A 143035-nucleotide genomic window follows, 5' to 3' on the forward strand; every position below is an offset into this window, starting at 1 on the left:
TATTCTAGCTAATAAGGAAAGAATGAATAATAAGATATCACCATTTTGCAACCTCTAATGAACAGATTTATCAATTAAACATCAATGGTTGCCAACATCACAAAAACAGCAACACCTAAATATTATGGCTTCTAATATTAACCACTTATAAATAATCTTAACAAAAAAAGAACCTCAATCTGACCAGTCCTCTAAATCTCAACTACCAATTTACAGGAAATACTAGGAATAGACGAGCATGTTAAACTACACCATGCAGATGCAGCCAGCAAAAACCAGACTTGGAGAAGCTCTACGAGGCAAATTACCTAGTTTCTTCAAAAAACAAGAAGTTGCAAAAAAACCCAGTAAGGGAGAATAGATTGAGTATAATAGATTGAGAAGAGACATATCAACTGCAATTTGAGAACATCATTTGGATCCTGGTAATTTTTTCTTTTTTTTTTTTTTTTGAGACGAAGTCTCGCTCTGTCGCCCAGGCTGGAGTGCAGTGGCCGGATCTCAGCTCACGGCAAGCTCCGCCTCCCGGGTTTACACCATTCTCCTGCCTCAGCCTCCCGAGTAGCTGGGACTACAGGCGCCCGCCACCTCGCCCGGCTAGTTTTTTGTATTTTTAGTAGAGACGGGGTTTCACCATGTTAGCCAGGATGGTCTCGATCTCCTGACCTTGTGATCCGCCCGTCTCGGCCTCCCAAAGTGCTGGGATTACAGGCTTGAGCCACCGCGCCCGGCTGGTAATTTTTTCTAAAACTGACATTTATGAAACAAAAATTTGAACACTATCATACATGTAATGGCATTAAGGTGGTAACATCATTTTTTTTTCTTTTGAGATGCAGTTTTGCTGTTGTTGCCCAGGCTGGAGTGCAATGGTGCAATCTCAGCTCACTGCAACCTCCGCCTCCTGTGTTCAAGGGATTCTCCTGTCTTGGCCTCCCGCGTAGCTCGGATTATAGGCGCCCACCACCACGGCTGGCTAATTTTTGTATTTTAGTAGAGTCGGGCTGGTCTCGAGCTCCTGACCTCAGGTGATGTGCCCACCTCGGCTTCCCAAAGTGCTGGGATTACAGGCATGAGCTACTGCGCCAGGCCTATTTTTTTTTTTTTTTAAGGAGTGAAAATATTTTCTAATGTTGTCATGTGTTTTAGAGAAATGTATGAAATGTTTATGGATGAAATCATACATCTGGTATTAACTTCAAAAATAACACAAAGATGAGAGAAGCAGATATACAGACAAAGCAAGCCTGGCCATGAGCTGATAATTCTTGAAGCTGGTGATGAGGCTGCTGGGGTTCATTATAAGATTCTGTGTATTTTTGTACATGTTCAAATTTTTTTATGACAGAAAGTTTTAAAAAGTTACTTTTTTTTTTTTTTCCTTGAGATGGAATCTCGCTGTCACTAGCTAATTTTTTGTATTTTTGGAAGAGATGAGGTTTCACCATGTTGGCCAGGACAGTCTTTATCTCTTGACCTTGTGATCCCCACCCCACCCCCCGCCCCCGCCTCAGCCTCCCAAAGTGCTGGGATTACAGGTGTGACCCACTGTGCCTGGCCAAAAATTCACATTTTTATCTAGCATTTCTACTTCTAGGAGTTTACCTTAAAGATATATTACACATGTACAAAATATGTGCAAGGGAAATATTATGGGATTGTTTGAAAGAACAAAAAATAATGGAAAGTCTGGGCACAGTGGCTCATGCCTGTAATCCCAGCACTTTTGAGAGGCCAAGGTGGGTGGATCACTTGAGGTCAGGAGTTTGAGACCAGCCTGGCCAACATAGTGAAACCCCGTCACTACTAAAAATACAAAAATGAGCCAGGCGTGGTAGCAGGTGCCTGTAATTCCAGCTACTCAGGAGGCTGAGGCAGCAGAATTTCTTGAACCCAGGAGGCAGAGGTTGCAGTGAGCCAAGGTCATGCCACTGCACTCCAACGTGGGCAACAGAGTGAAACTCTGTCTCAAAAAAAAAAAAAAATGGCCGTATGAGGTGGCTCACGCCTGTAATCCTAGCACTTTGGGAGGCCAAGGCTGGCAGATTACCTGAGGTCAGGAGTTGGAGATCAGCCTGGCCAACATGGTGAAACCCCGTCTCTACTAAAAACACAAAAATTAGCCGGGCATGGTGGCTCGCACCTGCAGTCTCAGCTACTTGGGAGGCTGAGGCAGGACAATCGCTTGAACCTGGGAGGTGGAGGTTGCAGTAAGCTGAGATCACGCCACTGCATTCCAACCTGGGTCACAGAGTGAGACTCCGTCTCAAAAAAAAAATTGATAATGTTAAATAAATTATGAAACACACAGATGATGGAATCCTAAGGAGTTGTTTAAAAAAATGAGGCAGCTATATATGTACCAATATGGTCTAATCTTCAAGACGTATGCATAAGCAAAAATAGCAATGTGTTGAAATTTGCTATCACTTGTGTAAAATATCTGTATAAAGAGTACATTATGCTTATGCAAATATTAATAATAATTATTATTCAGATGGAGTCTCCACTCCATCACCCAGGCTGGAGTGCAGTGGCAGGATATTGGTTCACTGCAGCCTCTGCCTTCTGGGTTCAAGTGATTCTCATGCCTCAGCCTACCAAGTAGCTAGAACTACAGACATGAGCCACCACACCTGGCTAATTTTTGTATTTTTTAGTTAAGACAAGGCTTCACCATGTTGGCCAGGCTGGTCTCGAACTCCTGACCTCAAGTGATCTGCTTTCCTCGGCCTCCCAAAATGCTGGGATTACATGTTTATGCAAATTAAAAATCAGAAACTATATACAAGAACTCGGTGTTAGTGATTGTTCCATAAAAGGTAATGGGGTGGGAAAGGCATAGCGCTATTGTGTGAAGATTCACTTATGTCTGCATACCATATCGTAACTTTAGGCCAGGAAGTGGCTCATGCCTTAAACTCAGCCCTTTGGGAGGCCGAGGTGGGCAGATCACTTGAGGTCAAGGAGTTTGAGACCAGTGTGGGCGACATGGTGAAACCCTGGCTCTACTAAAAATACAAAAATTAGCTGGGCGTGATGGTGGGCGCCTGTGATCCCAGCTACTTGGGAGGCTGAGGCAGAAGAATTGCTTGAATCCGGGAGGCAGAGGTTGCAGTGAGCTGAGATCAAACCACTGTACTCCAGCCTGGGTGAGACTCGGTCTCAAAAAACAAACAAAGCAAAAAAACCCAACAACAACAAATTGTAACTTTAACAATTTTATCCTGTGACTGTGCTTTAACTATTCAGAGTGACAATTTTTTTTTTTTTTTGAGACAGGGTCTCACTCTGTCACCCAGATTGGAGTACAGTAGCGTGATCTCAGTTCACTGCAACCTCCGCTTCCCAGGCTCAAGCAATTCTCCTGCCTCAGCCTCCCGAGTAGCTGGGATTACAGGCGTGCGCCACCACGCCTAATTTTTGTATTTTTAGTAGAAGGGGTTTCACCATGTTGGCCAAGCTGGTTTGAACTCCTGACCTCAAATGATCCACCCGCCTCGGCCTCCCAAAGTGCTGGGATTACAGGCGTGAGCCACCATGCCTGACCTTAGAGTGACAATTTTTCATGTCATAGCTTTGAGCCCCTCCGAAAGAACATTTTAATCATTAAACAACTTAAGGGAAAATGACATACAGAACATTGCTTTCTAACTTTTTATGGGCCACAGCACATACAGACAATTGGTAAGACAGCTGGTATCAAAGTGCAGCTGGCCCCTGCCCCAGACATTGGCTGGCTACCCCAAGAGCTAAGGGGATCAGTTTCTTGAGATTCCAGACTCATTGGCAAACCCTGATCCAGATTTCACTTTGGATCGAGGCTCTATTCCCCATCATTGTGATGTCATGGGGACAAAGTATCAACAGTCTGAAATCATCATTAATTCAGGACGTAAAGTTTCAGACATTTCATTTAAAATTAGCTGCTGCTGCCTTTTTTTTTTTTTTTTTTTTTTTTTCTTTTTAGACTCATTCTTGCTCTGTCGCCCAGGCTGGAGTGCTGTGGCATGATCTCGGCTTACTGCAACTTTCACCTCCTAGGTTCAAGCGATTCTCCTGCCTCAGCCTCCCGAGTAGCTGGGACTACGGCCGTGCACCATCACGCCTAATTTTTTTGGGAGGTGGAGGGATGTAGTTTCTCTCTTGTTGCCCAGGCTAGAGTGCAATGGTGTAGTCTCAGCTCACTGCAACCTCCATATCCTGAGTTCAAGCAATTCTCCTGTCTCAGCCTCCCAAGCAGCTGGGATTACAGGTGCATACCACCACTCTCAGCTAATTTTTGTACTTTTAGTACAGATGGAGTCTCAAGCCTCTCATGCTTTAGCCTCAAGGACTACGGGCACGCGCCACCACACCTGGCTAACTTTTGTATTTTTTAGTAGAGAGGTTTTGCCATGTTGGTCAAACTGGTCTTGAACTCCTGACCTCAGGTGATCCACCCGCCTCGGCCTCCCAAAGTGCTGGGATTACAGGCATGCACCACTGCACCTGGCTAATTTGTGTATTTTTAGTAGAGACGGGGTTTCACCATGTTGGCCAGGCTGGTCTCAAACTCCTGACCTCAAGTGATCCGCCTGCCTCAGCCTCCCAAAGTGCTGAGATTACAGGTGTGAGCCACCTTACCAGGCCACTCTTCTGTTAATTTCTAATCTTCTGAATTTCTAACCTTTTGATTGAAGGCCTCATAATAATTATGCTTTCCCACTATTTTTCAGAATAAATGATCATAACAACTGGTCATGAAGACTTTTGGATATGTGATACATTCATAAGCCTCTCCCCTCATATAAACTCCTTATCAGTGATACTGATAATAAAATTAATGACAATAGCTAATATTTACTGAGCACGTGTGTGTGCCAGGTATTACTTCTAAGGCTTTACATAAAATACCTAATTTAGTCCTCATAAAAATTCTATTAGTTAGGCATAATAATCACCACTTAAAAATAAGTAAACTGGGTCAGGCGCGGTGGCTCACGCCTGTAATCCCAGCACTTTGGGAGGCCAAGGTGGGCAGATCATGAGGTCAGGAGATCAAGACCATCCTGGCCAACATGGTGAAACCCCATCTCTACTAAAAATACAAAAATTAGCTGGGCATGGCAGCGCGTGCCTGTAATCCCAGCTACTTAGGAGGCTGAGGCAGAAGAATCGCTTGAACCCAGGAGGCAGAGTTTGCAGCGAGCTGAGATCGCAACACTGCACTCCAACCTGGTGACAGAGCTAGACTTTGTCTCACCAAAAAAAAAGTAAACTGAGGGACAAAGAGATTGCATAACTTGCCCAATTATGCTATGTAGTCCATAATCAGGGGAAGTGAGCACTGCTAAGTAAGGTATATGCCATGATGAAAGGCACAGTCACAGAATCTTTTTTTTTTTTTTTGAGACAGAGTTTTGCCCTGGTCACCCAGGCTGGAATGCAATGGTGTGATCTCGGCTTGTTGCAACCTCCGCCTCCTGGGTTCAAATGATTTTCCTGCCTCAGCCTCCTGAGTAGCTGGGATTATAGGCACCTGCCACCATGCCTGGCTAATTTTTGTATTTTTAGTAGATACGGGGTTTCACCACATTGGCCAGGCTGGTATCAAACTCCTGACCTCAAATGATCTGCCAGCCTCGACCTCCGAAAGCGCTGGGATTACAGGTGTGAGCCACCGCGCCTGGCCACAGAATCTTTTAATAGGGTCATTTTGTGTTAGAAATTCTCAGAAACTTAACATATTTTGAATGGCAAGAAGCAGCTTTTCTGTATTCCTTTTTTTTTTTTTTTTTTTTAGCACAGATTATCTGATGCTTAGGAAACACTGAGTGAGGCAAAAAGAATTCCCACATTTATTGAATTTTCTTTGGGTGTGAGTTTTCTCATGTTCTATCATGGAAGTGACAGGTGTTTTCTGACATTAATTACACTACATTAAAAATTACCTAGTACTGAGCCAGATGTGAACTCCACATAAAAGCTTCTCTTTATCACTCACACTCGAGGCTTTCTAACCAGTATGAATTCTGTAGTGTTCAATGAGTTGTGAACCAAGAATAAATGCCTGGCCACACTCTCTACATTCGTAAGGTTTGATACCGGGATGAATTCTCTGATGTTCGGTAAGTTGTGAACTACGAATAAAGGCCATTCCACACTCCCTGCATTCATAGGGTTTCTCGCAAGTGTGGATTCGCTGATGGTGAGTCAGTTGTGAAACACGAATAAAGGCCTTCCCGCATTCCTTACATTCGTAGGGTTTGTCGCCTGTATGAATTCTTTGATGTTGAATGAGGTATGAGCTACGACTGAATGCCTTCCCGCAGTCCTTACATTCATAGGGTCTGTCGCCAGTGTGGACTCTCTGATGTCGTGTGAGCTGGGCGTGCTGTCTAAAGGCCTTCCCACATTCCTTACACTCATAGGGTTTCTCCCCAGAATGAATTCTTTGATGTCGAGTAACTTCTGAGCTGTGAATAAAGCCCTTTCCGCATTCCTTACACTCGTAGGGTTTCTCACCAGTGTGGATGCGCTGGTGGACGGTCAGCTGGGAATGCTGTCTAAAGGCTTTCCCGCATTCTTTACACTCATAGGGTCTGGCGCCCGTGTGGATTCTCCGATGCACAGTGAGTTGGGAGCCACGAATGAAAGCCTTGCCACAGTCTTTACATACATAGGGTTTTTCGCCTGTGTGAGTTCTTTGATGCAGAATCAGCTGGGAATGCTGCCTAAAGCTCTTCCCACATTCTTTGCATTCATAAGGTTTGACACCAGTATGAAGTCTCTGATGCAGAATAAGTTCTGACGTACGACCGAAGGCCTTCCCACAGTCCTTACAGTCATAAGGTTTCTCACCTGTGTGAATTCTCTGATGCTGAACAAGGTGTGAGGCACGGCTGAAGGCCTTCCCACATTCCTTACACCCAAAGGGTTTTTCACCAGTGTGAGTTTTCTGATGTTGAATAAGGTGTGAGCCGCGGCTAAATGCTTTCCCGCATTCCCGACATTCCATCAGTTTCTCACCAGTCTCCCTGCTCCCAGTGTGAGACCTGTGATGCTGGAACGCGGGCATATGTCCATAGGCGACGTTCACTTGCTTAAAATAGCACTCTTCATTGACTTGTCTCTCAAACTGGCCTTCGCATTCCCAGTCAGCTCTAAAATCGGAGCCCTCCAGGTCACAGCATGTAAGGCTTTCCATTATCTCCCAGTTGAATGCCCCGATTTCAAAAATATCTTTTTGTAAAAATTTCTCACACCTGGACTCCAAGTCTGAAAAATAAGAAAAAGATAAATACAAGCTGTGCTCCTTTTCTATGAGAAATAAAAAATTCTATAGAGGCCGGGTGCAGTGGCTCACATCTGTAATCCCAGCACTTTGGGAGGCTGAGGCAGGTGGATCACAAGGTCGGGAGTTCACCTGGCCAAGACGGTGAAACCCCATTTCTATTAAAAATACAAAAATTAGCTGGACATGGTGGTGGGCGCCTGTAATCCCAGCTACTGGGGAGGCTAAGGCAGGAGAATCGCTTGAACCCGGGAGGCAGAGGTTGAGCCAAGATCACGCCACTGCACTCCAACCTGGGTGACAGAGCGAGACTCCGTCTCAGAAAAAAAAATAATAACCACCATAGAAAGTGAATGGCTTATATACATCTCAAATATTATACAATTTCAAAAAAGTACATGAAAGCACACTATGTGAAGAGCTCACACGGTGCCAGAAGGGAGCAAGAAGACAGATTAAGCCAGGGGTTCTCAATTTGTTTTCTGTTTTGAGACAGTCTTGCTCTGTCTCCCAGGCTGGAGTGCATTGGTACAATCTTGGCTTACTGCAACCTCCGCCTCTTGGGTTCAAGTGATTCTCCTGCCTCAGCCTCCTGAGTAGCTGGGATTACAGGCATGCGCCACCACTCCCGGCTAATTTTTGTATTTTTAGTAGAGATGGGCTTTCACCATATTGGCCAGGCTGGTCTCGAACTCCTGACCTCAAACAATCTACCCGCCCTGGCCTCCCAAAGTGCTGAGATTACAGGTGTGAGCCACCTCCCCTGGCGGAGAACATTTGTATCACTCCAAATAGAAACCCCTGCCCATTAAGCAGTCGCTCCCCATTCCCTATTCCCTCCAGTCCCTGGCAACCATTACTGGCAGAAAGCTACTAATTTTGTCTCTATAAATTTGCCTGTTCTGGACATTTCATGTAAATAAGGCATCTATATTTTCAACACTTCCCACCACATAAAATTGATGTCAATCAAAATGAAAATCTCTGCTTAAACATTTCACTGCCTTCCCATTTCGGTGCATTTAGAATTAATTCCAAAGGCCAGGCAAAGTGGCTCATGCCTTAATCCCAGCACTTTGGGAGTCCAAGGCAAGTGGATCGCTTGAGGTCAGGAGTTCAAGACCAGCCCGGACAACATGGAGAAACCCTTCTCTACTAAAAAATACAAAAATTAGCAGGCATGGTGGCAGGTGCCTATAATCCCAGCTACTTGGGAGACCGAGACACAAGAATCACTTGAACCTAAGAGGCAGAGGTTGCAGTGAGCCAAGATGGCACCACTTCATGCCAGCCTGGGGGACAGAGTAAGAGTCCATCTCAGGAAAAAAAAAAAAAAAAAAAAAAAAAAGAAGCTGGGTGCGGTAGCTCACGTCTGTAATCACAGCACTTTGGGAGACCGAGGTGGGTGGATCACCTGAGGTCAGGTGTTCGAGATCAGCCTGACCAGTATGGAGAAACACCGTCTCTACTAAAAATACAAAATTAGCCGGCCGTGGTGGCGCATGCCTGTAATCCCAACACTTGGGAGGCTGAGGCAGGAGAATCACTTGAATCCGGGAGGCAGAAGTTGTGGTGAGCTGAGACTGCACCACTGCACTCCAGCATGGGCGACAGAGCAAAACTCTGTCTCAAACAAACAAACAAAAAAAATTACAAACTCACTGCCATGGCTCTCAGGGCTCTTGGCAAAGCAGGTCCCTGCTTGTTTCTGTCACCACTCTGTCTCAGCAAGAGCAGGTCCTCTTCACATTGAATATTCTCCCCTTTCCTCCCGGTCTACAAAATCACCAGCCATCTATGAGCATGTAAAATACATCTAGGCCTTTTCCATCTCAGATCTCTCATCAGGTTCTTCCATCTCTCAAGAATCCTGTCCTGGGCTTTTTGCTGCTTTTCTCATCCTTAAGGTCTCAGATGAAAACTCACACACTCGCTCTCTTTTTTTTTTTTTTTTTTTTTGAGACAGAGTCTCACTCTGTCGCCCAGGCTGGAGTGCAGTGGTGTGATCTCAGCTGACTGCAACCTCCGCCTCCTGGGTTCAAGCGATTCTCCTGCCTCAGCCTCCCGAGTAGCTGGGACTACAGGTGCCTACCACCACGCCTGGGTAATTTTTGTATTTTTAGTAGAGACGGGGTTTCACCATGTTGGCCAGGCTGGCCTGGAACTCCTGACCTCAGGCGATCTGCCCACCTTGGCCTCCCAGAGTGCTGGGATTACAGGCATGAGCCACCACGCCCGGCCCCTTATGTAACGTATATTTTATCCCAATTTTTAAAAATCTAATTAATAAAAGATTGTTATTCTTTCAGAACTGCAAGGAATTAGAAAACACAACAAGCAAATATTCTGTGAAAGACAAGAACACTTTTGTGGAATCAACAGCAATAGGCTTAATATTTTATTTTTATTTATTTATTTTTTGAGACGGAGTCTTGCTCTGTCGCCCAGGCTGGAGTGCAGTGGCCGGATCTCGGCTCACTGCAAGTTCCGCCTCCCGGGTTCACGCCATTCTCCTGCCTCAGCCTCCCGAGTAGCTGGGACTACAGGCGCCCGCCACCTCGCCCGGCTAGTTTTTCTTTTGTATTTTTTAGTAGAGACGGGTTTCACCGTGTTAGCCAGGATGGTCTCCATCTCCTGACCTCGTGATCTGCCCATCTCGCCCTCCCAAAGTGCTGGGATTACAGGCTTGAGCCACCGCGCCCGGCAGGCTTAATATTTTAATATGGAATTACAGTAGAGTCATACGCATAAACTTGTTTTTGTTTTGTTTTGTTTTGTTTTTGAGATGGAATCTTGTTCTGTTACCAAGGCTAGAGTAAAGACACGCGATTGATCTTGTTCCTTGCAACCTCCGCCTCCCAGGTTCAAGCGATTCTCTTGTCTCAGCCCCCTGAGTAGCTGGGATTACAGGTGCCTGCCACCACACCTGGCTAATTTTTGTATTTTTAGTAGAGATGGGGTTTTGCCATGTTGGCCAGACTGGTCTCGAACTCTTGACCTCAAGTAATCCGCCTATCGGTCTCCCAAAGTGCTGGGATTACAGGCGTGTGCCACTGCGCCCATCCATACATTGTTAATTTATGCATATTCAATTAACTTTGCTCAAAAAAACACACACAGAATGTGGTAGGTGGGATAACGGCACTCAAAGATGTCTGTGTCTTTATTCCTGGAACCTATGAGTGGTATGTCACACAGCAAGGGGAGTTCGAATTCAGATTGCTAACTAGGGCAGGGCTCAGTGGCTCATGCCTGTAATCTCAGCACTTTGTGTGGCCGAGGAGGGTGGATCACCTGAGGTCAGGAGTTCAAAATCAGTCTGACCAACATGGAGAAACCCCGTCTCTACCAACAATACAAAATTAGCTGGGTGTGGTAGTGGGTGCCTGTAATCCCAGCTACTCAGGAGGCTGAGGCAGGAGAATCACTTGAACCCGGGAGGTGGAGGTTGTGGTGAGCAGAGATCTCACCATTGCACTCCAGCTTGGGCAACAAAGACGAAACTCCATCTCAAAAAAAAAAAAAAAAAAAAAAAAAAGCTAATCAGTTGACCACCATGAGATGGCGAGATTATCCTGGTTTATCTGGGTGGACACAATGTATTCACAAGGGTCCTTAGAAGTGAAAGTGGGAAGGCCAGGTGCAGTGACTCATGACTGTAATTCCAGCACTTTGGGAGCTTTGGGAGGCCTAGGTGGGTGGATCACTTGAGGTCAGGAGTTTGAAACCAGCCCGGCCAACTTGGCGAAATCCTGTCTCTACTGAAAATACAAAAATTAGCTGGGTGTGGTGGCACACTCCTGTAGTCCCAACTACTTGGGAACTTGGGAAGCTGACACTGGAAAATTACTTGAACCTGGGAGGCTGAAGTTGCAATGAGCTGAGATCGTGCCACTGCACTTCAGCGTGGGCGACAGAGTGAGGCTCTGTCTCAAAAAAAAACCATAAAAGCAAACTTTTTCTGTGAAGGGCCCGATGGTAAATGTTTTAGGGTTTGTGGAATACATAAAGTCTCTATAGCATATTCTTTTTTTTTTTTAAACACTTTCAAAATACCAAAACTGAGGCCGAGGCCCGGTGGCTCAAGCCTGTAATCCCAGCACTTTGGGAGGCCGAGATGGGTGGATCACAAGGTCAGGAGATCGAGACCATCCTGGCTAACATGGTGAAACCCCGTCTCTACTAAAAAATACAAAAAACTAGCCGGGCGAGGTGGCGGGCGCCTGTAGTCCCACTTGGGAGGCTGAGGCAGGAGAATGGCGTGAACCTGGGAGGCGGAGCTTGCAGTGAGCCGAGATCCGGCCACTGCACTTCAGCCTGGGCGACAGAGCGAGACTCCGTCTCAAAAAAAAAAAAAAAAAAAAAAAAACAAAAAAAAACTGTTCTTGGCTCTAGGGCTGTATGAAAAACTGGTTATGGACTGCATTTATTTGACCCACAGATTGCAGTTTGCCAACCCCTGGTCTAGGGCACAGGGAAGTAAATGATGGTAAAGATCTTAAGGTCTTGCTTTGCTTAGAAAAACTTCAAAGATACGATTTCCTACCATTTTTCTTTTTTTTTTTTTTTCCTGAGATGGAGTCTCGTTCTTGTTGCCCAGGCTGGAGTGCAGTGGGGCGATCTCAGCTCTCTGCAACCTCTGCCTCCCGGACCATTTTTCAATAAAAAGAGCCAGCACTCTTTTGAGAACTGGCTGATTTAAGGGCTGAGGCAAGAAAAATCTGAAATAACCATGGAACATGCTGTGGTACCAGAAAACATGGAAGTACACAAAAGAGAATGAGGGCGTGTTGAGAGAACCCAGGAGCCAAGCTTAAGGAGTTCTCAAGGGCCAAAGCCTGAACAATTGGAGCAAGGAAATAAACCATGAAAGTAGTGACTATAGCCCATAGAATAAAATAAATACCCATGAACTCATCACGATATAAAGAAATCATTGAATGAATAAATGAATGGGAGGCCAGGAAAAGTGGCTCACGCCTGTACTCCCAGCACTTTGGGAGGCTGAGGTGGGTGGATCACAAGGTCAGGAGATCAAGACCATCCTGGCTAACATGGTAAAACCCCGTCTCTACTAAACATACAAAAAATTAGCCAGGTGTGGTGGCGGGAGCCTGTAGTCATAGCTACTCGGGAGGCTGAGGCAGGAGAACGGCGTGAACCCGGGAGGCAGAGCTTGCAGTGAGCAGAGGTCGCACCACTGCACTCCAGCCTGGCGACAGAGCAAGACTCCGTCTCAAAAACAAAAATAAAAACAAAACAAAACAAAAATAAGTGAATAGGAGAGGGCTAGGGACAGCTCTTCCTTACCAAAGAATTCCAATTAATAAATGGTGACGATATAAGGGACACAGAAAATCAACATCAGGCAAGTGACAGAGTAATAGCTGGTGCAGACAAGGTCTGGTGATGGATGCCAAAATCAGGGGGTGGAAGGAGGAAAAGCAGCACATTTGCCTAGTGTGGAAGTATTTCGCCATAAGATATTTATCAATTACAAATGGAAACTTTACAGGTGAGAAACAAGAGAGGCCCTATTTACCAAGTGATCAAAGTGAACAGCATCTATCTTTTTTTTTTTTTTCCTGAGACAGAGTCTCACTCTGTTGCCCAAGCTGGAGTACAGTGGCGCAATCTCGGCTCACTGCAACCTCTGCTTCCCGGGTTCAAGCGATTCTCCTGCCTCAGACTCCCGAGTAGCTGGGACTACAGGCACCCGCCACCACACCCAGCTAATTTTTGTATTTTTAGTGGAGACAGGGTTTCACCATATTGGCCAGGCTGGTCTCGAACTCCTGACCTTGTGATCCACCCGCCTTGGCCTCCCAAAGTGCGAACAGCACCTATCTTACCAAGTGATCAAAATGAACAGCACCAGTAATATGGCATGTTGATGTTTGATATGTGATACACAGAGAAGAACACAACATCACTTCTGTGATATTCTTGCTAAAATGCAGAATCTCACTGTGAGAAAACATTAGACAAACACGAAGTGAGAGACAATTTACAAAAAACTACTCATTAAGAGGATCAGCTGGCTGGGTGTGGTGGCTCATGCCTGTAATCCCAGCACTTTGGGAGGCTGAGGTGGGCAGGTCACTCGAGCTCAGGAGTTTCAGACCAGCCTGGCCAACATAGTGAAACCCCATATCTACCGAATATACAAAAATTAGCCAGGCGTGGTAGTGTGCACCTGTAATCCTAGCTACTCAGGAGGCTGAGACAGGAGAATTACTTGAACCCGGGAGGCAGAGGCTGCAGTGAGCTGAGATCGCACCACTGCACTCCAGCGTGGGTGACAGAGTGAGATACCGTCTCAGAAAAAAACAACAAAAAATTTTTATTTATTTATTTATTTTGAAATGGAGTGTTGCTCTGTCACCCAGGCTGGAGCGCAGTGGCACGATCATAGCTCACCGCAGCCTTGATCTACCAGGCTCTAGTGATTCTCCTGCCTCAGCCTCTTGATTAGCTGGGACTACAGGTGTGTGCCACCTTGCCTGGCTAATTTTTGTATTTTTTGTAGAGAAGGGGTCTTGTAGCCGGGCGCGGTGGCTCACGCCTGTAATCCCAGCACTTTGGGAGGCCGAGGCAGGCGGATCATGAGGTCAGGAGATGGAGACCATCCTGGCTGACACAGTGAAACCCCGTCTCTACTAAAAATACAAAAAATTAGCCGGGTGCTGTGGCGGGCGCCTGTAGTCCCAGCTACTCGGGAGGCCGAGGCAGGAGAATGGCGTGAACCCGGGAGGCGGCGCTTGCAGTGAGCCGAGATCGCGCTACTGCACTCCAGCCTGGGCGACAGAGCGAGACTCTGTCTCAAAAAAAAAAAAAAAAAAAAAGGAGAAGGGGTCTTGCTATGCTGTTCAGGCTGATAAATGTCATTTTTAAAGAAAAAAAAAAAAACAAAACCAGTCTTTTCGTGTGGCCAAAAACTGAGGGAAACTTTAAGAGTCTTCTTTAGATAGAGAGAAAATGATCCCAGATGAAAAATAAAAATGACGGCCGGGCGCAGTGGCTCAAGCCTGTAATCCCAGCACTTTGGGAGGCCAAGACGGGCGGATCACGAGGTCAGGAGATCGAGACCATCCTGGCGAACACGGTGAAACCCCGTCTCTACTAAAAAATACAAAGAACTAGCCGGGCGAGGCGGCGGGCGCCTGTAGTCCCAGCTACTCGGGAGGCTGAGGCAGGAGAATGGCGTAAACCCGGGGGGGCGGAGCTTGCAGTGAGCTGAGATCCGGCCACTGCACTCTAGCCCGGGCGACAGAGCCAGACTCCGTCTCAAAAAAAAAAAAAAAAAAAAAGAAAAATAAAAATGACAACAACAGGCTGGGCATGGGGCTCACACCTGTAATCCCAGCACTTTGGGAGGCCGAGGTGGGCAGATCACAAGGTAAGGAGATTGAGACCATCCTGGCTAACACAGTGAAACCCCGTCTCTACTAAAAAATACAAAAAACTAGCCGGGCGAGGTGGCGGGCGCCTGTAGTCCCAGCTACTCGGGAGGCTGAGGCAGGAGAATGGCGGGAACCCAGGAGGCGGAGCTTATGAGCCGAGATCCGGCCACTGCACTTCAGCTTGGGCGACAGAGCCAGACTCCGTCTCAAAAAAAATAAAAATAAAAAAATAAAAAAGACAACAATAGCGGAGAAGTTAGGAAAGGGTCACTGGTGATTCAGGATTCACAGATTCCAATACTGTCCACCAAGTGGCAATCGAGAATACTCACTAACATTTACGTAGTCATCACAATTGCCTTTCTGGGCACTTTCACACTATATTTCATATAACAGCAACTCTTTTTTTTTTTTTTTTTTTTTTTTGAGACAGAGTCTCCCTCTGTTGTACAGGCTGGAGTGTAATGGTGTGATCTCGGCTCACTGCAACCTCCTCCTCCCAGATTCAACGATTCTCATGCCTCAGCCTCCAGAGTAGCTGGGATCACAGATGTGTGCCACCATGCACAGCTTATTTTTGTATTTTTACAAAATATAAAAGGAGTTTTACCATGTTGGCCAAACTGGTCTTGAACTCCCGACCTCCAGTGATCCGCCCACCTTGGCCTCCCAAAGTGCTGGGATTACAGGGGTGAGGTACCACGTCCAGCCTAACGGCAATATTTTTATACCATTTGCCAAGGAAGAAACTGAAGCACAGAGAATTTAAGTAATTTATGCAAACTCACAGAGCTACTAAGTGGCAGAGCCAGGATTTGAACTCAGGCAGTCTGACTCCAGTGTCTGTGCCCTCAACCACTACACAACCCTACCGCTCAAAAGTTAAGAGAATAAATGAATGGCTGAATTACTGTTGCAGAGGCTGGAGTGCAGTGGCACAATCTCGGCTCACTGCAACCTCTGTCTCCTGGGTTCAAGCAATTCTCCTGCCTTAGCCTCCTGAGTAGCTGGGGTTACAGGCACCGGCCACCATGCCCAGCTAATTTCTGTATTTTTAGGAGAGATGGGGTTTCACCATGTTGGCCAGGCTGGTCTTGAACTCCTGGCTTCAAGTGATCTGCCCACCTCGGCCTCCCAAAGTGCTGAGATTACAGGTGTGGGCCACCGTGTCCAGCCAAGAAAATGTTTTTTTGGTTTGTTTTTGGAGATAGAGTTTCACTTTTGTCACTCTGGCTGGAATGCAATGGCGTAATCTCAGCTCACTGCAACCTCTGCCTCCCGGGTTCAAGAGATTCTCCTGCCTCAGCCTCCCAAGTAGCTGGAATTACAGGCACCCGCCACCATGCCCAGCTAATTTTTGTACTTTTAGTAGAGACGGGATTTTACCATGTTGGCCAGGGTGGTCTTGAACTCCTGACCTCAGGTGATACACCCACCTCAGCCTCCCAAAGTGCTGGGATTACACGCATGAGCCACCATGCCTGGTCAAGAAAATAAGTTTTCTAAGGGATGAAGATACTTGAAAAAAGGATACAGAAAAAAGGATCTGGCTGGGTTCTGTGGCTCACACCTGTAATCTCACTTTGGCCTCCCAAAGTGGGAGGATCGCTTAAGCCCAGGAGATGGAGGCTGCAGTGAGCTGTGATCATGCCACTGCACTCCAGCATGGATGACAGAGTGAGATTCTGCCTCTAAAAAAAAGGATACAAAGTACAGGTAAAAAGGTGGCCACTGGGGAAGAAATAGGTACATCTCTTTTTAAAAAGGAAGGAAAATGTGAGAGAACAGAGAAGAGAGATGAATTAATGGGAGTAGGCCAAGGTTCTCTTGGGAGGTGATGCTAATAAGGTCTTTACTCGCCACATCTTCACATTTCAGGCCTTTCTTCCACAGTAGGGCTTTGAGGCAACTTCCCACAGTAACTCAAGTTGCTCCTGTCAGTCGACGCACCCAGGGACCTCCCCCTGTCGAAACCAGCCCTCGCTCACCTGGGCACCATGGTCCTGTCACATCATTTGCAATCATCCAGGGCTCTTTCCCTTGCTCCAATAAGGAGACGACATCAGGCTTAGAAATGGAGAGTCCTGTTTACAGGAAAAGAAACGGGGTGTGATGAGACTGCTCCAAAATCCAAACCCAGTTCCCTGGTCACCATGGAAAAGACGCAATCACAAGGCAGGCGGAAGGTTGTCTGAAGGATGGGAAGACCTAGGTGCCCAGTGGAATGACTTGTTTCCAATTCCACAAAGGACAAAACAATTTTTCAGTCACCAGAAATTCAGTCAGAAAGTTGTAAGTTACCCTAGAAATTCACAATGAAGAAACCAGAAATTCCAGAAGGGTAGTCCTGAATTATGTGGAGTAGATGTGTGGTGACCACTCTCCATGAACTCCTCCTTCCCCTCCAATCTATTCCTTGATGCTCCTGGCCTTGTTCTGTGCCCGGCTCTGGGATCCCAACAGCTCACTGTAAGAACTGTATTACCCATGCCCTCTGGGTTCTCATTGGCTTTGGCAGACAAAAAGCATCAGCTGGAGATCAGCGGACAGGAGGAGAGCGAACATTGGGCATTTCTTACCCCTCTCTCTCCCTCCTTTAACCCAGGAGCTCTGGAAGTAGCTACAGCAATTGCTGGCTGGTCCCCTCTCCATGGCTGTAGTTTGTAGCATCTCCCGTGACAGTTTCCTCTCCTCACCCATTTAGGCAGAGATGGAAACAGCACCCCATGGTTGTAGTCCCCAGTGCCTTGCTTTCCGTCTGGCCTGTGCGATACAATCTCCTTACCTAGTGAGGCCAAGTGACCAAAGTTCTCCAGAGTCACCTCCCTGTACAAGTCCCTCTGAGCAGGTTCCAGGCATTTCCATTCTTCCAGAGAGAACTCTATAGCCACGTCCCTGAATGTCACCAGTCCCTGAAACAATAAACCCACACATTTGGGTATATTAAGAAACGTTTTTCCACTTTTTATTATGAAAATTTTCAGAATGCACAAAAGTACAAAAGTATACAGTAATGACCCCCTATATGCATCAGTCTGCTTCAACAGCTAACAAGGTGCACCCTGTTTCATCTCTTCCCTTCTATCTTTTACTCCCCATGTACTGTGAGGCAAATCTCACATGCCACACATCATAATACTTCACCCACAGATACTTTAGTATCCAACAGATTATTGACTTCTCTTAGAAAAACATATAATAGCCGGGCGCGGTGGCTCACGCCTGTAATCCCAGCACTTTGGGAAGCTGAGGCGGGCGGATCACGAGGTCAGGAGATCAAGACCATCCTGGCTAACACGGTGAGACCTCATCTCTACGAAAAATACAAAAAATTAGCCAGGCATGGTGGTGGGCACCTGTAGTCCCAGCTACTCGGGAGGCTGAGGCAGGAGAATGGCATGAACTCGGGAGGTGGAGTTTGCAATGAGCCGAGATGGTGCCACTGCACTCCAGTCTGGGCAACAGAGCAAGACTCCATCTCAAAAAAAAAAAAAAAAAAGAAAAACACATAATACTCAGAATATCATTATCATACTTAATTAATGTATCAATAATTTCCCAATCAACAGATTAAGTTCTAATTGCCCCAATGTTCTCAATTTTTTTTTTTTTTGAGATGGAGTTTCACTCTTGTTGCCCAGGCTAGAGTGCAATGGCGCGATCTCAGCTCACCACAACCTCTGCGCACTGAGTTCAAGCGATTCTCCTGCCTCAGCCTCCCAAGTAGCTGGGATTACAGGTGTGCACCACCACATCTGGCTAATTTTGTATTTTTAGTAGAGACAGGGTTTCTCCATGTTGGTCAGGCTGGTCTCGAACTCCTGACCTCAGGTGATCCACCCGCCTCGGCCTCCCAAAGTGCTGGGATTACAGGCGTGAGGCCGCATCCGGCCTCTTTTTTTTTTTTTTAAGACCGAGTCTCACTCTGTTGCTCAGGCTGGAGTGCAGTGGTGTGTGGAGTGCAGTGTAGTGGAATGGAGTACAATGGCTCACTGCAACCTCTGCCTCCCAGGTTCAAGCAATTATCCTGCCTTAGCCTCCCAAGTAGCTGGGGTTATAGGCACCCGCTACGGCGCCCAGTAAATGTTTTTTGTATTTTTAGTAGAGACGAGGTTCTTCCATGTTGGCCAGGCTGGTCTCAAACTCCTGGCCTCAAGTGATCTGCCCTCAAGTGATCCTGGCCTCCCAAAGTGTTGGGATTATAAGCATGAGCCAGTGCACCTGGCCTCGAATTTTTTTTTTTTTTTTTTTTTTTGAGACGGAGTCTCGCTCTGTCACCCAGGCTGGAGTGCAGTGGCCGGATTTCAGCTCACTGCAAGCTCCGCCTCCCGGGTTCACGCCATTCTCCTGCCTCAGCCTCCGGAGTAGCTGGGACTACAGGCGCCCGCCACCTCGCCCGGCTAGTTTTTTGTATTTTTTAGTAGAGACGGGGTTTCACCGGGTTAGCCAGGATGGTCTCGATCTCCTGACCTTGTGATCCGCCCGTCTCGGCCTCCCAAAGTGCTGGGATTACAGGCTTGAGCCACCGCGCCCGGCCGAATTTTTTTTTTTTTTTTCTGAGACATGGTCTTGCTCAGTCACCCAGGCTGGAGTACAGTGATGTGTTCATGGTTCACTGCAGCCTCGACCTCAGCTCAAACAATCCTCCCATCTCAGCCTCCCAAGTAGCTAGGACCACAGTGTGTGTGCACAACCATGCCCAGCTAATCTTTATATTATTTGTAGAGAGGAGGGTCTCACTATGTTGCCCAGGCTGGTCTTCAGTTCCTGGGCTCAAGTGATCCTTCCACCTGGGCCTCCCAAAGTGCTGGGATTACAGGCATGAGCCACTGTGCCCAGCAGTGATTTTTCTAAATTAACAAATTCAGTGCTTACCAAAAGTGATTTTTTTTTTTTTTTTTGAGACAGAGTTTCACTGTTGTTGCCCAGGCTGGAGTGCAAAGGCACGATCTCGGGTCACCGCAACCTCCAACTCCCGGGTTCAAGTGATTCTCCTGCCTCAGCCTCCCAAGTAGCTGGGATTACAGGCACCCACCACCACATTCAGCTAATTTTTGTGTATTTTTAGTAGAGACGGGGTTTCTCCGAGGTGGGCGGATCACCTGAGGTTGGGAGTTTGAGACCAGCCTCACCAACATGGAGAAACCCCGTCTCTACTAAAAATACAAAATTAGCTGGGTGTGGTGGTGTATGCCTGTAATCCCAGCTACTCAGGAGGCTGAGGCAGGAGAATTGCTTGAACCTGGGAGGCAGAGGCTTCAGTGAGCTGAGATCACGACACTGCACTCCAGCCTGGGCAACAAGAGCGAAACTCCATCTCAAAAAAAAAAAAAAGAAAGAAACATTTGAATTAGTAGAGTTCCCACCTTCTGGATTTGACGGATTGCATCTTCGTGATGTAGTTTCACAGGTGCTTAATTTCCATATTCCCTGTGAAACAGCAGTTAGATCTGGGGGTCTGACTTCCATTTTCGAGGGAAGGGCATTAATATATCAGGGATGGGCCGGGCGCGGTGGCTCAAGCCTGTAATCCCAGCACTTTGGGAGGCCGAGACGGGCGGATCACGAGGTCAGGAGATCGAGACCATCCTGGCTAACACAATGAAACCCCATCTCCACTAAAAATACAAAAAAATTAGCCGGGCGTGGTGGCGGCGCCTGTAGTCCCAGCTACTCGGGAGGCTGAGGCAGGAGAATGGCGGGAACCCGGGAGGCGGAGCTTGCAGTGAGCCGAGATCGCGCCACTGCACTCCAGCCTGGGCGACAGAGCGAGACTCCGCCTCAAAAAAAAAAAAAAAAAAAAAAATATATATATATATATATATCAGGGATGGTGGTGTGTACTTCCTGTAGCATCCCATTAGGAGGCACATAATGACTGGACATGCCTTTATTTATTATTTGAGACAGGGTCTCACTCTGTCACCCAGGTTGGAGTGTTGTGGCGCAATCGTAGCTCACGGGAGCCTTGACCTCCCAACTCAAGCTATCCCCCTGCCTCAGCCTCCCAAGTAGCTGGCACTAAAGGTGTGCACCACCATACCCAGCTAATTTTTTATTTTTTGTAGAGATGGGGTCTCACTATGTTGTCCAGGCTGGTCTTGAATTCCTGGACTCAAGTGATCCACCCACCTTGACCTACCAAAGTGCTGGGATTATAGGTGTGGGCCACTGTGCCTGGCCCAATTTTTTTTTTTTTTTTTTTGAGACGGAGTCTTGCTCTGTCACCCAGGCTGGAGTGCAGTGGCCAGATCTCGGCTCACTGCAAGCTCCGCCTCCCGGGTTCACGCCATTCTCCTGCCTCAGCCTCCCGAGTAGCTGGGACTACAGGCACCTGCCACCTCACCCGGCTAGTTTTTTGTAATTTTTAGTAGAGACGGGGTTTCACCGTGTTAGCCAGGATGGTCTCGATCTCCTGACCTTGTGATCCGCCCGTCTCGGCCTCCCAAAGTGCTGGGATTACAGGCTTGAGCCACCGTGCCCGGCCTCCAATTTTTTTAAGACACAGAATCTTGCTCTGTCACCCAGGCTGGAGTGCAGTGGTGCAATCATGGCTCACTGTTGCCTCAAATTCCTGAGCTCAAGCAATCCTCCCACCTCAGCCTCCCAAGTGACTGGGACTACAGGCACATGTCACCATACTAAGCTATTTTTGTTAAAAATTATTTTTTGTAGAGGTGAGGTCTTGCTATATTGTCCAGGCTGGTCTCAAACTTCTGGGCTCAAGCAATCCTCCCACCTTGGCCTTCCAAAGCGCTGGGATTAAAAGTCGAGCCACAGTGCCTGTCTTTTACCATTTTTTTTTTTGTTTGTTTTTGTTATGCTTTGTTTTGTTTTTTTGTTTGGTTTCTGAGATGCAGTCTCTCCCTGTTGCCCAGGCCAGAGTGCAGTGGCATGATTTCGGCTCACTACAACCTCCGCCTTCCAGTTTCAAGTGATTCTCCTGCCTCAGCCTCCCAAGTAGCTGGGATTACAGGTGCATGCCACCACGCCTGGCTAATTTTTTTATTTCTTATTTTTTGAGACATAGTCTCACTCTGTCGCCCAGGCTGGAGTGCAGTGGCACAATCTCGGCTCACCGCAACCTCCACCTCCCGGGTTCAAGTGATTCTCCTGCCTCAGCCTCCAGAGTAACTGGGATTACAGGCGCATGCCACCACTCCTGGCTAATTTTTGTATCTTTAGTAGAGACGGGGTTTCACCATGTTGGCCAGGCTGGTTTTGAACACCTGACCTCAGGTGATCTACCTGCCTCGGCCTCCCAAGGTGTTGGGATTGCAGGCGTGAGCCACCATGCCTGGCCCCTAATTTTTGTAGTTTTAATAGAGATGGGGTTTCACCATGTTGGCCAGGCTGGTTGTGAACTCCTGACCTCAAGTGATCTAACCCTCTCGTTCTCCCACAGTGTTGGGATTACAGGTATGAGCCACTGTGCTCAGCCTCCTGTCCCTTTTTTTTTTTTTTTTTTCTTGAGACAGAGTCTCACTCTGTCGCCCGGGCTGGAGTGCAGTGGTGCAATCTTGGCTTACTGCAACCCCCGCCTCCCAGGTTCAAGCAATTCTCCTGCCTCAGTCTCCCGAAGAGCTGGGACTACAGGCGCATGCCACCATGCACGGCTAATTTTTTGTATTTTTAGTAGAGACGGAGCTTTATCATGTTGGCCAGGCTGGTCTCAACCTCCTGACCTCATGATCTGCCCACCTTGGTCTCCCAAAGTGCTGGGATTACAGGCGTGAGCCACCATGCCCAGCCCACCTGTCCCATTTTAAATGAGGTTAAAATTGATTAGTAGGGTCAGGTTTTGACAAGCTGACTCATCCAGTAAATATATTGAGGAGATGAAGAAGAATTTTTTTTTTGAGATGGAGTCTTACCCTGTTTGCCCAGGCTGGAGTGCAGTGGTGTGATCTCAGTTCACTGCAAGCTCCGCCTCCCGGGTTCACGCCATTCTCCTGCCTCAGCCTCCTGAGTAGCTGGGACTACAGGTGCCCGCCACTGTGCCCGGCTAATTTTTTTGTATTTTTAGTAGAAACGGGGTTTCACCATGTTGGTTAGACTGGTCCTGACCTCGTGATGCGCCCACCTTGGCCTCCCAAAGTGTTGGGATGACAGGCTCAGCCACTACACCCAGCCTAATTTTGATTTTTAATATTTTTTTTTTGTAGAGACAGAATCTCACTATGTTGCCCAGGCTGGTCTCAAACCTCTGGTCTGAAGTGATCCTCCCACCTCAGCCTCCCAAAGCACTGGGATTACAGGCCTGAGCCACTATACCTGGCCAAGGACATTTACGAGGAGATGAAGAAGGGCACTGGAGGAAGGAGGTAATGAAGCATGACAGAATCTAGAGCTGCAGGCCTGTGCCATGAAGGAAGCATAATAAGCACAGTTATATGACTAACAGTTCATATACTCTTGAGCACTCCTGTGGCTACAGATAAAACTGTCTGCAGACAGCAGGACACTTCTATCTTCCATGGCCTGGGAATGAGCAGAAAAGAGCTAAGTGGGGTCCCATAAATAAGCGAAATAGGCTGGGCGTGATGGCCCATGCCTGTAATCCCAGCACTTTGGGAGGCCGAGGTGGGTGGATCACCTGAGGTCAGAAGTTCAAGACCAGCCTGGTTAACATGGCGAAACCCAGTCTCTACTAAATATACAAAAACTAGCTGGGTGTGGTGGCGGGCGCCTGTAATTCCAGCTACTCAGGAGGCTGAGGCAGGAGAATCGCTTGAACCCGGGAGGCAGAGGTTGCAGTGAGCTGAGATCGCGCCATTGCGCTCCAGCCTGGGCAGGCAACAAGAGCAAAACTTCGTTCCATCCAATAAATAAATAAATAAATAAATAAGAAAGAAAGTAAGGAAGCGAAATAGCAAAACACACAAAACACACAGCAAACGTGGGCCTGGCAAATAATAATGTCTTTCAACAACGAGTCCACGCTGGGCGTGGTGGCTCATACCTGTAATCCCAGCACTTTGGGAGGCTGAGGTGGGTTGATCACTTGAGGCCAGGAGTTCAAGACCAGCCTGCCAACTGGGCATGGTGGTAATTCCAGCACTTTGGGAGGCTGAGGCAGGTGAATCACCTGAGGTCAGGAGTTCAAGAACATCCTGGCCAACATGGTGAAATCCCGTCTCTACTAAAAATACAAAAAATTAGCTGGGCGTGGTGGCGGGTGCCTGTAATCCCAGCTACTTGGGGGGCTGAGGTAGGAGAATCGCTTGAACCCAGGAGGCTGACGTTGCAGTGTGCTGAGATTGTGACACTGCACTCCAGCCTGGGCAACAAGAGTGAAATTCTGTTTCAAAAAAAAAAAAAAAAAAGTCCAGCCCAGCCAACAGGGCAAAACAACCCTGTCTCTACTAAAAATACAAAAAATTAGCCAGGCGTGGTGGTGCACACCTGTAATCCCAGCTACTCAGGAGGCTGAGGCAAGATAATAGCTTGAACCCGGGAGGCAGAGGTTGCAGTGAGCCGAGATCGTGACCCTGCACTCCAGCCTGGGTGACAGAGTGAGATTCTGTCTCAAAAAAACAAACAACAACAACAATAAAACCCAAAAAAGAAATTAGCTGGGCATGATGGTGCATGCCTGTAGTCCCAGCTACTAGGGAGGCTGAGGCAGGAGAATCGCTTGAACCTGGTAGGTGGAGATTGCAGTGAGCTGAGATTGCGCCACTGCACTCCAGCCTGGGCGACAGAGCAAGACCCCATCTCAAAAACAATATAAATAAATACATAAAAATGAAAGAAGGAAGAGAGAAGGAAGTTAGAAAGGAGGGCAGGCAGGCAGGCAGAAAGACACAGACTGTTATTGGCTGCATACTATTGTAGGTTATGTCTTGTAAGATACGTTGATTCCACTATTTTCGTGCACTTAGCTTAAATAAGATGTGTATGTTAAAGTGGCTTATATCTAAAAGGCAATAACAAATGCTAGTGAGGATGTGAACAGAAGGGAACCCTTGGACACTTTGTTGGGAATGTAAATTAGTGAATGTAAATCACTATGGAGAACAGTTTGGAGGTTCCTCAAAAAACTAAAAACGGAGCTACCCTGTGGTCCAGCAATACCACTGCTGGGTATATACAAGAAAGGAAATCAGTAGTCCAGGCGCGGTGGCTCATGCCTGTAATCCCAGCACTTTGGGAGGCCAAGGTGGGCAGATAACCTGAGGTCAAGAGTTCCAGACCAGCCTGGCCAACGTGGTGAAACCCCATTTCTGCCGGGCGCGGTGGCTCAAGCCTGTAATCCCAGCACTTTGGGAGGCTGAGACGGGCGGATCACGAGGTCAGGAGATCGAGACCATCCTGGCTAACACGGTGAAACCCCGTCTCTACTAAAAAATACAAAAAACTAGCCGGGCGAGGTGGCGGGCGCCTGTGGTCCCAGCTACTCCAGAGGCTGAGGCAGGAGAATGGCGTAAACCCGGGAGGCGGAGCTTGCAGTGAGCTGAGATCCGGCCACTGCACTCTAGCCTGGGCGACAGAGCCAGACTCAGTCTCAAAAAAAAAAAAAAAAAGAAACCCCATTTCTACTAAAAATACAAAAAATTAGCTAGGCATGGTGGTGTACGCCTATAATCCCAGCTACTTGGGAGGCTGAGGCAGGAGAATCGCTTGAACCCAGGAGGTGGAGGTTGCAGTGAGCCAAGATCGTGCCACTGCCGGCTTGGGCAACAAGAACGAAATTCTGTCTCAAAAAAAAAAAAAAAAAAAAAAGAAAAGAAAAGAAAAGAAAGAAAATCAGTATATGGAAGAGATATCTGCACTCCATGTTTGCGGCAGCACTGTCCACAATAGTCAAGATTTGGAATCAACCCAAGTGTCTGTCAACAGATGAATGGATAAAGAAAATGTGGTACATATGCACAATAGAGTACTATTCAGCCACAAAAAGAATGAGATCTGGTCATCTGCAACATGAATGGAACTGGAGATCATTATGCTACATGAAATAAGCCAGGCACAGAGAGACAAACTGCATGTTCTCACTTATTTGTGGATCTAAAAATCAAAACAATTCAACTCATGGTCATAGAGAGTGGAAGGATGATTACTGAAGGCTGGGAAGGGCACAGGGAGGCTGAGGGGGAGGTGGGGATGGTTAATGGGTACAAAAAATAGAAAGAATAAGACCTACTATTGGGTAGCACAACAGGCTGACTATAGTCAATAAGAACTTAATTGTACTTTTTTTTTTTTTTTTTTTTTTGAGATGGAGTTTTGCTGTCACCCAGGCTGGAGTGCAGTCGCATGATCTTAGCTCACTGCAACCTCTGCTGTGGGGTTCAAGTCATTCTCCTGCCTCAGTCTCCAGAGTAGCTGGGATTACAGGCACCCACCACCACACCCAGCTAATTTTTGTATTTTTTAGTAGAGATGGGGTTTCCTCATGTTGGCCAGGCTGGTCTTGAACTCCTGATCTCAAATGATCTGCCTGCCTTGGCCTCCCAAAGTGCTGGGATTACAGGTGTGAGCCACCGTGCCTGGCCTAACTGTATATTTTAAAACAAAGAGTGTCATTGGAATGTTTGTAACTCAAAGGATAAATGCTTGAGGGGTTGGATATCCCATTCTTCATGATATGCTTATTTCACATTGCATGCCTGTATCACAACATCTCATGTACTCCATAAATACACACACCTACTATGTACTGACAAAAATTTAAAATTAAAAAAAAAATTAAAAACACAAGATGTGTAAAATCTTCAGGATTTATTATATGCTTGCTAATATTCACATTCCTTCACTGTCCACTTCTGCTTGTTCCTGAAATCAGAAAGCTGATAGAGGGTGTACCTCCATATATGTTGTAGGTTACATAAATGTGACCTACAACCAACACATATGTTCAACCTTAAAATGGACCATTTTACGGTTATTCATTTCTCATACATATCCTTGCAAGACTGAAGAGTGTTCCGTCACTAAAGTTCCCAATCACGGCCCCTTCCTAAAGGTCTCACAAAACAGATGTTACCACATACAGAGACCAAGACCAATCCCTACAACTGCTACCTTGTCTACGTGGAGAGAGAAGGCTGTGGGCTTCTACTGCAAACACCCTGATGTTGGGTAAAACATAACACCCTTTTAAATGAATTTCTTTCCTTCTTTCTCTCTCTCTTTTTTTTGAGACAGTGTCTAACTCTGTTGCCCAGGCTGCAGCGCAGTGGCGTGATCTCGGCTCACTGCAACCTCTGCCTCCCAGGCTCAAGCAATTCTCCTGCCTGAGCCTCCTGAGTAGCTGGGACTGCAGGTGGCACACCATTGCACGCAGCTAAATTTCGTATATATATATTTTATGTAGAGACAGGCTTTTGCCATGTTGTGCAGGCTGGTCTTGTACTCCTGAGCTCAGGTAATTCACCTGCCTTGGCCTCCCAAAGTGCTGGGATTACAGGCGTGAGCCACCATGCCTAACTTTGTGTTTTTAAATTTAAATTTAAATTTTTGTTTGTAGAGATGGGGTCTCACTACATTGCCCCAGCTGGTCTTTTTTTTTTTTTTTGAGGCAGAGTCTCGCTCTGTCACCCAGGCTGGAGTGCAGTGGCCGGATCTCAGCTCACTGCAAGCTCCGCATCCCGGGTTTACGCCATTCTCCTGCCTCAGCCTCCCGAGTAGCTGGGACTACAGGCGCCCGCCACCTCGCCCGGCTAGTTTTTTGTATTTTTTAGTAGAGACGGGGTTTCACCGTGTTAGCCAGGATGGTCTCGATCTCCTGACCTCGTGATCCGCCCGTCTCGGCCTCCCAAAGTGCTGGGATTACAGGCTTGAGCCACCGCGCCCGGCTCACCCCAGCTGGTCTTGAACTCCTGGTCTCAAGTGATCCTCCTACCTTGGCCTCCCAAAGTGTTGGAATTACAGGGTGAGCCACTGTGCCCGGCCAGAACTTTTCTTAATGCTGGTTATATCTATCAACATTTTCCCACCTTAAAAATTAAAAGAAAGAAATTTAATTTTTTTTTTTTTTTTTTTTTGAGACAGTCTCATTCTATCAGTCAGTCTGGAGTGCAGTGATACAATCTTGGCTCACTGCAACCTCTGCCTCCCAGGTTCAAGTGATTCTCCTGCCTCAGTCTCCTGAGCAGCTGGAATTACAGACATGTGCCACCATGGCCGGCTAATTTTTGTATTTTTAGTACAGACAGTTTCATCGTGTTTGTCAGGCTGGTCTCGAACTCCTGACCTCAGGTGATCCGTCTGCCTCAGCCTCCCAAAGTGCTGGATTACAGGTATCAGACACTGCATCCAGCTGAGAAATTTTAAAAATATTTTAACAACAAATAAACCTGTTACCTATTAATATCAATAACATATATTTTATGAAACATAACTCTATTGTCAAAATCAAAAAATTTAGTGGTATTGTTTTACATTTTTGTAAATATCTTTAATGATTGGTCAACTAAAAGAAAGTTGGAATTTTTTTTTTTTTTTTTTTTTTGAGACGGAGTCTCGCTCTGTTGCCCAGGCTGGAGTGCAGTGGTGCAATCTCAGCTCACTGCAACCTCCGCCTCACAGCTTCAAGAGATTCTCTTGCCTCAGCCTCCCGAGTAGCTGGGACTACAGATACCTGCCACTGCACCCAGCTAATTTCTGTATTTTTAGTAGAGACGGAGTTTCACCATGTTGACCAGGATGGTCTTGATCTCTTGACCTTGTGACCCACCCGCCTTGGCCTCCCAAAGTGCTGTGATTACAGGTGTGAGCAATCACACTCGGCCTATATATATATTTTGTGAGACAGAGTCTCACTGTGTCGCCCAAGCTGGAGTGCAGTGGCATGATCTCTGCTTATGACAACCTTGGCCTCCTGGGTTCAAGTGATTCTCCTACTTCAGCCTCTCAAGTAGCTGGGGTTATAGGCATCCACCACCACTGTGCCCAGCTATATATATATATATATTTTTTTTTTGACAGTATTAAATGTCTTGTGATTTTTTCAAGAGGGGGTAACATTTAAAAATAGAATAAAGAATCCAGGTGCCATGGCTCATGCCTGTAATCCCAGTACTAGGAGGCTGAGGTGGAAGGACTGCGTGAGCCCCAGAGTTTGAGACCAGTCTGGGCAACACAGTGAGACCTGGTCTCTACAAAAACTTAAAAAGTTAGCTGGGAGTGGTGGCATGTGGCTGTGGTCCTAGCTACTTGGGAGGCTGAGGTGGGAGGATGGCTTGAGCCCAGGAGGCTGAGGCTGCAGTGAGCCTTGATTGCACCACTGTGCTCCAGTCTGGGTGACAGAGTGAGACCCTGTCTCAAAAAATGAAACAAAGCAAAAACACAGAAGAAAGAAACCACCCAAGACAATGGAAAAGATGAAACTATTTTATTTCATCTTTGGCCCCCTTCAACCACAGTTATGATAAGGGAGACGCTCATATTTCTCTCAAGAGAAGGTATTTCTACCGTACTGGTGCTCTGCTAAGAGCATGTATTTATTTATTTATTATTTATTTCTTTATTTAGACAGAGTCTCGTTCTGTCTCCCAGGGTGGAGTGCAGTGGGGCAATCTTGGCTCCCTACAACCTCCATCTCCCAGGTTCAAATGATTCTCCTGCCTCAGCCTCCTGAGTAGCTGGGACTACAGGTATGCAGTACCACGCCTGGCTAATTTTTATATTTTTAGTAGAGACGGGGTTTCACCATGTTGTCCAGGCTGGGTTCGAACTCCTGGCCTCAAGCGATCCGCCCGCCTCAGCCTCCCAAAGTGCTGAGATTACAGGCATGTGCCACCACGCCCAGCCTATGCTCTGCTAAGAGGACTACAGACAACGTGGACAATGCTGGAGAGGAGAGGGCCACCGAGGGACTTGGGCACCATCACTCATCTCCCGGAATGGACGAACTGTGAAAAGGATACAGGGAAGCTCCAGGATAAAAAACACAGTGTCCATATAATCTGGGGTGAAGACAGATTATTCTAAGGATAGAAAGAATTTCAACATACCTGGGCCATGGCTTTTAGAACTATTTGACCTGCTCTGATTTCTCTGGATTCTTCTCTTGGACAAGTGCAGAGTCCTGAAAAAGCAAAATGGGGGGAGATGGGATAACCTCTGATAAACCGAGCTTGCCTCAGCACTCCCAAATAGATGAGCTTAAAAGAACTGTACTTCCAATGTCTCGGATCTGCTTCTCCCACCTCTCCATGTCCTACCACACAAGAACTAACATTAAGAACTACGGAGTTGGCCGGGCACGGTGGCTCAAGCCTGTAATCCCAGCACTTTGGGAGGCCGAGGCGGGTGGATCACGAGGTCAGGAGATCGAGACCATCCTGGCTAACATGGTGAAACCCCGTCTCTACTAAAAATACAAAAAACTAGCCGGGCGTGGTGGCGGGCGCCTGTAGTCCCAGCTACTCGGAGGCTGAGGCGGAAGAATGGCGTGAACCCGGGAGGTAGAGCTTGCAGTGAGCCGAGATCTGGCCACTGCACTCCAGCCTGGGCGACAGAGCGAGACTACGTCTCAAAAAAAAAAAAAAAAAGGCCGGGCGCGGTGGCTCAAACCTGTAATCCCAGCACTTTGGGAGGCCGAGACGGGTGGATCACGAGGTCAGGAGATCGAGACCATCCTGGCTAACATGGTGAAACCCCGTCTCTACTAAAAAAAATACAAAAAACTAGCCGGGCGAGGTGGCGGGCGCCTGTAGTCCCAGCTATTCGGGAGGCTGAGGCAGGAGGATGGCGTAAACCCGGGAGGCGGAGCTTGCAGTGAGCTGAGATCGGGCCACTGAACTCCAACCTGGGCGACAGAGCGACACTCCGTCTCAAAAAAAAAAAAAAAAAAAAGAACTACGGAGTTGGCCAGGCGTGGTGGCTCACGCCTGTAATCCTAGCACCTTGGGAGGCTGAGGCACGAGAATTGCTCAAACCTGAAAGGTGGAGGTTGCAGTGAGCGGAGACTGTGCCACTGCACTCCAGCCTGGGCGACAGAGCGAGACTTGGTCTCAAAACAAACAAACAAAATACAAAACAAAACAAAACTGCAGAGTTAACAAAACCCAGTCTCTTCCTAAACAGTAAGGAACCTAAAAGCAGAAAGATGGTTTCAAAGTAGATGTACTGCAGCACTGACACAGAACCCAGGCACTACCAAGGGAGGGATTACGGCAGACACAGTTCTCCATCTTGTTGATGCTAAACTTGGCCCTAGATGGGGCCTAGAAGGCTCCCACCTGCTCCAAATTACAGCAAGGATATTACAACTCACACTCACTTGATGCATAAGGATGAGGACAGTACCATCAGGCTAGGAACACAGACCATCTATGCAGGCCAAATCTTGAGTAAAAGACATCCCTAAACAGTCTTCTAGCTTCTCCAGGCTCAACAGGCAAAACCTCCTGGGCATCTCACTGGCTCCACTTCCTCCTTCCAAGTCCAAAATGGGACTACACCATGCATACTATAGGCTTTGTCAATGCCTCCAGCCCCAGTTCGACTGACCAGACAGAAGCAAGAAAGCCCCAGTAATACAGGCCTCTTGTTTGCATATCCACACATCCAGAGTACTGCCCTCCATGGGAACTCAATTTCTAGAAGCCTCTTGGCCCAGCACTCTTTATTTCTCATCTGAGCCCTCCCTACTGCATTCTTTTTTTTTTTTTTTTTTTTTTTTTTTTAAGACTAGACAGCCGGGCGCAGTGGCTCACACCTGTAATTCCAGCACTTTGGGAGGCCAAGGTGGGTGGATCACCCGAGGTCGGGAGTTCGAGACTTGCCTAACCAACATGGAGAAACCCCATCTCAACTAAAAGTACAAAAAATTGGCAGGGCGTGGTGGTGCATGCCTGTAATCTCAGCTACTCAGGAGGCTGAGGCAGGAGAATTGCTTGAACCCGAGAGGCACAGGTTGTGGTGAGCTGAGATCGCACCATTACAGTCCAGCCTGGGCTACAAAAGTAAAACTCTGTCTCACAAAAAACAAAATAAAACAAAACAAAAGACAAGTAGAGTAGTGAGAAGAGGGGGAAGAGAACAAGGAGTTCAATTCATAACTGACTGTGAACAATCAATGGAGATAACTCACTACCTTCCGACCATCTACTGCTTTTCTGCAGAACATCACGTCCCCATTGACTGTGAGGCTGGCAGTTGCTGAGTCTGAAGTCCTGTGAATGGTCTACATCTCAAAGGAATGAGAAGTCAGAGTTTTAAGGAGGGTTTTTTTTTTCCCTTTTGAGACAGGGTCTCACTCTGTTGCCCAGGCTGGAGTGCAGAGGTGCGATCTCAGCTCACTGCAACCTCTGCCTCCCAGGTTCAAGCGATTCTCCTGCCTCAACCTCCTGAGTAGCTGGGAGTGCAGGTACACGCCACCATGCCCAGCTGAATTTTTGTATTTTTAGTAGAGACACGGTTTCACCATGTTGGCCAGGCTGGTCTTGAACTCCTTGCCTCAAGTGATCTGCCCACCCTGGCCTCCCAAAGTGTTGGGATTAGCGGGGTATGAGCCACTGTGCCTGGCCTAACAAGGGTATTAAATCTGATCTAATTAGAGGTGCAAGAAGCTTCCCATAGGGGGTGGGTCAAAAGAAATACTTTTTTTTTTTTTTTTTGAAATGGGGTTTCACTCTGTCACCCAGGCTGGAGTGCAGCGGCACGATCTCGGATCACTGCAAGCTCTGCCTCCCAGACTCAAGTGATCCTTCCACCTCAGCCTCCCAACTAGCTAGGATCACAGGCATGCACCACCACACCTGGCTAATTTTTGCATTTTTGGTACAGATACGGTTTTGCCATGTTGGCCAGGCTGGTCTTGAACTCCTGAGCTCAAGTGATCTGCCTACCTCGGCCTCCAAAAGTGCTGGGATTACAGATGTGAGCTACCGAGCCCAGCTAAGGAAGACTAACTTAATCGATGGGGATGGTGTCAAGAAAACTTTTCCGTAAAATGTAGAATAGGAATTGGGTTCTGAAATCTCAGGGAGGTTTAATAGGCAGAAAAGGGACAGAGAATATTGTGAGCACAGTGAAATGCAATGGCAAAAACACTGGACTGAAAGCGAATGGTGTGTTTGGGAGACTGAGAATGATTTGGAATGAGTTGTGTAGTTTGCGGAAATGTCTAGATAAGTGCTGTCCAACAGGATGTTCTGTGAGGATGGAAATCTTCAAATCCGCGCTGTAAATACTGTAGTCATAGGTGGCTACTGAGCATATGAAATGTGGCTAGTATGGCTGAGAAACTAAAGTTTTTATTTGATTTTAATTAATCTAAATTTAAATTTAATTAGCTCTAGAATCTAGAGGCAGATAATGCTGGAGATAACATCAGGGGTTAGAAAATGAAGGTGTACGGGCTGGGCGCAGTTGCTCACGCCTGTCATCCCAGCACTCTGGGAGGCCGAGGTGGGCCAATCACCTGAGGTCAGGAGTTCGAGACCAGGCTGGCCAACATGGTGAAACCCCCTCTCTACTAAAAATATAAAAATTAGCCAGGCATGGTGGTGCATGCTTGTATCCAGCTACTTGGGAGGCTGAGGCAGGAGAATTGCTTGAACGAACCTGGGAGGCGGAGGTTGTAGTGAGCCAAGATCACGCCACTCCACTCCAGCCTGGGCCACAGAGCGAGATTCTGTTTCAAAAAAAAAAAAAAAGAGCCGGGCGCGGTGGCTCAAACCTGTAATCCCAGCACTTTGGGAGGCCGAGACGGGTGGATCACGAGGTCAGGAGATCGAGACCATCCTGGCTAACATGGTGAAACCCCGTCTCTACTAAAAAAAATACAAAAAACTAGCCGGGCGAGGTGGCGGGCGCCTGTAGTCCCAGCTACTCGGGAGGCTGAGGCAGGAGGATGGCGTAAACCCGGGAGGCGGAGCTTGCAGTGAGCTGAGATCGGGCCACTGCACTCCAGCCTGGGCGACAGAGCGACACTCTGTCTCAAAAAAAAAAAAAAAGAAAGAAAAGAAAATGGCCGGGCGCGGTGGCTCACGCCTGTAATCCCAGCACTTTGGGAGGCCGAGGCAGGCGAATCACAAGGTCAGGAGATCGAGACCACGGTGAAACCCTGTCTCTACTAAAAATACAAAAAATGAGCCGGGCGAGGTGGCGGGCGCCTGTAGTCCCAGCTACTCGGGAGGCTGAGGCAGGAGAATGGCGTGAACCCGGGAGGCGGAGCTTGCAGTGAGCCAGGATCGCACCACTGCACTCCAGCTTGGGCGACAGAGCAAGACTCCGTCTCAAAAAAAAAAAAAAAAGAAAAAAGAAAAGAAAATGAAGGTGTATGAATGAAAAAACTGTGAGGGCAAGGACCAGTGGGTCTCATCATCACTCTAACCAGTACTTGCCACAGTGTCTTGAGAACACAGGTGACCAATAAATATAGGCTGAATACATAAAAGTTAGGTTCTTTGGGAAGCTGAGGTGTGTGGATCGCTTAAAAGCCCAGGAATCTGAAACCACCCTGGGTAACATAGTGAGCCCTCATCTCTATCTTTCAAAAAAGGTAGGTTTTGGCTGGGCGCGGTGACTCAAGCCTGTAATCCCAGCACTTTGGGAGGTCGAGACGGGCGGATCACGAGGTCAGGAGATCGAGACCATCCTGGCTAACACAGTGAAACCCCGTCTCTACTAAAAAATACAAAAAAAAACTAGCCGGGTGTGGTGGCGGGCGCCGGTAGTCCCAGCTACTTGGGAGGCTGAGGCAGGAGAATGGCGTAAACCCGGGAGGCGGAGCTTGCAGTGAGCTGAGATCCAGCCACTGCACTCCAACCTGGGCGACAGAGCAAGAGCAAGACTCCGTCTCAAAAAAAAAAAAAAAAAAAAAAAAAAAAAGATAGGTTTTCAGCCGGGCACGGTGGCCCACGCCTGTAATCCCAGCACTTTGGGAGGCCGAGGCTGGTGGATCACCTGAAATCAGGAGTTTGAGACCAGCCTGGCCAACATGGCGAAACCCCGTCTCTACCAAAAATACAAAAATTAGCTACTCGGAAGGCTGAGGCAGGGAGAATCGCTTGAATTCGGGAGGCAGAGGTTGCAGTTAGCCGAGATCATGCCATTGCACTCCAACCTGGGGAACAGAGTGAGACTCTGTCTCCAAAAAAAAAAAAAGAAAGAAATAAAAAGTAGGTTTTCACTTATTAATGAAATGGAAGGCAACCTAAGAATTTAAAGATGGGGCCGGGCGCGGTGGCTCACGCCTGTAATCCCAGCACTTTCGGAGGCCGAGGCGGGCGGATCACAAGGTCAGGAGATCGAGACCACAGTGAAACCCCGTCTCTACTAAAAATACAAAAAATTAGCCGGGCACGGTGGCGGGCACCTGTAGTCCCAGCTACTCAGGAGGCTGAGGCAGGAGAATGGCGTGAACCCAGGAGGCGGAGCTTGCAGTGAGCCGAGATCGCGCCACTGCACTCCAACCTGGGCGACAGCCTGAGACTCCGTCTCAAAAAAAAAAAAAAAAAAAAAAAGAATTTAAAGATGGACGTGACAGGACCAATATGGCCAGGTTATTTTGGAGAGGTGTAACCTTGGAGTCAGAAAGATTGAGAGGTGCTTGTACTTTTTCAGGCAAACAAAGAGGGCCTGATCCAGGACACTGACAGTAGAAAGGAGGAGGGAGATAAATTCAAAATGTAGATTAGATGAAATCAACAGTTTCTAGCATCTGATAGATATGGAGGCAGAGAAAAGGAAGTCAGAATTCTTTCATATTTACTGGGCTCCTATCTCAACTGGCACTGTTCTAGGCACGAGGAAAGAAAGTAATTCAAGTCCCAGTTGATCTCATATTCTGGTTTTTTTTTTTTTTTTTTTTTTTTTGAGACAGAATCTCGCCCTGTCACCCAGGCTGCAGTGCAGTGATGAGCTCTCGGCTCACTGCAACCCCCACCTCCCCAGGTTCAAGCAATTCTTTTGCCTCAGCCTCCCAAGTAGCTGGAATTACAAGCGTGCACCATCATGCTCTGCTAATTTTTATAACTTTTGTAGAGACGGGGTCTTGCCTTGTTGGCCAGGCTGGTCTTCAACTCCTGACCTCAAGTGATCTGCCCACTTCAGCCTCCCAAAGTGCTGGGATTACAGGTGCGAGCCACTGTGTTTGGCTGGATCTTACATCCTATGGGAAGAGACAACCAACAAACACTGATATACGGAGATAGATGGGACTGAGGGCTGGGCACAGTAGCTCACTCCTGTGATCTCAGCACTTTGAGGGGCCAAGGCAGGAGGATAACTTGAGGCCAGGAGCTCAAGATCAGCCTGGGCAGCAAAGTGAGGCCCCCCATCTCCACAAAAAATTTGAAGGAAAAAAAAAGAAAGAAAAAAGATGAGATGTGAGTGTTCGGGGTGGTATGGCATAGACATGATATTGACATTCCTGTTTATACATCAGGCGGGGCTGGGCACAGTGGCTCATGCCTGTAATCCCGGCACTTTGGGAGGGCGAGGCACACAGATCACTTGAGGTCAGAAGTTCTAGGCCAGCCTGGCCAATGTGGTGAAATCTCATCTCTACTAAAAATACAAAAAATTAGCTGGGTGTGGTGGTGCACGCCTGTAATCCCAGCTACTCGGGAGGCTGAGGTGAGAGAATCACTTGAACCCAGAAGGAAGAGGTTGTAGTGAGCTGATATTGTGCCACTGCACTCCAACCTGAGCAACAGAGTGAGACTGTCACAAACAACAACAACAACAACAACAACAAATGTCTATATATATATTATATATCAGGTGGTAAATGTCCTACAGATAAAAAAAAAGAAGATTAAGGGGAGAGGGAGTTTTGGAGGAAGAGAGGGTGGTCTGAGAAGGTGACTGGTAAGCACAGCCTGAATGGATGAGTGAGCAATGCAGGTATCTGGGGAAGTGCATTCCTCGCACCAGGAGCAGCAATTGCAAGGGTCTGAAGACAGAAGCAGGCTTTCCTTGATCAACAAGAGGAAGGAGACAAGGGCAGCTGGGATGGAATGTGTGAGAGGAAGAGGGTCAGAGAGAAAGCTAGAAGTCAGATCACACGGAGCTTGGAAGCCACTGTAAGAACTTTGGATTTTATTCTTGAGGAAAACAGGAAGGTACTAAACTTTTAAAGCCAAGGAATGGCATAATCTGGTTTATATTTAAAAGGGGCAGGGCACAGTGGCTCATGCCTGTAATCCTGGCACTTTGGAAGGTCAAAGCAGGGAGATCACTTGAGGCCAGGAGTTCGAGACCAGCCTGGTCAACAGAAGCCCTGTTTCTACTAAAAATACAAAAGTTAGCTGGGTATGGTGGTAAGCACCTGTAATCCTAGTTACTTGGGAGGCTGAGGCATGAGCATTGTTTGAAGCCAGGAGGCAGAGGTTGCAGTGAGCCAAGATCGCGCCACTGATGCCAGCCTGGGCAAAAGAGCAAGACTCCGTCTCAAAAAAAAAAAAAAAAGTAAATAAATAAAATAAAATAAATTTTCAGAAAAATAGCAATAATTTTTGATAAATGTGCAAAGGGTATATACATGGGAAATTCACTAAATAATAAAGTGACCCACCAACCTACCAAACATTCTTAAACCTCCTTAGTAATGAAGGGAATGAATGTTAAAAGCAATAAGGAAATACTATTTTATAGTTATCAATTTGGCAAAGATTTAAAAGATGGATGATATTCCACACTAGTATGATGTGAGGAAATGGACACAGGCGGTAAGCTATTGCTGGTGTCAACTTCCAACAAGGCAACGTTAGTAGAAATTAAACCACACATGCCCTTGATCAAGCAATTCCAAGTCTGAAATCCTATCCTAAATATTAACATGTGTGTGGAGTATATGATGGAGACACAGTTGGCAATGAAACAGTGAATTTAAAGAAAACTTCAATATCTAGGAAAGAAGATTAAATAAATAAGTAAACTATAGTGTATCTATATAGTGGAAACACTGTCACCATAAACAAAATGATACATATCTTTATTTGTTGATGTAATGATGTAAAATAAATAACATTAGGTGAAAAATGTAGGTTATAAAACAGCAAGTGTAGTGTAATCCTATTCTTAAAGGAAAAATATACATATGTACGCATGTATAGCTTGTGTATATGTAGCATAGAACACAGACTAAAAGGATTTTCAATTAAATTTTAAATTTGTCTCTAGGTTATATAGTAAATGGGGGATCTTTGTTTTTTCCTGTATTTTCAAGTTTTTCCCTAAAGGGCATGCGTGCACGTGTGTGTGTGTGTGTGTGTGTGTTTGAGACCAGGTCTCACTTTGGTGGAGTGCAGAGGCATGATCTCAGTTCACTGCAACCTCTACCTTCCAGGTTCAAGCAATTCTCCTGCCTCAGTCTCCGAAGTAGCTGGGATTACAGGTGTGCACCACCACACCTGACTAATTTTTGTAGTTTTAGTGGAGATGGGTTTTCACCATGTTGGCCAGGTTGGTCTCGAACTCCTAGACTCAAGTGATCCACCCGCCTCTGCCTCCCAAAGTGTTAGGATTACAAGTGTGAGCCACTGTACCTGGCAAGCATATATTCTATAATGATAAGTAATACAATTAATCCTCAACAGGGGGATGGGTTATAAAAGGAGCTATGAATGGAGTGATTCATGAGTGGCAGTGAGGTACCTTTGGGAACCTGCATACTGAAGGGGAGCTTGATTTTCTCCGTGCTAAAGCTTTTGAGGGGCGTGTCCTGGCTCACGCAGAGGAGGTGACCTTTCATCTGAAAGGCTTCCAGCTTCCTCATTCCCCTCGCTCACTTGTGCACAGGCTCCTTGTCAACCCTCTCTCCACAGTCTAGGGACGTCCTCCTTGCTCCAAAAAGAAATCACATCTAATTTACAGAAGCAACTTCCTACGTATAGAAAAAGAAATGGGTTGGCTGGGCGCAGTGGCTCATGCCTGTAATCCCAGCACTATAGGAGGCCTAAGTGGGCGGATCACGAGGTCAAGAAATCGAGACCATCCTGGCCAACATGGTGAAACCCGGTTTCTACTAAAAATAGAAAAATTAGCCACGTGCAGTGGTGCATGCCTGTAGTCCCAGCCACCCGGGAGGCTGAGGCAGGAGAATCGCTTGAACCCAGGAGGCGGGGGTTGCAGTGAGCCAAGATCATGGTACTATACTTCAGCCAGGCACAAGACTCTGTCTCAAAAAAACAAAACAAAACAAATGACAACAACAACAAACAAAGAAACAAAAAAAAAAAAAAAGAAAAAGAAATGGGTCTTAGCCAGTGTGGTAGGCATTACTAATGTTTCACCATTATCCAGTTTTGGGCACATAGAAAATGACATTTTCCAGCCCCTTGCACTTAGGTAGGGCCATGCACTGCTTTAGCCAGTTAAATCTCAGCTGAGGTGATGACTGTCACTTCAGTTGAAGGCACCGGAAAGAACTGCAAAAACTCTGCAATTCTGCACAGTTTTTCTCTTCGTGCATGTGGTGATCATCTGTGTTTCAGATGATGCAGCCAAGGGTGGCGGACTTTCTTTGGTGTGGAACCCTGTCTCTGCTGATCCTCACTGGACATGCACATGAGCAGAAATAAAATGTTATTCTGTAAGCCACTGAGATTCACGGGTTGTTTGCCACCACAGCATAACTTAGCCTGTCCTAACCAGTACACAAATTAGGCTATACTTTGACTAGATAAAAATTCAGACTCAGACGCTTGGTCAATATGAGAAAGAGCAATTTTTAAAAAGAGGAAGCTTCAGAAATAACAGCAGAGCTGTCCAATTCCAGCTCCATATGTCTCAAAGGGATTTTTCACAAACCCACAGTGTGAAACAAAATGTGAATTGTGAGTTACAGGACAATTTTTTTTTTTTTTGCGGGGGGACAGGATCTCACTCTCACCCAGGCTGAAGGGCAGTGGCACAATCACAGCTTCAGCCTCCTGGGCTAAGGTGATTCTCCTGCTTCAGCCTCCCAAATAGCTGAGATCACAGGCACGCCACTACACCTGGCTAATTTTTAAATATTTTGTAAAGACAGGATCTCAATATGTTGCCTAGTCTGGTCTTGAACTCCTGGCCTTAAGTGATCCTCCCACCTCAGCCTCCTAAAGTGCTGGGATTGCAGGTGTAAGTCCCTGTGCCCTGTGATTCTGACCCAGCAAAACCATGCTGTTTTAGAGCTCCAACATCAAAACTTTGTACAAATCCTTCTGGAAAGTTGAGCCATCTCTACACCAGCTAGTAAAATTTGAAGCTGTATGCCTAAATGTTCCCTTTCTCTGCAATTCACAGACATTCTTTAGGGCCCAGGATCCCACATCACAAGGGCCTGGGCTGGGGGGCTGGGAGAAGTTGGCCAAGTTATGGGAGCTAGACAGGTACAGGAATCTCCATCTTAACCTTAGTAATCTCTTCCTGAAAAAGCAACCACTCTGAGTAAAAACTCGAACCAAAAGCCTTTTTCCCAGTGTTTTTATTTTTATTTTTTTGAGATAGGGTCTCATTCTGTCACTCAGGCTGGAGTGCAGTGGCATGATCACAGCTCATTGCAACCTTGACCTCCCAGACTCAAGAGATCCTCCTACCTCAGCCTTCCAAATAGCTGGGACTACAGGTGTGCATCACCACGTCTGGCTAGTTTTTAATTTTTTGTAGAGATGAGGTTTCATCATGTTGCCCAGGCTGGCCTCAAACTCCTGGGCTCAAACAATTCTCCCACCTCGACCTCTCATAGTGCCAAGATTACAGGAGTGAGCCACTGCACCCTAAAATGGTAAATTCTTTCCTACGTTTATTTAACCATAAAACCAAAAAAGTAACAATATTGGTTACTGAAATAGGTAAGTGGGAACTGGGCAGAAAGAATGGGGGCTGGGTACAGTGGCTCATGCCTATAATCCCAGCACTTTGGGAGGCCGAGGCAGGCGGCAACGGGGTGAAACCCCATTTCCACAAAAACACAAAAATTAGCCGGGCATGATGGTGGATGCCTGTAATCCCAGGTACTCGGGAGGCTGAGGTGGGAAAATTGCTTGAACCCGAGAGGTGGAGGTTGCTGTGAGCCGAGATTGGGCCATTGCACTCCAGCCTGGGTGACAGAGCAGGACTCTGTCTCAAAAAAAAAAACAAACAAAAAAGCAAAAAACAAAAAACAAACAAACAAACAAAAAACAATGGGCAATGGCATGGGAGAGAAGAAATAATGGAGGAGTGACTCAGTAAATCCTTTTGTCTGATTCTGACTTTTAGAACAATGTGATTGTTTCACATACTCTGAAAAATCATTTAACTCAACCAGGATGTGTGGGGAACCCAAAAATAAAATACAAACAGTAACACATGAACAATCTATATTACACATAAATATTATGAATACAAAGGGTTTAGGGAAGAAAGTAGTTTCAGAAAACTGTATTTTCACTATATACTGTAAGACTAAAGACAAAAAGAACTGCATGGTATGTGGAGGTCAGCAATTCTTAAATTACTTTTTATACAGGACTGAGCAAATAAATAAAACATATTACGGTTCATGTGAGCCACAATTTTCAAGGTCGAAGAAAGGAGTTACAAAAAGGAAAATGGAGGCCAGACATGATGGTTCACATCTATAATCCCAGAACTTTGGGATGCCCAGGAAGGAGCATCACTTGAGGTCAGGAGCTCGAGACCAGCCTGGGCAAAGAGTGGGACTCTTGTCTCCACAAAAAAATTTAAAATTATATTTTAAAAAAAGGAAATGGAGGCCGGGCGTGGTGGCCCATGCCTGTAATTACAGCACTTTGGGAGGTAGAGGCGGGAGGATCACCTGAGGTCAGGAGTTTGAGACCAGCCTGACCACCATGGCAAAAACCCGTCTCTACTACAAATACAAAAAAACATTAGCTGAGTGTGGTGGTGGGCACCTGTAATCCCAGCCACTCAGGAGGCTGAGGCAGGAGAATTGCTTGAACCCGGGAAGTGGAGGTTGAAGTGAGCCGAGATGGCGCCATTGCACTCCAGCCTGGGCAACAAGAGTAAAATTCTGTCTCAAAAAAAAAAAAAAAAAAGGAAATGGAGAGAAGTCGAGAATGAACCCTGTAGTGTTGCACTGAAATTGGAGATACTATATGAACTCATGAATTATTTCTATATACATACATATAAACATATTTCATAGCTGAGAGGACCTGGAAGCAATGAAATCTCAGAAGCAACAAGATATCTAACCTTGGTTTCAAAAAATCTTTTTTTTTTTTTTTTTTTTTTTTGAGACAGGGTCTTGTTTCATCACCCAGGCTGGAATGCAGTGGTATAATCTTGGCTTGCTGCAACCTCTGCCTCCCTGGCTCAACCAATCCTCCTGCCTCAACCTCCTGAGTAGCTGGGACTACAGGTACTTGCCAACACACCTGGCTAAAAAAAATCATTTTCTAATAAAAGGAACCAATAGTCCCTGGGAAATTTGTAGATTCCAGGACTGGGGCAGGGAAAGTACCATATCAATGTGGAACACCTTGCAGTGCCAGAAAATAAATAATAAAAATAATAAATAAAGAGGCCACATTGAAAGGACACAGGAATCAATTAGAAGGGGCTCCCAGTGGCCAAATGTGTGATAATTTCAGCAAAAAAATGATAGCAATGAATATATAACCTATAGAATAAAAAATTATAACCTACAGAAGAAATTCCAGTCTATACTTACAGAAATAATTTAGTAAATAAATAAATGGGGAAGAAGAAAAATATCTTTCTAACAGTAAGATTCTAATGAATAAGGCCGGGTAAGGTGGCTCACGCCTGTAATACCAGCATTTTGGGAGGCCAAGGTGGGCAGATCACCTGAGATCAGGAGTTCAGGACCAGCCTGTCCAACACAGTGAAAATCCATCTCTACTAAAAATACAATTATTAGCCGGGCATGGTGGCGCATGCCTGTAATCCCAGCTACTTGGGAGGCTGACGCAGGAGAATCGCTTGAACCCAGGAGGCAGAGGCTGCAGTGAGCCTAGATCGTGCCACTGCATTCCCGGGCTGGGCAACAAGAGCCAAACTCCATCTCACACACACACATACACACACACACAAAAAAAAAAATTAAAAAAAAAATCTAATTGGCTGGGCGCGGTGGCTCAAGCCTGTAATCCCAGCACTTTGGGAGGCCGCGGCGGGCGGATCACAAGGTCAGGAGATCGAGACCACGGTGAAACCCCGTCTCTACTAAAAATACAAAAAATTAGCCGGGCGCGGTTGTGGGCGCCTGTAGTCCCAGCTACTCGGGAGGCTGAGGCAGGAGAATGGCGTGAACCCGGGAGGCGGAGCTTGCAGTGAGCCGAGATCGCGCCACTGCACTCCAGCCTGGGTGACAGAGCGAGACTCCGTCTCAAAAAAAAAAAAAAAAAAAAAAAAAAAAATCTAATTGATAAACATAGAAGGGATGATGGAAACAAACCAAAAAACCCCACAATTTGACAAATAGCTGGTAACAACTTTTTCAGGCAAGCGTCATTGATGGATAAGACTAATAACGAAAGTAGGATAAGAAACGGGATATTCACATAGGCTTAAAGTATTTCTTCATGAGACATGTATCAATTATAATGGGAAAAACAGTGACTTTGCAGCAGAGAAATCTGGCAATCACCATCTTAACCAAGCGGTTAAAATTAATACCACTCATAGTGTAACAAATTGACCTTGTGGGTCCCTGGCATGATGCACTCAGAAGGGTACATCGCTTTTGGAGTATTCTTGCCCCAAAGGCAGAATCTGAATTTAATCAACAGGAAATATCAGATAATCCCAAAGAGAGGAACATTCTACACTACAGACTCTACAAAATAAATGATCAACATGGTGAAACCCCGTCTGTATTAAAAATACAAAAAATTGGCTGGGTGTGTCAAAGGAGTTACAAAAAGGAAAATGGAGACCAGACATGGTGGTTCACATCTCTAATCCCAGCACTTTGGAATGCTGAGGCAGGAGGATCACTTGAGGCCAGGAGTTCGGACCAGCCTGGCCAACATGGTGAAACCCCGTCTCTACTAAAATTATAAAAAGTCAGCTGGGTGTGGCGGCACATGCCTGTAATCTCAGCTTCTCAGGAGGCTGAGGCAGAAGAATCGCTTGAGCCCGGGAGGCGGAAGTTGCAGTGAGCTATCACAGCACTGCACTCCAGCCTGGGTGACACAGCAGGACTCCATCTCAAAAAAAAAAAAAAAAAAAAAAAGAAAAGAAAAGAAAGAAAAAAACAAGAGTAAATGGGAATTCTATTTTTATAACATTTTAAAATATTAAATTAATTCAAAATGAAAAGCAAAGAAAAAAATTTAAAAGAACATTAGGTATGTAGGGAGCAGAGAGGACATAGGCCTTTCAGTACATCTCCAAGGCATCCAGTAAATTACTCCTATGGCAAATACTGGAGACCAGGTTACTTTGGTGGGGGTGAGGGTGATGGTGCGGTGGTTCTGAAGTTTCAGAAGAGGGAAAGAAAAGCATGTCCTGAAAAACAAGAAGGATTTCAGGGAAATAGAATAAAACCTGATGTACTTGAACTTGGCACCTTTCTTGGAGAAGGGTTAAGAGAAAGGAATCATGAACAACCAGGTCATTTTTGAACCATCATCCCCCTTCCCTACCACATAGGGGAGTGTGGTCAGAGAAGACCAGGCATTTGCCTAAATCCAGTGTCACTCAGAAAGGCTGAGGTCACTACTGTCCAGGACCAGAATCTGTCCTAACTTCAAAGGTTCTGCATGGGTCAAGCACTAGAGTCACTAGCACACTTTGTGCTGCACATATAGTTAGTGTCACACAAACAACCACAAATCCACCCTTTTATATTTTCGAGACAGGGTCTCGCTCTGTCACCCATGCTGGAGTGCAGTGGCTCAAACACAGCTCACTGCAGCCTTGACCTCTCAAGTTCGAGATCCTCCCACTTCAGCTTCCTGGGTAGCTGGGACCACAGGCGCGGGCCACCACACTCAGATAATTTTTAATTTTTTTTGAGATGAAGTCTTGCTCTTGTCCCCCAGGCTAGAGTGCGATGGTGCGATCTCGGCTCACTGCAACCTCTGCCTCCTGGGTTCAAGCGATTCTCCCACCTCAGCCCCTGAACAGCTGGGATTACAGGCGTCTGCCACCACACTCAGCTAATTTTTGTACTTTTAGTAGAGATGGGGTTTTATCATGTTGGCCAGGCTGGTCTAGATCGCCTGACCGCACGTGATTCACCCACCTCGGCCTCCCAAAGTGCTGGGATTACAAGCGTGAGCCACTAAGCCCGGCCTTTAATTTTTTTTTTGTACAGGCCAGGCTGGTCTTGAACTCCTGGGCTCAAGTGATTCTCCCACCTCGGCCTCCCAAAGTGCTGATGTGAGCCACCAAACCTGGCCCTACATTCACTCTTGAGACACACAGTACACAATCACAGACTCACTTTCACCTCCATATCTTTCCAGTCACAATACCTCTGCAGTCACAATCACATACCCGCTAAGACACACCTAGTCACACAATCTACTCTCCACTGTGATACACAGTCACTCCCATATAGTCACAAGTCCCACACACCAACACCCACAAATTCCTCATGTAGTCACAATCACACACCCACTCAGGGGACACACGCCATCACTGGTACTTTACGGCACCCAGTCACAACTGAACTTTCACTGTGGACATACACACAGTCACACTCACACAAGCAGTGGCACCCCACTCCTGCATACACAGCACCACTCATCCCCCTGCCACACACACACCAAGGGACACAGGAACCCACAAGCGGCGTCACCGCAGAGTCACAGGCACAGACAACCAAAACCACGCATAAACCTTGGAGACATGAATCACAACCGCACACCCGCAGTGGTCACACAGTCACAACTGTACTCACACCCCAGGAACAGGGCGAACAGGCCACATCTACAACGGGGACACACGCAGTGTTACCCCCGGTCACAAGGACCCTGCACCCCACTACTCACTATCACATATGGTTACAAAAAAACCACCAGACAGACACCCTGGAGACAGGCGGTTACACCTGCACAGTTGCAGACACCCACACCCGGCCATACAGTCACAAAGACACATTCAGAACCGCGCATCCGCAGCCCGCTCCCGCCTGCGCGCACAGATCCGAGGCTCCGGACACGCCCCGGCCCCGCCCAGGACTCCCAGACCCCTCACCTTCTGCCTCCCCTGGTCGCGTCCGGGTCCTTGCGGAGCTAACAAGCTCGCCACGACGTCAAGAACGACGTAACGTCAGGCCGCTGTGGGCTCTGGGAATTGTAGTCCAGAGCCACATCGGCCAGAGACAAAATGGCGTTCTCTTATTTCTGAGTCGGGGCCTGGCCCGTTTTGACATTTTTGCGCCCGCGAGGCTTCGGAGAGGGCGTCGCCACTCCAGCCCCTCCAGCAAGCTTGAAGTCATCTAACGCTAAAGGACTACTTACCTCAAGAGCTCCATCGTCACAGAAGGAGGCAGCCAGGTTCGCGGGGGGAGGGGAGGAGACAGAGAGTCGACCAGTAAAGCCTCAAGGGAAATGTAGTCCAAGGCCCGAGAAGCGGCGTTGCTGGTAATAGAAGGTAATTCAGTACCAGCCTGGGCCTGGCCGCGGTGACCGAGGCGGGCCGCGTCGCGGAGACTTCTGGGAGTGCTTCCTCGCCTTCGGAGTGCGCAAGCGTAGCGCACCGAGTGGACATTTTGGTCTTTGTCCGCGGGTCAGTACGGCCCCTGGGTCCACGTGGCGCCAAAGTAGGAGGTGGGATCTGGGCGTCTCGGGTCGGTCGGACCGGGGAGGTTAAAGGGGAGGATTCCTGATCTTTAGGGGCGCGGCGCGAGGGCAGGGAGTGGGTCTAAGAGCTTCTGGCCTACGTGCAGGGCGGAGGTGGGGGCCTCTGAGGCGGGTTTGAGCCAGTGTGACCCTGAGTTTGTCCGCAAAGTTTGACCCGATGCTTGGGATTGTTGAGTGAATGTGAAACCGGGTGTGGGATTGTGTGTGATTGTGCCTAAGAGGGAGATGTAGGAGACCAACATTGAGGTATAAGGTTTGAGCTGCACTTCCCTTGTGGAAAGTGCTGATAATTATAACGGTGCCATCTTCCTGGAGCGTCTTTTTTACTTGAAAATGGAAGGGGTGGAAAAGCTAAGTGTTGAATAATTTAAAAAGTTATTATATAAGTTTTTATATAAAAGCATTTATTTTTAATTGGAGTGGAATGCAAATCACCGTGACTTTTTTTTTTTTAAACGAGTGTTTCAGAAGAACTTTTGTTTCGGGGCGCCTGCTTCAAACTGTTCAAATCCCTAAATCTTTGGGGTGTTTTAATAGGGCTGTTAAGCAGAGCCCTAGGTTAAATAACATTGTACACTTTAAGAAGCAATGCCATATAACAGCGCCCAGGATGAGGGAGTCAAAGGTTTTAGGTTAGGCACAGTTATCCTCATTTTTTGAAGAAAGCTTAATTGTTGCTGTGTTTATCTATGAGTCTGGACTAAATCCTAGGTGTCTTAATTTCTTAGTGAGTCGAGGCGTTCTCAGGTTGTATGGATTTTGTGAAGTGATAAAACTACTGACGTCTCCAAAGATGCTTTTTCTAAGGAAGTCACCCCCCGCCCGCCGTCGTCATTGACATAGTTTTAAATTATAAAAAATTAAATTAATTGAGTACCAAATTAATATCTACAAATAAATAGCTTTCTGATTTACAAATATCAATTAGAATACATAATTGAAGAAAACTAATATTTACAATAGCAGTAAAAAGATAAAGTATTGTGGAAGAAAACTTAGGAAAGGTTCAAAACTATTGGGAAAGAACTTTAAAATACTACTAAGGGGCAGGACATGTGAACAAATAAATATACCATGTGACATTAAGAAGTGTACGCAAACTTAAGTAAATGTATGAAATTAAATGCGATCTTGGTCGGGCGCGGTGGTTGGTGCCTGTAATACTAGCACTTTGGGAGGCGGAGATGGGTGGATTACTTGAGGTCAGGAGTTCGAGACCAACCTGCCCAACATTGTGAAATCCCATCTCTACTAAAAAATAAAAATAAAAAACTACAAAAATTAACCGGGTGTGGTGGTGGGCGCCTGTAATCTCAGCTACTGCGGAGGCTGAGGCAGGAGAATCGCTTGAATCGGGAGGCGGAGGTTGCAGTGAGCCGAGATCTCGCCACTGCACTCCAGCCTGGACAAGAGCGAGACTCCGTCTCAGATAATAATAATAATAATAATAATGTGATCCTAGTAAAAGTATGGACAGGCTTTTCTCTTTTGGAACTAGGGGAACTGATCCTAGACTTACTATGGAAAAATAAACAAGCTGCAAGAGCCAGTAACTGAAAAATAAAAGGCGTTGGCCAGGCGCCGTGGCTCACGCCTGTAATCCCAGCACTTTGGGAGGCCGAGGTGGGCGGATCGTAAGGTCAGGAGATCAAGACCATCCTGACTAACACGGTGAAACCCTGTCTACTAAAACAAATATTAAAAAATTAGCCGGGCAATTGGCCGGGCGCGGTGGCTCAAGCCTGTAATCCCAGCACTTTGGGAGGCCGAGACGGGCGGATCACGAGGTCAGGAGATCGAGACCATCCTGGCTAACACGGTGAAACCCCGTCTCTACTAAAAAATACAAAAAACTAGCCGGGCGCGGTGGCGGGCGCCTGTAGTCCCAACTACTCGGGAGGCTGAGGCAGGAGAATGGCCTGGACCCGGGAGGCGGAGCTTGCAGTGAGCTGAGATCTGGCCACTGCACTCCAGCCTGGGCGGCAGAGCGAGACTCCGTCTCAAAAAAAAAAAAAAAAAAAAAAAAAAAAAATTAGCCGGGCGTGATGGTGGGCACATGTAATCCCATGTACGGGGGAGGCTGAGACAGGAGAATGGCGGGAACCTGGGAGGCGGAGCTTGCAGTGAGCCGAGATGGCGCCACTGCACTCCAGCCTGGGAGACAGAGCGAGACTCCCTCTCAAAAAAAAAAAAAAAAAAAAGGCGTTGAGGTGTGGGGAGGTGGGGGCCCGACACATTTTAAAATATAAAGCCTCAGGCCGGGCGTGGTGCTCAGACCTGTAATCCCAGCAGTTTAGGTGGCCAAGGCAGGAAGATGGCTCAAGTCCAGGAGCTAGAGATCAGCGTGGGCAACATAGTGAGATCTCCTGTAGTCCTAGCTGCTTGGGAGGCTGAGGTGGGAGGATCACTTGAGCCCAGGAGGTAAAGGCTGCAGTGAGCAGAGATCCTGGCGACTGCATTCCAGCTTGGTTGACAGCCAGACCCTGTCTTTTTTTTTTTTTTTTTTTTTTTTGAGATGGAGTCTCTCTGTTGCCCAGGCTAGAGTGCAGTGGCACAATCTGTGCTGGCTGCAACTTCCGCCTCCTGGGTTCAAGCGATTCTCTTGCCTCAGCCTCCCGAGTTGCTAGGATTACAGGTGCCCGCCACCACGCCTGGCTAGTTTTTTTGTATTTTTAGTAGAGAAGGGGTTTCACCAGGCTAGTCTCAAACTCTTGACCTCAAGTGATCTGCCCACCTCGGGCTCCCAAAATGCTAGGATTACAGACACGAGCCACTGCGCCCGGCCGACCCTGTCATAAGAAAGAAAGGAGAGAGAGAGAGGAAAGAAAGAAAAGAAAAAAAAAACAGTTCATGCCCATCATTGGGAGTTTGGTGTACATCGATACAACAAAATCATACATATCTGTAGAAAAGAATGAGGAGGAAGCTCTTTATATACTGAGACTGAAATAACTTCCAAATGTATTGTTAACTGAGAGCAAGGTGCAGAATGTAGAGTATGATGCACGATGCATTTGGAATAAGAAAAGGGGTAATAAGAATATGTATTTATAATCCCAGCACTTTGGGAGGCCAAGGCGGGCCGATCACCTGAGGTCAGGAGTTTGAGACCAGCCTGAGCAACATGGAGAAACCCCATCTCTACTAAAAATACAAAATTAGCAAGCTGGCCTCGTGCATGCCTGTTAATCCCAGCTACTCGGGAGGCTGAGGCAAGAGAATCGCTTGAACCCAGGAAGCGGAGGTTGCAGCGAACAGAGATTGCGCCATTGCACTCCAACCTGGGCAACAAGAGTGAAACTCTGTCTCAAAAAAAAAAAAAAAAAAAAAATTCAAAAGATACATAAGAAACTAATAAAACTGGCTATCTGTTGGGGCTGGGGGTACTGGAATAGACAGGGCAAAGGCAAATAGGCATTTATGTTTGTTTTCTAACTATGAATGTAATATATATACTAAAATTTATTTTTTGTTTTATTTTATTTTATTTTTTTGAGATGGAGTCTTGCTCTGTCACCCAGGCTGGAGTGTAGTGTGCTGCCATGCTTGGCTAATTTTTGTATTTTTAGTAGAGATGGGGTTTCACCATGTTGACCAGGCTGGTCTCGAACTCCTGAACTCATGTGATCCGCCTGCCTCGCCCTCCCAAAGTGCCGGGATTACAGGCGTGAGCTAATTTTTTTTTTTTTTTTTTTTAAAGGAAGACATAGGCCAAGGAGCCAGACTTCCTGTGTTAACTCCTTCCTCTGCCACTTTTTACCTTGGGGACCTCAGGTAGGTACTTAAGCCTTGGGCCTCAGTTGCTCATTTCATACTATACAGATAATAGCAATATTTGATTCAAAGGGTGGTTGTGCAGCTCCAGAAGTTAATACATGTAAAATTCTAAGAATAGTCCCAAGTGTGCAGTAAGTACTTGATTAATGTTAAATACTAGTACTTTTTATTACTAGCTGCAAAAAAATGCTTCCTCAGAAAATATAGTCCCGCCATTAGTACTGTCTAGTAGGAATTTCTGAAAGAATAAGATATGTAGATGTACTTTTCTTGTTTTTATATATATATATATATATATATATATATATTTTTTTTTTTTTTTTTTTTTTTTTTGATGGAATCTCACTCTGTTGGCCAGGCTGGAGTGCCGTGGCCTGATGTCAGCTCACTGCAAGCTCCGCCTCCCTGGTTCATGCCATTCTCCCACCTCGGCCTCCTGAGTAGCAGGGACTTTAGGTGCCTGCCACCACATCTGGCTAATTTTGTTTTTGTATTTTTAGTAGAGATGGGGTTTCACAGTATTAGCCAGGATGGTATGGGTCTCCTGACATCGTGATCCACCCGCCTCGGCCTCCCCAAAGTCCTGGGATTACAGGCGTGAGCCACTGTGCCAGGCCTGATATTTCTATATTTTATTTTTTTTACTTCAAATTTTCTGTGGATGTTTCCTTTTTTAACTGGAATGAGGAAGTTAGATTTGTTTTTTGTTTTTTGAGATGGGGTCTCACTCTGTGGCTCAGGCTGGGTGCACTGGTGCGATCACAGCTCACTGCATCCACCTCCTGGGCTCAAGAGACCTTCCCACCTCAGCCCCACGCCCACAGTGGTTGGGACTACAGGTGTGCCACCACGGCCTGCTAATTGTTAAACTTTTTTTTTTTTTTATAACGATAGGGTCTTACTGTGTTGCCCAGGCAGGAAGTTAGATTTCTGTGTTTGAGTTATATTTATCTTTAGAAAGTCATCACCACCCGTTCCTTTGGGAGATTTGTTCTTTGATTTCTATGATTGCTTTCACATGGTTCTAATTCAAAATCTCTGATTTTTTTTTTTTTTTTTAAATTCTAAATGTGATTCATTTTTGGCCAGAATACATCAGAGGTTATCTTACGTACTTCAAATTGCATACCATTAGGAGAGATATACCAGATGGCTGGTGATTGTTACTTCCCTTTAACCAAAATGTTACGTTTACTTTGGTTCATTCTCCATCAATCATTTAGTGGATGGTTTTAGAACCAATAAATAATTCTTGGCTGGATGAGTAACTTTCTACAGGGCTTGTAAAGTGATGATTTTCTGGGTTTTTTGTTGTTGTTTGTTTTGTATAAAAATATAGTACTCTATACGTTAAGAGAAACTTCTAGGAACAAACTAAAAATGATCGCTGGAAGTGTAGTCTTAATTTCTCTTGTCTTTTTATTCCTTTTACATTTATTTGATTGTTATGTCAAATTATATCTTTTTTTTTCCCCCTGGCTTTTTCTTTCTTTTTTTTTTTTTTTTTTTTTTTTTTTTGAGACGGAGTCTCACTCTGTCACCCAGGCTGGAGTGCAGTGGCCGGATCTCAGCTCACTGCAAGCTCCGCCTCCCGGGTTCACGCCATTCTCCTGCCTCAGCCTCCCGAGTAGCTGGGACTACAGGCGCCTGCCACCTCGCCCGGCTAAGTTTTTGTATTTTTAGTAGAGACGGGGTTTCACTGTGTTAGCCAGGATGGTCTCGATCTCCTGACCTTGTGATCCGCCCGTCTCAGCCTCCCAAAGTGCTGGGATTACAGGCTTGAGCCACCGCGCCCGGCGGCTTTTTCTTTCTTAAACGTCATCCTAAAGTTGTGTATATTTAGCGTGTTCTAGAATCAGCTGCACTTGGCCGGGCGCGGTGGCTCAAGCCTGTAATCCCAGCACTTTGGGAGGCCGAGACGTGCGGATCACGAGGTCAGGAGATCGAGACCATCCTGGCGAACACGGTGAAACCCCGTCTCTACTAAAAAATACAAAAAACTAGCCGGGCAAGGTGGCGGTCGCCTGTAGTCCCAGCTACTCGGGAGGCTGAGGCAGGAGAATGGCGTGAACCCGGGAGGCGGAGCTTGCCGTGAGCCGAGATCGCGCCACTGCACTCCAGCCTGGGTGACAGAGCGAGACTCTGTCTCAAAAAAAAAAAAGAATCAGCTGCACTTTTTGATGCCAGTGGACACCCCTTCAGTTCATTCTTGTCTCATTTTGACAGACATCATTTATCTTAGAAGGTTTTCCTGCACTGCAGGCTTACTTGAACCTTCCTCCCAGACTTGGAATTGGCCACTTCTCCAAGGAGCTCTGGTTCCTTTTATTGGAGAATGGTGTTAGAGACAAGATGGAGGGTGTGCTCATTGCCCAGGGGTAACATTGTTTTAAGGCCATTTTAAATGACAGAACATTTAAAAAATACATTTTAAATGTATTTTTAAAAATCATGAGTCCATATTTGTATTTCTAATTCAGTTTAAATGGTATAGTATTTTTACCTAATTTCTTAGCTCCTAGTTGTTTATTTTTATTTTTTTTTCTAGACAGAGTCTTGCTCTGTCGCCCAGCCTGGAGTGCAGTGGCAGGATCTCAGCTCACTGCAACCTCCACCCCCTGGGTTCAAGTGATTCTCCTGCCTCAGCCTCCCGAGTAGCTGGGACTACAGGCACATGCCACCACGTTCAGCTAATTTTTTATATTTTTAGTAGAGATGGGATTTCACCGTGTTAGCCAGGATGGTCTCGATCTCCTGGTGTCGGATGATCCCCCCACCTCAGCCTCCCAAAGTGCTGGGATTACAGGCATGAGCCACCGTGCCTGGCCTCCTAGTTGTATTTTATAGTAAAAACTTGTAACAAGTTATAAATACTTATTTTCTTTGCTTTATCCTGCAATGTAAAGAAAATGGTTTCAATAACAATGCTGATAGTAGTAACTGTAAACATACTGTATCATGTTCAAAAATTCTTTAATATATGTAGCTATTTTTGTTCTTAAAATGCACCTTTTTTTTTTTTTTTTTTGAGACAGAGTCTCGCTGTATTGCCTGGGCTAGAGTGCAGTGGCGCAATCTCAGCTTACTGCAACCTCTGCCTCCCGGGTTCAAGCGATTCTCCTGCCTCAGCCTCCCTAGTAGCTGGGATTACAGGCATCCACCAGCACGCCCAGCTAATTTTTTTTGTTTTTTGAAATGTTGTCTTACTCTTTCGCTCAGGCTGGAGTGTAGTGGTGTGATCTCAGCTCACTTGCAACATCTGCCTCCCAGGTTCAGTGGATTCTCCTGCCTCAGCCTCCCAAGTAGCTGGGATTATAGGTGCCAGCCACCATGCCCAGCTAATTTTTGTGTTTTTGGTAGAGACAGTGTTTCACCATGTTGGCCAGGCTGGTCTCCAACTCCTGACCTCAAGTGATCTACCCGCCTTGGCCTCCCAAAGTGCTGGAATTTCAGGCATGAGCCACCGAGCCCACCTTTTAAAATGCATCTCACTGAAGATGTGTGTAGTCAAAAGCACTCTGTTCTAAAGTCATTTGAAATTGTTTTTCTGAGGAATTATGTTGCAAAGTTAACATACAGTTGGGTTCATTTGTGTTTTTTGTTTGTTTGTTTTTGTTTTTGTTTTTTTTTGAGACGGAGTCTTGCTCTGTCGCCGGGCCTGGAGTGCAGTGGCCAGATCTCAGCTCACTGCCAGCTCCGCCTCCCGGGTTCACACCATTCTCCTGCCTCAGCCTCCCGAGTAGCTGGGACTACAGGCGTCCACCACCACACCCAGCTAATTTTTTGTATTTTTAGTAGAGACAGGGTTTCACCGTGTTAGCCGAGATGGTCTTGATATCCTGATCTCATGATCCACCTGGGATTACAGGCATAAGTCACCTTGCCGGGCCAAGGGACTGCTTTTTAAAAAATGAATTTGATTACTATTGAAGTAAGTAATTCATTTCTGTGATTCAACAAAGATCTGTCTCACAGAGATATCTTATTCTGCTCCCTTCCCCACCCAGTCACATTCTTCTTTGTCTTATATAAACATGTCTTGTTTTTTTTGTTTGCTTCTTGTTTTTTGTTCAAGTGGGTTTTTTTTTTTTGTTTTCTCACTAGTATATATTTTTCTTCACTCCTATTTCCCCCCTCCTTACATAAAAGATAGCATACCATATGCACCTCTCTGTATCTCACTTTCCTTAATAACAATATGTCCTCGAGACAGCCCTTCCTTTTTTTTTTTTTTTGAAATAGTCTTGCTCTGTCACCTAAGCTGGTGTGCAGTGGTGTGAACGTGGCATACTGCAGCCTCCAACTCCTGGGCTGAAGTGATCCTCCTGCCTCAGCCTCCTGTGTAGCTGGGACCACAGATATACTCCACCACACCTGGCTTTTTTACTTTCTGAAGAGACAAGGTCTCACTATGTTTCCCAGACTGGTCTCGAACTCCTGAGCTCAAGCAGCCCTCCTCTCTTGGCTTCCCAAAGTGTTGGGATTACAGGTGTGAGCCACTGCACCCAGCCAAGATGTTCCTTCTGAATCATAATCTTTAAAAATAATTTTTTTTTTTAGCTGCTGTATAAATAAGATGTCATTGTTTGGATGCACCATAGTTGATTCAGTTAATCCAGTTGTTGAGTATTTGGTTTGTTTCCAGTCTTCTGCTGTTGCTAACAATGCAGTAATGAATAACTTTTTTATGTGTGCCATTTTATACTGACACAGGAGTAGCTCTAAACTAGACTGCTATTAATACAAATGGCACTGCCCAGTGGGTAAGTACTTACACTCCCACGAACATGTGCGAGAGCACTTTCCCCTCAAGCTCACCATGTGTAGTGTTGAATATTTGATATTTAGCTAGGGGCATAAGAGACAATCAGAACTTCAGTGTAGGTTTCATTTACATCCCTTCTTATGAGTGAGAGAGAATTTTTTTTATATGTTTAAAGACCCGTATGTATTAATCTAGGAACTGTCTATTCATATCCTTTTCACCATTTTTCTATGGGTTGTCTTTTCCTTAGAGGAGCTGTTTATACATTAGAAAGGTTAACCCTATACGAAATGAGTGGTGGTTTTTTTTTTTAAGTTTTTCATTTGCATTTGACATTGTTCACAGTGGTTGTTTCTTTTTTGTTTAATCTTGCAGAATCAGGAGGTTTTGTTTGTTTCAATTTAGTAATAATAGTTTGTTTTTAAACATAGCGATGCTTAGAAAGAGCTCCCTGTGGTTGGTGAGCACAGAGGCATCCCCGCACCACACCAAAGAGCTTTTTATTTATGTTTTCTTTGGTTTTGTTTTTGTTGTTTTGAGATGGTGTCTCGCTGTGTCGCCCAGGCTGGAGTGCAAAAAAGGGTCTTTATGTTCACTATTTTTAAGATGCCACTTTGATTGTATACTAAATTCTCACATTTATTTGGTCTGTTTCTGGGTGTGAGCAGAAAGACTGAGGACACTGCTATAGCCCAGGTGTAACAACCAGGGAAAATATTTATCTTTTTACTATTGAGGCTTTATCATTGTGTTTTACTTTGTGGTATAGTTAGTCTCCTAATTGCTCGTCGTTTTCAGTGGTTCCTGGCTATTCTTGCTTGTTTATTTTTCTTTGTAAACTTTAGGATTAGCTTGTCTAGTTCCAGAAGGGGAAAAGATAGAACTTATTTTGTTATTTTTATTGGGATTGCATTAAATTTGTAATATAACTTGGGAATAGGGACATTTTTATGACATTAAATATTCCTTTTTATGTGCGTGGTATGTATTCTGATTTCTTTTTGGGTCGTCTGGGGTGTTTAAAATTTTTTTTCGTACAGATTTGGACACTTCCTAATAAGTTCATTTCTGGATATTTTGTTTTATGTTGCTATTATGAATGGAGTCATTGTTGCTATATATAAAGCTGTTGATTTCTACATATTAATATTATTCCCCGTTTTCCTTACTTAGTTATTTGTAATTAGATTACATAATTGAGGCAGTGGGCATCCTTGTCTGTTTAGAATCTAATAGAAATGCCTTCAGTGTTTTTCTGTTACTTTTATTATGATGATTTGCTTTTCAATGTTTTTACATTAGATAAGATACTGGCTTTTGGGGTCAGATATAGGTTATGATTATATAAATGTAGATTACCCACGCTGCCTGGGTCAGTGGGGGTGTGAGCAGAAAGACTGAGGATACTGCTAATAGCCCAGGTGCAACAACCAGGGAAAATCTATTAATTGAGGAAACAAAAATCCCTCAAAATTTCATTATTGCATCCTTAAAAAAAAATCAAATGGAACAATAATAGGATGTCCGTTCCTATTCTGTTTACTGTCCATTCGCTTCTTTTGGGTGACTGTTTCTTTACTCATTTCCTCTGTTTTTCTTTTGCAGTCTGTAGCTTTGCTTGCTTCTTAAAATTTTTGTCTTAAGTTCATTTTGTTATGTTTCAGTTTTCATCTGCTTTGTGATTCTTAATTTTTTTTTTTTTTCCGGCTCACTGCAACCTCAACCTCCCAGGCTTAAGCAGTCCTTTTGTCTCAACCTTGCAAGTAGCTGGGACTACAGGTACATACCACCACACCTGGCTAATTTTTTGTATTTTTGTTTAGTGATAAGGTCTCACTTTGTTGTGCAGGCTGGTCTTGAACTCCTGGGCTCAAGCAGTCTACCCACCTCAGCCTCTCAAAGTGCTGGAATTACAGGCATGAGTCACCAAGCCCTCCTCCTGCTTTGTGATTCTTTTTTTTTGTTTTGTTTTGTTTTGTTTTTTTTTGAGACAGAGTCTCGCTTAGTCGCCCAGGCTGGAGTGCAGTGGCGCGATCTCGGCTCACTGCAAGCTCCGCCTCCCGGGTTCACGCCATTCTCCTGCCTCAGCCTCCTGAGTAGCTGGGACTACAGGCGCCCGCCGCCTCGCCCGGCTAATTTTTTGCATTTTTAGTAGAGACGGGGTTTCACAGTGTTAGCCAGGATGGTCTCGATCTCCTGACCTTGTGATCCGCCCGCCTCGGCCTCCCAAAGTGCTGGGATTACAGGCGTGAGCCACCGCGCCCGGCTTTTTTGTTTTGTTTTGTTTGTTTTGAGACAGGGTCTTGCTTTGTCACCCAGGCTGGAGGGCAGTGGCGTGATCACGGCTCGCTGCAACGTCCACCTCCCAGGCTCAAGCAATCCTCCTGTTTCAGCCTCCCAAGTAGCTGGGACTACAGACGTTTACCACATCACACCCTGCTAATTTTTGGATCTGGATTTTTTGCAGAGTTGGGATCTTGCCATGTTGCCTAGGCTGGTCTTGAACTTCTGAGCTCAAGTGATCCTGCCCACCTTGGCTTCCCAAAGTGCTGGGATTACTGGCATGAGCCACTGCATCCAGCCCACAGTAACATTCTCCCTGTGTCTTCACCAGCAGTGATAGTCTGACAGCTGGCAAGTTCCCATTTCTGTTCTAGCCCTATTCTGAGCTCCTGATCTGTATATCCAACTGCCTAATGGATCTGTCTGCCTGCATGTGTTCAGAAACCTGCACTCTGAATGTACAGAATCTCAAACTTGATCTCCCTCCTGCAAGTTGCTTCCAGCCAACTCACCTCAGGTTCCTGTCATGTATGTTTTGGTTTAAATCATGCTCTAAGCCTTATGTCTCTGACACACTCCATTAGGAATTGGTGATCAAGCTTTTTCAACATATAGTGGATGGGGGGGTATATATGTGATAGAAACTTAAATTTTTTATGATTATGCTTTTTTATTTGATTACAACTTTATAGAAGAGTTGGAATAGTACAGAGAAGTCCCATATATCCTTTACCCAGTTTCACCAATCATTTACATTTTGGTGGTTTTATTTTTCCTTCTCTCTTTCTCCCAAATGTGTATGATTTTTTTTTTTTTTCCTGAACCATTTGAAACTAGTTGTGGACATGCTTCCTTTATCTATAAATACTTTAGCATGCATTTTCCAAGAACAAAAACTTCTCTTTCGTAACTACAGTACGGTGATCAAAATCGGGAAGTTTAACATTGGTACATTAGTAGTATTTAATCCAAAGTCGATATTCAAATTTGGTCAGTCATCCCAATAATGTCTACTATTGATTAAAAAAATTTTGGAGGGCCACGTGCGGTGGCTCGTACCTGTAATCCTAGCCCTTTGGGAGGCCGAGGTGGGTTGGGAGTTCAAGACCAGCCTTACCAACACAGAGAAACCCCGTCTCTACTGAAAATACAGAATTAGTGGGGCATAGTGGCGCATGCCTGTAGTCCCAGCTACTCGGGAGGCTGAGACAGGAGAATTGCTTGAACCTGGGAGGCGGAGGTTGCGGTGAGCTGAGATCGCGCCACTGCGCTCCAGTCTGGGCAACAAGAGTGAAACTCCATCTCAAAAAAGAAAAAAATTTTTTTTTGGCTGGGCGCGGTGGCTCATGCCTGTAATCCCAGCACTTTGGGAGGCTGAGGTGGGCGGATCACCTGAGGTCAGGAGTTCAAGACCAACCTGGCCAACATGGTGAAACCCCGTCTCTACTAAAAATACAAAAATTAGCTGGGTGTAGTGGCACGCGCCTGTAATCCCTGCTACTCGGGAAGCTGAGGCAGGAGAATGGCTTGAACCCGGGAGGCAGATGTTGCAGTGAACCAAGATCACATCACTGCACTCCCAGCCTGGGCAACAGAATGAGTCTCTGTCTCAAAAAAAATCTGTCTCAAAAAAAAAATATATATGTGTGTGTGTGTGTGTGTATATATATATATATATTTTTTTTTTCTGTTGGAGTGCAGTGACTATTCATAGGCATGATCATGTATTTGCAACCTCAAGTCCTAGGCTCGAGCGATCTTCCTGTCTCAGCCTCCTGAGAAGCTGGTACTGCATGTGCACACCACTACACCTGGCTTAAAAATGTTTTTTGAACTAATGGATAAACCTATATTCTAGGATGTTTCTTTTCTTTTTTTATGACAAGGTCTCACTTTGTCAGGCCACCTTGAACTCCTGGGCTCAAGTCATCCTCCCACCTCAGCCTCTTAAGTAGCTGAGACTATAGGCGCAGCGCACACCATTGCTCCCAGCTAATTTTGTATTTTTGTAGAGACGGGGTCTCGCTATGTTGCCTAGCCTGGTCTTGAACTCCTGGACTCAGATGATTCACCCACTTCCAGCCTCCTGAAGTGCTGGGATTATAGGTGTGAGCCACTGCACCTGGACCAGGACATTTCTAATATGAAATAGGGCATGGTTAAGCCTGTAATCCCAGCACTTTGGGAGGCCGAGACGGGCGGATCACGAGGTCAGGAGATCGAGACCATCCTGGCTAACACGGTGAAACCCCGTCTCTACTAAAAAAAATACAAAAACTAGCCGGGCGAGGTGGCGGGCGCCTGTAGTCTCAGCTACTCGAGAGGCTGAGGCAGGAGAATGGCGTGAACCCAGGAGGCGGAGCTTGCAGTGAGCTGAGATCCGGCCACTGCACTCCAGCCTGGGCGACAGAGCGAGACTCCGTCTCAAAAAAAAAAAAAAAAACAAAAACGAAATAGGGCATGGCACGGTGGCTTACGCCTGTAATGTCAGCACTTTGGGAGGCTGAGGTGGGCGGATCACCTAAGGTCAGGAGTTCGAGACCAGCCTGGCCAACATGGTGAGACTCTGTCTCTGCTAAAAATACAAAATTAGCCAGGTGTGGTGGTACACACCTGTAATCCCAGCTACTCAGGAGACTGAGGCAGGAGAACTGCTTGAACCCAGGAAGCGGAGATTGCAGTGAGCTGAGATTCCACCATTGCACTCCAGCCTGGGCAACAAGAGCGAAACTTTGTCTCAAAAAAGAAAGAAAAAAAGAATTTCACTCAGTATAATGCAAAGAGGGTAAATAGTAGGACTCCAGGAACATGTTTGAGTTTTTATTCTTGAGTACTGTCAGAACAACTTCCTACACATTGTGCCCATGTGCTTTAGTTCTGATGGGAACATGTTGTTAAGGTCAGACGTGAGTGTTGAATTCATCTACGAATAGGGGTTGTAGTTAAATTCCTCTCAGGACCCTGCGTGGGAGTGTAGTGCTGGAGAAAAACAGCAACCACTCACACGAGGTGTGAATAGCTCTCTGTGTGAGTAAAATTCTGAAAGTTAATTCTCGCTTTTTCCCATTTGTGGATGTGTGTAGACTTTAAGTGGTTTAATGAGCATGGCTTTGAAGTTTAGGATTCTAATGGCCCTAGTCCTGCTCATATGATTGTGTGTGCTTTAGTCAGTAAGGCAGAAGGTCATTACTTTGTTCTGTGCATCTTTGGAAATTGCACCCTCATTCTTCAGAAGGCCAGGAGACCCCAGGGCTCAACCTGAGTTCTAGGATGGTACTTTGGCCTCAGCATTAACGTTGTAATGCTCTGTCATTTCCCCAGTAGCAGGTTCTATGATCCTCTGTTGAAGCAGAAGACAAACTGCGTGGTGGAGAAGTGGGAAGGGTCTGTGCAGGTGAGTCAGTGACAGGCAGGCCACAGTTTTTCAGTCAGCATTAATACCTCTGAAGTGCTTCGAAGGATGTTTTCTTACAGGCTCTAGACGTAGAGTATTGCTTGTTGTGAGTTTTCTAGATTCCTGAATGACGCTTCCAGTCATCATTTTTGTGTGTTTCATTCTTCTTCTTCACCAGATTCTAGAGGGGCCAGGCGCCCCTCCTATTGCTGTTCTGACATCAGCCTTCCTTCTTCGTCTGTGCTGCCACTGTGGTGGCTGTTCTCCTTCATCCTTGTCCCGTTTCCTGTCCTCACTCATTGTCCTTTATACTTTGTAAGACCTTACATATTGTCTGATATTTAAGTTCCTTTTTGTTACTACCTTCTCTCATCCTGTCAGAGACTGAATGCCTCAGAATTATATTTTACACCTGTTCTCACACTTCCCGTTGTCTTCTCATTTACCTCTGCCATCGTAGATCCGTGGACTCCTCTGCCTCCCTTCCTTCTGCCACCATGTACCACTGTCATAAGTTGTTGACCTAGAAATCAGTTTTCCCTATGCTACTTTTATGTGTGGGGGCATATATGTATGGCACAATCATAGCTCACTGCGGCCTCAGCTGCCTGGGCTGAAGTGATCCTCCAGTCTCAGATTCCCGAAAAAAATCTCCTCTTAGCTCCGACTCTTAGTCCTGCAGTTTTTTTGTAAAGTTGTGGTCATGTTTAAGAGTGTCACATATATCCTTCTTGAGGTAGCCTGGGAATAAGCCAGTATATTATATCTGTGCTGCAAATAAGTATACATATAAGCCCTAATTTTTCCTTTTCATGTAAATGGTGGTATATATTCTATTATGTACATAAGTTTTTTTCTTAGAATTCTCTGTCAACACATAATTTGTTATTTATTTATTCATTTTTTTGGAGACAGAGTTTTGCTGTATCACGCAGGCCAGTCTTGGCTCACTGCAACCTCCGCCTCCTGGGGTCAAGAGATTCTTGTGCCTCAGGCTCCCAAGTAGCTGGGATTACAGGTATGTGCCTCCACACCTGGCTAATTTTTGTATTTTTTGTAGAGATGGGGTTTTGCCATGTTGGCCAGGCTGGTCTCCAGCTCCTGTCCCCAAGTGATCCACCGTGAGCCACCGTGCCTGGCTGACACGTAATATACTTAACCTGCCTCCTACTAATGGACATTTAGGTTGTTTCCAGGCTTCTGCTATTGAAGACACAAGTATGTATACTTGTTTATATTGCTTTGCAGAAATATGAAGATTCAAAAGTACATAGCATTTACTTTTAAGTGGAATGCTGGGTCAAAGTTATGTTTATAAATTTAACTGAGATAAGCACATTGCTCTCAAAAGAAGTAAACCCATTTATGTTTCTACCAACCTGATATATTCACATCCTACAAGTATTTATTGCATGATATGTACTAGGTACTATTTCAGATGCTAGGGAAATGTCAGCTATCAAAACAGTCAAAAATTTCTTCCTCCTAGGGACTGTGTTGTAATTGGGGGAGACAAACAATGAGTAAATACTTAAAAAATATATACTATCAGATAGTGATAAGTGCTATGGAAAGAAGTAAGGGAGACTGGCATAGAGAGGGGTAGTTGGGGTTGTAATTTTAAATCGGCTTGGTGGGGAAAGGTCTCACTGAATACCATTCGAAAAAAGATCTGAAGAGTGTGAGAGTGGGCGTGCAGTATTGGGTGGAAGATCAGTAGCCAGAAAGAACAAAATGTTAAAAGCCCTAAGGCAGGAGAAGCTTGCTGTCCCATTTAGAGAACAGTGATCAGGGCTGTGGGCTGGAAGAGAGAGAGCAAAAGGGAATAAGAGTAGCAGTGGTTAGGTAACAGGTCAAATCACATCTTCGGCATTGATTCTGAGTGATTTTGGAGACTCAACAGAGGGCTGACCTTCCTTCCTTCCTTCCTTCCTTCCTTCCTTCCTTCCTTTTCCTTTTCCTTTTCCCTTTCCTTTTCCTTTCTTTGAGTCTGAGTTTTGCTCTATCACCCAGGCTGGAGTATAGTGCCGCGATCTTGGCTCACTGTAACCTCTATCTTCCAGGTTCAAGCGATTCTCCCGCCTCAGCCTCCCGAGTAGCTGGGATTACAGGCGCCTGCCACCACGCCTGGCTAATTTTTATATTTTTAGTAGAGACAGGGTTTCACTGTGTTGGCCAAGGCTGGTCTCGAACTCCTGGCCTCAAGTGATCCACCTGCCTTGGCCTCCCAAAGTAATGGGATTCCAGGCGTGAGTCACTGCTCCCGGCGTATCAGAGGGCTTTCAGCAGAGGAATGATGAGATCAGAATTACATTTTGAAAGGAATAATCAGGTCTGTTATATAGAAAATAAACTATGTAGGGGGCCAAGGCTATAAGGTTAATTGGAGGCCTTTTTCTTTTCTTTTTTTTTTGAAAAAACACAAATTTTAAAGTTCAAGAGGGCACAATTTTCTATCTCCCTAAATTTCTGACTTTTGTATCCAACTGGCTACTTGAATACTCATTTATATGATCAACAGACATGTCATAAGTAACAAGTCCAAAAGAAAAGTCCTGATTTGTCTCAAAAATTTCTAGGTGAAGAAATCTTGTCTCAAAAATCTGAGTGAGAAAGTGATGGTGGTTTAGTGACAGGTAGTCAGATTTTTTTTCTGTTTTTGTTTTTGTTTTTGTGACTGAGTCACCCTCTGTTGCCCAAGCTGGAGTACAATGGCATGATCTCAGCTCACTGCAACCCCACCTCCCAGGTTCAAGCGATTCTCCTGCCTCAGCCTCCTAAGTAGCTGGGACTACAGGTGCAAGCAACCATGCCTGGCTAATTTCTGTGTTTTTAGTAGAGATGAGGTTTCACCATGTTGGCCAGGATGGTCTCTCTCTCTCCTGACCTTGTGATCCACCTGCCTCAGCCTCCCACAGTGCTGGGATTACAGGCGTGAGCCACCACGCCTGATCTGTCTGGTTTTTAAAATAGTTTAAAGGAATAGCTTACAGATTGTATGTGGGATATGAGAAAAAAGAGTCCGAGGTTTTGATTTGAAAAACTGGAAGAAAATGGATTATCACTTAGTGAAATAGGAAGTCTGTAGAAATTTTTGAGAAAGATCAGGAGTTTTCTTTTGGACTTGTTGCTTGTGACATGTCTATTGATCATATAAATGAGTATTCAAGTAGCCAGTTGGATACAGAAGTCAGGAATTTAGGGAGATAGAAAATTGTGCCCTCTTGAACTTTAAAATTTGTGTTTTTTGTTTGTTTGTTTTTTTAAAGAAAATCGTGCCTTCCTCTGTCCTGCTATACTAACAGGCTGCTTTATTCGAGGGTGGTGTGTCTTTCCTTGCTAAGCCCTACGTTCCCTACCATTCAGGGATGTCAGTGGGTCCATCAAATTTCCTTCAACCAGTGTAACATTCCTGGATTCCATGATTGCATGCAAGGAGCTGTGATGAGGCCCTTGAAGCTGTCCTATGGTTGTGGAGAGCACCATACATAAGGGCTCTTCTTGTCCATACTTAGTGGTTCATGCCTGTATTCCCAGCACTTGGGGAGGCCAAAGTTGGAGGATTGCATGAGACCAGCCTGGGCAACATAGCAAGTCCCTGTTGCTGCAGAAAAAATTTTAATTAGCCCGGTGTGGTGGCACACACCTGTAGTCCCAGCTACATGAAGGCTGAGGCAGGAGGATCGCTTGAGCCCAGAGGTGCAAGGCTGCAGTGAGCTATGGTTGAATCACTGCATTCCCACATGGGCGACAAAGCAAGAACCTATCTCTGTTTTTAAAAATAAATAGATAAGAAAGGACTCTTTCTTTTTTTTTTTTTTTTTTTTTGAGACGGAGTCTCGTGCTGTCGCCCAGGCTGGAGTGCAGTGGCGTGATCTCGGCTCGCTGCAAGCTCCGCCTCCCGGGTTCACGCCATTCTCCTGCCTCAGCCTCCTGAGTAGCTGGGACTACAGGCGCCCGCCACCACGCCCAGCTAGTTTTTTTTTGTATTTTTTAGTAGAGATGGAATTTCACCGTGTTAGCCAGGGTGGTCTCGGTCTCCTGACCTCATGATCCGCCCGTTTCGGCCTCCCAAAGTGCTGGGATTACAGGCTTGAGCCACCGCGCCCGGCCAAGGACTCTTTCTTAGAAGAGTAATGGCAGCTGCCTACTCACATCCTCTCTCATATGACATGAGAATTATAACTACTTCCTACTCTTAACATTTTTTTTCTCTTTCACAGACATAAAAAGTAGATAGAGAGCCAGGTGCGGTGGCTCACACCTGTAATCCCAGCACTTTGGGAGGCCGAGGTGGGTGGATCACCTGAGGTCGAGAGTTCGAGACCAGCCTGACCAACATGGAGAAACCCCGTCTCTACTAAAAATACAAAAATTAGCTGGTCATGGTGGCACATGCCTGTAATCCCAACTACTCAGGAGGCTGAGGCAGGAGAATCACTTGAACCCAGCAGGCAGAGGTTGCTGTGAGCCGACTACAATTTTAGAAGAATAAATATTTCTTCTTTTTGAGACGTGGTTTCGCTCTGTTGTCCAGGCTGGAGTACAGTGGTGCCCATCGTGGCTCATTGCAACCTCTGCTTCCCGGGTTCAAGTGATTCTCCTGCCTCAGCCTCTTGAGTAGCTGGGACTACAGGTGCCCACCACCACACCCGGCTAATTTTTGTATTTTTTTGGAAACCAGTTTTCACCATGTTGGCCAGACTGGTCTCAAACTCCTGACCTCAAGGGATCTGCCCACCTCTGCCTCTCAAAGTGCTAGGATTACAGGTAGGAGCCACTATACCCGGTCTCATTCTTAAGTTAGAAGTAACTGTAATCTCAGTTCTTATTTTGGCATCTCTAGAGTTTCCGTCTTGCCTTACACAGTTTTACCTGTTTATGGGACAGACAGCTGTCTAATTTCATTCTCATTGTGTCAGAATGCTACCCACATTACAATTTTCATCCCATTATTTCGAGATCCAGAGATTACCTCAGACCAGTTTCATGTTATTTCTGGATTATTTCTTTTCTCATGGTCTTTGTAATAGAATCAGTCAAGCCTTAAAAAGACACACTTAAGCTCTCTTTAATAGAGAACAAAGGGCCAGGCACGGTGGCTCACATCTGTAGCCAAGGCGGCAGATCTCTTGAGCCTAGGAGTTCTAGACCAGCCTGGACAACATGGTGAGACCCCATATCTTTTTTTTTTTTTAAAAAAGGCCAGGCTCGGTGGCTCACGCCTGTAATCCCAGCACTTTGGGAGCTGAGGCAGGCAGATCACCTGAGGTCAAGAGTTTGAGACTGGCCTGGCCAACATGATAAAACCCTGTTTCTATTAAAAATACAAAAATTAGCTGGGCGTTGTGGTGCACACCTATCATCCCAGCTACTCGGGAGGCTGAGGCAGCAGAATCGGTTGAACCCGGGAGGCGGAGGTTTCTGTGAACTGAGACTGCGCTCCAGCCTGGGCAAGAGAGCAAGACTCCATCTCAAAAAAAAAAACCATACAAATTATGTGACTACGATTATGAACATATTTCTGTTTATAAAATTTTTGAATCTTGGCCTTTGATTATGAAATATTCTACTTGTGTAGGTACTACTTATCATATAAACTTGAATTCAATTTTCATTAAATGTTTCTGTTACTTCTGCCTTTTTTCATCTTCCCTCTGCTTGTCCATTACTTCATGTTTTCCAGAGGAACTTACAAGTCCTCAGTAAATGATATCTTAAACATTTTTAGATTTTGCTGTCTACAGTCTGCATCATAATCCTGTTGAAAGGCAGGTCCATGTTTTATTTTTCTGATCAGTAGTTTGAGAATGCATGAGTTGCTGTTAAATAATCTATGAATTTTTTGTGTGGAAGTATTGATCAGTTCTTTTTTCTTTTCTTTTCTTTTTTGAGACATACTCTTGCTCTGTCACCCACGCTGGAGTGCAGTGGTGCAGTCTGGGCTCACTAAAACCTCCATCTCCCAGGTTCGAGTGATTCTCCTGCCTCAGCCTCTTGAGTAGCTGGGATTATAGGTGTGTGCCACCACAGCCAGCTAATTTTGTGTATTTTTGGTAGAGACGAGGTTTCGCCACGTTGGCCAGGCTTGTCTTAAACTCTTGGCCCCTGGAATTACAGGTGTGAGTCACCATGCCCAGCCATTCAATTATTTTTTCATATGAACATTTTTTAAATAAAACAAATGGTGAAAGAATAGTAAAACAGTCTCTTATGTACCCACCATGTGGATTCAATCATTAATATTTTGCCACGCTTTTGTATGTCTGTATTCGTGTGTTTATTTTGTGTGCTGAGGCATCACGATGTTTTACTTCTAAAAAATTAGAGAGATATATTTTCTACCAAAAAGGGGAGTTCCTGGCCAGGTGTGGTGGCTCATGCCTGTAATGCCAGCACTTTGGGAGGTGGAGGTGGGCGGATCACCAGATTTCAGGAGTTTGAGATCAGCCTGACCAACATAGTGAAACCCTGTCTCTACTAAAAATACAAAAATTAGGCATGGTGACGCATGCCTGTAATCCCAGCTACTTGGGAGGTTGAAGCAGGAGGCCAAGGTTGCAGTGAGTTGAGATCGCGTCACTGCACACCAGCCTGGGCGACAGAGTAAGACTCCGTCTCAAAAAAAAAAAAAAAAAAAAAACCAAAAAACAAAAAAGAGCTCCCCGTATATAATGAAATACCATTATCACACCTTAGAAGATTAACCATATTGTCCTAATATTATAGACTACCCAGACTATGTTCACATTTTTCCAATTGTCCCCAGAATGCCTTCCATAGTTTTTTTAAATTCTAGGCCGTAATCAGGGTTCAAGCTTTACATCTGGTTGCTATCTCTTAAAAATCTAAACTTTTCTTTCTGTCTAGGCATGGGGGTTCACGCTTGTAATCCCAGCATTTTGGGAGGACAAGGCAGCCAGATCATCTAAGGTCAGGAGTTCAAGACCAGCCTAGCCAACATGGCGAAACCCCATCTCTACTAAAAATGCAAAAATTAACTGACTGTGGTGGCATACGCTTGTAATCCCAGCTACTTGGGAAACTGAGGCAGGAGACTTGCTTGATCTTGGGAGGTGGAGATTGCAGTGAGCTAAAATGGTGCCATGCATTCCAGCCTAAGGTACAGAGCAAGACTCTTTGTCTCCAAAAAAAAAAAAAAAACTTCTGGGAGCCACTTCCAGGAAGATGTATAGATTCTATTTTTTTTTTTTTTTTTTTTTTTTTGAGACGGAGTCTCGCTCTGTCGCCCAGGCTGGAGTGCAGTAGGGCGATCTCAGCTCACTGCAAGCTCCGCCTCCCGGGTTCGGGCCATTCTCCTGCCTCAGCCTCCCGAGTAGCTGGGACTACAGGCGTCCGCCACCTCGCCCGGCTAGTTTTTTGTATTTTTTAGTAGAGACGGGGTTTCACCGTGTTAGCCAGGATGGTCTCGATCTCCTGACCTCGTGATCCGCCCGTCTTGGCCTCCCAAAGTGCTGGGATTACAGGCTTGAGCCACCGCGCCCGGCCTAGATGTATAGATTCTAAAAAGGTTAAAAGGCCAGGCACAGTGGCTCATGTCTGTAATCCCAACACTTTGGGAGGCCAAGATGGGCAGATCACAAGGTCAGGAGATCGAGACCATCCTGGCTAACACGGTGAAACCCTGTCTCTACTAAAAATACAAAAAATTAGTCGGGTGTGGTGGTGGGAGCCTGTAGTCCCAGCTACACGGGAGGCTGAGGCAGGAGAATGGCATGAACCCGGCAGGCGGAGCTTGCAGTGAGCCAAGATTGCGCCACTGCACTCCAGCCTGGGTGACAGAGCAAGACTCCATCTCAAAAAAAAAAAAGATTACAAGATAGGGACCAGATATATCAGCTCACACCTGGAATCCCAGCATTCAGGTAGACGGGGAGGTAGGATTGCTTGAGGCCAAGAGTTGGAGACTAGCCTGGGCCATATAATGAGACCCCCATCTCTACAAAATGTTTTTAAAAGTAGCAGGGCATGGTGGCCTATGCCTATGGTCCTAGCTGCTCAGGAACCTGGGGTAGAAAGATCACTTTGAGCCCAGGAATTTGAGGCTTTACTGAGCTATGATTGTGCCACTGTGCTCCAGCCTGGGCAACAGTGAGACCCTGTCTGTAAAAAAATAAAAGGTAGGAGGGGGTCAGGCTAAGCCAAAGAAGGACATGAAGGACATCATGTTTGATAAGTATCACTGTCACTGAAGCTCATCAGGATCTTTTCTGGGCCTGTGAACTTGTTTAATTTTTACTTAGAAAGCTCTTCCTCCAGGCTGGGTATGGTGGCTCACACCTGTAATCCCAGCACTTTGGGAGGCTAAGGCAGGCGGATCACCTGAGGTCAGGAGTTCGAGACTAGCCTGACCAACATGGTGAAACCCCATCTCTACTAAAAATACAAAAGTAGCTGGGCATGGTGGCATGTGCCTGTAATCCCAGCTACTTGGGAGAGTAGCTGAGGCAGGAGAATTGCTTGAACCTGGGTGGTAGAGGTTGCAGTGAGCTGAGATGGTGCCATTGCACTGTAGCTTGGGCAACAAGAGTGAAACTCTGTTTCAAAAAAAAAAAAAAAAAGATCTTCCTCCATATAGCTGTAAGGATCATTGTCTTAATTTTCTTCATGTCTTAACATGATTCTTACCTTTTCAGATTCCATCCTTTCTGAAATTAAATCTATTTATGGCTTCCCTTTTTTTCCATAGCACTGAAAACTTTTTTTTTTTTTTTTTTTTTTTTTTTGAGATAGAGTCTTGCTCTGTCACCCAGGCTGGAGTGCATTGGTGTGATCTCGGCTCACTGCAACCTCCATCTTCCGTGTTCAAGCAATTCTGCCTCAGCCTCCCAAGTAGCTGGGATTACAGGCACCTGCCACCATGCCCAGCTAATTTTTTTTTTTTTTTGTATTTTTAGTAGAGATGGTTTCGCCATGTTGGCCAGACTGGTCTTGAACTCCTTACCTCAGGTGATCCGTCCACTTCAGCCGCCCAAAATGTTGGGATTACAGGCAGGAGCCACTGTGCCCGGACTGCTTTTTAACAAACCATCTCTATTCTGTTAGCATGTCCGCTAGAATGTAAACTTGATGAGAGCAGGGGATATTATCAATTTTGTTCAATACTATTTATCCCTAGAGCCTAGAACTGTACCATGCACATGGTAATGACACAAGTATTTGTTGAATGGATATTTTGAGCAGCTGTTCTCAGACTTTTTGGTCTCGGAAACGCTTTCCTTTTTTTTTTTTTTTTTTTCTGTAGAGATGGGGTCTCACTATATTGTCCAGCCTGGTCTTGAATTCCTGGGCTCAAGTGGTTTTCCCACCTTGGCCTCCCAAAGTGTTGGGATTACAGGTGTGAGCCACTGTGTCCAGCCTTTTTCTTTCTTTCTGAAAACACTTATAACCTCTGTATTTTCTGTTTTGAAATGTCACAGTAATGTGACTAGGTATGGGTCTTATTCTTACTCAAATTTTCCCTTTGACTTAGAGTAGAGGCAGTTTTTTTGTTCTTTGAATATTTCCTCTAATGAGTTTTCTTTTTTTGGAACTTCTTTTACTCAGCTTTTATGTTTCCTTGGTGTATCCTCTGAACTTGTCATGGAAATTTCTACCATGAAATGACATTTGTCACTGTGATCCTTTTTTTTTTTTTTTTTTTTTGAGACGGAGTCTCGCTCTGTCGCCCAGCCCAGGCTGGAGTGCAGTGGCGCGATCTCGGCTCACTGCAAGCTCCGCCTCCCGGGTTCACGCCATTCTCCTGCCTCAGCCTCCTGAGTAGCTGGGACTACAGGCGCCCACAACCGCGCCCGGCTAATTTTTTGTATTTTTAGTAGAGACGGGGTTTCACCGTGGTCTTGATCTCCTGACCTTGTGATCCGCCCGCCTCGGCCTCCCAAAGTGCTGGGATTACAGGCGCGAGCCACCGCGCCCGGCCTACTGTGATCCTATTTTATCAGCCAAGTGAGCACCCAGCCATGCCTGAGTTTGCTAGGGTGAGGCAAGCGATGCCTTCTGGAACAAGGTGACTTGTTATTGATGAATGTGGATATGCTCTGCTTTATCTCCCCCCTCTCCCTCCAACAGTCTTAATTTCTAAGGGAACTTTTCATTCCATTTCTTGCTTACAAAGCCCTGTTGTTCTTTAACTGACAAAATATCTTCTACCTATTCCTGATTGGTTTTAGTGTTGTCTGCTGGACCTTGCCTTTATTTTCTCATAACTTTTTTCTCTTGATTTTGATGTCTTTCATGTTAGTGGGGTTAGTGGAATATTAGTTAACAGCTCACTAAAAGGTGATCATGAGCTCTTTTGTGCCTGGGTGCTTGTATCCTTCAGTGGCTGAAAAGTGAAATGCTTACTGAACCATTGGTCTCCGTCTTGCAGAAGATTATACTGTGACTCCAGTGAGCAGCCATGGCCAAGTCCTTTGTTTTAGCCAATGAAATATGAATACAAGTGACACTTATCATCTTGGAGGGGCATCTTAATGAGGTTTTGTTTGTTTGTTTTGTTTTTGCAACAATCTTGCTGTGTCACCCAGGCTGGAGTTGGAGTGCGGTGTTGTGATCTTAGCTAACTGCAACCTCTGCCTCCCAGGTTCAGGCGATTCTCATGCCTCAGCTTCCCAAGCAGCTGGGACTATAGGTGCGCACCACCACACCAGGCTAATTTATTGTATTTTTAGTAGAGATAGGGTTTTGCCATGTTGGCCAGGCTGCTAATGACGTTTATTGTGGGCCTTTCGGTTTATCCAGAGAAGGATCCTCTCGTATCCTGCCCGTAGGTATATATACCTGGTTGCCAACATCTTTTGTCTTCAGCTGCAGAATGGTGCTGCAGTTCTTACCACATATGTGGGTTTAATCTCTGATTTCCGTGTAGCAGCTCATTCCTGTCATCTCATTTGCTGGATGCCCCTGAGCTCTGATTAAATTTCTGCAGGGGATAAACTTCCATTTCATACGAAGATGTGGCCAGTCCTTTGTTCTCATAACTGGACAGTGCGTATTCAACTGCTCCTTACACTTTTTTTCAGCCACCATCCTTTATTCCTTTTGAAAAACCTAATTCACTTCATTTTCTGAGTATTTCCGATATTTTGTGGTACAAATCACTGGCGCTCTCTTCTGCAGTACATTCGCATTATTTGAGTTTCCTGAGATGACTCTGCTGTGCATTGAACTCTTCCGTGTCCTTTCCATTATTGAAAAGTTTGTTAATACCTATTGTTGTGTACCAGTGTCTCTTGTAAATTTTTTTTTCTTGTGAGTTTGTACCATTTTCCCCTTTCTTATCGTTTTAATGGGGTTTTGGGAGGAAGCACTTGTGGGTTGATTTATTCCCTTTCTTAGAAAGATGAGCATTATTTAGCCGGGTGTGGTGGCGTGTGCCTGTAATCCCAGTTACTCGAGAGGCTGAGGCAGGAGAATCGCTTGAACCCAGGAGGCAGAGGTTGCAGTGAGCCGAGATCCGAGATCGCACCACTACACTCCAGCCTGGATAACGAGCGAAATTCCATCTCAAAAAAAAGAAAGAAAGAAATATGAGCATTATTTTTCTTCCCTAGCATCCCAGGTGGACTTTCTAATTTTTATGTAGTCATCTTTTTCTTCTATTTGGCAATTTTTCATTATTTGTTATACAACTTCCTAATTCTGAAATGGAAAGGCTAATTTTCAAGAGTACTCTCAGCTTTGTAGACCCATGAATGTTAATTTTCTACCTAGATCACCTCAAGTAGGGTTCCCTTCTCATAATTTAGTTGAAGCATTAATAATATAGATTCTCAGCTGGGCGCGGTGGCGCAAGCCTGTAATCCCAGCACTTTGGGAGGCCGAGACGAGCGGATCACGAGCTCGGGAGATCAAGACCATCCTGGCTAACACGATGAAACCCCGTCTCTACTGAAAACACACAAAAAATTAGCCGGGTGTGGTGGCGGGCACCTGTAGTCCCAGCTACACGGGAGGCTGAGGCAGGAGAATGGTATGAACCCGGGAAGTGGAGCTTGCAGTGAGGGGAGATCATGCCACTGCACTCCAGCCTGGGTGACAGAGCAAGACTCTGCCTCAAAAATAAAATAAAATAAAATAATATATAGATTCTTTTCATATTGGAAGATGGGCTACCAGAGTAAATCTCAAAAAGTTTTATTGCTAGCAATGGGAAAATTCACAAATAAAAGTGATGGTATTATAAAGGCAAGATGAAGGGCCTACCATGTGCCAGCCATGGTTCTGGGCACTTTATGAATTAACCGCTTTGTGCTGTGGTTCTTTGTACTCTATTTTAGAGGAAGCCTGAGAAGATGATGCACAGAGAGAGAGGCACCAGGACTTCGGAGGCACGTTGATCCATCTCCAGTAAAGACTGAGGGAAAGAGCATTGAATATAAGAAAAAATACTTCCTCTGTTCTCAGACCTTATTTGTTTTAAGGCCACAGCTTTTTGAAGTTTGAGGTTGAAACACAACCTGGACTGAAATCATGAGGTAGGTTGTGCAGGAAAGAATTATCAAGGGAATTAGTTGGCAACTTCTCTACCACAGCTTACTCCTTATGGTATTCACCCCCTTTAAGTGTAAATGCCTCTGGTTTAAAACATTTGTACCTCATCTCATACCAGAGTGTTCATACTGGAGAGAAACCCTATGAATTTACTGAATGTGGGGGAACTTTTACTCACATGTCACATTTCATCGCACGTAGAAGTCATGCTGAAGAGAAACCCCGTGCTTCTGAGGAGTGTTGACAAGCCCGTAGCTAGATGACAGTCTCACTGAGAAGCAGAAAATTCATGCTGGAGAGAAACCAGTGAAGGTAGCAACACTTCACTGAATATTAGAAAATTTTTCTGGAGAGAAAGCATTGAATGTACTGAGTATGATAACATTTCCTCTCAAACCGTATCCCTTACTCTGCATTTGGGAGGTCACACACAGAAGCCTTATAAATGTAAGAGATGTGGAAATATCTTAAGCCAAAAGTAAATCCTCACTCATCAAGAAATTTATACTGGAGAGAAACCTTGTGAATGTGGGAAAGCTTCCATTCAGATGTCACACCTCAGCCAGCAGAGAATCTACAGTGGGGAAAACCCCTTTGCCTGTAAGGTATGTGGGAAAGTCTTCAGCCACAAGTCGAACCTCACTGAGCATGAGCATTTTCACACGAGAGAGAAACCTTTTGAATGTAACGAGTGTGGAAAAGCCTTTAGCCAAAAGCAGTATGTCATTAAACATCAGAACACCCATACCGGCGAGAAGCTTTTCGAATGTAATGAATGTGGAAAATCCTTTAGCCAGAAGGAAAACCTCCTTACGCACCAGAAAATTCACACTGGAGAAAAACCTTTTGAGTGTAAAGATTGCGGGAAAGCTTTCATTCAGAAGTCAAACCTCATCAGACACCAGAGAACTCACACAGGAGAGAAGCCCTTTGTATGTAAGGAGTGTGGAAAAACCTTCAGTGGCAAATCCAACCTTACTGAGCATGAGAAAATCCATATTGGAGAGAAGCCTTTTAAATGTAGTGAATGTGGAACAGCCTTTGGCCAGAAGAAGTACCTCATAAAACATCAGAACATTCACACTGGAGAGAAACCCTATGAATGTAACGAATGTGGAAAAGCCTTCTCTCAGAGAACATCCCTTATTGTACATGTGAGGATTCATTCAGGTGATAAACCTTACGAATGCAATGTGTGTGGAAAAGCCTTCTCTCAGAGCTCATCTCTCACTGTGCATGTGAGAAGCCACACAGGTGAGAAGCCCTATGGTTGCAATGAATGTGGGAAAGCTTTCTCTCAGTTCTCAACCCTTGCTCTGCATTTGAGAATCCACACAGGTAAGAAGCCTTATCAGTGCAGTGAATGTGGGAAAGCTTTCAGCCAGAAGTCACACCACATTAGACACCAGAAAATTCACACTCACTAAGACCCCATGAACGCCTTGAACGTGGGAAAGCTTTCATTAGAAATTTGCACCTCATCATACCCCAGAAATAATGCTTCTGAAGCAAAGCATCACGAATGAGGTTAACTTTAACAAGTACTAAAAACTTAAAGGACACCAGAAAATTTGTACTGAAGAGAGAGATATGCGTATGATAAAAAGCCTGTGTCCAACAAAGAAACCTGCGGCAGAGATAATGGTGAAAGTTTAGGCACATTTTCACTAAAAACGGGAACAGAAAATGGATGCCTGTTTTTTATTGCTACCACCATCGATCTGGAGATCTTTGCGGGTAACAAGAAGAATAAGTTGTAAATATTGGAAAGGAACAGACAGAAATAGATGACGTGGTCATCTACAACTAATATTAAGACTCTTGTGGTATTGATTCAACAGAGCAGAAGAGATTTCAGAAAAAGACCTATGCATTTATTAGAATTTGGAATATGATACAAGCGGCATCAGGAAGTGAGGAAATAATGAAACTATTTTTTTTTAAGTGGACGTAATTTGTTCTCCAAGAGGGAAAAAATAGACCATGAACTATACACAAAAGTGAATCCAGAGATTAAAAACAGAAATATGAAAAAGCTATATACTAAAATGCATATGACCTTGGGAATAGGGAAACATTCCTTGTAACAACTTCAGAAATACTTAGCAGTTGTACTTGTGAGTATGAATGCTCAGGAAATACATACTAGGATATTTACTGTGGCTTGATTTGTAGTAGCCAAAAATTAGAAACAACGGAGAAAGCTCATCATGAACAATATGGGAAATTCTTATGGAATACTGTATATCTGTAAAATGCAACAAATGAAATCCACATGTATTAACAGATCCCAAAATTATTGAGGGGGATCAAGTTGCAGAAGGATGCAGATAGTACAGTGACTCTTTGTAAATTTGAATTAAAAATTCCCTCACAAAACTCAGTACTATCTCTTGGTAATGGATGCATATATGTATGTACACGTTTTTGAAATGGATTGGAAGGAAACAGACCAAACTCTTGATAGTGGTCACCTGTGAAGAGTGGCGAAGGGAAAGTAATGAGTGTGGGAGGTGGGGTGGGTATTGGTTAAAGGGGACTTCAGCTTTTTATATAAACATCCACTTCTCTTTCAAAAGACTTCAAGTAAATATAAGAAGATACTGATTGATTCTGGATTGTGGTATAGGGATATCTTGTCTTATTTTTTGTACTTTTCTGTATTTTTAAAATTTCTCAAAATAAGAATGGGAGTGAGGATGGGAATGCTGTATCTGTGGAAGTCATGTTATACTGGATTCATTTCCAATCAAATACTAAACATTTTATAGAAAATATTTCTAAAATTTTATCATGAATGAGTGGATGGACTTGCTCTCTATGTAATATGAAATTAATCTATTTTATTAAAATTTAAAAGGACAGCACAATCCAAATGCTTGAATTATTTTAACATGGTATACACAGTATATCGGGGTCCCCAACTCCCCCCCAACTGCATGGCAGGAGGTGGGTGGCAGGTGAGTGAGCATTGCCACCTGAGCTCCACCTCCTGCCAGATCAGCGGTGGCATTAGATTTTCATAGGAGCGCGAACCCTATTGGGAACTATGCATGTGAGGAATCTAGATTGTGCGCTTCTTAAGAGAATGTAATGCGTGATCTGAGGTGGAACAGTTTTATCCTGAAAACATCCCATCCCCATTCCTCTACCCCCCACAAACCGTCCGTGAAAAAACTGTCTTCCGTGAAACAGGTCCCTGGTACCAAAAAGGTTGGGCACCGCTGCACTATATGACCTCTGTCTTTGTATTTCTTTTCTTTTTTTTTTTTTTTTTTTTTCTGAGACGGAGTCTCGGTCTGTCTCCCGGGCTGGAGTGCAGTGGCGCAATCTCGGCTCACTGCAAGCTCCGCCTCCCGGGTTCATGCCATTCTCCTGCCTCAGCCTCCGGAGTAGCTGGGACTACAGGCGCCCGCCACCGTGCCCGGCTAATTTTTGTATTTTTAGTAGAGACGGGGTTTCACCGTGTTGACCAGGATGGTCTCGATCTCCTGACCTCGTGATCCTCCCACCTCGGCCTCCCAAAGTGCTGGGATTACAGGCGTGAGCCACAGCGCCCGGCCTGTCTTTGTATTTCTAACATTTTGCAGAATGAGTTTAGAAAATTTTAACTTTTTGTTAAACATACATACACAGGCTTCATATAATTGGTCTTTTTCAGTTATGCTAATTTTGGAATGTCAGTTTTCCTCTCCTGCATACATGGGAAACGTGTGCATTAAATATTAAATTTTTGATAATATCTTTTTTTTTTTTTTTGCATCTTGCTCTGTTGCCCAGGCCAGGATACCATGGCAGGATCTTGGCTCACTGCAGTCTCCTCTGTCTCCTGGACTCACAATCCTCTCACCTCAGCCTCCCAAGTATCTGGGGCTACAGGCATGCACCACCATGCTGTGCTAATTAATTTTAAAAAAAAAATTGTAGCCATGGGGTCTCTGTATATTGCCCAGATTAGTTTCAAACTCCTGGGGTGAAGTGATTCTCCCATGATCTCCTCAAGTGCTGCCGTTACAGGTATGAGTCACCATGCCCAGCTAATTTTATTTTTAAAAAGAGAAAACAACTTCCCAGAACTTGCACAGTTCAGTGCATTAGATGCCAACACCTGTGTGTCGGTCTTAACCTAGAGCTATGTCACTGCTCCCACTGCTGTTATGGAGAGAGGATGGGACGGGTATGAGAAAAATGGCTCAGACCCTAGACAGAGTTCTGTTTTGTAAACCAGCCCTTCCTGAAAATTTTTAAATATTTTCATCACAGTATAATATGAAGAGTGTTATTAAAGGTTTTCTTGAATAATGGTGAATGTCAGTAATACACAGCATTTGAGCTTGATTTTGAAACCTTAAAGAAAAAACTTATTGGGCGCGGTGGCTCAAGCCTGTAATCCCAGCACTTTGGGAGGCCGAGACGGGTGGATCACGAGGTCAGGAGATCGAGACCACCCTGGCTAACCCGGTGAAACACCATCTCTACTAAAAAATACAAAAAACTAGCCGGGCGTGGTGGCGGGCACCTATAGTCCCAGCTACTCGGGAGGCTGAGGCAGGAGAATGGCGTGAATCAAAAAGGCGGAGCTTGCAGTGAGCTGAGATCCGGCCACTGCACTCCAGCCTGGGTGACAGAGCAAGACACTGTCTCAAAAAAAAAAAAAAAAACTTATTAAATGGTACTACATCACTGTATCTTTTAGCCTTTTTGGAGAAATTAGATACTTAAGTGTCTGAATCTGTTCTTTCTAATGTGATGTACCCCATCTTTTTCTCTGCTTTCCCTCTTTGCACACATATTTCACATTTTAAGGCGTTCTCTTTATGATACAGTTGGCCCTCTGTATCCAGGGGTTCTGCATCCATTAATCAACGAACCCTGGATGGAAATTATTTAAAATATAGAACAATTTAAAAAATACAAATGTTAATATACAACTATTTGGATAGCATTTACATTGTATTAGGTATTATGACTAATCTACAGAAGATTCTGGCTGGGCATGTGGCACACATCTGTAGTCCCAGCCGCTTGGGAAGGTGAGCTGGGAGGATTGCTTGAGCCCAGGAGTTTGAGGCTGCGGTCAGTCATGATTGCACCACTGTATTGCAGCCTGGGTGACAGAGTGAGACCCTGTTGCAAAAAAAAAAAAAAAACAAAAACAAAAACAAAACACAAGGAAAAACAAAAGGATGGAGACATAGATCGGTAGGAAGAGAATTGAGAGTCCACAAATGCTATGGGTTGAATGTCCCTTCCAAAACTCATGTTGAAATTTAATTGCCATGGTAATGGCATGAAACGTTCAGTCCCTTTAACATGGCCATGAAGGGACTGGGTGTGGTGGCTCACTCCTGTAATCTCAGGACTCTGGGAGGCCAAGATGGATGGATCACCTGAGGTCAGGAGTTCAATACCAGCCCGACCGACATGGTGAAACCCCATCTATACTAAAAATACAAAAATTAGCCGGGTGTAGTGGCACACACGTGTAATCCCAGCTGCTTGGGAGGCTGAGGCAGGAGAATTACTCCAACCCAGGAAGCAGAGGTTGCAGTGAGCCAAGATTGTGCCACTGTACTCCAGCCTGGGAGACAGAGTAAGACTCCATCTCAAAAAAACAAAAAAAAGATATCCATGAAGTCTCCACTTTCATGAGTGGGATTGGTGTCATGATAAAAGGGCAAGTTTTGTCCCCACTTGCTCTCTCTTGTCCTTCCTCTGTGGGATGACACAACAAGAAGGCCCTTACCAGATGTCACCCTCTCAGTTGTGGACTTCCCAGCCTCCCGAACTGTGAACCAATATGTTTCTGTTCCTTATATTCAACCAGACTCGGGTATTCTGTTATACCAACACAAATAAACTAAGATAGCAAATCAATTGATACACTATGGGCAACTGATTTTTCAACTAGAGTGCCAAATTTATTTAATGGAGGAAGGAATAATTCCCTTAAAAAATGATGGTGGGGGCAGTGGCTCACATCTGTAATCCCAGCACTTTGAGAGGCCGAGGTGAGCAGATCACAAGGTCAGGAATTTGAGACCAGCCTGGCCAACATGGCAAAACCCTGTCTCTACTAAAAATACAAAAATTAGCCAGGTGTGGTGATGGGGGCCAGTAATCGCAGCTACTCAGTAATCCCAGCTACTTGGGAGGCTGAGGCAGGAGAATCACTTGAACCCAGGAGGCAGAGGTTGCAGTGATCCGAGATCGTGCCATTTAACTCAGCCTGAGTGGTAAGAGCAAAACTCTGTATAAAAAAAAATGTTGGGACCAGGCACAGTGGCTTATGCCTGTAATCCCAGCACTTTGTGAGGCTGAGGCGGGTGGATCACCTGAGTTCAGGAGTTCAAGATCAGCCTGGCCAACATGGTGAAATCCTGTCTCTACTAAAAATACAAAAAACTAGCTGGGTGTGGTGGTGGACGCCTATAATCACAGCACTTTGGCAGGCTGAGCTAGGAGAATCGCTTGAATCCAGAAGGTGGAGGTTGCAGTGAGCCGAGATTGCACCACTGCACTCCAGCCTGGCAACAAGAGCGTCAAAAAAAAAAAAAAAAAAAATGCTGGGGTAATTGAGGTAAAAAGATGAATTTGGACTCTTGCTTCACACCATATACAAAAATTAACTCAAAATTGTCCAGAGACCTAAACAAGATACAAAACCATAAAACTCTTGGAAGAAAACATAGAAGTAAATCTTCATGACCTTAGGTTTGGCAATGATTTTGTAAATATAATACCAAAAGTATAAGCAGCAACAACAAAAGTAGATAAATTGGGCTTTGTCAACATTTAAAATTTTGTGCATCAGACACTATCAAGAAACAAATTCAACATGCAGAATGGGAGAAAATATTTAGAAATCATCTGGGCCAGGCATGGTGGATCACGCCTGTAATCCCAGCACTTTGGGAGGCCGAGGCGGGTGGATCACCTGAGGTCAGGAGTTCAAGACCATCCTGGCCAACATGGTGAAACCTTGTCTCTACTAAAAATATAAAAATTAGCCGGATGTGGTGGCGCATGCCTGTAGTCTCAGCTACTTGGGAGACTGCGGCAGGAGAATGACTTGAACACGGGAGGTGGAGGTTGTAGTGAGGCAAGATCAAGCTATTGAACTCCAGCCTGGGTGACAGAGCGAGACTCCATTTCAAAAAACAATAACCTATTAAAAATGGGCAAATTTCTGGGCATGGTGGCTCACGCCTGTAATCCCAGCACTTTGGAGGGCTGAGGCGGGTGGATCACGAGGTCAAGAGTTCGAGACCAGCCTGGCCAACATGGTGAAACCGCGTCTCTACTAAGACTACAAAAATTACCAGGCATGGTGGCACGTGCCTATCATCCCAGCTACTCGGGAGGCTGAGGCAGGAGAATCACTTGAACCCGGGAGGTGGAGGTTGCAGTGAGCCTCACTGGAGGCTGAAGGCTGCACTCCAGCCTGGGTGACAGAGCAAGACTGTCTCGAAAAAAATAATAATAAATGAAAATAAAAATGGGCAAATAAATAGAATCATTTTCTCCAAAAAAGATATAGAGGTGTCCAGCAAGCACAAGAAACCATGTTCATAAAGTCATTGTGTAAGTCCAGTATCTGTTTCTTCTTGACATGGTCATCCGCTGATTTTCTTTTTCCCTGATAATTCATCACATTTTCCCAGTTCTTTATATTTCAAATAATTTTAGATTGCACCCAGGGCATTTTAAGTGTTATTTTCTAAGATTGTGTTCTATTGAAATTATCTGAGAGTAAATGTTGGGTTTTTGGTTTTGGTCTTTTTTTTTTTTTTTTTTTGAGACAGGGTTTCACTCTTGTCCCCCAGGCTGGAGTATAGTGGCATGATCTTGGCTCACTGAAACCTCTGCCTCCCAAGTTCAAGCGAATCTCCTGCCTCAGCCTCCTGAGTAGCTGGGATGACAGGCATCCTCCACCACGCCTGGCTAATTTTTGTATTTTTAGTAGAGACGGAGTTTTGTCATGTTGGCCAGGCTGGTCTCAAACTCCTGACTTCAGGTGATCCACCCACCTCGGCTTTCCAAAGTGCTGGGATTACAAGCGTGAGCCACCGTGCCAGGCCCAAATTGGATCATTTCAAATCCTCAGGGAAGGCAGACTTCCATTACTGACCAAGACGGGATAAGCACATTTCAGCATCTCTGTCACCCCAGAGTGAATACAAAAAGAAACCACTTGAAGATTCAGAAATACAAGTACTAGCAGGCAGATGTGAAGGGAGTTAAAAACGTGAAGAATGGACACTATGACCACATGTTTGCTGGGGTATTTTCCTCCTTTATCTTCTGGCTTTGGAAGGAGGGAAGTCTCAGAGCTGTGTGATGGGTTCTGGGAGCAAAAATTACAAGAAACGCCTTCTTTCCAGCCAGAGGAGTCCAAAAGAGGACCCGGTGTGACAGAGTGAGACGGGTTCTTTTTTTTTTTCTTGAGATAGGGTCTTGCTATGTCACCCAGGCTGGGGTGCACTGGCACGATCTTGGCTCAGTGCAGCCTTGACCCCTTAGGCTTAAGTGATTCTCCCGCCTCAGCCTCCTGAGTAGCTGGGCCTAGAAGCATGAGCCACCACACCCAGTTAATTTTTAAACATTTTATAGAGACAGGGTTCTCACTCTGTTGCCCAGGCTGATTTCGAGCTCCTGAGCTCCAGGAATCCAACCTCCTTGGCCTCCCAAAGTGCTGGGAGTATAGGTGTGAACCACCACACCCAGCCTTTCCTTTTTTCTGTTTTTCTTCTTTATTGGCCTTGCACCAACAGCCCCAGTCATTAGGCTGCTCTGCCACTGCCATAGCTGTCAACCGAACCAAGAAAAAAGACCCATGGATCCCATGTCTGTGTGTCTGAGTGGCTGGGGGCAGGGGGTGTCCTCTCTTTCTTTCTCTCTCTCTCTCTATTCTTGCCACCTCACCACAAAGTGAAGCTAGGTCTGGTCCTGTGAAGACATGCATGTTGGGGGCGCTGGGAGGGTAGCTAAAACTCCAATAGAAGGCCAGGTGCGGTGGCTCACGCCTGTAATCCCAGCACTTTGGGAGGCCGAGGCGGGCGAATCACTTGTCAGAAGTTCGAGACCAGTCTGGCCAAAATGGTGAAACCCCCGTCTCTACTAAAAACACAAAAATTATCTGGGCATGGTGGCGGGTACCTGTCATCCCAGCTACTCAGGAGGCTGAAGTAGGAGAATTGCTTGAACCTGGGAGGTGGAGGTTGCATTGAGCAAGATGGCACACTCCAGCCTGGGCAAAACAGCAAGACCCTAATTAAGAAAAAATTAATTTGTTTTAGAAAAGGAGGCCGGGTGCGGTGGCTCAGGCCTGTAATCTCAGCACTTTGGGAGGCCTAGGCCGGTGGATCACGAGGTCAAGAGATCGAGACCATCCTGGCCAACATGGTGAAACCCTATCTCTACTAAAAATACAAAAATTAGCCGGGTGTGATGGCGCGTGCCTGTAATCCCAGCTACTCAGGAGGCTGAGGCAGGACAATCGCTTGAACCCGGGAGGTGGAGCTTGCAGTGAACCGAGATCATGCCACTGCGCTCCAGCTTGGCGACAGATCAAGAGCACGTCTTAAAAAATAAAAAGGAATCGTCGAATTCTACGCCTTAGAACGTGTCGTTTTTCATCCACTGTGGTTGGTACTCGATAGACTTTCATCTTGTTGATGGTCAGTTTTGGGACCTTTTCTCGTATTATTTAGTAATTTTCTTTTTTTCTCTTTTTTCTTTATTTTTCTTTATTTATTTATTTTTTTGAGACTGCGTCTCGCTCTGTCGCCCAGGCTGGAATGCAGTGGCGCGATCTAGGCTCACTGCAACCTCCTCCTCCTGGGTTCACGCCATTCTCCTGCCTAAGCCTCCTGAGTAGCTGGGACTACAGGCACTCGCCACTACACCCGGCTAATTTTTTTGTATTTTTAGTAGAGACGGGGTTTCACCGTGTTGGCCAGGATGGTCTCCATCTCCTGACCTTGTGATCCGCCCACCTCGGCCTCCCCAAGTGCTGGGAATACAGGCGTGAGCCACTGCGCCCGGCCATTATTTGGTAATCTTCATTGTGTTTTGTTTTCTTGAATCCCTACTGTTCAGTGGCTAGGCTGGAAACGGTTGGAAACTCTAATTATTTTATCATGTGACGTTTTATTTCTTTTGAGTTTAGGGATCCACGGCCTCAGACCCGGCGAGCCTCGCTGCCCTTGCCAGAGCCATGGATTTGCATTTGCGCAGAGTCGGGGTCTGTAGCTACGCGTCCCCCGGGCTCCTCTGAATCGCTTTGGCAGCTCCCTGGGTTAGAGCTGCAGGGTTTTCTGCCTCCCCTGAGATTCCAACGCGTGCACCAACCCGCGCCTAGAGGGCGTGTATGACCCCAGCCGCGTTAGAGGCCCAGTTCTAAGCCAAGGGGCTGCGGCCGGACATTCTAGGATCCGATCTGGCGCGCTCGAAGGGAGGACAGTCACTGCAACCCCGAAAGCTCCGCGCCTAAGGCGCCCGCGCAGAAAACCCGGATCACATTTCCCACGGTCCACCGCGCATCCAGGCGGCGACTGGCGCTGGACTACCTTTCCCAGGGTCCACGGCGCATCTAGGTGGTGGCTTGCGCTGGACTACATTTCCCAGGGTCCACCGCGCATCTAGGAGGAGGCTTGTGAGGCAGCCTCCCAGCTTCGAGGCTACCACCTGCCCGAATTCGTGCTTTGGCAGAGTCCCTGGTGCCTGGGTGATTGGGTGCAGGGTCTCTTAAGGACCCTCCGTTGATGATGCCTCGAGTTGCCTAGTTTGGGTTTATGGCCCCCCCGGCTCTGTCCACGGTTGTCGGGGTCCCGGGCTGCTTTTCTTGGAGGGCTCTGTGCCGGAGGCTACTCTGAGTCCGGGTTCCTTCGCCGGGTTGCGGGCTTCGGGCTTCTGGGTCCGCTGTCGCGGTTTGGGTGCGGGGCCTTGGCTCAGGCGGAACCCGACCGGGATCGCCCCGCGAGATGCAGTCGGTGAGGGAGCCAGGAGCCCGGGGCTGGGCGGGAACTCCAAGGCTGCTGGAGTCGGAGCTGGCGCGGGCGAGACCTGTGCGCGCGCGTGTGTCTGTGTGTGCGCGCGTCACTGTGTGCACGCGTGTGTCTGCGTTTGCATCTCTGTGCACACGTGTGTCTGTGTGTGCGTCTCTGCGCGTCTGTTTGCCTGTGTGCACGTGTGTCTGTGTTTGCGTCTCTGTGTGCGCACGTGTCTGTGTGTGCGTCTCTGTGCGCACGTGTGTCTGCGTGCGTGCGTGCGTCTCTGTGCACAAGTGGGTGTGCGCGCGCATCTCCGTGTGTGCGTGTGTGTGTGGCGCTAGCCGGCTGTTTGACGTTGTGCATGATTGTGATAGCATTAGGTGTGTGGCCACTTGCAGCCACGTGAACGGTTTTTCTTGACTGTGTGTGACTCTTGCTTATGTTGTTGACTGTATGTCAATAGGTATAGAGGGAGTGTCTGTGTTGCCCAGGTTGTGAGAGCATGATAGTGTCATGAGCGGTTTTAGTTAAAGGTAGGAAACAACCAGGGTGTTTTTCTTTCTACATTTACACACCACTCACCAATGTGAGTTTTTTTTTTTCTCCCACACTAAACAGTTTTCAGCAGACACCAGCTGGGTATGCTGTTCAGTGTAATTCCGACTCTACCTGGAGATAGCAGCAGAACCCATCGGTTAAGGGCTTAGTCCCACAATACTGCCCCCTGCTTCAGATGCCAGTTGCAGGTCCCAGGATGTGACCTGTGCTTCTGACCTACTGGCTATAAATTGGGGTTCCCTCGACCCCTCAAGTTTGAGTATTTTGCTAGAGTGGTTCACAGAACTCCGAGAAACACTTTACTTATGTTTACTCATTTATTATAAAGGATATTGCAAAGGATACAGATTAACAGCCAGATGGAAGAGATGCATAGGACAAGGGATGGGGGAGGGGTGCAGAGCTTCCATGCCCTCTCTGGCTGCACCACTCTCCAGGAACCTTTATGTGTTCAATAATCCAGGAGCCCTCCAAACCCCATAGTTTAGCTTAGTTTAATCCCAACTACTTGGGAGGCTGAGGCAGGAGAATCTCTTGAACCTAGGAGGCAGAGGTTGTAGTGAGCCGAGGTCTTACCACTGCACTTCAGCCTGGGTAACAGGGCGATACTCTGTCTGAAAAAACAGGTAAAGCAAAGAAAAAAGAAATTTACAGTTTATGACTGAAAACAACATGGTCATAAGTAATTTCTGCAATGTAGACATTTCCAGGGTGTAATAAGATGGTTGGTTGAAAGCTGGGGTAAGGATATAGGAGAATATGTTTTGTGTCTATCTTGAGGAGGAAGAGGTGGAACAGGATTGATTAGGGATAAAGGAGGGTACAGTAGAGTGCAGAGTCTTGGGAGACAGGACCTGGCTGTCCAGGCAAGTGTGGTGTGGGCGATGTCAACGACTTTCATGGGATGGACAGATGCCAAATTAAAGCAGCATATGCTGAAAGTTTTTTTTTTTTTTTTCATTTGAATAATGAGGGCAAACAGTGACATTTTGCAAAGATAAAATTCTCCCTCTCCCTAGACAAGGTCTCTCCTACTCTCACACCACTCAGCACTCAATAAAGAACATTTCTGACACCAGATGTGTGGGGTTTTTCTCCATACACCAAGCAGTTCCCCATTAGACACCACCTGGGTGTCCTACAGTTCAGTTCAGTTCTGACATCACCTACCTGGAGATGGCATCAGATCCCACAGGCTAAGGGAACAGTCCCACAAGATCCTTCCATTTCAGATGACCATCTCAAGGGCCAGGTGGTGACCTGTACTTCTGACCAGCTCTAAATTTGGGGTTTCCACATCCTCTCCTCAGGTCTGATTAATTTTCTAGGAGGGCTCACAGATCTCAGGGAAACCATTTACTTAACATTAGTCCATTTAGTATAAAGGATATTACAGCTGGGCATTGTGGTGCCCATCTGTAATCCCAGCACTTTCGGAGGCTGAAGCGGGCAGATCACTTGAGCCCAGGAGTTTGAGACGAGCCTCGGCAACATAGCAAAACCCTGTCTTTATTAAAATACAAAATTTAGCTTGGTGTGGTGGTGCACGCCTGTAGTCCTAGTACTAGGGAGACCGAGGTGGGAGGATTGTTTGAACCCAGGAGGTTGAGGTTGTGGTCAGCCCAGATCTCACTACTGCACTCCAGCCTGGGCAACAGAGCGAGACCCTGCCTCAAAAAAATTTTTTTTTTAAATAAAAAGGGCTGAGCGCAGTGGCTCACGCCTGTAATCCCAGCACTTTGGGAGACTGAGGCGGGTGAATCGCCTGAGGTCAGGAGTTTGAGACCAGCTTGGTCTCTACTAAAAATACGAAAGTTAGCCAGGTGTGGTGGTGGGCACCTGTATTCCCGGGTACTCAGGAGGCTGAGGCAGGAGAATCTTGCTTGATCCCGGGAGGCAGAGGTTGCAGTGAGCCGAGATCGTGCCACTGCATTCCAACCTGGGTGACAAACAGAGACTGCATCTCAAAAAATAAAAATAAATAAATAAAAAGGATATTACAAAGATTTTCCATGAAGAGGTACCTAGGGCAACATATGTGGGAAGTGGCACTGGGCTTCAATGCTCTCATCCCGGCACATCATCCTCCAGGAACCCCCACGTGTTCAGCAATCTGGAAGCTCTGTGAACCCTGTCCTTTTGGGTTTTCATGGAGGCTTCATTACATAGGCACGACGGAATACATCATTGGCCATTGGCAGTCAGCTCAACCTTCAGCTGCTGTTCCCTCCCCGGAGGTCAAGGGGTGGGTCTGAAAGTTCCAACCCTCATATCACATCCTGAGGCCATCCAGGAGCCCACCAAGAAGTCACCTCATTAGAACATAAGACGCTCCTATCAGCCAGGAAATCCCAAGGGATTTGAGAACTCTGTGTTAGGAACTAGGGTCAAAGACCAGATATTAGAACAAATGATCCTCCTGGTACCCAAGGGTTTTAAGGAGCTCTAGACCAGGAGCTTGGGGCAGAGACCAATATACATATATTTCTTGTTATTTTATATTCCCAGCTCCCCAAGGTTATCCATTTTAAAAGTCTAGTAAGTTTCCTTTACTTCTCTCCTTGCCCAAAATATATTGAGTGAGTTTTGTTCCCTTTTGCCTTTACTAGAATTATATGTAATTTTTTTTGTTTTTAAGCTTGTGTTTCTAGGGAAGACCTTACGGACATCCTTCCAAATTAGTGCTTACTGGTTTGAGTAGTACTTGGAAGGAGGTAATTTTTTTTAAATTCAAGCTCTTTATTATGGATACTTCCAACATCATATATGCAGAGAGCCTAGTACAGTGAACCCAGCTTTAACAATTAACATATGGCCAGTTTTGTTTCATCTCTATTTCCACTCGATTATTTTAAAGAAAATTCCAGACATTTCATCTATAAATATTTCAGTATGAAATATAATTCTTTTAAGAACTTTTCTTAAAAGACAATTTTCATATCATCACCTGAAGAAAATGAACAATTCCTGGCCAGGTGCCGTGGCTCATGCCTGTAATCCCAGCATTTTGTGGGGCCAAAGCAGGAGGATCGTTTGAGTCCAAGAGTTAGAGACCAGCATGGGCAACATGGCAAAACCCCGTCTCTACAAAAAAATACAAAAATTAGTGTGACATGGTGGTGTGCACCTTTATTCCCAGCTACTTGGGAGGCTGAGGTGAGAAGATCACCTGAGCCTGGGAATTTGAGGCTGCAGTGAGCCATGATTGCACCACTGCATTCCAGCCTGGGTGACAGAGCAAGATCCTATTTCCAGAAAAAAAAAGAAAAAGAAAAAGAAAATGAACAATTTATTAAAATCACATAATCAGTTGCAGTTGATTTGTTCAAATTAGAGTTTAAACAAGATCTACACATTGGGCTTAGAGGATAAAGCTCTTATATTTCCTTTTTTTTTTTTTTTTTTTTTTGAGACGGAGTCTCACTCTGTCTCCCAGGCTGGAGTGCAGTGGCACGATCTCAGCTCACTGCAACCTCCACCTCCTGGATTCAAGCAATTCTTCCCCCTCAGCCTCCCGAGTAGCTGGGATTACAGGCATATGCCACCAGGCCTGGCTAATTTTTTTTTTTTTTTTTTTTTTTTGAGACAGAGTCTTGCTCTGTCGCCCAGGCTGGAGTGCAGTGATGCGATATCGGCTCACTGCAACCTCTGTCTCCTGGGTTTAAGCGATTCACTTGTCTCAGCCTCCCGAGTAGCTGGGACTACAGGCATGCACTACCATGCCCAACTATTTTTTGTATTTTTAGTAGAGTCGGGGTTTCACCTTGTTAGCCAGGCTGGTCTCGAACTCCTGACCTCAGGTGATTTGCCCATCTCGGCCTCCCAAAGTTTTGTATTTTTGAAGAGTCGGGGGTTTCATCATGTTGACCAGGCTGGTCTCAAACTCCTGACCTCAGATGATCTGCCTGCCTCAGCCTCCAAAGTGCTGGGATTACAGGCATGAGCCACCGCACCCAGCCGTCTCTTACATATCTTTTAATCTGTTGACTTCCCTTTTTTCTTGCTATTTATTTTTTGGAGAAATCAAACACTAACTCATATAGAGTTTCCACATACTGCCTTTGAGTACACCCCCATGGTACTGATTAACAAATTAGATGCTCTGTATTTTCTCTAAAATATCTGGTCATTAACTAGAGCAGTGATTCTCAACGAGTTGTGGTTTTGTTTGTTTGTTTTTTTTGTTTCTCTAGAAGACATTTGGCAATGTTTGGAGATATTTTTGGTTGTCACAACTGGAAGGAAGGATGGTATTGCTGGCACCTATTGGCTAGAGGCCAGGGTGCTGCTAAACATCCTTTACTGTACAGGACAGCCTCCTTCCATCCCAAACAAAGAATTATCTGGTCCAAAGTGTAAATAGTGTCAGAGTTGAGAAACTCTGCTCTAGGGGCTTGATCAAATTCAAGTTCAATTATTTTGGCAAGGTCTGCTTGTCACTGGTTTTTTTTTTTATTTTGAGACGGAGTCTCGTTCTGTCACCCAGGCTGGAGTGCAATGGCGCGATCTTGGCTCACTGCAAGCTCCGCCTCCTGGGTTCACACCATTCTCCTGCCTCAGCCTCCCGAGTAGCTGGGACTACAGGCGCCCACCACCACGCCCGGCTAATTTTTTGTATTTTTAGTAGAGATGGGGTTTCACAGTGTTAGCCGGGATGGTCTCGATCTCCTGACCTCACGATCCACCCATCTCGGCCTCCCAAAGTGCTGAGATTACAGGTGTGAGCCACCGCGCCCGGCCTGTCACTGTTTTTGTGATCAGATTTGTTAGTGGGCTTAAGTGTCATCAATATGATTTATCCATTGTAAAGTGATTGCTTTTGCATAATGTCATGCATTCATTGATGATCATTGCCTACATTCATTATGTTGTTAGGAGTTGCAAAACGATCACCTTCTTACTGTGTCTCTCTTTCAGCTATTACTGGAATCCTTTTATTTCCATTACTGGAATTTCCATTACTGGAGTCCTTTTATAAAAATAAAATCTCCCCACATCAACGATCTGATTACTCAGAGGGATAGTATGTGTAGGAAAGTGAGGATAAATGCTTGATTCTTTCCATTCATATTCATTAGTTTTCAGAATTATGAGTTTCAGAATACTGCATTGGTTTCCTAGTTTCCAAAGGTGATTGCAGCAGCTTGTATTTTCCAAAGATAGTTGCAACAATAGGCGTGTCCTATATGTTCTTCTAGAATCTTGCCATTCCCACTTTAAGAGGTGGAGTCTCACTCCTCTGCCCATGAATCTGGATTTGTTTATTGTTTGTAACCAATGCTGTGTGACTCCCAAGCCTCAGTCATAAGAGGCACTGTGGCCGTCACCTCATTAGCTGAAACTCCTGTGTTTGAAGTCTTGAGCCATCAGGTTAAGAAGTTCCAAGTGCTGTGAGCCGCCATGCTATGAGGAAGCCAAGTCACGTGGGGAGGCTACTAGTCCCAGTCTTTGAGGCCTCTCACCGCAGGTGCCAGACATGTGTGCAAATCAGGCTTCATAGGTTTGCAGCCCTTAGGCATCAGGTTATTTCCAGCCTTTGAACCCTCCTGGTTGAGGCCACAGACATCAGGAGCAGAGGCAAACTATCTCTTCTGTGAGCTGTCTGAATTCCCAACCCATAGGATCAGTGAGCGCGGTAAAATATTTGTGTTATAATACTGAGTTTGGAGTGGTGTATTATACAGCATCAGTAACTGGTGAACAATGACTGATATACCCACACTTGTTTATGTCATATTACACACACCCACACACGCACACATGCACACTTTTTTTTTTTAGAGGTGGGGTCTTGCTGTGTTGTCCAGGCTGGTCTTGAACTCCTGAACTCAAGTGATCCTCCTATCTCAGCCTCCCAAAGTGCTGGGATTATAGACGTGAGCCACTGCACCTGGCCTATACTCACATATTTTATTTTATTTAAAAAAACTTAAAAACTTTGGCCAGGTGTGGTGGCTCATGCCTTTAACCCCAGCACTTTGGGAGGCTGAGGCAGGCACATCACGAGGTCAGGAAATCGAGACCATCTGGCTAACACGGTGATACCCCCGTCTCTACTAAAAATACAAAAATTTATCCAGGCGTGGTGGTGGGCGCCCGTAGTCCCAGCTACTAGGGAGGCTGAGGCAGGAGAATAGCGTGAACCAGGGAGGCGGAGCTTGCAGTGAGCCGAGATCCCACCACAGCACTCCAGCCTGGGCAACAGAGACTCCATCTCAAAAAAAAAAAAAGAAAGAAAGAAAGGAAAGAAAATTAGCATAACCAAGGGTTGAGGCGGAAGCAAAAGAACAGCAGGTGCAGCAAGTTCTAGGCCAGGCCAGGTTAAGCAGCACACAGGTGACATCCTTACTCCTGTAATAACAAGACAGAAGTCTTCAATTCAGCTTCTGAGTGGCCACGGGCCAATCCTTCATAGGGTGTAACCAATTGGAGGCCTCGAAAGGGCACCTGTGGGTGTTATCAAATTCTTTAGCTTAATAAAAATCCTAAAGAATATTGTAATCTGGGCTCTTGAGCCCCTTGCTCTAGTCTGCTCTGGCTCTGTAGAGTGGACTTTCGCTTCAATATATCTGCGGTTTCGTTGCTTCTTTCCTCTTTCGGGGCTTCGTTCTTTTGTTGCTTCATGTAGTTTAATTCTTTCTTCAACGAGCCAGAAACGTGGGCAACTTGCAGTCAAGACCTTCCATCCAGTAAAACTTCTACACTCTAGAAGTCTCAGTATTGCCAAGAGATGTCAAGGCATCAAGGAGTCAAGTGTAGTATAAGGCCTAAGATTAAGGCTTAGTATTACACGTGCCCTGACATTGGGGGAAAACAAGGAGGCCTAAATGGATTAACTGCAATATTCCCTGCCCCACTGTACTCCTTTGAATAAGTTGCCCTAGCCGAACCACTCCCCTCAGAGACCAGGCACATTACCTGCTTACTGCCTAGCAATGGGCCTCAGGTTCCAGCCAGCCTGGAGAATTATTCAAACAGGCCAATCACACCCTCCTTCAAGAACCAGGTGTTACCTCCCATACTCTTGCTACTACAAAGCCTCCTGGGATAGCCTCCACCTGATTGCTTTGTTCCTGAGTGCTGCTGCACTGTACCCCGCATGGTGTGCTGGGCTCTCCTTCCCTGGGGCGTAAGTATGGGTAATTAGCAAACCAGTGTTCACCTCATCTATCCAGTGTTAGCTACCATGTGCTTTGCAATAATCTGCACTTCCTTTCTAATTCTTGAGAGACATCCGGGTTCTCTGCTCCTGGGTGGAGGATTTTGGAAACAAGGCCACTCAGAATGGGGAGGTGAATTGAACGCCTGCGGGTCCGACACAGCACCAAACCTCGCCAAGGCCTTCAGAAACTAAAAGTGCAACCGCCAGGAAAATGACTGCCGGTTCCGGTCACACGACCAGCTACACTAGCCAGGCCGAGACGGAGAAAGAGGTTCACCAAAAAGAGGCCGACGAGCCAGAAACCACCCTCCAGAGAACAGGGTACATTCTTCCGAAGACATATACGCACACTCCGATTCTTACCCACAGCCCCAGCAATTTTTTTCAGGGGCTGCAGCCTGACGCAAAGCAGAGCCCAGTCAGCCTTGGCAAGGCGCATGCGCGAATCGCCAGCCGATGCTCACGTCACAGAGACAGCCACCATTGCCTGGAGACGAGTCCTTGAGGCTCCGCGAAGGAGGAGCCTTCTGTGGGAGCGCATCGGACTCGGGGCTAAGGCCAGTCCTCACCAGGGCGTCGATAGGATGGTATCCGGAGGCCAGCATTCTCGGAGGGTCGACCAGGAGGAAGAAACCTCAGGCGGAGCGCCTGGAAGCCGCGCAGGATCCCAGGCTCAGGCCTGCGCGGACGGTGTGCTGGTGAGTCTCTCCAAAAGTCTTGCCCTTTGCGATCTAGAGGACAGGTCTACTTGTGTGCCCGAGGGCTCCTCTCTCACCCCAGGGTCGTTGTCGCGGAGAGCAGAACCCGGAGGCGCCAGGGGCGGCCTAGGGGTGAATGTTACTGTGCCACTCCAGTATGTCTGGGTTGTGTCTCTTTCTCTCTCTTGTTTCTGTCTCTTTTCTCGACTATCGCCCTCTACCTGTTTACGTCCGTGTGTGCGCGTGTGCGCGAGTATATTGGGATGCATGTGAGCTGAAGGGCGGTTCCTTATATGTTAGCCTTTCTTCTGTTGAGCCTCTCCCCGAATCTCTGCCTGGGTCGCGTGGCCAGTTGTCATTCATTTCCCCGAAGGTTCCAGTTTGGGTTTGTGACCACCTGGGCAATGTGGGGAGCTGCATCGGACACTCAGGGGATTAAATCAGCTCCCCAACCTGAGCGGCCTCATTGCTAGTATCAAGACGACAACACACCAGCAGAGGACAAAATTCTCACAAAAGCTCATTATCCACCTGCATGAGAGGTGCCCATCGACGTCACTCCTCTCGATCCTCTCGCCGTATGCCCTCACTGAGAAATCTGGACGCAGTTGGAAACAAGGAAGGAAAAGAACGTGGGGAACGGGATGTGGCAAGCACCTCTGCACCCGAACGCTGGCCTTCCTCGCCAAGTCACCCGTTTGGCACTCCTCCCCGCCTGCCCGAGGCAGTGGCATTGTGCCATATAAAGCCTGGGCTCTGGCCTCTGCTCTGTCCTCCCTCTTGCTCTGCCTGCCCTGTTTCTGAGAAGCCCAAGGGCTTCTTAGTCTGGCTGAATGTATTCGACAAAAAACACGTCCCAATCCATTAGGGAGAAAATTCGTGAGGATGCGGTTCATGGTTGTTTCCCTCTGAAACTTATCTCAGGATGATTGGGCGCGTGTGATGATCTGGAGCTCTGGGCTTCCATACCTTTCTGAGACAGGGAACCTCCCTTGAAATCCACATCCCAAGTGATGGCTGAGTAATTGCTTTACGAATAGCGGGAAGTGACTGTGGCTGGCTTCTTGCCTTCGAGAAAAGGCTGTGGCACATCCCAACTGCACAGCCTCTCTGATCCTTGAGGGACATCCTGTTCCTCTGCTCCTGGGGAAAGTGTCTTCAAGCACTGAATCTTTTGGCAGCCACGGATGTCAGGGAGGCAAGGGACAGGGTTTTGCTGGGTGCGGGGAAGGTTGCATCAGGGGTACCTAGCCGGTGTCGGTGTCGGGGTGGGGGCGGCCTGTACTTTGTCGAAACCTCTGGGGCCCTCTGGCAGCATCTCCGAATGTGGCTGGGATAGGACTCGGGCACAGGCCCCGTCTCGCAGGTTTTCAGGTGTGCTTGGCTTTTCCTCAGCGTGGTCGGGGAAGTCTCCCGTGGCCCCCGGGGCACATGGCTGGACATCACGGACCGTCTGCCCATCGTCTGCTACGCCCACTCCATCTGCTCTCGGGGAACGTCAGTGCCACGTGTAGTCACATTGGATCCATCTCGGACCCGCCTCTGGCTCTCTTTGCCCATGTCTCGGGAAGCAGCGTCGGGATGCCGGAACCCTCGGGACTTGGAGATTAAGGGAGGCCGCTCCTCCACCAAGGAAGGAGGGCAGCGTATGGCTCATGGGTCCGTGCATTTTCAGGCGACAGCACGCCTTGCGGCCCTGGGGATCTCTCTGTGCCCCAGCGAGACCCTTCCTGCCTCACTGCATTGTAACCCCATTCCCGATGACCCGGTCGGATCCATCATCCGATGGGGAGAGAAGTCCGCACAGCCCAGGCGGCACCTTGAAGCTCCTCCTGCACCGGGAACCGAAGCAGAAGACCGATCGAGGAGTTCCGGAAGACAGGACTACTACGGGTCCGACCCTAGTCTCCCGCAGGCCCCTCTCGCAGTCCTTTTCCCACCCTCCGCCTCGGGATGCGCCGCTATCGCCGCCGCAACCGCCGCCACCGCCGCCACGGCCACGGCCACCGGAGGGTCAGTCCCCGCAGCCGCCGCGTCGCCGCCATGTTTTAAAGGGTCCGCAGCCTGACTCTCCGCAGCAAGGGAGCAGTGGGCCGAACCGGTGCGCATGCGCGACGCGCGAGCGGCCGATTCGGTCACAGTGACCGCCACCGTTGCCCCGGGATGGGTCCTTGAGACTTGGCGAAGTAGGAGCCCTGTGTGATCGTGCGTCCCAGTGGGGGCTGACACCATTCCTGGCCAGGGCCTTACCAGGATGGTCTCCGGAGGCCGGGATTCGCGGAGGGTGGAGCAGCAGGAAGAAACCTCGGGAGGAAGAAACGTCAGACGGATCGCCGGGAGGCAGCGCGGGATCCCAGCCTCAGGCGTGCGCGGACGCTGTGCCGGTGAGTCTCCCCAAAAGTGGTGCCCTAGGGATCTAGAGGACAGGTCTGCCTGTGTGCCCTTGGGCTGCTCTCTCACCGCTGGGTCGCAGTGGCGGAAAGCAAAACCCGGCAGCTTCAGGGGCTGCCTGGGGGTGGGTGTTACCTGCTGTATGTCCCTGTGTCTTTGGGGTGTGTGTGTGTGTCTTTGTGTGTCTGTGTGTGGGTCTCTGTGCCCACTTAGGTGTCTCTCTCGTTTCTCTCTCTCTCCCTTCTCTGTTTCCGTCGCTCTCTCTTCCTATCTCCGTCCGCCTGTGTGTGCGTGTTCGTGGGGACACATGTGCCCTGTGCGCCGGAGGGTGGTTTCTTGCACGTCGGCCTTTCTTCTGGGCAGCCTCTCCCCGCGACCCTGCCTGGGTCGTGTGGCCGGTTGCCAGTCGTTTTCCCTGCGGTTCCAGTTTGGGTTTGGGAAGGCCTGGGCAACGTGGGCATCTGCCTCGGACCCGCAGGGGTTTTCATCCCCTCCCCATCCTGAGCAGCCTCTTTGCTCGGATCAAGACGACCACACCCCAGCCAAGGACAAAGGCCTCCCAGGTGCTCCTTGTCCACCCGCAGGAGGGTGCCCACAGAACTTCAAGAAGACGGTTCTCACTTCTCTCGCCCTTTGCCCTCATGGAGGAATCTAGCCACAGCTCGACACAGGGACGGAGAAGGAAGCCGGCAACGGGATGGGGCACGCATCTCTCTCACTCCAACGCTGGCCTTCCTGGCCCAGTCACCCACTTGGCCCTCCTCCCCGGACGCCCGTGGTGGTGGCATTGCGCCGTCTTCCTGACTGGGCTCTGGCCTCTGCTCTGTCCTCCCTCTTGCTCTGTCTGCCCTGTTTCTGAGAAGCCTAGGGGTTTCTTCGTCTGGCTCAACGTCTTCAACAAAGAAGACTTCCCAGTCCATCAGGGAGAAACTTCGTGGGGGTCTGTGTCACCATTGTTTCCCTCTCCAAACCTATTTCTGGATGATGGGGCAGCTGTGGTGATCCTGGAGCTCTGGGCTTCCATGCCTGTCTGGGACAGGGAAGCTTTCTGGGTCTCCATGGCCCACGTGATGGTTGCGTGGTCGGTCCAGGAAGAGCGGGAGGCGACCCGACGGTTCCTGACATTTGCCTTCCAGGAAAGGCGGTGTTGCATCCCACCTGCACTTCCCTCTCTGATTCTTGAGGACCATCCGCTTCCTCTGCTCCTGGGGAAAGCGCCTCCTAGCACTGAATCTTTTGGCTGCCACGGATGTCAGGGAGCCAAAGGGACTGGGTTTTGCTGGGTGCGGGGGAGGTGGCGTCAGGGGTACCTAGCCGGTGGCGGGGTGGGGGCGGGGGGTGCTTTGTGGAAACCTCTCGGACGGACCCTCTGGCAGGCGTCCCCGAACGTGGCTTGGACTCGGGCACAGGCCCTGTCTCGCAGGTTTTCAGGTGTGCTTGGCCTTTCCTCAGCTTGGTCGGGGAGGTCTCCCGTGGCCCCCGGGCGCACGGCTGGACATGACTGTCCGTCTCGCCATCGCCCCCTACTGCCTCAAAGACACACGCTCGCTCCATCTGCTCTTGGGGGACGTCAGTGCCTCGTGTGCTCACATTGGCTCCATCTGGGACTCGCCTCTGTCTCTCTTGGCACATGTGGCGAAAAGCAGTGTCGGGGTGCCGCAGCCCCCGGGCCTTGGAGATGAAGGCAGGCCACTGCTCCAGCCGGGAAGGAGGGAGGCAGTGGGCTCCTGGGTCGGTGCCTTCTCAGCCGTCAGCGAGGCACGCCTTGCGGCCCTGGGGATCTCTCTGTGCCCCAGCGAGACCCTTCCCGCCTCACTACATTGTAACCCCATTCCCGATCACCCGGTCGGTGGGATCCATCATCGGATCCGAAGAGGGGTCCGCACAGCCCAGCCGGCACCCTGAAGCTCCCCGTCCACCGGGAACCGAAGCAGAAGACCGATCAAGGAAGTCCCGACGACAGGACTCCTACGGGTCCGGCCCTGGGTCTCCCGCAGGCCCCTCTCGCAGTCCTCTTCCCACCGGCCGCCTCGGGCTGCGCCGCCATCGCCGCCGCCGCCGCCGCCACCGCCACGGCCACCGGCGTCTCAGTCCGCGCAGCCGCCGCGTCGCCGCCATTTTTTAAAGGGTCCGCAGCCTGACTCTCGGGAGCAAGGGGTGGGGGGAGAGGTCGGCCCTACCAGTGCGCATGGGCGAGGCGCGAGCCGCCGCTTGGGTCACAGTGACCGCCACCGTTGCCCGGGGATGGGTCCCTGAGACTTGGGGAAGTAGGAGCCCTGTGTGATCGTGCGTCCGAGTCGGGGCTGAGACCAGGCCTGGCCGGGGCCTTACCAGGACGGTCTCCGGAGGCCGGGATTCGCGGAGGGTGGAGCAGCAGGAAGAAACGTCAGACGGATCGCCGGGAGGCAGCGCGGGATCCCAGCCTCAGGCGTGCGCGGACGCTGTGCCGGTGAGTTTCCCCAGAAGTGGTGCCCTAGGGATCTAGAGGACAGGTCTGCCTGTGTGCCCTTGGGCTGCTCTCTCACCGCTGGGTCGCAGTGGCGGAAAGCAAAACCCGGCAGCTTCAGGGGCTGCCTGGGGGTGGGTGTTAACTACTGTATGTCCCTGTGTCTTGGGGGGGGGGGTGTCTGTGTGTGGGTGTCTGTGCTCACTTAGGTGTCTCTTGTTTCTCTCTCTCTCTGCCTTCTCTTTCCGTCGCTCTCTCTTCCTATCTCCGTCCGCGTGTGTGTGCGTGTTCGTGGGGACACATGTGCCCTGTTCACTGAGGAGCACTTTCTTGCACATAAGCCTTTCTTCTGTTTAGCCTCTCCCATGCCTCTGTGTGGGTGGTGTGGCCGGATGTCAGTCGTTTTCCTGGCATTTCCAGTTTGGGTTTGTGAGGATCTGGATGAGGTTCTGGATGAGTGACGGTGATCTCGTAAGGATTTAAATCCCCCTACCCCCTAAGAGGCGTCTTTTCCAGGATTAAGGCCACCACACGCTAGGCAAGGATAAACCTCACCAGAGAGGTCGTCTACGTGCAGCTGCTGTGCAGAGCGACCTCAAAGAAGATGGTTCTCATTCATCTCTTTCATCTCGCTGAGAAATCTAGCCACAGGGTAACACAGGTTTTGAAAGGATGGGCAACAGACGTGGCAAGGATCTGTGAGTGTGCAGGCTGCGTTTCACATATTGTTAAACAGTCTAGTGAGTGTTCTGCAGATAGCTGGCACTTGTTTTATTGAATCAAGGAAACAAAAAATGCTGAGAAAAGAGGACACAACTTGCCTGCCAGCGCATCTGATTATTACAAAGTTGATAGTAATTTTAATTTATCCTTTCATGTAAAGATCCTTGGCAGTGATACCTAATTTCCTAAGATAGCCTAGGTTTGTTATGTATGATAAAGCTGTCATTCATGTCAGAGTATCTGGAAATTTTTCCCAATGCCCTTGACATAAGTGATTAATAACATTCCCAAAATAACATACCAAAAGAAACAACAGGAAATCATTTGTTACTTAGTTCATTTAAATTTGTTTATTCAAATTGTGTTTCTTTCGTGCACTAACTTTTTTTTTTTTTTTTTTTGAGAGGGAGTCTCATTGTCATCCAGGGCAGTGCAATGGCACCATCTCGGCTCACTGCAACCTCTGCCCCCCGGTGGTTCAAGTGATTCTCCTGCCTCAGGCTCCTAAGTAGCTGGGATTTCAGTCGCCTGCCACCACACCCAGCTAACATTTGTATTTTTAGTAGAGACAGGGTTTCCTCAGGTGGGCCAGGCTGGTTTTGAACTCCTGACCTCAGGTGATCCACCTGCCTCGGCCTCCCAAAGTGCTGGAATTACAGGCATGAGCCACCACACCCGGCCACATGAAACATTTCATGTGTTTCTGGCAGTCTTTCAGCAACAGATTGCATCTTAAGTATTACAATGCTTGTGCCCTTTAATTAATTTTTCCTACATATTTTGATAGTTATACTGAGGCTGGACCCAGTGGCTCACACCTGTAATCCCTTTTTGGGAGGCTGAGGCGGGCAGATCACAAGGTTAAGAAATCCAAGACCATCCCAGCCAACATGGTGAAACCCCGCCTCTTGAAAAATCCAAAGAATTAGCCAGGCAAGGTCAAGCACTGGCTCATGCCTGTAATCTCAGCCCTGTGGGAGGCTGAGGCGGATGGATCACAAGAGGTTAGGTGTTCAAGACCAGCCTGGCCAACATGATGAAACCTTGGCTATACTAAAAATACAAAAATTAGACCCTGAAGGTCACATCCGAATGAGAAAGACATTAACTGACACTAAGAAACAGTGCAGACTGGCCAAGTGAGGTGTCTCACACTTGTAATCCCAGCAGTTTGGGAGGCCGAGGCGGGTGGATCACCTGAGGTCAGGGGATCGACACCAGCCTGACCAATATGGTGAAACTCTGTCTCTACTAAAAAAAGAAGTACAAGAACATTAGCTGGTCATGGTGGCACACACCTGTAAATCCCAGCTATTTGGGAGGCTGAGGCAGGAGAATCGCTTGAACCCTGGTGGCAGAGGTTGTGGTGAGCAGAGGTCAGCCCATATCAAGCTTCTCCTTGTTCTATGTGTGAACAGCTAGTCTGTATCTTCACCGAAGCATATTTAAAAATCAACCTTAGGAAGGCCCTTGGCCACCATAATCCGTCCACACTAGCAAGAGCCCAGCCTCTGAGACTAGGCGTCCTTCCGCCTCCCACTGGAATGCCTTCCCCCGGACTTCCAAGGTACCAAATTGCTCAGGGGCAGCTGAGACAGCCCTACTTCTGGGAGTCCTCCCCACCCACTTGAAATCACAGGCATCTCTGCTGTCCCTGCCCTTCATCCACATCACTGAACAATTCATCGCACACATCTCTGTACTTTTATTTAAACTGTTCCATGTGTGTTTACCATTAACTACTTCATGAGTGACTGCGGTACGGATGGAGCAGAAAGGAATGCTGAGGGAGGACCCCTGTTCGAATGAGCCGCTCTTCCAGAACTAGAATGAACTTTCCCCAGTACCAACAAGGCAGCCTCCAGGGCAAGAAAAGGTAACGGGATCCATTCTGCTGACATCCAAGATGGAATTACAAGTAACTCTCACCTCTTTTTTGACTCTCAGGTGGAAACCCCCTCCCCACAAGGTGAAGCAGAGTCCGCTCCACAGCCCCACAGTTGGGGTCGGGGATGTCACAGAAATCACCAGGGCAGCCAATTCCCATCCAGAGGGGGCCCAGGATGACCCAACACCCTCAAGCTCAGCCCCAAGCTCGGGCCAGGGAGTGAAGCCCTTGTCCCCAAGCAACAGAGTGAGGGTTTGTCTCTAACCCTGTGGGCTCCAGTGAAAGGAAAATGGCCTGGAGGTGCCCACAGGATAGCACCCGAGTTCTGAGACAGATCTACGGCTCCCAGCCTGAGTCCCCATGAGTAACAGGGACGCACAGAGGGGCATGCTGCCTGCCTATAGGGCACTCACGGAACGCAGCTGCATGCTGTGGATCCTGAAGCCGGTCAGGTAACGAGGTGCGGAGGTGTGGGGAAGACCTGGAGGGAGGCCTCCCCGAATGCCAACCAGCCGGGGCCACGGATCAGAAGTGCTTCTGACATTAACAGGACACACGTAAGGTGTGTAGGGTGGGTAGTGGATGTAACCGCAGAGGCCTCTGGGGATTGTTTTGGAGCTAGAGAGGCAGGCAAGCAGTTGGCTTTGCCCACACAGGGTGCCTCGGACATCTGCACAGCGCACACAACCAAGCTTAGGAGCCCACTGTTAAGATGCCCAAGTGACATGGACAAGTTTCTCCTCTGCAAGCCAATGAGATCTGGTGACTGTCAGAGCATCGCAGGACCGCCGAAGGATTCTGGAAAATGCAGTCCCGGGTGGCCACTGTGTGCTGACCTTCACCTGCAGGTGAGCTGAGCTCACCACGCAAGTCTCCACCCTGGTGCGCCCTTCCCGAGCAGATGCCAGGTTGGGGCAGAAGCGGCTCAGGGAGAGGTGATGCTCCCTCAGGGCTCCCAGTTTGGGGGTGACACCACCCCTGTGTCCCCTAGAGTAGGACAGTGTACCAGGATAGGGAACCCCAAGGCTGTTTTCAGGGACAGCAAGATTGGCTTGGGGAAAACTCCCAGAATGGAGATGGGGAGAGTCTGGTCACATTTCCCCAGGTAGGGGATGCTGGCTGGACTTGGGTGAAGAGCAAAAGATCCCCTGGTGATAGTGGTGGTGAGGATCGGAGGCTTGAGCCAGAAATCCCCAAGGTGTTTTCTTTTGTTTTTTGTTTTTGTTTCTGAGACAGAGTCTCCCTCTGTCTCCCAGGCTGCAGTGCAATGGCGCGATCTTGGCTCACCGCAACCTCCACCTCCTGGGTTCAAATGATTCTCCTGCCTCAGCCTCCCAAGTAGCTGAGATTACAAACGCCTGCCACCATGCTCAGCTAATTTTTTTAAAAATTTATTTTTTGTATTTTTAGTAGAGATGGTGTTTTGCTCATTGCCCAGCCTGTTCTCAAATTCCTGACCTCAAGTGATCCACCTGCCTTGGCCTCCCAAAGTGCTGGGATTACAGGCGTGAGCCACTGTGCCCAGCTCATTTTCATCTTTTCTCTTACAGGTTTTTATTTTTATCTTACAGGTTCGACTTGAAGGAAACTTCTCGAGGGTTGGGTGGAGGGTGGGGTAGTGTTGAAGAGGAGGCACAATTGTAACCATTTTGTTCAACCTGGGTGTTTTCTTTATGCATTAATTTGTATTTTTAAATATATTACATTAAAAATTTATCTTGATTACCGAGTTTTTCTGGTGCCCCTTTAAATTCTCTATCAAGTCCTGAGCCTTGATAGGAAGTGAGGGCCTGGCCTCTGGGCATCAAGCAGCCAGAAAGTCCCTTAGGAGCTTTCTCTGAATTGTTGAATTGTGAGTGATCTTTTCCTTTCCTGACTTCCTTAATATCCACAATTTCCTTGTAACCATCCCTCCAAGCCACACCCACAAGGCACCTCCAAGACCTATCATGAAGCAGATATTCAAAGATGATTTGTATGGCCGGGCGCGGTGGCTCAAGCCTGTAATCCCAGCACTTTGGCAGGCCTAGGTGGGTGGATCACGAGGTCAGGAGATCAAGACCATCCTGGCCAACATGGTGAAACCCCGTCTCTACTAAAAATACAAAAAATTAGCCGGGCCTGGTGGCGGGCGCCTGTAGTCCCAGCTACTCTGGAGGCTGAGGCAGGAGAATGGCGTGAACACGGGAAGCAGAGCATGCAGTCAGCCAAGATCATGCCACTGCACTCCAGCCTGGGTGACAGAGCGAGACTCTGTCTCAAAAAAAAAAAAGATTATTTGTAAATCTTCACACCCCACCCGTTCCAGAATGTCTTCCAACATCCCCTTTCCTGGAGAAGTAAAAAACAAGGTTTGCATGTTGAGTATCAGCCTCTCCCATTGGGTGGGTGTTTAGGAAGGAGGATCAGTCGAGAACCCTATTCCAGCCCAGGTAAATGACCTGGCCAAAGATTTCATTTCCACAAATGTAGAATGCTTGTAACAGAACTCAGTGGGAATCAAAGTCAGGCATGGCACTGGGCTTTAAGGAGCACAAACGAAAAGGAGGGACTAGAAAACTTCAGAAAGGTATTGGGGGGGGCGTGGAGGGGATGGGACAGTGAGGATGTGGGATCCCGGAATAATCCAAATCCCTGTGTGGAGACCCATGTGTACAAAGGCTGTAAAGAGAGACCCAGGCTGATGGGGTATCTGTAATAAATCAAACATAATATAACAGGAGGCCAAGTGATAAGGGGACCCTGGAAAAACAGAACAAGCAGCAAAAGGAGCAGCATCAAACTCCACAGATATTCACAAATATCAAGACACTAAGAAAGCTGCATTCATTTAAATCAAGGTGACAGGCTGGGCGCGGTGGCTCACGCCTGTAATCCTAGCACTTTGGGAGGCCAAGGCGGGCAGATCATTTGAGGTTCAAGACCAGCCTGGCCAACGTGGTGAAAGCTCATCTCTACTAAAAATATAAAAATTAGCCAGGTGTGGTGGCGGGTGCCTGTAATCCCAGCTACTCAAGAGGCTGAGGCAGGAGAATCACTCGAACCTGGGAGGCGGAGGTAGTAGTAAGCAGAGATCACGCCACTGCACTCCAGCCTCGGGAGAGCAAAACTCCATCTCAAATAAAAAAATAAATCAGCCGGGCGCGGTGGCTCACGCCTGTAATCCCAGCACTTTGGGAGGCAGAGGCGGGCGGATCACAAGGTCAGGAGATCGAGACCACGGTGAAACCCCGTCTCTACTAAAAATACAAAAAATTAGCCGGGCGCGGTGGCGGGCGCCTGTAGTCCCAGCTACTCAGGAGGCTGAGGCAGGAGAATGGCGTAAACCCAGGAGGCGGAGCTTGCAGTGAGCCGAGATCGCGCCACTGCACTCCAGCCTGGGTGACAGAGCGAGACTCCGTCTCAAAAAAAAATAAAATAAAATAAATAAATAAATAAATAAATAAAGGTGACAGTTACTGAGTGCTGTGGGCCAGGTACAATGATACACCCTCAAATGTGTTACCCTCATGAATCTGAATCACTTGTGATATCTCTGCTTTAAGGAGTCCTATTTCCCACACTCTTAGCTGGCTTGAGATGTGAAAATCCACCTAAATTATAAACAGTGAAAAAAAATAGTGGTGCCCATGCAGGGAATATGTCTAGTTAAAATTAACATAGATAAAAATCAGCAAAAATAAATTTTAAAAATATTTTTTGAAATTAAAAGCCATATAGGCCGGGCGCGGTGGCGCAAGCCTGTAATCCCAGCACTTTGGGAGGCCGAGACGGGTGGATCACGAAGTCAGGAGATCGAGACCATCCTGGCTAACACAGTGAAACCCCGTCTGTACTAAAACTACAAAAAACTAGCTGGGCGAGGTGGCGGGCGCCTGTAGTCCCAGCTACTCGGGAGGCTGAGGCAGGAGAATGGCGTAAACCCGGGAGGCGGAGCTTGCAGTGAGCCGAAATCGCGCCACTGCACTCCAGCCTGGGCGACAGAGCGAGACTCCGTCTCAAAAAAAAAAAAAAAAAAAAAAAAAAAAAAAAAAATTAAAAGCCATATAAACCAATGTGTCACTGATGAGTTCAAAGAAGAAACTGACCTGCAAACCAGGAGATACATGGGAAGAAGCAATAGTGAAAATGCTTCAGATCTAAACCTGTGGAATGAGGCTACCTCAGTGTCCAAAAATATCACTTAAATATAGTGCCAAGGGGCGGGGTGCGGTGACTCATGCCTGTAATCCCAGTATTTTGGGAGGCCGAGGCGGGCAGATCACTTCAGGTCAGGAGTTCGAGACCAACCTGGCTGACATGGTGAAACCCAATCTCTACTAAAAATACAAAAATTAGCTGGGTGTGGTGGCGCGCATCCATAATCCCAGCTACTTGGGAGGCTGAGGCAAGAGAATTGCTTGAGCCCAGGAGGCGGAGGTTGCAGTGAGCCGAGATGGCACCACTGCACTCCAGCCTGGGTGATAGAGCAAGACTCTGTCTCAAAAACAAACAAAAAATTTCCAATGAATAAACTACCTACCAAGACTTATAGAATGAGACTAAAACCACGGCTGGAGGAAAACTTTTAGCCTGAAAGTAGCCTAAGATTTAGAAATTACGGCAAAAAACTAAGGAGTAAGCAGTTACCCTTCAGGTTAGAAAACCAACAGCATTACAGGAAATGAGAGGGGGAAGAAATAATCAGATGGGGCTAGGATGGGGGCTTATGGGGATGAAGGAGGCAGGAAGAGCATGTGAAGTCTGTGCATAAAGTCACTCCCTAAGGACAGTCCCTGAGAGGAAGCTAGACGCACAAGGATCGGGCTAGGTGGAGAAGGTAGAGAAGACAATCCCGGAGGGCACGTTCAGGGGTTGACGGCGATAAGAAAACAGGAGGGCAGGCCGGGCGCGGTGGCTCAAGCCTGTAATCCCAGCACTTTGGGAGGCCGAGATGGGCGGATCACGAGGTCAGGAGATCGAGACCATCCTGGCTAACACGGTGAAACCCCGTCTCTACTAAAATATACAAAAAACTAGCCGGGCGAGGTGGCGGGCGCCTGTAGTCCCAGCTACTCGGGAGGCTGAGGCAGGAGAATGGCGTGAACCCGGGAGGCGTAGCTTGCAGTGAGCTGAGATCCGGCCACTGCACTCCAGCCTGGGCAACCGAGCAAGACTCCGTCTCAAAAAAAAAAAAAAAAAAGAAAACAGGAGGGAAAGTCAAGTGTGGAGCCTTTTCTGTCCCTGGCATGGAAGACATCAGGAGCTGATGAGTGAAAGTGATAAACAGCATTCTCACCACAAAAAAAAGTCAAGGATTTGAGGTAACGGATAGATTAATTTGATTCTTATTCCACACTGCATTGAAAAATCACATCATTTTATACCCCATATACAATTTAGAAGATAGGTAAAAATCAGCAAGAAAAAAATGAAAAACGATTCTTTGAAGTATTTTTATTTATTTTTTATTTTTATTTTATTTTTTTTTTTTTGAGACGGAGTCTCGCTCTGCCGCCCAGGCTGGAGTGCAGTGGCCGGATCTCAGCTCACTGCAAGCTCCGCCTCCCGGGTTCACACCATTCTCCTGCCTCAGCCTCCCGAGTAGTTGGGACTACAGGCGCCCACCACCGCGCCCGGCTAGTCCTTTGTATTTTTTAGTAGAGACGGGGTTTCACCGTGCTAGCCAGGCTGGTCTCGATCTCCTGACCTCGTGATCCGCCCGTCTCGGCCTCCCAAAGTGCTGGGATTACAGGCTTGAGCCACCGCGCCCGGCCTGAAGTATTTTTAAAACATGCAATTTATGGGGTACAATCTAATTCATCTATCTATATATATATATCTTTAAAAAAAAAAAAAACGGGGAGTCAATAAACACAGGAAACAGTACCTTGGGAGGGAGAGAAGGAAAATGGGCACAATCTGCCCTTAGAAAGACACAGCGTTTAAATCCACGCATGTGAGAACTCCAGGGTTCAAGGTAAGACAGGGATCAGTCAACAACAGCCGGCTTATCACCTATAGCCACAGGGTGGCGCCAACACCCACTGCTCCGGCCTGAGCCGGCCAGAGAGAACATTCAAGTAAAACTGGGACATCCCAGAAGGCCTGAGACCTGCAGGTCCCACCATTGAAGTCCAGTGAGGGAGGAAGGTCCAATGTGAGGTGAAAAAATACCATAGAGGTATATTGAAATGAAATAATAGTTATTAAATAGTCATTGTACTTCAGGTAAAAGTAGGTAAAATGACAGAAAATGAGAGAAATGAGCGAGACACCATAGACATGTAATGATGGACAATAAATGACATGATATGGAGAGTTTGGCCACACGTGCAGACTTTATATCTGCCTGCATCACCCCGTAGAGATGATTACACAAACTGCACTGACACTGTGAAGTCAACAAGGAGATAAAGTAAAAATCAAATAGTTACGGAGAGGGTTGGTCTGTGCAGTGGGAAACCCTTCAGAACACGCACACGGCATCTCCCCTCCCTTCTGAATACCATGCATAGCCCGCAGCAGTAGATGGCAAATCACAGCCTGGGCCACCCTTCCCAGAATGTCACAAACATGGACGTGCAGACCACAGAACTCACCAGATACCCAAGCTGGGTGGCGCCGGGCTCTGAAAGCCATGCTTCAAGTCAGAGGGACTAGAAACCTCCCCGAGGGAGCAACAGGGATTGGGGATTTCAGGAGGATCCAGGGACTGTGCAAAGACCAAGCAGTGAACAGACGTGTGTGTCAGTGATTCGGTTGGCATGAACTCAACACCATCTAACGCCGCAGCTCACGTTTCTGTGTGCATCAGACTCACCTGGGGGCTTGTTAAATACAGATTGTTGGGTCTCACCCCTAGAGTTTCTGCTTCAGTATTCTGGGGAGCAGCCTGTGAACCTGTATTTCCAGCATGATTTTCAGGGCTACTGATACTGTTGGCCCAAGGACCACACTATGACCTAATTTAACACCAGGTTAGGGGAGGTACTAAGGAGCAAACAGCAACAGAAGAAGGGACCTGAAGCCTGTAGGGGCTTCTCTGTAAACTCCTCAAACATAAAAGCCTTCAAGGCTCTCAAAGAGCATTTACAGCATCATGTCTACAAATACAAGGTGCCATGCAGGGAGAGCTCCATCAAGCAGAGAGAAGAGCCCACTGAGTGTCCCTGTCTTAGTCCGTTTGTGTTGCTGTAACAGAATACCACAGACTGGGTGATTTATAAGCAAAAGTTCACTTGGTTTATGGTTCTGGACACTGGGAAAGTGAGGGGCCTGCATCTGGGGAAGGTCTTGCTGTGCTGTCCTATGGTGGAAGGTGGAAGGACAAGAGAGTGACCACATGTGAGAGGGAGAAAGGGAGAGAAAGGGAGGAAGCCAACCTCATCCTTTTACCAGGAACCCACTCCCAAGACATCTAACCCACTCTGCTTCATCCATTCGTGAGGGCGGAGCCTTCACCACCTAATCACCTCTTGAAGGCTGCACTGGTCATCGCTGCTGCCTTAGGGGTTGAGTTTCCCACACATGAACTTCGGGGAACACACTCAAACCACAGCAGTCCTCATGGAAACCTTCCAGAAAATCTGCGTGCCTGGCACTCCGGAATCCCTCTTTTCCACCCCTTCTCCCTGCAGCTCTAACATCGTGTCCCCTCATCATTTTCCATTCGAGCATAGGAAAGAACAGAGTCACTACACCCATTTCTTTTTTCTTTTTTTTTTTTTTTTGAGATGGAGTCTCGCTCTGTCGCCCAGGCTGGAGTGCAGTGGCGCGATCTCGGCTCACTGCAAGCTCCGCCTCCCGGGTTCACGCCATTCTCCTGCCTCAGCCTCCCGAGTAGCTGGGACTACAGGCGCCCACAACCGCGCCCGGCTAATTTTTTGTATTTTTAGTAGAGACGGGGTTTCACCGTGGTCTCGATCTCCTGACCTTGTGATCCGCCCGCCTCGGCCTCCCAAAGTGCTGGGATTACAGGCGTGAGCCACCGCGCCCGGCCACTACACCCATTTCTTATGAACCTTTCCTACATTAAAATAATCAGATAGAAATTTGTAAACATAAATTTTCATTTTTGATATGAGCGAATATTAAATTATTTTTTTTTTTGAGGAGTTTTGCTCTGTGGTCCAGGCTGGAGTGAAGTGGCGAGATCTCCGCTCACTGCAACCTCCGCCTCCAGGTTAAATCGAATCTCTTGCCTCAGCCCCCCAAGTAGCTGGGATTACAGGCATGCACCACAACACCCGGCTAATTTTGTATTTGTAGTAGAGATGGGCTTTTCCCATGTTGGCCAGGATGGTCTCGAACCCCTGACCTCAGGTGATCTGCCCGCCTCGGCCTCCCAAAGTGCTGGAATAACAGGCATGAGCCACTACGCCTGGCCTTGAATATGAAATTCTGTATTAGTTTAATGAAATATCTAAAATACATAGAAAATAAAAATAATTACCAAAAATGTTCAATGATGCAAAGCAACACATACAGTGAGATCTCACATCCTAAAATATATAGACCTAAATATGTTATTTTAAAAATCAAGCAGAAACATAAGGGGCTCTATATACACCTTTTAAAATAAGCTTTCTGACTGGGTGTAGTGGCTCACGCCTGTAATCTCACACTTTGGGAGGTCAAGGTGGGCGGATCACCTGAGGTCAGGAGTTTGAGACCAGCCTGGCCAACATGGTGAAACCCCATCTCTACTAAAAATACAAAAATGAGCTGGGGATGGTGGTGGGCACCTATAATCCCAGCTACTTGAGAAGCTGAGGCAGGGAAAACTGCCTGAACCCAGGAGGCAGAGGTTGCAGGGATCTGAGGCACGCCATTGTACTGCAGCCTGGGCGATAGAACGAGACTCCATCTCAAAAAAATTATAATAATAAAATAAAATAAGCTTTCTAGGTTGGGCATGGTGGCTCACCCCTATAATCCCAGCACTTTGGGAGGCTGAGGCAGGCAGATCACCTGAGGTCAGGAGTTCAAGACCAGCCTAGCCAAAATGGCAAAATTCTGTCTCTACTAAAAAGACAAAAATTAGCCAGGCGTGGTGGTGAACATCTGTAATCCCAGCTACTCGGGAGGCTGAGGCAGGAGAATCACTTGAATCTGGAAGGCAGAGGTTGAAGTGAGCTGAGATCGCGCCACTGCACTCCAGCCTGGGTGCCAGAGCAAGACTCCGTCTCAAAAAAAAAGCTTTCTAGAGTTTAACTCAAGAATTAATTTGAAATTCTGTCAAGAAAGAGGTACTCAAAAAACATGAAAAGTATGTAAGTCACTAATGTATCAAGAAAACAATCATTCTTGTATTGCAAATAAATGCCCAACCAAGACAAAAAGACACGTCACATCGTATGGGAAAAGACGGAAATGAGGGTGAGAGGAAAACTGTGACCTTGAATGTAAGACAGAAAAAAATCAAGGCAGGATGTTACGGAATTGGAAATAATTCTCCATATTAAAGGATTACAAGAGACAGGAAGAGAGGGGAGAGGGACGTGATAGTCACAGACTGCAGGAGTGTGGGGTGGACAGGAATAAAGGAGGCAGAGAGCAGTGGGGATGTACGTAAAATCACCCTCCAGAGCTGTGCTGTCCAACAAGGCAGCCACTTGCCACACGTGGCTGCTGAGCACTTGGAAGATGGCTAGTTCAACCTGAGAAATGCTGTAAATGGAAAACACATTTTAAAAAAATTCTGGGCCGGGCGCGGTGGCTCAAGCCTGTAATCCCAGCACTTTGGGAGGCCGAGATGGGCGGATCATGAGGTCAGGAGATCGAGACCATCCTGGCTAATACGGTGAAACCCCGTCTCTACTAAAAAATACAAAAAACTAGCCGGGCGAAGTGGCGGGTGCCTGTAGTCCCAGCTACTCGGGAGGCTGAGGCAGGAGAATGGCGTGAACCCGAGAGGAGGAGCTTGCAGTGAGCTGAGATCCGGCCACTGCACTCCAGCCTGGGTGACAGAGCGAGACTCCGTCTCAAAAAAAAAAAATAAAAATAAAAAAATTAAAAAAAAAAAAAATAAAAAAATAAAAAAATTCTGAATACTCAGTATAAAAGAAAGAATGGGCATGTGTGGTGGCTCACATCTGTAATCCCAGCACTTTGGAAGGCCAAGGAGGAAGGACTGCTTGAGCCAGGAGTTTGAGACCAGTCTGGGCAACATAGCAAGACCTCATCTCTTCAGAAAAAAAAAAAATTAGGCCGAGTGCAGTGGCTCACACCGGTAATCCCAGCACTTGCAGAGGCCAAGGTAGGTGGATCACTTGAGCTCTGGAGTTCGAGACCAGCCTGGACAACATGCCGAAACCCTGTCTTAACAAAAAAATACAAAAATTAGTCAGGCGTGGTAGTGCATGTTTGTGGTCCCAGCTACTTGGGAGGCTGAGGTGGGAGGATTTCAGCCCCGGAGGCTGAGGCTGCAGTGAGCCGAGATTGTGCCACCGCACTCCAGCCTGGGTGACAGAGCAAGACCTTGTCTTTAAAAAAAAAAAAAAAAAAAAAATTGGCGTGGCATGGTGGTGTGTGCCTGTAATCCAAACTACTAGGAAGGCTGAGGCAGGAGGATCTCTTGAGCCCAGGAGTTTGAGGTTGCAGTGAGCTATGCTGGTGCCATTGCATTCCAGCCTGGGCAACAAAGCAAGACCCTGTCTCAAAACAAGAAAAAAGACTGTAAACCATCTCATTAATAATTTTTATTTTGATAAGATGTTGAAGTGATATTTTGGATAATGCTAACATTTTAGGTGAAATAAAACTAATTTCACCTGTTTCTTTGTAACTTTTCTTTTTTTTTTTTTTTTTTTTTTGAGACGGAGTCTCACACTGTTGCCCAGGCTGGAATGCAGTGGCGCAATCTTGGCTCACTGCAAAGTCTGCATTCTGGGTTCACCGTGCCCAGCCTCTTTTTAACTTTTCTAAAGTGACTACTAGAAAATGTAAAATGACGTATGTGTCTGGCATTGTATTTCTACTGGAAACCACTGCTCTAGAGAGAAATGGTCTCTGGGGAGGCAGAAATACGAGAACCACAAGAGAGGTGGATGGAGGGAAGTGACAGACACATCTGGTGGGTACCTTCAGGTGCTGACAGCGGGAACCCAGGAGATTCGGGTGTGGACAGGCCCCATCTATGCACAGCAGGAGAGGAGCATGGCTGACACTAGGGGTGCTGAGCTGACATACAGAACTATTCAGCTTTATAAACATGTGAAAAACATACCACTAAGTCACTGACAACCCACAGAACAAATCATAATAGAAATGAAAAAACAGCCGGGCGCGGTGGCTCATGTCTGTAATCCCAGCACTTTGAGAGGCTGAGGTGGGCGGATCATGAGGTCAGGAGATCGAGCCCATCCTGGCTAACATGGTGAAACTCTGTCTCTACTAAGAATGCAAAAACAAAATTAGCCGGGCGTGGTGGCGGGAGCCTGTAGTCCCAGCTACTCCGGGGGCTGAGGGGGGAGAATGGCGTGAACCCGGGAGGCAGAGCTTTCAGTGAGCCAAGATTGCCACACTACACTCCAGACTGGGCAACAGAGCAAGACTCCACCTTAAAAAAAAAAAAAAAAGAAGAAAAAGAAAAAAGAAAATTAATCTTGAGGGAAAATATAAAACACTTCTTCATGAACATTAGAGAGTCGTAACAACCAAAACATCTGGAATTAGGGTAACTGAAATGGCAGTTTAACCCTCCTGAAGGAATGTTAATTTCTCACTAACAGTACTTTAAAGTTAGGGGTAGAAAATTATTTTTTATAGCGTTTCACAAGCATTAAAGTTAAAAATCCAAAATCACGTTCTTCTCTGACAGGAACTCCTCCTCAAAACAGAAGAAGCCTATAGGACTTTAACCTGGAAACTACTCAGGGAATCTGGAATATTCCTTCCGGGGGTATCTACAATTGAAACCTGGCAGTAATTTAAAACAAACCAGACAACTCTTGGGGTATGGTTGGAGCCTAAAGTCTACAGATGGTTCATTTTATATGCTGAGGTCTGAACAAGATGATTTTAACCCCTTAAAATGAGGGAAACAAAATACAACAGAATAAATTAGAAGAGAACACAGATGAGTGGTTTAAAGGGCCTACTTGCTGTGTTTCCTCTGGTCTTCAGGTCTCCTCGCTGCTGCGGGATCCAGGAGCAGCTCTAGACCAAGAAATGGGAGGATTTTAGAGTGACTGCTGATTTCTCTATCATCTGCAATTAGTAAACATTCTCCGCAGTCTATGCAAAAAGTAACAAAACCACTGCAGATGACAAACACCAGGTAACACATATGCTACCTCCCAAAAACCTACCCACAAGCTCAACAATTTTAAACTGTTAGGATCATTGGCTCTGATCACCATGACTTGAGGTCACAACCAAACCGTCAAGCGCTAAACAGAGAGAAGGTTTCCACTCTTAATCCACTGTGTGGAGAAGCACAGAGCTTACCCATTGGGGCGCTGCATCAGAAGAGACGTGCACACACCGGGGTGTGCGTTTGAAGGGAGCGATCAAACTACCACTCCCACAGCTCCTCTGTTCACGGGCACTGCAGTCTATGGCCTCATGTCCTTTGGGGGACACAGTGGGAAGGTAACCCACATGCCAGTGACACCATCAAGAAACAGACACTGTGGGACTTTGCCCTGATTTCTTGGGGTCTTTTCTCTTTCCCCTTTGGGTTATGTGTAGACTTCCCCACTGTCCGCCTGACCACTCTCGTGCAGCCCAAAACCATAGCTTAAGTCACCAGCTAGGCCTTTCTTGGTGTAACTATTGAAAGGTGAGCCTCACCTGTTCAACCTCTAGAGAGATTTCTTCAAAATCTGGACCTAGAAGAATATGTAAACAAGATTTGCCTCAGTACGTTTGGCTTCTTCCTTCTTGGGGGAAGCCCTTAAGAAATATCAGCCCCTTGGCCAGGCACCCGCCCGTAATCCCAGCACTTGGTGAGGCCTAGGCGGGCGGATCACCTGAGGTCAGGAGTTCGAGACCAGCCTGGCCAACATGGTGAAACCCCGTCTCTACTAAAAATATTTTAAAAATTAGCTGGGCGTGGTAGTGGGTGCCTGTAATCCCAGCTACTCTGGAGGCTGAGGCAAGAGAATTGCTAGAACCCAGGAGACGGAGGTTGCAGTGAACCGACACGGTGCCACGGAACTCCAGCCTGGGAGACAGAGCGAGACTCTGTCCCCCCCCAAAAAAAAAGAAGTATCAGACCATTTGCCCAACAAGTTCTTGTGACCCTCCTTCAGGAACACAGGGCAAATCCCCCCGGCTCCACACACTATAGCGCAGGACAGACCCACAGAGAACAAGACCCCAGAGAAGCCACCATCATACAAACTCCGGGCGGGGTTTCCACCATGTTGTGCAGTGGGCGGGGGAGGGTGATGGGTCCTGAGCTCCAGATTTTTCCGGAGGTGGGAGGTGGGCATTAGGCTTTGAGGAGATGTGTAGGCCCAAATTACATCTCTGCAAACTCACACACAATGAAGCTTACACCAGGTCGGGTGAGATGGTTTAGAAATGACAGAAAGCCGGCCGGGCACGGTGGCTCACGCCTGTAATCCCAGCACTTTGGGAGGCCGAGGCGGGCGGATCACGAGGTCAGGAGATCGAGACCATCCTGGCTAACACGGTGAAACCCTGTCTCTACTAAAAATGCAAAAAATTAGCCGGGCGAGGCGGCGGGCGCCTGTAGTCCCAGCTACTCGGGAGGCTGAGGCAGGAGAATGGCGTCAACCCAGGAGGCGGAGCTTGCAGTGAGCCGAGATCGCGCCACTGCACTCCAGCCCGGGCAACAGAGCGAGACTCCGTCTCAAAAAAAAAAAAAAAAAAAAAAAAAAAAAAAAAAAAAAAAAAAAAGAAATGACAGAAAGCCGAGGAACAGGCTGAAAATATGGGCTTCTCTGTCAACTGTGAGGATGGTAAATGCCAGCAACACCCCAGGAAGTGTTTCTAGCCGCATTTCTTCAATTAACAGGGCAAAGTTAGAGCAGCAACAACCACACAAGGGCCAGGCACTTCCCCTGGGGCAACTGATGTAAACCTGGAAATCAGCCACCCTCGGTGTCACCATTTCATGATGAATCAAATATACAGAGAAGTTCATCGACGGGTTCGGCATCAGAAAGCTAATAAATAAAGCTAGAGTCCAGGCATATACTGAACGCTCATTGACTGAAAATCAACCTCACTGGATAAGCGCAAAGAAACTCACTTTCCACATCCCTTAAGTATCCTCTCTGGTGGGTATTTGCTCTGTAAATTACATACGACAGAAGAAAAGGAAGAAAATGAAAACTCAGGAAAGTAAACACACTTCTAAACTCATGAATAGTAAAATACGGAAATATCCCTGAGAATCTATGAGACTATCCAAAGAAAATGCAAGATAGGAGGGTAAAAAGGCCATTTGGCAAAGCCTACAAAGTGAGTCCAAAATACGGTTCACAAGGAAACTTACCTTCCAATGCATCCAAGATAGAAGAATAGCAAAAGAAGCTCCCAATTCCTATTGAGGTGAGAACAGTATCAGTAGAAACAGAAGGAATCAGGCCAAAAAAAAAAAAAAAGTTACAGGCCAATTTCTAAACCGCTGTTAGATCTAAAACAAATGAGAAAGTCCTGCCCTAACCAATAAACCAGAACAAACACTGTGCATTTCAAACACTGGGGGAAGTGGGCGGGGGTGCGCCTGTTCTATGCAGGACCCTTCTAACATACGGGAGAGTCTTTGACCCCTCCTCAGAATTATGCCATCAACTACAAAAAACACAACTCATAGAATTTCAAAGGAGACCAGTTACTTAGAAATGCAGCTATCAGGATACTTTAATTTTTCTGATATATTCATAGGCGTGTTGCTGTGGTAGTTTTAAATAATGGCTGAACATTTCTTGCCACTCCTCCCTTTGAGAGGCAGAATTGATGTCCTGTCTCCCCGATCCTGGGTGGATTTGCTGTGCTACCTCATAAAAGACCACTCAGCATCCGCCCTGGAGCCCTGTGCCACCTCAGAATTCCGACTATCCCGAGGCTGCCAGGCTCTAAGGAAGTCAAGGCCATATGGAGACACTACATGCAGGCACTCAGTCCCAGCTGAGCCCCATCTTCCAACATCCCAAGCCAGGTATCAGCTGTGATGGAAAAGCCTCCAAATGCGTCCAGATCCCAGCTGTTGAGTCTTCCGTGCTGGAACAGAGACAAGTGGGCTACCCTTGTGCCCTGTCTCAAATCCTGACTATGAGCATGAGAATCCACAAACATAATAAAATGATTATTTGAGCCACTAAATTCTGGTCTAATTTCTGCCATAGTAACAGTGCCTGTAACAGCCACCTCAACACATTAAGTAACAATAGCAAGTAGCAAGTCATCACCGGGAACTGTTCCTTGGAACTGTCTTGGGAAGCAGTGACAACCACAAAGGCTATTTGGAGATGTTGTCAGATGACATGAAAACTGCTGTGGTCTCACTGCTAACAATGCCCCATACCCGAGGGGTCTACAGCCTATATTCAACATGGAAGGAAACACCCCATTTTGGTTAGAGGAATGTGATTTATATGTATATATATAAATCGGCCAGGTGCGGCGGCTCACACCTGTAATCCTAGCACTTTGGGAGGCCGAGGCAGGCAGATCACCTGAGGTCGGGAGTTTGAGACCAGCTTGACCAACATGGAGAAACCTCACCTCTACTAAAAATACAAAATTAGCCGGGCGTGGTGGCGCATGCCTATAACCCCAGCTACTCATGAGGCTGAGGCAGGAGAATCACTTGAACTGGGGAGGCAGAGGTTGCAGTGAGCCGAGATCGCACCATTGCCTTCCAGTCTGGGCAACAAGAGCGAAACTCCGTCTCAAAATAAATAAATAAATAAATAATCAAAATCAGTATTATAGTTCATAAAGGAAATCCCAAAACCTCCTTAACTGGTTGTTTCTTTCATAAAAGTTACTCTACACACGTGCTCCAAAAATAAGATTTTAAAGACACTGGGGAAAATACTACTAAGATATCAAAACCAGGAATTACTTCCTTTTAAACAATTCCAAACTAACTCGCTGTGCCTTTCAAAGAAATTTCCCACAAGATATATGATTTTATAAGGCCGGGCGCGGTGGCTCAAGCCTGTAATCCCAGCACTTTGGGAGGCCGAGACGGGTGGATCGCGAGGTCAGGAGATGGAGACCATCCTGACTAACACGGTGAAACCCCGTCTCTACTAAAAAATACAAAAAACTAGCCCGGCGAGGTGGCGGGCGCCTGTAGTCCCAGCTACTCGGGAGGCTGAGGCAGGAGAATGGTGTAAACCCGGGAGACGGAGCTTGCAGTGAGCTGAGATCCGGCCACTGCACTCCAGCCTGGGCGACAGAGCGAGACTCCACCTCAAAAAAAAAAAAAAAAGAAAAGAAATATGATTTTATAAAGCCTGACAAGTTGCTTCTGTTAGGACAACCACCAAAACTAAAAATTGGTTTAATTAGCAACAACAAAAAAAATGCCATTTTAACTGGCTGTCCTTATCAGAGACAGTCCACTAAAGAATACAAATGGCAAAACGTGAGATTTGTTAAAGGTTGGGGTGCATTATAAACATAATATAAACCAGGAATGTATTTTATTTAATAAACCTCAACCTGCCGGTCACTCCCTCCCCTCGCGGCGTTCTGCAACAAAACACCTGCCTAGAAATACAAGGGCGTTTTACCCGAGTGAGCTGAAAAAGCCCCGTTTTTACCTTTAATCTCAAGACAATACGGGTCAGAGGTGAGCAAACTACACCCGCGCCAGTGCGCGCGCCCAAGAGTCCGGTGGACTGATGAGGAAGGGCCGGGACGCAACCAGAGTCCTAGTTCCCGCCGTGGCGATAGCCAATTTCCCAGCCGTGGACGCTGAAGGCGAGGACTTCACGCCGCAGACCCTCCAGCGTCCCATGTCCGGCGGGCGCTTGGCGGAACAGCCCAACTCTGCGCAATCACACTTCCCACTGTGCACCTGTACTCCACCTGCAGCCCCCAGCGTCCGCGGGGCTTCCGGAAAAGGGAGGGCGGGCTTCCGTAAACGGTGACCAATTGGAAACGCGATCAGATGTTACTAGGCGGACAGTTCGCTTCCAGGCAACACAGTAGGAAGGGAAGCGCTCAGCCTCAATTAGACGGAGATTTCAGCCAATGGGTGTGCAGGTTCTCTCCACATTAGCCAATAAGAAGCGCTTGGGGCCGACCTGCCTACAACCACAGCAAAAGTTTTCGTGCTCATTTCTGCGTGGGAACGCCTACCCGCCGCGCCAAACCAGAACTTTACAATCACCCTTGATGGTGTTTCCTGCACTTTGGAGATTTGCACCAGGTGGTGGAGACCCTCCCACCTGGCCCAAGCCCGCCGCCCGATGAACACCAGGACCCAACCTTGTGCACCACCAGTCTTGTTATCAACAAACAGGCTAGTAAATTATAAAAAAATAGACTAAAGGAAATGTAGCCGGGCGTGGTGGCATGTGCCTGTAATCCCAGCTACTCCGCAGGCTGATGCAGGAGAATCGCTTGAACCCAGGAGGTGGAGGTTGCAGTGAGCCGAGATCGCGCCACTGCCCTCCAGCCTGGGCGGCAACAGCGAAACTCCGTCTGAAAACAATAAAATAAAAGAAAGGAAATGGGGCCGGGCGCGGTGGCTCACGCGTGTAGTTCCAGCACTTTGGGAGGCTGAGGCGGGCAGATCACTTGACCTTAGGAGTTCGAGACCAGTCCGGCCGCCAACATGATGAAACCCCCGTCTGTACTAAAAGTACTAAAATTAGCCAGGCGTGGTGGCGGGCGCCTATAATCCCAGCTACTCAGGAGGAAGAGGCACAAGAATCGCTTGCACCGGGGAGGCGGAGGTTGCAGTGAGCCGAGATCGCGCCTCTGCGCTCCAGCCTGGGCGACAGAGTGAGACTCCGTCTTAAAATAAAATAAAAATAAAATAAAATAGGCCGCGCGCGGTGGCTCACGCCTGTAATCCCAATACTTAGGGAGACCGAGGTGGGTGGATTGCCTGAGCTCAGGAGTTCGAGACCATCCTGGGCAACATGGTGAAACCCCGTCTCTACTAAAACTACAAAAGTCAGCCGGGCGTGGTGGCGCATGCCTGTAATCCCAACTACTTGGGAGGCTGAGGCAGGAGAATCGTTTGAACCCGGGAGGCGGATATTGCAGTTAGCGACATTGTGCTCCAGCCTGGGCAAGAGGATCGAAACTCCATCTCAAATAAACAAACAAACAAACAAACGGAAATGGACAAAGGAAACATTAATGCATGAAATCAAACAAATGCTTTCGCTGACAGGCTCCGTCTTTGCAAAACTGAACCTAGGACAATGTGCACGTTTCTAACTAGCAATTCCGGAGGACAGAGCTGGGAGGGAGCATGAACTTGATTTTCTGTAATTTAAAAGTCAGTGTTTGCAGGTATTTTCAGTGTTCTATAGTGGGCTTTAGTTCCGGTCGCAGTGTAGCAGGCCAGGTTTCCTTTAGCAACCAGAACAGTTTCCACTAACCCTTGACTGTAATTTTGATGAAAGCATAAGTTAAACGTCAAAGAAATGGAGAAACTGGTGCCTGAGTATCAGGGATGGAGTCTTCTCAGACCCTAAAGTCTGATAGAATAATAGCATTCTTTTTTTTTTTTTTTTTGAGACGGAGTCTTGCTCTGTCGCCCAGGCTGGAGTGCAGGGGCACGATCTCCGTTCACTGCAAGCTCCACCTCCCGGGTTCACGCCATTCTCCTGCCTCAGCTGTCCGAGTACCTGGGACTACAGGCGACCGCCACCATGCCCTGCTAAATTATTTTTTATTTTTATTTATTTATTTATTTTGTATTTTTAGCAGAGACGGGGTTTCATCGTGTTAGCTAGGATGGTCTCGATCTCCTTACCTCGTGATCCGCCCGCCTGGGCCTCCCAAAGTGCTGGGATTACAGGCTTGAGCCACTGCGCCCGGCCAATAATAGCATTTTTACGCATTCACCTCAGCCTGTCTTAAGATTGAGAAACTTTCCAAGACTCTAGAGAAATCTTTCCAGACCCTAGACCCTAGTTAAAGATTAGATGTTGGTTGAATGCAACACTCCTGCTTGTAGGTGCAATCCCACCATAGCATGGAGCTGAAGATGTTTATAAGCACTAGAAAAAAACTTGTAACTTTGAGTTGGTCTGGTGAGTTACTTGGCCCTTCTCCACGTAACCGGTTGCAGAAATAAACTTCCTTCTTTCCCAGTCTGTCTGCATCTTTTTTTTTTTTTTTTTTTTTTTTTTTGAGACGGAGTCTAGGTCTGTCCCTCGGGCTGGAGTGCAGTGGCGCAATCTCTGCTCACTGCAAGCTCCGCCCCCTGGGTTCACGCCATTCTCCTGCCTCAGCCTCCCGTGTAGCTGGGACTACAGGTGCCAGCCACCTCGCCCAGCTAATTTTTTTTTTTTTTTTTTTTTTGTATTTTTAGTAGAGACAGGGTTTCACCGTGTTAGCCAGGATGTCTGTCTGCATCTTATCTCAAGGACTCCTCACGTGAAAGGTGGGTTGGTGGCGGGTTTTTTTGGGGTTTTTTTTGTGTGTGGGGGGGTTAGGTGGTGGGTTGACTTTTTCTTTTGGGTTTGGTTTTGACGCTTACATACCACAGACACATGCAGCTTGTAGGAAGAAATTTTTGTCCGGGCTGTCGCTAGGTCCTTTGGGCCAAGCCATCTAATGGGAGCGAAGCTGACCATTCCCTCAGCGCGGTTCACATCTAGACGGTCGCTTTAAGGTGTCCACATGGTGGCGTGCAAGTGGGTTGTGGCTTTGAGTGGCAGGTGGACGGGAAGAAACAACTAAGACCCAGGAGCGCTCCTCAGGCTGGATCTGTCACAGCTGGAAGAAAAGTCTCCCTAACCCATCAGGCGCCAATGGGAAGTGCCTCTGGGCTGTGAGAGGCTGGCGGAGGCGGGACCCCCTACCCAGAGTCCGGGCACAGAGCCTGTTACTGCAAGACGCTGAGGCGTTGCCGTGGGAACCAAGGGCCTTTCGGGTCAGGTCAGAGCCTTTCTCAGACAATTCTTTCGGTAACGGGAGCTCCTGTCCAGCGCACGCATCTGTGAAGGTCTAGTGTGCCGTCTGCCGCAGAGTCTTCTTTTGGTCTGAGAGCCACTTGTTTCTTACATCCCTGCGCTAATCTCGCCGTCTGCTCCTACCTACCCCAGGCATTTGCCGCATGCTGGTCCTTTCTTTCCTGACGGGCGGGCCATCTCTCCAGCTTCTGGGAGGACAGTTCAAATTAGGGAGGAAGGGACAGGTGCAGGGCAGCAGTGCTGAGGGGAGTAGCGGGGAGTTGGGGAAGCAGGGGCTCATTTTTCTTTGTAGCTCAGATTCCTAAGCCTGTGACTTTGAGAATCGGTGTCTTCCTTACAACGTTTCAATCTGAGGCTGCTGGGGAGAGGGCAGGGTTGGAGGCGGATGGAAGTGTGGTGGGGAGAGGGGTAGGCGGAGGGGGAATGGAGAATGTGTCAGGCGGTGTCTTTATTCCTGGCACCTTACTTTGTCTGCTGGAGTTTCCCAGTCTGTTCCAGGCGCACTCTCCCGACCCTGAAGCGGCCTGAGGGGTGATGTTGGTCGCCAGTGTGTAGCTCCCCCGGACTGGATTGGAATTGGTCCCACAAACTTTTTATTTATTTATTTATTTATTTTAGGGAGTCTTGCTCTGTCCCCCAGGCTGGAGTGCAGTGGCGCGATCTCGGCTCACTGCAACCTCCGCCTCCCGGGTTCAAGCCATTCTCCCGCCGCAGCCTTCTGAGTAGCTGGGATTACAGATGCCCGCCATCACGCCCGCCTAATTTTTGTATTTTCAGTAGAGACAGGGATTCACCATGTTGGCCAAGCCGGTATCGAACTTATGACCCTAAGTGATCCGCCCGCCTCGGCCTCCCAAAGTGCTGGGATTATAGGCGTAAACCACCGCGCCCGGCCTCCTCTCCTTTTCCTTCAGGGATTTTAAATGTTTTTGTTGCTCTATTTAATTATACACGATTGCCTTGACGATTTCAGCTTGAATTAAAATAACATATTTTTTGCCTATCTTTTTAAATATTTAAACATATTAAAATAACACATGTTCATATTGAAAATGAAACATTACAAATAAATATACAGGAAAGGCAGTATTCCCCCTCCAGTTCCACTCTTGAAATAACCAGTTAACAAGATGACAAACATCTTTCCGTGATGTTCTCCAAGATTCATATAAATGTTTGCAAGCATACAACTGCATATACAGGCCAGGCGCGGCGGCTCACACCTGTAATCCCAGCATTTTGGGAGACTGAAACGGGTGGATCATTTGAGGTCAGGAGTTCAAGACTAGCCTGGCCCACATGGTGAAATCCCATCGCTACAAAAACTACAAAAATTATTTGGGCGTGGTGGCACGCACCTTAATCCCAGCTACTTGGGAGGCAGAGGCACAAGAATCGCTTGAACCCGGGAGGCGAAGGTTGCAGTAAGCCAATATCACATTACTGCACTCCCACCTGGGTGGCAGAGTGAGATTCCATCTCAATAAATAAGTAAATAAATAAAGAGAAAGAAAGAGAAAAAAAAAGAAAGAGAGAGAAAGGAAGAAGGGAGGGAGGGAGGGAGGGAGGGAGGGAGGGAGGAAGGAAGGAAGGAAGGAAGGAGAAAGAAAGAAAAAAAAAGGAAAAGAAAAGAAGAACGAAAGAAAAAAAGAAAGAAAGAAAGTCCTGTGCTCAGGTTGCTAAAATCTATGGTAAGAACAAATCCTCTAGAGGTGAAAGTGTAAGAAGGAAAAAGAAATTTGTTAGTCTTGTTTGTTGCACCCCAAGCTCTAAAAAGTACAGCCATGTGTGTGATAAGTGCTTAGTTAAGATGAAAAAGGCATTAAATTTGTGTATGAAAATCATAAACAGAAATACATTCTCATTGACAGCAATTGGGTCAATGAAGTGACTGGGAGCTCCTGAAGTGCTGGGAGCAGGGATTACAGGAGTGAGCCACCGCGCCCAGCCTCATTCCTATTATTTTTATTGATACTATTGTAAATTGATTTCCTTAATTTTGATTTTGTGTTGATTGCATACCTACATAAATATATTTTTTTTTACCATGATCACTAATTCTATATTGGTGAACAAATTTATTAGCCCTAATACAGTGTACTCTGTGTCTGTGTGTGTGTTCCTTGGTTTTTTTTTTTTTTTTTTTTGAGACGGGTTCTCATTGTGTTGCCCAAGCTGCAGTGCAGTGGTACAATCTCAGCTCACTGCAACTTCCACCTCCTGGGCTCAAGTGCTCAGCCTCCTGGGTAGCTGGGACCACAGGTGCATGCCACCATGCCCAGCTAATTTTTGTATTTTTGGTAGAGACAAGGTTTTGCCATGTTGCTCAGGCTGGTCTCAAACTCCTGGCCTCAAGTGATCCACCCACCTCGGCCTCCCAAAGTGCTAGGATTACAGGTGTGAGCCACCATGCCCAGCCTTTTTTTTTTTTTTTTTTTTTTTTCCTAAGACAGGGTCTCAATCCATTGCCCAGGCTGGAGCACAGTGGTACAAACACAGCTCACTGCAGCCCAGACCACCCGGGTTCAAGCCATCCTCCCACCTCCTCATGAGGAGGTGGGACCACAGACTCATGCCACCACTCCTAGCTATTTTTTTTTTTTTCCTTTTTAGGTAGAGACTGGGCCTCACTATATTGCCCAGGCTGGTCTTCAATTCCTAGGCTCAAATCGTTCTACCTTACTTTCCAAATTGCTAAGATTAAAGGCATGAGCCACTGCACTCGGCCCTGGGTATTTTCTATAGTCAAGATCCTGTCATTGCCTAACAGAGGTACTGTTTGTTCTTCCTTTCCAGTCTGCATGCCTTTTATTTCATTTTCTTGCTTAAATGATTGGGGAACAACCTCCACTACAAAGCTAAATAGAGATGTAAAGAGTGGACATCTTGTTTCTCATCTTTGGAGAAAAGCTTTAAGCCAGGCAGGGTGCGGTGGCTCATGCCTGTAATCCCAGCACCTTGGGAGGCCAAGGAGGGTGGATCATGAGGTCAGCAGTTCAAGACCAGCTTGACCAACGTGGTGAAACCCCGTCTCTAGTAAAAATACAAAAAAAATTAGCTGGGCATGGTGGTGGGTGACTATAATCCCAGCGACTTGGGAGGCTGAGGCAGGAGAACGGTGCGAATCTGGGAGGCAGAGCTTGCAGTGAGCCAAGATTGCGCCACTGCACTCCAGCCTGGGAAATAAGAGCAAAACTCTGTCTCAAAAAAATAAATAAATAAAATAAATTAAAAAATAAAAGCTTTAAGCCTCTTCCCATTAACTATGTTAGTTCTGGGCTTTTGTAGATGGGCTGGTCACGTTAAGAAAACTGCTTTCTACTCCTACTTTTTCTATTCCTATTTTATTGTTTTCATCATGAAAGGCTGTTGCATTTTCAGGAAGTGTTTTTCTGCATCTATTAGGATGATCATGAAGTAGTTGTCCTTTATTCTAGGGACAGAATGCACTCCCTTGATTTTCCTTTATTGAGCTAACCTTGCACTCCAGAGATAAATGCCTCTTGGTTACAACGTATAATCCCTTTTATATGTTGCTGCATTTGGTTTTCTAGTTGTTTCTACACCTAAGTGCACAAGAAACATTAGTCTATAGTTTTTTGAACTGGTCTCATTTTGCTATCATTGAAATGCTGCTCTTAAAGAGTACCTTCAGAAGTGTTTCCTCATCAGCTGTTTTTGGAAGTTTGTGAAACTCTGTCAATTCTTAGACAAATGTTTGGTAGAATCAACCAGGAAAACCATCTAGGCCCAACCTTTTTGTTTTGTTTTGTTTGAGACAGGTTCTCTCTGTCATCCAGGCTAGAGTGCAGTGGTGTGATCATAGTTGACTGCATACTACCATGACTGGCAAATTTTCTAAAAATTTTTTCGTAGAGAAGGGGTCTTGCTATGTTGCCCAGGCTGGTCTTGAACTCCTGACCTCAGGCAATCCTCCTGCCTTGGTCTCCTAAAGTACTGGGATTACAGGCATGAGCCACTGCACCTGGCCTCCACCTATTTTTTTTTTTTTTTTTTTGAGACGGAGTCTCACTTTGTGCCCCAGGCTGGAGTGCAGTGGTGCGATCTCGGCTCACTGCAAGCTCTGCCTGCCGGGTTCATGCCATTCTCCTGCCTCAGCCTCTGGAGTAGCTGGGACTACAGGCTCCTGCCACCATGCCTGGCTAATTTTTTCGTATTTTTAGTAGAGACGGGGTTTCATTGTGTTAGCCAGGATGGTCTCGATCTCCTGACCTCGTGATCCACTTGCCTTGGCCTCCCAAAGTGCTGGGATTACAGGTGTGAGCCACTGCACCCGGCCAGCCTCCACCTATTTTTATAGGAGGTTTTTGGGTTACTGATTTAATCTCTTTATAAGTAAAGAGAGGGGAGGTGAGTAAGTGCCGGGAGACAGAAAGAGAGAAAGGAAGACAGATTTTCTCTTTCTTTTTTTTTTTTTGAGCATCCAGACCTTGTTTGTGTTTTTTTTTGCCGGGGGGGCCGGGGGGGCTGGGGGGGCCGGGGGGTATGGGACGGAGTCTTGCTCTGTCACCCAGGCTGGAGTGCAGTGGTGCAATCTCGGCTCACTGCAACCTCCACCTCCCAGGTTCAAGCGATTGTCCTCCTCAGCCTCCTGACTAGCTAGGACTACAGGTGCGTGCCACAATGCCCAGCTAATTTTTGTATTTTTAATAGACACAGGGTTTCACCATGTTGGTCAGGCTGGTTTTGAACTCCTGATCTCATGATTCACATGCCTTGGCCTCCCAAAGTGCTGGGATTACAGGCATGAGCCACTGCGCTCGACTAAGATTTTTTTTCTTTTTCAGATTTTCTATTTCTTCTTAAGTAAAATTTGGTAGTTTGTATTTTTGTTTGAAGTTCAACATTCATCTAAGTTTTCTAATTTGTTGGCATTCAATTATTCTTAACTTTCCCTTATAATTCTTTTTATTTATCTAAATTCAATAGATATGTTCCCCTTTCATTCATGATTTTACCAGTTTGGATCTTCTTTTATTTTGGTCAGTGTATCTAAAGTTTATCAATTTTCTGTATTTTTCAAAGAACAACCTTTTTGACTTGTTGATTTTCTCTATTCTCCTTTTATTCTCTATTTCATTTACCTCTGTTCTAATGTTTACCATTTCCTTAGTTCTAGTTATTTTGGGTTTCATTTGCTCTTTCCTTATTTTTAAGAAAAGTTGGGTTTTAGAAAGTTAGGTTACTGATTTGAGATCTTTACTCTTTCTCAATGTGGGCATTTATGGCTATAAATTCTGTCTTAGCACTGTTTTAGCTATATGCCATGAATTTCAGTATGTTTTGTTTTTTTATCCAATGCAAAGTATTCCCTAGTTTTCCTTTTCATTTCTTCTCTGTCCATTTGAATGTTTAGGCTTGTGTTGTTTACTTTCTACCTATTATAAAATTTCCCAAATTTCTGTTACTGTTTTTGTTTTTTGGTTTTTTTTTTTGAGATGGAGTTTCACTCATCACCCAGGCTGGAGTGCAATGGCGTGATCTCGGCTCACTGCAACCTCCACCTCCCAGGTTCAAGTGATTCTCCTGCCTCAACCTCCCGAGCAGCTGGGATTACAGGCATGTGCCACCATGCCTGGCTAATTTTTTGTATTTTTAGTACAGACAGGGTTTTAACCATGTTGGCCAGGCTGGTCTCAGCCTCCTGACCTTGGCTGATCTGCCTGGCTCGGCCTTCCAAAGTGCTGGGATTACAGTCCTGAGCCACCATGCCCATCCACTGTTACTGTTTTTAAGGATGAAAAGAATCCCTTTACTTTTGTTATTTCATGGAACATTTTACAGCAACAGTTTTTGAAGTTCAGACAAATTGTGATTTACGGAAAATGTAATAAGAAAACGGAGAGACATGAGGTAATCCCTGGGATGAACAACATCTTTTAACATTTCTACTTATTCAACATTTTTTCTAGTGAGTTCATTTTTTTAAATTATAGTAGGAAACCTTTAAGATGGTATCTAGTCATTTAAATTTTTAAGCATACAATACATTTTTGACTGTAGGTAAAACATGGTACAACAGGTCTCGAGAGCTTATTCATCTTGATTAAAGAAACCTTGTGCTCATTGAATAGTGCCTCCCCATTTCCCTTCCACCCAGCCACCTGCAATCACCACTGTACTTTCTGTCTATGAATCTGACTGCCCTAGCTACCTCTATACATGCAATCATACAGTACAGTATGTCTGACATTCTGCTATTTTCTATATGTCTTACATCTCCTTTATTCCTCTATTCTTCTATTACTGCATAATTTGCTGTTAAATAGATATTTTCCAGGGTAGCTTTTTAATTCCCTTGTTGTTTTTTCTGCAATGTATTTTTTTCAGTTATTGTGTTAATGGATTCCCTGGGGATTAACATCTTAATTTGTAACAATTTTAAACTGGATTAATACCAATTCAATTACAATACTATAGAAAACTGTGCTGTATACCTACATTCACCTCTCAACCATGATAATTTGAACACAACAAAATAAGAGAGTAGGGCACACTAAAATCACAAACTTAGAATACCCAGAACTATGATACCTTGCCCAAGGTTAAGAAAAACTCATCTGAGATATAAATGTCCAAAATATATAGATATAAAAGTTATAAAAGTTATAAAAGATATAAAAGTCCAAAAAAGAGACTCAAGTTCAAACCCCATCCAAAAGAGTATAAAAGAAATAGTAAATGACAGACATAGAGACAATTTAAATACACATCAAACAAATGCTGCAAGCCAGAAAAACACAATACCACACTACTCAAAAATACGCTACAATAAAGTACTTTGAGATGTGATAGAACATAAATCAGGATTATAAAAACTAAAAATTAAAGTGTTAGACTTGAAGACTATAGTGAAAATAAAAATATTAATTTCAGAATTACAAACTCGAAAGAAAGACAAATCCAATTAGTCTTAAGTAGTATTTTTAAAACCAAAAGGAAAGAAATATACCAAAAGGCTATGAAAGTCAATAACTTATCCATTTTTATTTGTTTAATCTGGATATCTGCTTATGTCTAAACTTCAGTTAAAAGGTTTACATCTTTTAAAAATTAATGAAAATTCTATATCGTCAGTTAATGGCAACTAATTACATTTCACAGACAATCCTAATTCTTAATAATGAAACAAAAAATCTTATAGGACTTGATCTTTCCTAACATACTGACTTCATAGCCTATAAATCACCCCTCACTAACTCTGCTCTGCTGTACCAGCTGCTCCTTAAACACACAAACCTTGTTCCCCATTTAGGGCCCTTGCACGTGTTGTTCACTCTTGTTGGAACGCCCTTCCTCAAATACTCCAAAGACCCAAGGCCTTTATGTCTCTGGACAAATGTTATCCACACAGAAAAGAATCCCTGAACACCCTACACTGTGTGAAGGTGCCCTAATCTTGTTTACTGACCTTTGTATTTCATGCCTGATGTGATTTATCTGTTTATTTGTTTTCATGTGAATTTTATGTCTTCCTTAACATACTCTAATCTCATAAGGACAGTAACATTACGTATCACCACACTGATTATGCCAAGCATGGCACCAGGCTCAGAGTATTCAAGCATTTGCCATATTAAAAAAACAAGTGTATTTTAGGGAATTGAGCCATATATATGAATTGATGTGCAATTATGGATTGTAATATGTGGATTTGAATCCAAAATCCACATAAAATGACTGCACCCTGGAAGGACAGTGCTTGTCCTTGGGAGGGAAATGAAAGAAAAATAACATGGTGAGTAGGTACCGAAGGAAACACACAGTTCACTGGCTGTCTCATGCTGAGATACCCATTTCTTCTCCACATCACAAGCCTCCTCACTGAGAAGGGAACTTTGTGACCAATGAAAGTGTTTAATGCTGCTGCCATTCCTGACTCAATAAAGCTCAAACCACTTCAATAAATACAAGGAAAACAAATTTAGGCCTGGCGTCGTGGCTCACACCTGTAATCTCAGCACTCTAGGAGGCTGAGGTGAGCAGATTGCTTGAGCCCAGGAATTTGAAACCAGCCTGGGCAACATCGTGAGACACCTTCTCGTAAAAAGAAAAAAAAAAAAAAGAGGAAGAAAGTTAACTACTTTCTTTTTTTTTTTTTTTTTTTTTTTTTTTTTTTGAGAGGGAGTCTCGCTCTGTCGCCCGGGCTGGAGTGCAATGGCTGGATCTCAGCTCCCTGCAAGCTCCGCCTCCCGGGTTTATGCCATTCTCCTGCCTCAGCCTCCCGAGTAGCTGGGACTACAGGCACCAGCCACCTCGCACGGCTAGTTTTTTGTATTTTTTAGTAGAGACGGGGTTTCACCGTGTTAGCCAGGATGGTCTCGAACTCCTGACCTCATGATCCGCCCGTCTCGGCCTCCCAAAGTGCTGGGATTACAGGCTTGAGCCACCGCGCCCGGCCCACAAGTTAACTACTTTCTTAAAAGGCAGTCCTGAAAATCACAATGGAAAAAGTATACGTCCTACAGATGATAAACACATGCGGTGAGACCAAGTTACCATAGTTCTTCACCATCACCTCCTGGTACAAGGTCTTCTGAACCAGGTCAAGGTATTCCCACTCCTGATGGGAGAAGTCTATAGCCATGTCCCTGAATGTTACAAATTCCTGAAACAGCAAACACACATATTACTGGGGAAATTAAAGAAAAGACTTAGAAAATGAAGGACTGCATTGCAGCAGAAGAGCAATATAACCAGCACATACACTAGAAATCTATGCTATCAGGGGAGGGGAATTCAGCAGAATGCCTACATATTTTTGAAGAAGACTACAACACAGAAAAACCTTTCTGCCTGCTTTGGGACACCTCTTACATATCTGACCCTTTTGAAAATGACAAAATAATAAAGTTCTTCTGTTAAATCATTATTAAATACATAATACCCAAGAGGTATCTGCCTCATAAATTCTCAATCAATATGTGCTAATTGAGAATATTTTCACTTGGAAAGGAATTTAAAAATTTAGTCATATTTTATCCAAAATATAGTATCCAGTCTCAATAGAAAACTACCCATAAAATTAATAATGTCTTCAAGCATCAAATACTTCATTATGTCAGATCTTACCATAAGCATTTTTATTTCTTTTGACACAACAGAAGGATTCTTGGGCACATAACATCATTATTTTCTGGTACTTATTTTTCAGGGCTTTCTACCCAAATCCATGACCTCTGTATTTATATGTTCCAATCCAATAGACTAATTCCCACAAAGCATGTGATTTTACCCTACATGAAGATTGAGATCCTTCAATGCCAATTTCCACCTTACCCAGCTGAGAAACTCAGGTATCTGGAAAATTTCAAAGACTTCTCATGAATGGTCAAATGGAACCACGGCCTCGGCCTCAACAAATGACACAACTGACCTGAAATGCATATTATCTGTACTTCAAAGAACTTGACTCCTTTCCTCTCTATCACTGCCCAAAGTAGAAAAATGGGCACCTAGAGGACCTTGAGTAATTTGGTCAATAATGGCAGGAGTGCTGGTGAATTTACAGTGGCCCACATAGGGAAGATGCCAGGTGATATGGCACACATTTGACAGGAAGAGCAAGAACTGAGGAATAGGTTAACTGAGCACCTTCTCACTGTAAATAACTTCAGGGAAGATGATGACAAGACTTGCATGACCTAAAAAATCACATATACACATCAACATGGAGAGAAATACTGACTTACACAGGCCATGGTTTTAGACAAGCAAGAGCCAATCAGTGCTCAGGGTTTTTTCTACCAGAGAAGCAGATTTGGGAGAATCCTGACCTGAAAGAAGAGAAGATCTTGAGATCTTTTTTTTTTTTTTTTGAGACGGAGTCTCGCTCTGCCGCCCAGGCTGGAGTGCAGTGGCCGGATCTCAGCTCACTGCAAGCTCCGCCTCCCGGGTTCACGCCATTCTCCTGTCTCAGCCTCCCGAGTAGCTGGGACTACAGGCGCCCGCCACCGCGCCCGGCTAGTTTTTTGTATTTTTTTAGTAGAGACGGGGTTTCACCGTGTTAGCCAGGATGGTCTCGATCTCCCGACCTCGTGATCTGCCCGTCTCGGCCTCCCAAAGTGCTGGGATTACAGGCTTGAGCCACTAAGCCCGGCCAGATCTTGAGATCTTTAATGTTCCCTACAGGACTTCAATGTTCCCCAAAGGACTCAGGGTAACAGTACTGTCCTGCGCTGCCATTCCAGGTTCCAAACCGCCTCCCATCACACACAATTTGGGAAGGTTAGAATTCTGGAAAAGCTCATTTCTTTCCCAAACTCCCAGGGGTCTCACCTACACAGTCACAGAACAGAAACATATCATCACTGAAGCCAGAGCCAGAGAATTCAGTAGGGAATATTCTGGCCAATGCACTATTCTGGTGAGGCAGATGTGGACATAAGAGGAGGGAGCTCTGTCCTGCACCGAGCAGATGCACCTACTTCCCTTCCCACCTTCAAGGCCAAAGACGGAGCACATCACCCACACCAAAACCTCTTTTAGTCTTGAGACTGGGTGAAATTGGTCAAGACAGAGGAGATGGATGGCAAGTGCTCAGCATTGTGACTCTAGCAAAGATTCCTATTTTTTTTCAATATAGTTTCATTTCAGATCTTGACAGACGGGTTTATTTTGTTTCTAAACCTGGCAGATTGGTCAGGATATCCTCCAGACAGCTGCTGAATTTCCTCATGCAAATTCCTAGGTAAATGTAGAATAGACTATCACTGTCATAGAATGCAAAGGAGTCATTAAATGCGAAGTTGAGAAAAATATATAAGGATATGGACAATATTCTAAAATAAGGTCAATGGAAAAATCAGACCGATACATTTATTTTTGTAAGATGTATAAATACACATACATTCATACACAGAGAATGACAAACAGAAAATCATCAAACAGGAGACAAAAAAAGTCTGGAAAGTATATGACCATGTTATAACAGTGTTTACAGTTTTTGTTTGCTTTTAGTTTTGCTGATTATACATCTATCACTGTCAGCCAGGCACAGTGGCTCATACCTGTAATCCCAGCACTTTGAGAGGCCAAAGTAGGAGAACTGCTTGAATCTAGGAGTTCAAGACCATCCTAAGCAACATAGTGACAACACATCTGTAAATTTTAAAAATTTTTAAATAAGTAAATATAAATTGCTGTATATTCAGTTTTTGGTCAACACATTAAACAAATGAAACAACTAAATAAAGCTAAAGGAGAAGTAAAATAAGCCTTTGATTAGCAGCTTCTCCATAATCAGAGGTTGATAATCAGCATTTCCTAGATTTTTAATTGGATGTTGACTTTTCTTAACATTTCCTTCATAATTTTGTAACCATGCACATAGTAACTTGAAATATGTGTGGTTGTTTCAAGTTACTTCATGTGCGGATTTCAATAAAACTCTTTTTTCTCTAAATTTAAACTCATTTTACTGAATGGCTTATCTTTTGTGAGTTCCTTTGGATCCCAAAACCTCAACTCACTTTATCACTTGTTCTCAGGGATGCTGGAATTGTGTCTCCAACAATACGGCAAATTGGCCCTGAGTAATTTCCTCTATGAATTAATGATGGTCTCAATATAGTTTTATTTCAGATCTTGACAGACGGGTTTATTTTATTTCTAAACCTGGCTGGTTGGTCAGGATACCCTCCAGACAGCAGCTGAATTTGCTCCTGCAATTAACTTTGTTTTCCATCCAATATCATTAGAGTGACAACTACAAGGTATAAAAAATAGAGTATAAAACCTGTTTATCACCATACAGATCCCATAGACTCAGTATAATCTGTTCACAGTCTATCGCTATTGTCAGACTGATGTCTCTGCCACGTGACATCACCAGGTAGGTCACCTAAATATCCTCAGGTAGGCTCTATCACATACTGCCTTAAACTTAGTATTTAGATATGACCTTTTTGATAGATTATGAATATTTTAAAGGAAGCAGCTCTTCTTTTCATTGATTGTCCCACCCTCAATACTATAATTTGAAGGTATGGCATAGCAGAAGCACTTAATAAAAGTCTGATTTTTTTTTTTTTTTTTTTTTTTTGGAGAGACGGGGTCTCACTATGTTGCACAGGCTAGGTTTGAATTCCTGGGCTCGAGGGATCCTCCCACATAGGCCTCCCAAAGTGCTAGGATTACAGGCATGAGACACTATGCCCAGCCCCACAAAACCCACTTCTAGGAATTTTTTAAAGGAAATCACTACAGAAGTATATAATATGTACTAGTATATTCATCAAAAAATAATTTTTGATTATCAAAAATGTAAAACACAGTGGGAACAGGTTAAACATTATTCTTGGGCATATGGTGACATACTATGCCATTATTATTAGTAGTATTACTTTTTTTGAGATGGAATTTCACTCTTGTTGCCCAGGCTGGAGTGCAATGGCATGACCTCAGCTCACTGCAACCTCTGCCTCCCGCATTCAAGTGATTCTCCTGCCACAGCCTCCCAAGTAGCTGGGATTACAGGGATGCATCACCACGCCCAGCTAATTTTGTATTTTTAGTAGAGACGGGGTTTCTCCATGTTGGTCAGGCTGGTCTTGAACTCCCAACCTCAGGTGATCCACCCGCCTCGGCCTCCCAAAGTGCTGGGATTACAGGCATGAGCCACTGCGCCCGGCCTTATGCCATTATTAATAAGATTAATGTTAAATTATATAATTGATGGAAAAATAGTATCAAGGATGAATTACTCAGTAAAGAAGACAGGTTAGGCCAGGTGTGGTGGTTCAGGTTTGTAATCCCAACACTTTGGAAGGCTGAGGCAGGAGGATTGCTGAGCCCAGGAGGTCGAGGCTACAGTGAGCAGTGTTCACACCACTGTACTCCAGCCTAGGCAACCGAGCGAGACCTCTTAAAAAAAAAAAAAAAAAGACAGTTTTTAAAATCTATGCATAAATTAAGTGGTATCCTGGTAAAATTAAGGAGACAGGCTGTCTTCTCGGCCTCTAAGGAAGTGATACTGAGCTCTGCATTGTGAGATGTTAACATCTTGGTGCCTCTGTTTCCCCATCCCACTACATATGACAGGTCTGAAGATTAATCAAGATAATCCATAGAAACAAGTACATGATAGCTACTGTAATAATGTATCATCACGGAAGATAAAAAAGACGACCTGTCCATTAGTCTACTAGTATACAAGGAAATTAATTCTGTTGTTTCCTATTTTTCTTAAAGTTTGTGCTTTGTAGGTTTCTCTTTCTTTCTTTTTTTTTTTTTCTTTTTTTGAGATGGAGTTTCGCTCTTTTTGCCCAGACTGGGGTGCAATGGCACAATCTCGGCTCACTGCAATCTCCGCCTCCGGAGTTCACAGGATTCTCCTGCCTCAGCCTCCCAAATAGCTGGAATTATAGGCGCACGCCACCATGCCCAGCTAATTTTTTGTATTTTTAGTAGAGACGGGGTTTTACCAAGTTGGCCAGGATGGCCTCAATCTCTTGACTTTGTGATCTGCTGGCCTCGGCCTTCCAAAGTGCTGGGATTACAGGTGTGAGCCACCGTGCCCGGCTGGTTTATCTTTCTTATAATTCCAATTTTACAAATTTCAAGGCTCACCTTTGAGAAAATATCAGTCTTACTTAAAAAAACAAAAACAAAAAAACTGTTGGCCGGGCGCGGTGGCTCAAGCCTGTAATCCCAGCACTTTGGGAGGCCGAGACGGGCGGATCACTAGGTCAGGAGATCGAGACCATCCTGGCGAACACGGTGAAACCCCGTCTCTACTAAAAAATACAAAAAACTAGCCGGGCGAGGCGGCGGGCGCCTGTAGTCCTAGCTACTCGGGAGGCTGAGGCAGGAGAATGGCGTAAACCCAGGGGGCGGAGCTTGCAGTGAGCTGAGATCCGGCCACTGCACTCTAGCCCGGGCGACAGAGCCAGACTCCGTCTCAAAAAAAAAAAAAAAAAAAAAAAAAAAAACTGTTAAAAAAAAAAAAGACAGGTAAGGAGAAAATGCGCCTTTCCTTACTCCCCGGACGTTACGGAAAACACCCTTCAGCCTCGTATACATGTTCGATGAACAGGATCCAATACGGTGCTAAATTAACAATAGTGAAACTGATTTTTCTGCAAAATATGGGCATTTATGTAAATACTTGTAAATATTACAATAACTACGTTTTATAATATTTAAACTATCTTTGGAAATATTATTCATAGTTGCAAGACACCTGGAAATCATATATAACTGCCATTTTCCCTGAAGTAATCTTGCATCTCTAAATTATTCTTTTTTTTTTTTCCTTTTGAGACAGGGTCTCACTTTGTGGCCCAAGCTGGAGTGCAGTGGCGCAAACAAAATTCACTGCAGCCTGGGCCTCCTGGGCTGAAGTGATCCGCCCACCTCACCCCCACAAGTAGCCGAGACTATAGGCGAGTGCTCCCATGTCCAGCTAATTTTTGCATTTTTTGTAGAGACAGGGTTTTGCCATGTTGTCCTGACTGGTCTCCAACTCCTGGACTCAAGCGATCCACCCGCCTCAACCTCCCAAAGCGCTGGGATTTTACAGACATGAACCTAGCATAAATGATTAATTCTGGCCGGGCGCGGTGGCTCAAGCCTGTAATCCCAGCACTTTGGGAGGCCGAGGCGGGTGGATCACGAGGTCAGGAGATCGAGACTATCCTGGCTAACACGGTGAAACCCCGTCTCTACTAAAAATACAAAAAACTAGCCGGGCGTGGTGGCGGGCGCCTGTAGTCTCAGCTACTTGGGAGGCTGAGGCGGGAGAATGGCGTGAACCCGGGAGGCGGAGCTTGCAGTGAGCCGAGATCACGCCACTGCACTCCAGCCTGGGAGACACAGTGAGACTCCGTCTCAAAAAAAAAAATAAATAAAAATAAAATAAAAAAAATAAAAATAAAAATGATTAATTCTGAGAGGATGTCTTACCTCATAATTTGTGCCCTCTTGAGTGTTAAATGACGTTTTTAATATCTAAAAGGTGTAAATACATGATTGTTTTTCACCTCAGGTGGTCCCTGGTACTTCCCTCTCCTCCTAAGATGCACAGATATATGGAAACCCATGTCAAAAGACAAAGTTACAATAAATTGACTTATAGATATCATGGGCTTTTATTTGGGATTCACAAATGGGGCAGCTTCCATTGTATAAAAGAGAATGAGGGTCCCTGCCCTCATTACACACTGTGGTGGAACAGTGGGTTTTGTGTAAGGTGGGAACAAATAACAGAACTAGAGAAAAAAGAACTGAGGGCTCGTGTCGCATGTCTGTAGTCCCAGCTATATGGGAGGCTGAGGAGGGAGGAACGCTTGAGCCCAGGAGTTTGAGGCTGCTGTGAGCCATAATCACTCCACTGCATTCTAGCCTGGGTGACAGAGTGAGACCCAGTCTTTGAAATAAATTTTTTAAAACAAAAATAAAAATAAAAGATTGGTGAACATCAATTATTTAGACTGGAATCTTGTTTTCAGGAAAAACAGGTTTGAAATTTATCTGCTCCCTTAAAGTTTCAGTTTGATAATGTGGCATTCAGCATGAATGACTTCATTTTGATTCAGTCTAGTCTGTTGGAGCCTAGTGCCGAAGCTCAGTCGAAAGCAATACCATACCATAATTTTGGTTTAACACCAACAATTGAAGGAGATTCTATTTTCAAACTAACAGTTGGAGTCTTTGTGTCTCTATTAATTCTCTTCTGCAATGACAAAACTACACACAAATGTTCAGACACGAAAATTAGAAACACATACACCAAAAATGATTTTCTCTGGGCAGGGGGCATTTGGGGTTATTTCTTCTTCATAACTTCCTTCAGTAATGAAATTTTTGCAATGAACCTGTCTTAATTTCATCATTACAAATAGAACATCAATACATTTCAAAGTATTAAACTTTAAACTATCATTATGGGAAAAGGGTACATTTCTGTCATTATAAGAAAGCTAAATAGTAGGCCTAGAATTAAAAAATATCAGCGTGACAGAACCAGGTAACATTGTGTCTTCTTGCATAGCCTTTAGCTGTGCCATTTCTACATAATTAGAAACATCTCTGGCCGGGCGCGGTGGCTCAAGCCTGTAATCTCAGCACTTTGGGAGGCCGAGGCGGGCGGATCACGAGGTCAGGAGATCGAGACCATCCTGGCTAACACGGTGAAACCCCGTCTCTACTAAAAATACAAAAAATTAGCCGGGCGCCGTGGCGGGCGCCTGTAGTCCCAGCTACTCGGGAGGCTGAGGCAGGAGAATGGCGTAAACCCGGGAGGCGGAGCTTGCAGTGAGCTGAGATCCGGCCACTGCACTCCAGCCTGGGTGACAGAGCAAGACTCCGTCTCAAAAAAAAAAAAAAAAAAAAAAAAAAAAAAAAATCTCACCATAAAGATTATTCCCTTAATGAACAGGAAAATGGCCTTTGCACATTTAATGACAAAAGACACAGAAAACAGACCACATGATTTTGGGTACATATTCGATGTTCAATAAATGTGGCCTCTCCGCTTCTATTCTTTTCTGAAAAACCAATTGAATGGTCATATTAGATACAATCCTTTCGAAAGGTTTTGCAAACTTCCATTTTTTAAAAATGGCCTGCATATATGGTTTTTGAGAACTGCGACCTGTAACTATAAATCCTATTTAAGGTTAGATCATAGCCATTTTTCCGTAAATGACAAATTCTTATTATGTTTTGTTTTCCTGATACCTGGTATGCAGCTATTCACAAATTCTTTATAAGCATAAATTTTATTATCAGTATAATGTCCAATCTCACGAATGTTGTATGATTTTTTTTTTTTTTTTTTTTTTTTGAGACAGAGTCTCGCTCTGCCACCCAGGCTGGAGTGCAGTGGCGTGATCTTGGCTCACTGCAAGCTCCGCCTCCCGGGTTCACGCCATTCTCCTGCCTCAGCCTCCCGAGTAGCTGGGACTACAGGCGCCCGCCACCTCGCCCGGCTAGTTTTTTTGTATTTTTTAGTAGAGACGGGGTTTCAGTGTGTCAGCCAGGATGGTCTCGATCTCCTGACCTCGTGATCCGCCCGTCTCGGCCTCCCAAAGTGCTGGGATTACAGGCTTGAGCCACCGCGCCCGGCCTGTATGATTTTCTTAACCATTCTCATAATCTTGATCATTAGTTTTCTGCAAAACCATTCAAAGGTATAACACTCTGATTCCAGATCTAAAGCTCAAGTCTAAATAATTTGGATGACAGAACCCTGGAAAAATGCAAATTAACAAACATATATATAGTTTCAGGGGGGTTGTGGTGCCCTGCATGCCCAAGAAAACAATGGACCCAATGACTAAGAATTCCTATTTTGGGACACTTACATTCTGGCTCACTTCCTTCATTTGCAAGGACACATCACAACTGAGTTCATATTCCTGTTGCTTTCAATCTACAGAAGTCCAAAACGGACAATCCACAAACGCCTCAAAATAGTGTTTCTGTTTCCCCCTCCAAGGCTATATAATTTCATACACATAACCAGAAAGAAGTATGGTGGGTGGACTCTCCAATCATCCTTCACTGAAGGTTCTTAGGGTCAGAATTCAAGAAGGCCGGTTTCTTAAACATGTAAATGAAAGTCCAAGAACCGGGAGATGGGGACGGAATGTATAACCCTTCCAGGAAGGAATCCTACACAAACTATGCCTGATCAAACTTTACTCAGGCTCTTACTCCTTCTAATGGGCCCATCAGTACACTTCACTGTAAAATCCAATAATAGCAAAGACCCCTTCTAAGCCAGTTTAGCAGGAACCCTCTGCCCCCGTATCTTCACCCTCCACCATCCCCCAGGTGATGAGGTCTTATCACCCGGGTCTCTCTCTTTAAAAAGAATCCCAACAGGTGTGTTTAGCCAGAATCCTACTTATCGCAGACATTTCCTCTTAGTATTTTGTCATCCAGTGATCCCTAACCTGGTCCTTGATTATAAAGTCCCGCTCGTTCATGCTGAATTTGGGGTTGAACCCAATCTCTTTCACCCACTGCAAAATCTCACTGCTGTACTTCCAATACCTATCGCGATGATCCTGAATCAAGTCTTCCTTTGCATGCTTTAAGAAGTTTGACTGAATATTTTTTCTCTAACAGAGTCTATCACACTGTCTTAAGGGCAATTCCTGCTCTAAGCTTCCCATCCTGTTTCTTCTCACTGGAAACCTTCATCTAAGGCTCAGTATCTGATTTCCCGCTTGGATCATTTCTCTGTGGCAGTCATACTAGACTGAGAGGAGACAGGGAAACCGAGACCCTGGACCCACGGGTCAGTGACGCCAGAAAGCTACAGCAAAGCACGCTTTGCAAAGGACACTCACTCTATGTCCCGGTCACAAAGACTCTCACGCACCCTTCTCAGTCCCTACGTCACAAAGGAGACGTTCCCCAACTGTCTCCCTAGAGATGAGCCCCCTCCTCCGCAGTTCCAGCACCCCCGGGCCTCAGGAGGCGGGAGACAAGCCCTGCCCGCGACCAAGGCGTCCTCGCTCTGAGCGCCTCCTGCAGCTCCACTCTCACCGCCACACAGGGTCCCACGCGGGCTGCGGGCTGCGGGCTGCGGGCTGCGGGCTGCGGGCTGCGAGCTGGGGCTGCAGAGGCTCCGGCAGCGACCCGCGCCGCCTTCTTCCTCAGATGGGACCAGGTCACCCGCAGCGCAGAGGTCAGGGAGGCGGAGCCAGAGGTCCGAGATTTCTCCGTCGCCCGTGGAATCTGTAGGCCAAGACGGAACAGTCAGGACGGCAGGCACCCCTGAGAAGTGGAGTCCAGAGTCCTAAAACCAACAAGAAATACAGCAATGACCACGAGGACCGGGCGCCCCGCCCACCGCCTGAGCCCCGGAGACTTCTGGGAGTGGCCTCCTGACCTAGGAGTACGCCTGAGCAGATCGGGCAAATGCTGGGGCCCCTGTCTTGATGCCAAGGATGGAGTCAGTGCATTCTCAGGGCCAGTAAGAGGCGAGTCTGGGTGGAACCTGACCCGGGTAAAAGAAAAATGTTAGGTAAATGGACTCACGTCCTACAGAAGTTACTTAAGTCCCATCACATTCTTCAGTACATTATGTTCTTCACCTTTGGACACGAATACATAAGATTAAAAATTTTATTTAAAAACATCCGAATAAATACTTTCATTATTTTTGTTTTGGAATAGGCTTATTTTTGCTTTGTTTTTGTTTATGTTTTCAGACGGAGTCTCACTCTGTTCCCCAGGCTGGAGTCCAATGGCGTGATATCGGCTCACTACAACCTCCCCCTCCCGGATTCAACTGATTCTCATGCTTCAGTCTTCCGAGTGGCTGGAATTACAGGCGCCCGCCACCATGCCCGGCTAATTTTTGTATTTTTAGTACAAACGGGGTTTCACCATGTTGGCCAGGCTGGTCTCGAACTCCTGACCTCAGATTATCCATCCACCTCAGCTTCCCAAAGTGCTGGGATTACAGGCGTGAGCCACCACACCCGGCCAATACCTGAAATATTTTAAGAATCCTGAAAATCAATAAATGAGAATGCAAAAAAAAAAAAAAAAAAAAAAAAAACAGCAAAGACATCATTAAAAAGCACAGTAAAGAAAACACAATTGGCCAATAAACACATATGAAAAGATGCTTGACTCACTTGTAATCAAGGTAATAATTTTTTTTTTTTTCTTTGAAAGAAGGTCTCACTCCAACACTCAGGCTGGAGTGCAGTGGCATGATCACGGCTTACTGCAGTCTCGATTTTCCAGACTCAAGTGATCCATCCACCTCAGCCTCCCAAGTAGCTGAGACCGCAGGCGCATGTCACCACACCCAGCTAATTTTTGTATTTTTTGTAGATATGAGGTTTTGCCATGTTGCCCAGCCTGGTCTCGTATTTCTGGGCTCAAGCAATCCTTCTGCCTTGGCCTTCCAAAGTGCTGGGATTACAGGTGTACCGTGCCTGGCCCAGTGTAATAAATATTGAAACTTATAGCAGAGGTCGGGAAATATGAACATTCATATTCAATGATCGAAGGGATTCAAAACTGGAACAATGGTGGAGCCACAATTTGGCAATAAGCAGTGAAGCTGAATGTGTATACAGCCTATAACGAACAATTTCATTTCTAGGTAATACCTTAGATTTTTTACTCTTTAAGGAAATCAGAAAATACACAAAATGATATTCAATATAGCATCTTTATTACCACAGAAACTCATTTATGTCCTTAATCATTGTTTAATATTATATATAAGCATGTTTAATACAAACATCAAGGATCAGGCTGGAATCTTTTCAATTCTATAGAAAAGCACTAACCATCCATTAAAGCAGGTAGCTACTTTCAGAGCATGATGTGAGCGGCAAAAAGTTGCCCTGACTTACTACCCCCCAACACCACCACTCACCATAATGTCTAAAATTATACCCTTGAAGACATTTATTATGGTTATGGCAGCATCTACCAAAGCAGTTCCTATTCCAGATATTGGGACTGAGAATTCCACAATAAATTTGAGATACACTCAGTTAAATAAAAATGTCTTTACTAACTCTTTGACAAACTGATCATATAGACTTTGAATTCCTCAAAAGTAGAATTTTTTTTTTTTTTTTTTTTTTGAGGCTGAGTTTCACTCTTGTTGCCCAGGCAATTGTGCAATGGCACAATCTCGGGTCACTGCAACCTCCGTTTCCTGCGTTCAAGCAATTCTCCTGCCTCAGCGTCCCAAGTAGCTGGGATTACAGGCACCCGCCACCATGCCCAGGTAATTATGTACTTTTAGTAGAGACGGGGTTTCACTTATGTTGGTCAGGCTGGTCTCGATCTGCTGACCTCAGGTGATCTGCTTGCCTTGGCCTCCCAAAGTGTTGGGATTACAGGCGTGAGCCACCATGCCCGGCCAAAAGTAGATGTTTTATGTTTTGCTTCATTTGCCTATTTTCCCAACAAATCTTTTTTTCAAATACCATCAAGAATTAGTGTTCCGGCCGGGCGCGGTGGCTCAAGCCTGTAATCCCAGCACTTTGGGAGGCCGAGACGGGCGGATCACAAGGTCAGGAGATCCAGACCATCCTGGCTAACACGGTGAAACCCCGCCTCTACTAAAAAATACAAAAAACTAGCCGGGCGAGGTGGCGGGCGCCTGTAGTCCCAGCTACACAGGAGGCTGAGGCAGGAGAATGGCGTAAACCCGGGAGGTGGAGCTTGCAGTGAGCTGAGATCGTGCCACTGCACTCCAGCCCGGGCGACAGAGTGAGACTCCGTCTCAAAAAAAAAAAAAAAAAAAAAGAATTAGTGTTCCTTGAAGCAAACTTCTGGAGAATGTTGAATTTAGGGGTCAAACACAGGCCTTCTGGAGGTATTTGGTGCTTGGGAAAAGAAACACTGACCTATTAGCAAAGATAGATTTTGTAATAAATTCTAAATAAACTTTATTTAGAATTGTGAAAAACAGAATCTTCGTAATGAAGGTGGTCTAGATTTTGCTTTCAGAAGCTATCTTCATCTAATTTTTATTAGGATTATTTTAGCTGTGCAGAATTAATTGGTACAATTTTTAGGATATTCCTTAAAGTTTTTATAAGTATCAGATGTTTTACTTAAACAGGGAGTTCACACACACACACACACACACACACACACACACACACACACACACACATATTTTTTGTTAATCTATTTGGGTTTTACAGTGAGTTAATTATAATAACATATTCCTTTGGGGGAAAAAATGTAATCCTTCTACATTTTTACTTGTATTGGAATGAATATGCACGTTTGTGCATGTGTGCATGTATAGTTTTACCATATTATGTTTATTTATTTTTGAGACTGGGTCTCACTTTGTCACCCAGGCTGGAGTGCAGTGGCACAATCTTGGCTCACCGCAACCTGTGCCTCCTGGGTTCAAGCGATTCTCCTGCCTCAGCCTCCCCAGTAGCTTAGATTACAGGTGCCCGCCACCATGACAGGCTAATTTTTGTATTTTTAGTAGAGATAGGGTTTTGCTATGTTCGCCAGGCTGGTCTCGAACTCCTGACTTCAAGTGATCCACCCACCTCGGCCTCCCAAAGTGCTGGGATCACAGGCGTAAGACACTGTACCCAGCCTAGTTTTGCCTTATAATTTAAAAAATCTCCTTGATATAATCTAGAATTGTGTCTTTTATCATCAATACTCTAAATGTATTATCTTTCATTTTCTCTTCCTTGATTATAATGCCAAAATCTAATCACTATTAACATTGAATCAAGTCTAATATTCTTTATTCTCTTAATTTCTACTTTCTACTGTACTTGACTGTTCCTTTTTTTTTTTTTTTTTTTTTTGAGACAGAGTCTTGCTCTGTCACCCAGGCTGGAGTGCAGTGGCCGGATCTCAGCTCACTGCAGCCTCCGCCTCCTGGGTTCACGCCATTCTCCTGCCTCAGCCTCCCGAGTAGCTGGGACTACAGGCGCCCGCCACTTCGCCCGGCTAGTTTTTTGTATTTTTTAGTAGAGACGGGGTTTCACCGTGTTAACCAGGATGGTCTCGATCTCCTGACCTTGTGATCTGCCCGCCTCGGCCTCCCAAAGTGCTGGGATTACAGGCTTGAGCCACCGCGCCCGGCCTTTTTTTTTTTTTTTTTTTTAAAGACAGACTCCTGCTCTGTTACCCAGGCTGGAGTGCAGTGGCACGATCTCAGCTCACCGCAACCTCCGCCTCCCGGGTTCAAGTGATTCTCCTGCCTCAGCCTCCCAAGTAGCTGGAATTACAGGCATGTGCCACCATGCCTGGCTAATTTTGTATTTTTAGTAGAGACGGGGTTTCTCAATGTTGGTCACGCTGGTCTCAAACTCCCGACCTCAGGTGATCCGCCCACTGTGGCCTCCCAAAGTGCTGGGATTACAGGCATGAGCCACCATGCCTGATCACTTGGCTGTTCTTTACTTGGGTTGGTTTTATTTTGTTGTTTCCTTTTTCTTGACGGAAATACTTATTCATTCCCTCAACACATTCATCTGTGTGACAGGCCTGGTGTTGCTGCTGTGGGTA

At 46.3% G+C, this 143035-nt stretch overlaps 2 protein-coding genes and 3 long non-coding RNA genes across 53 annotated transcripts; 2 read left to right on the forward strand and 3 right to left on the reverse strand.

The window, feature by feature from the left end:
* Positions 1-5817: 5817 nt before the first annotated feature.
* Positions 5818-46222, reverse strand: ZNF565 (zinc finger protein 565). 4 transcript variants are annotated; one of them, XM_045379691.2, is made up of 5 exons: positions 46026-46222; positions 29640-29713; positions 17465-17591; positions 16668-16763; positions 5818-7260 (listed from the first exon to the last, which is right to left on the reverse strand). In XM_045379691.2, the coding sequence occupies exons 2-5, from the start codon at positions 29646-29648 to the stop codon at positions 5999-6001; spliced, it is 1494 nt and encodes a 497-aa protein (XP_045235626.1). In that variant the 5' UTR covers positions 29649-29713; positions 46026-46222; the 3' UTR covers positions 5818-5998. The 4 variants fall into 4 exon arrangements, with proteins under 4 accessions (XP_045235626.1, XP_045235625.1, XP_065391507.1 ...); XM_045379690.2 differs by lacking the exon at positions 46026-46222 and adding an exon at positions 45760-45825; XM_065535435.1 differs by lacking the exon at positions 29640-29713.
* On the forward strand, positions 45883-75969 carry ZNF146 (zinc finger protein 146). Of its 34 annotated transcripts, none has more exons than XR_012427487.1 (5): positions 45883-46061; positions 50068-50141; positions 60517-60586; positions 61502-61604; positions 72886-75969. XR_012427487.1 is itself a non-coding variant. In XM_074023266.1 (5 exons), the coding sequence occupies exon 5, from the start codon at positions 73648-73650 to the stop codon at positions 74524-74526; it is 879 nt and encodes a 292-aa protein (XP_073879367.1). In that variant the 5' UTR covers positions 46243-46327; positions 50068-50141; positions 60517-60586; positions 61502-61604; positions 72886-73647; the 3' UTR covers positions 74527-75969. The 34 variants fall into 34 exon arrangements, 24 of the variants coding, with proteins under 24 accessions (XP_065391511.1, XP_065391512.1, XP_065391516.1 ...); XR_012427481.1 differs by lacking the exon at positions 45883-46061 and adding an exon at positions 46243-46334 and having other exon boundaries at positions 60514-60586; XR_012427482.1 differs by lacking the exon at positions 45883-46061 and adding an exon at positions 46243-46334.
* Positions 75970-84954: 8985 nt separating this feature from the next.
* Positions 84955-138869, reverse strand: LOC102126503 (uncharacterized). 13 transcript variants are annotated; one of them, XR_012427491.1, is made up of 8 exons: positions 116693-116971; positions 114412-114459; positions 112737-112774; positions 112043-112100; positions 87599-87735; positions 86676-87020; positions 86491-86590; positions 84955-85265 (listed from the first exon to the last, which is right to left on the reverse strand). It is a non-coding gene; the product is annotated as an uncharacterized lncRNA (long non-coding RNA). The 13 variants fall into 13 exon arrangements; XR_010583328.2 differs by lacking the exon at positions 112737-112774; XR_012427493.1 differs by lacking the exons at positions 112737-112774; positions 114412-114459.
* On the forward strand, positions 94619-101688 carry LOC107128255 (uncharacterized). Its single transcript, XR_001487202.4, has 5 exons — positions 94619-94678; positions 94765-94895; positions 95411-100521; positions 100616-100807; positions 101531-101688. It is a non-coding gene; the product is annotated as an uncharacterized lncRNA (long non-coding RNA).
* LOC135968478 (uncharacterized) lies at positions 127020-129834 on the reverse strand. Its single transcript, XR_010583332.2, has 2 exons — positions 129745-129834; positions 127020-128660 (listed from the first exon to the last, which is right to left on the reverse strand). It is a non-coding gene; the product is annotated as an uncharacterized lncRNA (long non-coding RNA).
* Positions 138870-143035: the final 4166 nt, after the last annotated feature.

The sequence above is a fragment of the Macaca fascicularis genome, chromosome 19 (genome assembly GCF_037993035.2).
Source record: "Macaca fascicularis isolate 582-1 chromosome 19, T2T-MFA8v1.1".
NCBI classification, from domain to species: Eukaryota; Metazoa; Chordata; class Mammalia; order Primates; family Cercopithecidae; genus Macaca; species Macaca fascicularis.

Bases quoted from the DNA above. Each gene is read 5' to 3' on its own strand.
- ZNF565 (XM_045379691.2), bottom strand. The intron at 16,764-17,464 runs GTAAGGAGATTG...TCCTGTAAACAG, and splicing joins TGGTCACTTGGCCTCACTAG to GACTCTCCATTTCTAAGCCT. The intron at 7,261-16,667 runs GTGAGCGAGGGC...CTTATTTTTCAG, and splicing joins GACAGGACCATGGTGCCCAG to ACTTGGAGTCCAGGTGTGAG.
- ZNF146 (XM_065535439.1), top strand. From the start codon at position 73,648: ATGTCACACCTCAGCCAGCAGAGAATCTACAGTGGGGAAAACCCCTTT.